The 119,816-nt window shown below is 40.3% G+C and overlaps 10 protein-coding genes and 2 long non-coding RNA genes across 21 annotated transcripts; 7 read left to right on the top strand and 5 right to left on the bottom strand.

The window, feature by feature from the left end:
* Positions 1–11,658: 11,658 nt before the first annotated feature.
* On the top strand, positions 11,659–17,063 carry LOC115678260 (uncharacterized). Its single transcript, XR_008817013.1, has 6 exons — positions 11,659–12,987; positions 13,084–13,150; positions 13,250–13,402; positions 16,171–16,249; positions 16,394–16,503; positions 16,594–17,063. It is a non-coding gene; the product is annotated as an uncharacterized LOC115678260 (long non-coding RNA).
* Positions 17,064–22,144: 5,081 nt separating this feature from the next.
* On the top strand, positions 22,145–28,186 carry LOC115678177 (phosphatidylinositol N-acetylglucosaminyltransferase subunit A). Of its 4 annotated transcripts, none has more exons than XR_008816999.1 (10): positions 22,145–22,295; positions 23,077–23,214; positions 23,529–24,104; positions 25,312–25,466; positions 26,185–26,275; positions 26,356–26,472; positions 26,555–26,658; positions 27,196–27,286; positions 27,369–27,565; positions 27,691–28,186. XR_008816999.1 is itself a non-coding variant. In XM_056313393.1 (10 exons), the coding sequence occupies exons 2-9, from the start codon at positions 23,080–23,082 to the stop codon at positions 27,462–27,464; spliced, it is 1,365 nt and encodes a 454-aa protein (XP_056169368.1). In that variant the 5' UTR covers positions 22,145–22,295; positions 23,077–23,079; the 3' UTR covers positions 27,465–27,507; positions 27,691–28,186. The 4 variants fall into 4 exon arrangements, 2 of the variants coding, with proteins under 2 accessions (XP_056169368.1, XP_056169367.1); XR_008816998.1 differs by having other exon boundaries at positions 27,369–27,607; XM_056313393.1 differs by having other exon boundaries at positions 27,369–27,507.
* Positions 28,187–28,829: 643 nt separating this feature from the next.
* Positions 28,830–35,765, bottom strand: LOC115678200 (OVARIAN TUMOR DOMAIN-containing deubiquitinating enzyme 12-like). 3 transcript variants are annotated; one of them, XM_030601551.2, is made up of 12 exons: positions 35,495–35,765; positions 34,349–34,865; positions 34,086–34,246; positions 33,355–33,428; positions 33,153–33,207; positions 31,228–31,302; positions 31,001–31,074; positions 30,872–30,920; positions 30,367–30,451; positions 30,107–30,163; positions 29,229–29,320; positions 28,830–29,132 (listed from the first exon to the last, which is right to left on the bottom strand). In XM_030601551.2, the coding sequence occupies exons 2-11, from the start codon at positions 34,674–34,676 to the stop codon at positions 29,235–29,237; spliced, it is 1,044 nt and encodes a 347-aa protein (XP_030457411.1). In that variant the 5' UTR covers positions 34,677–34,865; positions 35,495–35,765; the 3' UTR covers positions 28,830–29,132; positions 29,229–29,234. The 3 variants fall into 3 exon arrangements, with proteins under 3 accessions (XP_030457411.1, XP_056169308.1, XP_030457424.2); XM_056313333.1 differs by having other exon boundaries at positions 34,349–34,858; XM_030601564.2 differs by lacking the exon at positions 35,495–35,765 and having other exon boundaries at positions 34,086–34,241; positions 34,349–34,628.
* Positions 35,766–36,709: 944 nt separating this feature from the next.
* Positions 36,710–41,305, bottom strand: LOC115678236 (ATPase GET3B-like). 2 transcript variants are annotated; one of them, XM_030601579.2, is made up of 11 exons: positions 41,114–41,305; positions 40,480–40,691; positions 40,280–40,342; positions 40,059–40,169; positions 39,804–39,878; positions 39,638–39,706; positions 39,469–39,534; positions 39,036–39,110; positions 38,854–38,952; positions 37,799–37,933; positions 36,710–37,611 (listed from the first exon to the last, which is right to left on the bottom strand). In XM_030601579.2, exons 1-11 carry the CDS (start codon positions 41,208–41,210, stop codon positions 37,474–37,476), a joined length of 1,140 nt encoding a protein of 379 aa, XP_030457439.2. In that variant the 5' UTR covers positions 41,211–41,305; the 3' UTR covers positions 36,710–37,473. The 2 variants fall into 2 exon arrangements, with proteins under 2 accessions (XP_030457439.2, XP_030457447.2); XM_030601587.2 differs by lacking the exon at positions 40,280–40,342.
* Positions 41,306–42,665: 1,360 nt separating this feature from the next.
* LOC115678153 (uncharacterized) lies at positions 42,666–48,418 on the top strand. Of its 4 annotated transcripts, none has more exons than XM_056313036.1 (9): positions 42,666–42,991; positions 43,928–44,036; positions 44,197–44,392; positions 44,992–45,032; positions 45,707–45,794; positions 45,873–46,690; positions 47,451–47,729; positions 47,889–47,945; positions 48,044–48,418. In XM_056313036.1, the coding sequence occupies exons 2-9, from the start codon at positions 43,959–43,961 to the stop codon at positions 48,128–48,130; spliced, it is 1,644 nt and encodes a 547-aa protein (XP_056169011.1). In that variant the 5' UTR covers positions 42,666–42,991; positions 43,928–43,958; the 3' UTR covers positions 48,131–48,418. The 4 variants fall into 4 exon arrangements, with proteins under 4 accessions (XP_056169011.1, XP_056169012.1, XP_030457337.1 ...); XM_056313037.1 differs by having other exon boundaries at positions 42,667–42,991; positions 45,924–46,690; positions 47,445–47,729; XM_030601477.2 differs by having other exon boundaries at positions 42,667–42,991; positions 47,445–47,729.
* A 5,054-nt stretch (positions 48,419–53,472) lies between these two features.
* Positions 53,473–54,242, bottom strand: LOC115678254 (uncharacterized). Its single transcript, XR_004005361.2, has 2 exons — positions 54,199–54,242; positions 53,473–54,087 (listed from the first exon to the last, which is right to left on the bottom strand). It is a non-coding gene; the product is annotated as an uncharacterized LOC115678254 (long non-coding RNA).
* A 3,001-nt stretch (positions 54,243–57,243) lies between these two features.
* Positions 57,244–61,601, bottom strand: LOC115678190 (phenylalanine ammonia-lyase). The gene is given in 3 exon segments (XM_030601533.2): positions 57,244–59,215; positions 61,130–61,400; positions 61,403–61,601. Coding segments are annotated over 3 exon segments (2,202 nt in total). The 5' UTR covers positions 61,587–61,601; the 3' UTR covers positions 57,244–57,468.
* An 11,191-nt stretch (positions 61,602–72,792) lies between these two features.
* On the top strand, positions 72,793–77,787 carry LOC115678227 (exosome complex component RRP41-like). Its single transcript, XM_030601571.2, has 7 exons — positions 72,793–73,083; positions 74,914–74,992; positions 75,653–75,755; positions 75,840–75,960; positions 76,120–76,208; positions 76,656–76,805; positions 77,516–77,787. Exons 1-7 carry the CDS (start codon positions 72,936–72,938, stop codon positions 77,606–77,608), a joined length of 783 nt encoding a protein of 260 aa, XP_030457431.1. The 5' UTR covers positions 72,793–72,935; the 3' UTR covers positions 77,609–77,787.
* Positions 77,788–80,613: 2,826 nt separating this feature from the next.
* On the top strand, positions 80,614–84,845 carry LOC115673880 (protein CNGC15b-like). The gene is made up of 7 exons (XM_030596144.2): positions 80,614–80,957; positions 81,213–81,756; positions 81,840–82,052; positions 82,168–82,463; positions 82,784–82,895; positions 83,255–83,491; positions 84,027–84,845. Exons 1-7 carry the CDS (start codon positions 80,908–80,910, stop codon positions 84,690–84,692), a joined length of 2,118 nt encoding a protein of 705 aa, XP_030452004.1. The 5' UTR covers positions 80,614–80,907; the 3' UTR covers positions 84,693–84,845.
* A 6,016-nt stretch (positions 84,846–90,861) lies between these two features.
* LOC115673559 (protein CNGC15b-like) lies at positions 90,862–94,181 on the top strand. The gene is made up of 7 exons (XM_030595774.2): positions 90,862–90,896; positions 91,154–91,685; positions 91,766–91,978; positions 92,105–92,403; positions 92,542–92,653; positions 92,910–93,146; positions 93,278–94,181. The coding sequence occupies exons 1-7, from the start codon at positions 90,862–90,864 to the stop codon at positions 93,947–93,949; spliced, it is 2,100 nt and encodes a 699-aa protein (XP_030451634.2). The 3' UTR covers positions 93,950–94,181.
* Positions 94,182–96,291: 2,110 nt separating this feature from the next.
* Positions 96,292–100,255, top strand: LOC115673569 (protein CNGC15b-like). Its single transcript, XM_030595785.2, has 7 exons — positions 96,292–96,425; positions 96,655–97,201; positions 97,286–97,498; positions 97,927–98,225; positions 98,630–98,747; positions 98,955–99,191; positions 99,317–100,255. The coding sequence occupies exons 1-7, from the start codon at positions 96,391–96,393 to the stop codon at positions 99,980–99,982; spliced, it is 2,115 nt and encodes a 704-aa protein (XP_030451645.1). The 5' UTR covers positions 96,292–96,390; the 3' UTR covers positions 99,983–100,255.
* Positions 100,256–106,183: 5,928 nt separating this feature from the next.
* LOC130138610 (uncharacterized mitochondrial protein AtMg00810-like) lies at positions 106,184–106,570 on the bottom strand. Its single transcript, XM_056313108.1, has one exon. The coding sequence runs from the start codon at positions 106,568–106,570 to the stop codon at positions 106,184–106,186; it is 387 nt and encodes a 128-aa protein (XP_056169083.1).
* Between the last annotated feature and the right edge of the window lie 13,246 nt (positions 106,571–119,816).

Below are 119,816 nucleotides of genomic sequence, written 5' to 3'. Positions count from 1 at the left end.
GACGTTCTGGCTTAAACCAAACGATTCTGATATTCTGAAATTTTTAATTGCGGGTTTCGCCTCAGACCACATGCCTTGACTCCTTTCTTCTTCTTTTTTTCTTTTCAAGCGCTCTGTTTATCCTATGCGTTGTTTGCGACCGCCTGTCATATGATTACCATTGATTTAAGGAGATCGCGATCCCAAAAGCACAAGCGCATGTGAGCTCTCACTTCTTTTTGCAATTATGAAGATTGGTGCCTATATTTTTTTTTCCGAATTAATTACGGAATATTCTCAATCAAGACTTTTGTAATATCCGGACACATGGGTAAATTAGATCATCGTCATGATTGTTAATATTCTAACGGGCATATCCAAATGAAAATCCATCATTAGTCCGCTAATCTCTCTCGTCTTTCTAGTATTCAACTCCAGTTAGAATCGCAAATGGCATTAGTCCGCTAATCTCTCTCTCGTCTTTATAGTTATGACTCGGATCGAATATTCCGTAACGGCTATAAGACCCTTATGGTAACGTCTAAAGCGGGTAGGTACTAAAGAATTTGATTTTAAGGTCACATTGCAAATGATGTTAAGTCGAAAATCGATATCTTTTTCTTTTTCTATTTCTTTTTCACGACAAGTGAAAACGGTGAAGTCTGAATCAATCCAGCATCTCACGAAGATTTGGCTTGGTTTCTTCCCTTAAACGCGATCTTGGTTGTCTATGAACAATTTCGTTGCTTTAGCAAACTCAATACATATGTAGTATAATTTCTCAAGCTGCTAAACCTAATTGTGGTACCTTCAATTATGCTTTATTATCATTTAAATTAAGAACACTAATTGTAAAGTTTATACTATTTTTATAGTTTGGTCTTGCGGTTGCAATGCCTTCTTCTTTTGACTAGTATTGACATTTGATATTCCAGATCACTTAAAACTTTGTAAAAACTTGAGCAAGATACCCAAAGTTATTCTAATAGTACATGTAATGTAATTAATAAGGTGATTTCATGCTATAGTTTGATGAACAATGACAAAGGTGCGATATGTGAATCCATAGTCGATTTCAATTAGGGTTTTAACTATTTTGCGTACATTAAGGCTATGAATAAGTCAATTGAATAACGAGTTCAATAATGGACTCGAGATTCGTTGTTTTTTTTTTTTTTTTTTGTATGTCCTATTTATAATTCTTTCCACTTTCTGACTTTTACTCTGCCTCTTGCAAAATGCGAGAGTTGAATCCCGCAACTGTGATACTAGTGTCCCCACCCCCAATCCCTTTACCGGCAGGACCGCATGCCTATTGGCAGATTCGTTTTTCTTTAGATATGCTCTTTTTGTCTATTTTTAGTAGATTTTAATTAGGGTTATTTACCATTTTCGTTTCGTAAAGATTTTTGTTCTTCCACATTTTGTTTTTTTTTCTTATTTCCTTTTTTTATCGAAAGAAAGATTTAATTCATTTTTCAGAATAATACTCGAGAGGTACATAGAAGGCTCTCCAGCCTAGAAAATCTCAAATAATTACGGAACAAAGCAATTGCTAGATTGCAAATAACAAAGCACAGTATGCAGCTATAAAGCACACTCTCATCTCTCAAGAAGATCTCTGCTACCGTCAACGTTCAGCAGCGGCCGATCGCCAGATTCAGTGATGAGCACACGCCGAGATGTTCCACTCCATTTGCAACGGTTTGAGGTGCGCATCTAAATTCAACGTCCTCATCGCATCGCCGTGCAGAGACACTAACATCAATATGTTGAAAGAACACGGATTAAATACCTGTAAGGAACTCCTAGATCTATACATAAATCGAGTTCGGGAGAGTAAAATCCCCAGATATAGATTTAATTCTAAATCGAGAGAGGAGAGAGGCCTAATCTCGGAGAAATTGTGGAGCCACGTCACGAACATCCTTCTCGGTAACTGTTGACTAGACGAATTGCCGAATTGGTCTCACGTTCACCCAAAATTAACTGTAGAAATTTATCCACATGTACAAACTCTTAAAACAGATCGAGGGTGAAAAAAAAAGGCAATCAAAATAGAGAAAATAAAAAATCAAAGACTAAGTAGGCTCCCACCTTCAAAAGCTGAAGGTAAGAGCCTACGGGAGAGCTTCAAAAGAGTTAAGAATTTTTTGGGAGACGAGGGAGCTTGCTGATGGAGAGATAAAAGAACGAAACCCTAGTTTTTTTCCTTATTTCATTAGGTCACTAATCCAGTTTAATAGAATGTTCAGTGGATGGATTCGAGATTCGTTTCTTTTGAGCGTGAAACTTTTTGTTGTCTCATTTCAAAGTTGAATACTATCTTTGAATCTGTAGTTGAATTTGATTGGGGTTATTTATAGTTTTACTTTCTCATAAAGATCATATCTTTTCGCATAATTTTTTTTTCTCATTTTCATTAGTTCACTAATTCAATAAATGATAAGTTCAATTAAAGAATTCGATTCTCTAATTCTAGTGTTGAATGCAATATCTGAATCACTAGTCGATTTTAGTTAGGGTCATCAACTATTTTACATTCATAAATGATTTTCCACATCTTTTTTTTCGTATTTCATCAGTTAATAATTGAATAGGAAGCTTAATTGAAGGATTTAAGATTCATTTTCTTTAAGTGTGTACTTTTGTCTAATTCCGGTATAAATGCAACTTTCGAATTCCCAGTTGATTTTAGTTAGTGCGCACTTTTTGTGTTCGTCAAATACCGATGTCGAATGCAATCTCTAAATCTCCAGCTGAATTTAGTTAGAATTGGTAACTATTTTACATTCATAAAGAGGATCTTCTTTCTCCTTCTTTTTTCACTTCATTCTTGTTTTTCGTTTCATTATTGATGCGGTCTCTTTTTACCTAATATCTCAGACGCCTTGATTAGACCCGACACGGGACGGGACCGATGTCAAGATTCAATTATCCGCGCCCCCACCTAATCTCGTCTTATTTCTCCCTAATACTAATGTCTACAATGGCAATAATGACATCATCTCTACCTCTTTCCCATTCCATTAGGGTTATTTTGCTTGAAGTACATTGCAATTTTTTGGTCCCCCATTCCAACTGACGTAATCGAAACGCCTCGATGCTTACATCACTACAATGTAAGAAAGAACAAGAGCTCAAGAGTACATGCCAGCCGCACTCCAATGAATATCAATAAGAGAAAGCTACGTCGACAGTCGATCCACCATGTAAAAATAGCAAAAAGCTTGGACAATTGGCAGCCCAAAAACCGCATTTATTCCCTCCCAAAAAAAATCTAAATCAAATCTTTTCATGAAAGAAATCTGGACCAACTTATGACTTGGGGAGCTGCCTTTGAGATTTGATTGAATCGATTCGCATACTCGAGAAGCCAACGTGACCACGTGTCTACTGTTCTTGCGGATTCGACGCGTTCGGAATCGATCTCGTGGCTTGCCCGTGGCCGGTGTTTCGGAAATCATACGCCGTCGGCATCCGCGGCGTCGTTGTTGATCGGTCCCGATCGAATCGATCAAGACCGATCTAGAAAATATCGTACTGATTATCAAATTGGTATCGAATTTGATCGGTCAGATCGATCGATTCGTCGTGTGTTCCTGTATCTTTTCATCGCTCTTCATTTCGCATCCACTGATGCAAATGACCCGTCTTCGCGGTACCATCGAGCATTATCGAGGGGGAAGGGATGGCGACGGCGATGGCGACGGCGACGACCGCGAGCACGACGGGTGCGGACAAAAAGGACCCCGCCAGCATCACGTTCACGTGCGAGGCGGCCCGATCCGTACGCTTTTCAGGCATCTTTTCAGCAATCGCACCGCGAACTCCACGTGACACTTCATCCCCAGCCCCACCCACCCTACACTCCCCAATCTGCCCCCGAGCACAATGATTTCTATTTGAATTTCGAATTTTACATTTTGTCTCTTGCATGGCTACTTTACGAATTAAAATCGGGACCCCTCGTGAACATTGTCCGCTTTGGCCGTCTTATACCGAGCTTTCTCGCCTAAGCACGTTTAACGTTAGAGCCGATGCTTGACGTTGCTATTACATCAAAAGACGTCTCTTGTGAGTGTATTACAGTTACACACACTTTTATCGAGTACTTTCTTCCTTTGTTCGGTGCGCAATTTGATTCATTAGTACCTCATTCGCCATCCTAATAACCTATCAGGAACCGCTCCTTATCTGAACCCTCTGGGCCCGATAAACTCTTATCGCTCTCGTCAGACCGGCTCGTTATAAAAATTCTCAGCGCGATATATTGTAAAATCTTGGCCAATTGAAAGAATTTATTATCTCCTTAAATCAATCTTTGTCAATTGAATTACATAATAATAGTAGAAAAATCATATTACTTCGAAATACGTATAATCTGTCTATTAAAAATATGTCTCTAGTTTGAGGATGGAAGAGAAACTTTCCTAATTCAAGTAGATTTCCTAATTGAATGGTTTCCTAGTTGAAGAAGAATTTTTTATTGCCTATAGAGTCTAAACATTGTATGAGTTATTAAGTGTAATTGGAGTTTAGGAAACACTTAGAGTGTTTGAGTGATTGAGGTTATATATCGCTTGATCTATAATGAAATTCTTTGCTACTTTCCCTGTGGACATAGGTCACATTGCCTGAGCCACATAAATATGTTGTCCGATCTATTTCTTATTTTGTTGTTCAATCGCTTAATTTCGCAACACTATCTAATTAATAAACAATCAATACATACAAAAATATATTTAATATTTTCCTAAAACCCATCATAAGTAAGAATTATTGGTTTATTCCAAGTAGAGATGCTGTCGTACTCAATTATCATGAGTACACATGGAAACAACTAAAAAAGCCTTATAGAAGAGGTTTGTAGTCATATATTTATATAGAGTACGTGGATATTCTTTTTTTCAGTAAACACCTCAAGGCTCTTTGAAAAAGATTTCCGAGTGAGACAGGTCTTCTGCATGTTCAATTCCTTTTGCGTCATTCCACATGCAAGGATTATACAATCCGAAACCCAAGATCAATAACGCAAATCTATGACACGAAATTAGAGATGGCGAAGGAGGTCGTGTCCTTATCCCTTAATATAGACGGTAAAGGACGACCTTTTCAAACTATCTGGACTCATAAAACAATCAAACATGTATGTTTTTATCATTGCATAAATCAGGAGAATGTAGGGCATAACAAATTATGACAATTCAACAAAACGCAGAAGTATTCAAAGTTCAAACACAAAAGGGCATTTTCTTCTATAACCCACCAATCACTTGATTAAGAGGCGATGACTGCATGGTTTGCTTCTCTACATTAGCACAGTAGAGAACGCATGAAATTCTTTTTGTCATAAACACGGGCTCCCTAAATAAAAAGTGCACTACATGTACAGACATGCAATAGCAATGTCCCCTATTAGAGTCTCTTTTATTTTGGAGAAAACCCGTTTCAAATAAGTAAATTTCAAGCTCATCAAATACGCTATCATTTGACCCAAAAAAAAAAAAAATTACGCTACCGATCTCATAAACCAAATAAGACGTAGGCCAAAATCCGAGAGGGTAGCTTAAACATGTGATTATTTGCACTTGATAGATAGCGTGGAGAATCGAATGGGTGGCGAGCCCTTAATCCACACCGGAATATTCGCGGAACACTAAGTGGCCTATGCTACAGGAATAGAATTATGATGACGGTTGTGTTTGGTTAGGCTTTTGGGGAAAGTTTTTGTGAAAATGTAAAGGACTTTTGGTTAAAAGGGGTTTTCCGAAATATAAATAGTATCGGTAAAATGTTATTTAAAAGTCTATTGGGAAACAACTTAGGTTCAAATTCTGTTTGGAACCAACTACACTTAAAAAGGACTTTTGCTACTTAAAAAGAAAAAAACTCAAGCCTCCAGCGAAGTTAGCTGTGGGCAAGCTAGATCTAGCACTGGTGGCCCTTCCTTAGGCGAGGGCTGCTAGTGTTGCTTGTGGTCGCGCGACATCAGGCGAGGCTCTCCGGCAATGTCGTGCGAGGTGGTTAAAGGTGAGGACATTTTTGGAATTTAAAAAATCTAGGAAAGGGCAAAATTGAAAAGGAAAAAAAATTACAATACCATCCTAGAAATGTCAAAATCTAAAACTCCTATGGACCTACCATGGACTTATGGATTTCGAAAGACTTTGAACGTGCAATGCATTTCTCCCAAAAACTCGCCAAAAACCATTCGTCGAGCGCCTTGACTTTTGGCCAAAGACCTTCATAGGCCCTAAGGAACCGAGCAAAATTTATTGGACCAGCATATGAGTCGATGCGTATTATTCGCGGGGGGTGGGGGGGACACATTATAGTGGGCCCACTTTCTAATTGCCCCATTCAATTCGTAAGGCGAAGGTGCCTCCAAGACGATACCCGATCTCCCAACTATTTCCGTTCGACTGGAACCGTAGGATTCAAATCATTCGACATCGTGGGTTTCCGCGTAATAAAAGTCTTGATATCTTTTGTCTTCAAGTGGTTAGGACACATTCGATGTTGTAATCTCAAGACCTACGTGTCAGTTCATAGTGAATGGGATGCAAAGTTTTGACTTGACCATTGCAGGTGGGGCCAATAATATTTCCAGCTCGTCGCAGCAACCACCAAAAAAAAATTTGAAAAATGAAAATCTTGAAGTGGTTGAAACTTGAAAGTATGGAAAAATAATTCTGTGTATATATATACTTAAAATCTATGTAATTGTAGTATATTTAAAATCATAGAGTAATGTACCATATTTGTGGATGGGGACAGCTGTGAATAGGCTCATTTAGCATAGCATATCTTCCCCAAAAACATGAAATAACTAGGATTAATATTACAAAAAAACTCTAAACTGATATATTTGTGATAAATTTATCATAAACTAATTTTTTGACCATTAAAAACCCCAAATTAATACACTTGTGACAAATTTATTCTCCGTTAGTTTCCGTTAAATTTTACCGCCAAAATACTGAGTTAAATGACACATGGTAATTGACGAGTGTACCAATTTAGGGTTTTACCCCTTTATTTGTCACACGTTTACCAATTTGTGATTTTTTGTGGTATTGATCCAAATTAACGAAGGGTAAATTTGTTACAATTGTACCAGTTTAAAATTTTTGGTGGTCAGAATATTAGTTTGGGGTAAATTTATCACATGTATACCGGTTTAGAATTTTTTGTAATAAAAAAATTAGTTTAATGTAAATTTATCGTAAATGTATAAATTTAGGTTTTTTTGTAGTATTAACCCAAATAACTGTCAATGTGAGTCCTCAATATATAAGAAGTAGTATGAGGCATGATGGTCAATTATTAACTTAGTATCGAATTATCATTTGCAAATCAATCGATGTGCCGACGAATAATGATATTTGATGTGATGAGTTTTGTGAAAGTCCGCGTGTCATCCGTTCATTAAGGTTGTATCCGACAAGATGGTTTGAGTTTCGATATCAAATGCCCACATTTCATGCTCCTAAACACGATCCCTAGAGGCAACGATGATCTCGTTCCCATTCCACGGTTCCACTCTCGAAAACTAGATGGGATCTGAGGTGAAATTCATTAGGATATCACTCGCAAACAATCAAAAAGAAAAAAAAAAAAAGAAAAGAAGAACCTATATAGCTTATCCAATTAAAGGGAAAATGACTCAAATTTTCCCTAAATTTTGGCTTAATGTGCAATGTGGCCCATGAACTTTAACCAAATGAGTTACGCGGTCTCTGAATTTTTAAATTGTTCAGTGTATTATCTGAATTTTTGGCACACGTTCAATTTAGCCTTGGAGACTATATGAAAATGTTTAATATTGTCTCTGAACTTAAATTAATGAAAGAACAATATTAAATATTTTTATATAGATTAGGTACTAAATTAAGCATGTATCAAAAATTTGACGACCATATTGAACAGATTAAAAGTTCATGGATCACATCGCACATTATGATAAAGTTCAGAGATCAAATTACATGAATTAAAAGCTTAGAAATCATAAATTAAATCAAAGTTCGGAGACCATTTCTATCACTATCCCCCGATTAAATTAACCATATGGAGCTATGCCTAATTTCTAGTTGTCTCACTCCATGGCCTCACCCCAAAACAATGTGCCAACATCATATCGAGATTCGAAAAGGATTGTGAACCAGTGAAGCATCTCGACATGGAGTTGTGAATTCACATCGATCATGTTTTATCTCTTGTTTTTTGCCCCAATTTGCTATGTTATTGTCCCATGAATGCGACAAGGAACCTCATTAACCCTTACCTTTTCTTTTTCTTTCTTTTGTTTTTCTTCTTGGGTGCAAGAATAACATTTTTTTTTTATGCCCAAGGAGAAAATGGATAAAAAGGAATTAGGTGATAGATTCTTCCCCATCAAGCAATCACCTGAGGAGGAGGGGCTCAGTCCGTACAATCTGACGTGGCTAATATAGTATTTTTTTTCTTTTAACCTATGTTGTGTGTTTATTCATCATCGTTACTGAGGGTTCCAAAAAGTGCAATTGAAAATGAAGCCGAGGCGACCAAAGAATAGTCCATCCCATCAAATAATGGAGCCAGAGCAGCATATTTATTTGGTCAAAACGTAAGTCCCTCCCACCATGTTGTACCGTAACATCACTATTTAAGACGATCTTCGTAAAAAAAAGGGGAAAGAATTAATTAGAAGTTCGATTTGCAACTCGTCTTTTGATGTACGACCCAAATTCAATAACCTCGATGAGCATTACTTGGGCCTTGGAAACATAAATCCAACCTCGAAATATGTTGACGCTACTTTGAAATCATTGCGAAATGGTTATCTTCTACTTCCGTTTCCTTTGATGTTTAAGTCTGTGACGAGAGATATGGAAAATTTTTCCAAAAAGCATATACACAAAGAAGATATTGTCATCGCATTTTGATTTTCTCCGAGGGACTTTTAGAGTCAAGCGAGTAAATATTTCTTTATTTAATCAAATGACAATGAATTAATGGGCCACTTTTACATCTTTACGGACCTACAACCATCCTCTATTCCGAAACAGTGCGCGTGTCGTGCCGATTTGTGTTAGCTTAATTCATTCGAGTTAACAATCAAGAAATAAAATGTTGAGAATGCGTAGCAGAAACCAGATACCTTCGCATTGGGATATTGTCAAGAGGGAGTCCAAGTTTGAGCCCGTCAACATACCAGTTGCCTACTTTCACTCAAAAACTTAAACCAATGAGTTATATGGGTCAATTCTGATACATTAACTGCTTAACACCATATCAATTCTTTGATATGAAATTTTTTTAATACACTTCACATATGCATCCTAACAATTGCCCCATCACATGTGAATTTGTGTTAGTTCACATGTGCATCCTAACAATCTCACCCTCACGGGTGAGCTTAGTGTTAGCTTTGTTTCCTTTTAATCGAAGTATCATTTTGGATCAAGATATCTCAGCTTGAATATCCATCAACGTCTTCATCCCTACTCTCTTTATCCAAACAAAACCATCAAGTCTGCAATTATGCCTGCGTTGCTACACTACAACATCCACCTACATCCTAACATCTCCCTCTCATATATGAATTCAGTGCTATGTCTCTCTCCCTTGATCCAGATATCCTTCTGGATCAAGATATCTCAGCTTGAATATCCATCAACGCCTTCATCCCTACTCTCTTTATTCAGACAGAACCATGAATATTGATATTAGGCCCGCATTACTACGCCACAACACCAACTTGCATCCTCACAATCTCCCCTTCACGTGTAAGCTCAGTGTTTGGTTACTCCCTCTTAATCCAGCTATCCTTCTGGATTAAGATAATCTCAACTCGAATCTTATCAACGCCTTCATCCCTCCTCTCTTTATCTAGACAAAACCATGAAGTCTACCATTGGGCCCGCGTTGCTACACCATAACGCTTACTGCCAGAAACCGCATTGATCACCAGATTTCTTCCTTGAGATATTCACCAAACATCAAAATAGATTGGGAGTGGGCCACCAATCAATCATCAGCTCTAATACTATTTGTTGGGAGCGCACAACAGAAGTCCGATATCTTTTACTTTAGAAGATTGCTAAGAGGAAGCTCAAGTACAGTTCGTTTGAGGAGATCATTAAGAGGGAGCCCAAGTCCGAACTTGTCAACATATCCAATTGGACCCACCTTCACTCAAAAACTTAAGGCAATGAGTTATGGGCCAATTATGATATATTAATTATTCAATACCACACTAGTTCTCCGATGTAAGATTTCTGTAACACAACTCATACGTGCATTCTAATAGAAAATTTATGTTAAGCTTATTTTGATCATAAGTTAGAGACTCCGTGAAAGAGTGCCCACCACCATCTAGGCTGGTTTGGGCAAATTTTTTGGTCATTGAGCTGATCTTGAATGTCATAAGGATTAAGTTGGACACTTGGAGAGCTAACCAAGATTGTTGTCCTCATTATTTTTTTGCTTGTTCGATGTCAAGGACCAATTCTCGAGTAGAATCGGCGTATAACATGGTAGGTACATGTTGTAGTCACGTCTATATTTCCATGGTCACTTGATATTTACTGTAATTGTTATGTATTTTATGATATAATCTACCAAATTTCATAATAACATGGCAGGTACCTGTTGTACATATCTCGCCGCAGTTAGTTAAATATAGCAAACTATTCCTATCCCGCTTCAAGTTAGGTTTGCTGCATCCGCCACTCCAAAAAAAAAAAGGCATTATTGACAAAGGATAAAAATTGAAAACATTGAAATGAGATAAAACAACGCAAAAAACCAAAAGAAAAGGATAAACAAGCCAAAAGAGATAAACAAGTTTAGATGGACTCAAGAGAACTAAAAGATAGAGCAACCATTTTATATTAATTTGATTGTGTTTTCCTAGGAGGGATCCTCCAACCACATTTTTTGATCGGTGAGTTATAAGTTATAGACATCATCTATATTTATACTTAATCAATTTCGGTGTTTGTGATATCTATAACTTATAATTCCTCAATGCTGGAAGAAACTCTCTCTCCAATTGGAGACGGAGAACAATATAGTTATTTTCTATCCATCGCCTTAAATTTTATCATCTACTAGCGACGTCAAGTGTCCACAACTTATTGTGAGTTTTGAAAAGAAAAAGAAAAAAATTATTACGGGTCATAAAATTCATGCATTTTTGTGATTATGAACATATACAATTCAAACATACCTCGTGTGCAAACATTTTCATAAATATTCTCAGAATGTAGACATGTCCATCCCATCTATCAATCAATGCAATTTAAGCGTAACGACAATTCTTATTTTCTTTAAAATGACATCATCTCACACGGGATATATTATACTTGAATGGATATGCCCTAATGATGCCATGATGCACATAACTCTTTTGTTCACGTGCACACGATGAGATTCCATTTTGAAATTAACCGGTGTGCTCCTTAGGTCACTATTGTTTTCGGTGGGATTTTACGTCAGGCGCGCGCCCTCTCAGACCAAAAGCATGACCACTGAGAGCTAATTCGGATTAATTAAAACTGAAAAAGGTTGATTAGATTAGGCAGATTGACCCCAGGGATAAAACTAGGGTTTATCAGTGGATTTCAGATTTTTTTTCTCCCCTTAATTTGCGGTCCCATTTGTGCCAAAACATACAGCGAAGCTCCTGTCAATCACAGACCACAGCTCTAAGAAACTTAGAGAGCTCCAGCACACCATGATCCTCCAAAAAAAACCCCCAAGAAAGAAAACCAAGAAGAGTTGGTGCATCAGTTTGGTATATTCATCACATGAAAAGCGAGTCACTGTGCATATATAGTCATCCATCATCTCCACAGGAAGCAATCATATCTACTGTTGTTTTAAGTTCCTTTGATCTCTCTCTCTCTCTCTTCTCTCTCTCTCTCCAGATCTCAACCTTGCGGGATCTTGCCTTTCTGTTTCATCTCCTTCATCTGCTTCTTCTTCCTCCCCTTAGTCTCTGAAATTGATTCTCAAGAAGTTTCAAGCTTTTTTTTTAAGCTCACCGTCTTTCTCTTCTTGATTCGCTTCTTTTTCTTTCTTTTCCCTTTTGGCCCCCAATTCTAGATCAACTGCGAGCACTACTTCTGATTAACACTTGAACAATCCTGAAGTTTTTTTTCTCTTTGTGGCCAGAAACTGAGCAAAGCTAACCTTTTTAGTTTCCTTTTTCCTTACCTTTTTATCTTTTTTTGACCTGATGATCTGTGAACTCTGGGAAGCTGCCCAATCCTGATGCAGCTTGTCGATGCTGTGTGTATTCGTTCTCTAACGTTGAAATCTGCACGACCCAACTCTTTCTTTCTCGCTTAGATTCTTCTCCTCGAATTTCTAAAAGAAAGCCAAAGTGTCGATTTTTCTTTTAGCAAACGGGTCTAAGGAGAAATGGGGTTCATATTCTTTTCTCTTCTCTTCTTGTCCTACCTATTTGCAAATAACTGGTTTCGATACATTTTAATGGAGCATCCGGGGGTGCTTATGGATCGACAGTCGTTGTTTGCGGGTGTAGCATCATCAAGATTCACATATAGTTTTTGCATCTTCCTCTCGGGGTAAGATTACTAAAGGTTTTACTTGAATTCATGATTAAATCGTGGGCAAGTGCAAAAGAAAGGTTCCTTGGAAGTGTGAGAATCTTGATGATGCTGCATCGGCAATAAAACGACTCTTGCAAAGTACAACACGAAGCACTCGCTCTCTCTCACGCCTCCCCATTTCCCATTTAAAGCCTTAACGAGGAGATACTAACACTTCCCTTTTTGCATCAGTACCATCTATATATTTAAATACTCATAAAAAATCACGGTATGGATCTATTTGCACTCCGCTAATTTTTTTTCTACTGTTTGGTCTATACTTGGAGGAAGAAACCCTAAAGATTCTATAGGCCTTTTTATGGAGCAACTTGGGGCTATTCTCTGACATTTGCAAGATTTATTTTTGCTCTTCTGAGTAAAAAGAAGAGCTTTCAGTTGGAAAATGGTAACTTCTTCAACAGTTTTCTATAACTTTTTCATTATAATTGTCTTTTAGATCTTGAAAGTGTCCCTGACTAGTAGTTTCTTGAAATGAATGCAGAAAGCACAGTTTTTTCTGCAACTGAAGGGAGAAAATGCGTTGTGATGTGTGTGGCATTGTGATTCAGGTGATTTTTCCGGATTAATTTATAAAATGCATTACTTTCAAGGGCCATTCTTCTATCCTTTATTGATATTGGTTTTTGTTACAAATTACTAATTTCTAGGCAGTCCCATTGTTGAAGAGGCTGATCCAAAAGCTGGGAAGAGAGGTGATTTGAATACAGCTTTTTGATTGGGGACTTCTGGAATGAGCTGAAAATGGGGAAGTTCAACGGAAGTTTGCTTTGTGATCTCTCTACATCACGCCTTTGTGTAGGGTAAGTACCACTTTCAACACATGTGAACCTATTAGCAGTGCCTTCTATTAATAATTGGTACAAATATTCGCCCCTAATGAGCAGGGTTGATCGCGTAAAACACCTGCCTTCCAAATGGAAGTTGTCGCTTAGACGAAATTAGTGAAATGTGCATGTTGGTCAATAGACGAACTTTTATAAAAATGGAGGAATCGCAAGGTGAACCTAATTAGAAGAAAAAGAATCCTCGATGTAGTTTTTCATTTGGGCCAAAGGTTAACCTTGATGTATTTTTAGGGGTATGTATATGGAAGGTGTATAGTTCTATATATGGACCATATACAGGCGAATCAAGTGGGGAAAAGAATGTCCTGTTGCCGTTGACAACACTGTTTTTTGCTTGGCCTTAGCAATATTCATCATCCGTCACTCTCTTAAGTGGACCAACCCACAAATTGGGCATCTCAACACACATGGACCCTCATTGACATGCTCAGTTCAGACCTCAGTTCCACCTATTTTTGCCTCTCCACAATAATAGTACTCAAAGCAATTAAAGTTCTTTCCCAATGTCTTTATTTGTTCAGAGTCGTCCTATTGTGACAATGATGACACGTTTGAGTTGAAGAGATCTTGAGTATCTGTGTGGCTCCATCGTTATCCAATTCCCATTTCAAGTTGCAGAGTATAATCCGCATCACACTCTCAAGATTTGAGCTTTTAAAGAACCCAGCTTTACCATGACAAGTTTGTCTACTTTTATGAGGTCTTGAGTTTGTAATATTCTGTCACAGACGTCTTTTGGATCCACAAGCTTCAGACTCTTGTCTTCCGACTAGAAGCATACAAATGCCATTGGTGAAATCAGTCGGCAATTCAATTGTTACGCTGCTGACTTAAGGCCCTAAAAGTAAGGGAGAAACTTCAAATTTTCGGACATTTTCTCCCAAGCCTCTAATCTTCCCCATCCCCTTCTTTGAAAACAAAGCCTTAAGGCATATTAGGTAGTTTCTCTTTCAATTGGTTGGACTGCAGCCAGCGCCCGTGATCTAGTAATTAATGGACGAGTATTTACATAGTTATCATGTAATGGTGTGCATAATCTATATGGTTTCCTTGAATATACGTTCTTATCTACGGTTAGATATTGCCTGTTTGGCTTTATTAGTAGGAATACCACAAATATAGGCAAATGATTTGGTAGCTGGGTGTTACTTGCATATTCGGGTTGGTCTGCCAAATTGATGAATGAAGTACTTGATTGTAATTTAATGCATACATGGTTACACAGGTGTATATAATTTGAACCCACCTGATCAAGAAAAGATCAAAAGCAGAAATTCGTTGAATTGTTTCTTATACTACTGTTGGACGAATTCTTTTCTTTAAGAGCCAAAGACTTATATTGTGTGAAGATTCAAGAAACATGTTCACATTACATATACATAGCATACACAAAATATCAACATAACTGCATCAAATAGACGATGGGAGACAGAAAAACAAACAAAATGACGAGAATAACAATCAAAAAAGAGTATGAGACGAAGGGTGTTGGGATTCGATCTCAGGTTTTGTGGTCTGTAGCTATGTTAGACAGACAGTTTTGCCTAAAAGTTATTCAAAGCTATGAAGTAATGAGTCCACAATGTGTATATGACAGTTTTTTCACACTAGTCTATACTAGGACTGTTTCTCGATGTCCAGTGCTTCTCTTTTCTTGCCTTATCTATCTATATCTTTCATTCTGCGAACTTTGGGATCATCATCCATCACAAGTTTTTGACTTGATATGAGGTAGAATTTTCTTGATTTGAGTAAAGGTGACATTCTCATCTTAAGAGCTTGCATGAGAAGGGTCATTTTCTGTGAATATTATTTCTGATGGTAAGTGAAGAATAGAAGCCGGTGTTTGATAGAGGTCCTCATGTGATTCTACATTCCTAAAAGTTCGTATGCAGAAGTAATATGATCGAGCTGGGCATCAATCATTCCCTCACCGGCTTCTTATATAGTTGAAGCTCTCTCCAATTCTTCAGTCAACTTGGCCGGTTTTGGCAATGATTCTGCAACTCGTGGGAAAATAATAGCCACGATCGATCGTTGTGTTGTGGTCAACATACATTGTTGAAACTCCTTGTATGCATTTTACATGCTAATTTCTGTAAAGTTACTTAAGAATATCAAATAAAAATGTCCTAGAAACGAGAAATGCATATCATATCGATCTTACTTGTCAATATTGCATTCTCCTGTAAGATGACGGTCCTCACATTAGACATGTCCTTGTTAATTCGTGCCTATAAGGATGAAGAGTTTTGATAATTTCCTTAATATCTAGAGGATCTCTTGCTTTTGAGAAACATCATATGACCCTCTTAGTTATCATAACACATAATAGTAATAATTTCATCTAACATCGAACTAATTGATGCACGGGTTGTTCCTACTGGATTCGTGTACTTCCTTGTAAAGAATGAGAATGCGAACCTCTTGCTAGTTTTATATGTACTTATCAAACATGGATCCCTCTGTCCCTATGGTGCCTTCCCTTGGGGTCTCCAAAAATCTCAAGCAGTGATCTGTGAGTTGAAATTTATTGAGGTATTAAGGGAAGTGCAGCATCCGCGATAGAGGATCTTCTCCCATATTTACAAGTAGGAATCTTCTCGCGCCTCCTATATGGTTGTGATCGCATGATCCTCATGAGTATCTGATTGCAAGATAAAACCATCCCATTATGTTGGTCAAAGTGTTTATCTTGAAGGAAAAACCTATTTCTTTTTCAGGATCGATTGTGGTATGGTAAAGGCTACTCTCACATACGATGCAAGATTATTAGCAAGAGGAGGTTATCAAAGGAAAAAGGTAAAGAACTAGGTCAAGTTTAGCGTGAAATAATGATATAAGTAGCAATATTTAGTCTCTCTCTCACTCTCACACACACACCTTATTTCTTATATTTTTTTTGTTTATCTTGTGCACCAAAAATAACTATTTAACATAGTGCAGTCGACGTGGCCATATTTCTTCCTCTGGCATGGGAACCAAGCTGGTTGGCATTCATAAACTAGATGCTTCAGAGAAGGTACAATCTCAGTTGGGTGATGACTTTAACAGATGTAAGACTACTCTCTCTCTCTCTCTCTCTCTCTCTCTTGTTTCTATGTTTAGTTCATGTACTGATTTTGTAGTTGAAATTGAAATTTTAGAGAGAAAGTTTGATGGTCCCCCGAGGGTTAAATAATAATGGTGGTCCAGGTCCAGGTCCAGAAGAGGGTGTACGAAAGGAGACATTGCATGGGAAAGTTCAAAGGACCATATTATTCGTATTGGCTTTTGCATGGGCGTGGGATCTCTCTCGGGGGACACTTCACATCACTCGACAGATCACATATTCAGCGATGGCATCGAGGCATCGACCGGGCCTGAGCCTACACCAACCCCCCACCACTCCAGTTCTCTTGATGCGTCTCCTCTTTGTATCAACGAATGTGTGTGCCTATTAACGGCATATATAGCAAGATGAAAACCATCCCTTTTTACCCTTTCCCTTTTTTAGCCTGAACCAGTCACATTTCGTGCATGGGACTGATGTTCTCGCGTCAAGTTCGACCAAACTCTAAACCGTTCATTCTTAGATTAAGGGATAAGCAAGGATTGGTGAGTTTCGGCATTGAAAGATTGAATCGAGTAAGCATAAATGATCTGAAATAGTTTCACATACGTTTAGAGATATATGGTTTTAATAGTCTGTCCAGCTACGGTTTCTTGGGTCATAGCATGGTTGGAGTTAGTCTTCGGTAGGGCTTTGATGTTATGGAGTTGATGTGCGAAAAGAGAGTTTAACATGGACCATATTGAGTCGTACAATTCCATTTGTGGCTAGAACTACAGGCAACCTAAAGTGTGGTAGTCACACTTGATGGTTGAGCCGCCACCAACTTTTCCTTTGCTTTAGTACGTCCATCGACTAACCCTGCACAACTGACTCTGGGTCGGCGCAGTTGATCAAAGAATAGGGAGATTCTTAGCTCACGAATTGGGGGCCGCCTGTTCGAAATTCACAGTTTATCCAACCAAGACGCAAGTGGCCAGAATTTTCAGATCAGTTCAAATATTGGTTTACATTGTTTGGAAATGATGAAAGACGTTTTTCAGAAGAAGTCAGAAAACCATGTAGGAAACTTGTAGATTTTCAAACCCATGCTAATTTCGCAGAAGCAGAAAACTTCCTGTAATATTTCACCATATTGTGCAAGCTTCCGTCGATACTTCATAAAGAAAGAAAATCATCCAGTTCCTACACTTTGAAGTGATATTCACAAAATGGTAGGATAAATATGGTCATGAAAGCTTTTTGCCCCATTTGATTAAGCTTTTCAAGATTGAAGAAGAAGGCTCTATATTTAGACTTGTCAAATGAGTAGGTCGGGTCGAAAATGGTCCGACCCAAATTGATCCATTTAACCTGTTTTGACCTATTTCCATACAATACAAATCTAGTGACTAATACCCAACCCGACCCATATTACTAAAACACTGTTATATTTAACTCATACCCAAACTAAGGTGAAAGCACGGAGTGAGCGACGCTGAGATCGAGTGAGGGAGAGAGAGTGAAAAGAAAGTCATAAAGATGGGTTGAGTCTAAGTAAGTTGTGAACCTATTTATTATCAATATTAAACTCATTTATGATCCATATAGTTTGGTATTAACTCATATACAACCCATTTATTGAATATAACTAACTCATATAACAACATAGCCCATTAAATATGGGTCTATGACCTATTTTGATAGGTATATAAATATCAGCAAGACCACATCCACCGCCTCAGATGAAATATTTAAATGATGTTTTCAATTAAGTTTAGTTGGATGACCTTAACACAATTGGCATCTCTAAGTCAGAACTAGAGGAGAACTTATTAAAATATAAGGAACTCAATGGTGAAGACTCAAAGCCCTCTCGGTTAACAATTAATTGAGTTTTATTATTACGTAAAACACTCAGCATTAGCCAGCTCTGCTCAAGAAGCTAATCGGCACGAAGGATAACCGGCACATGATAGATGACATGTCATAATAGAAGAATAGTAACAGCACTGCTAGGATTGTCGGAAGCAAACGACATAAATAGGAAAGATTTTCGGGATAAAAGTAGATTAGTGAATAGGTGCGCTCAACAATAATATGCAAAATGTAACAAAAATTCAAACAAACGGAAGATGGTGGAGATACACCTAGCATAGAGCACTAAGAAGAGATTCAAGGCATTCTCTGCCTATAAAATCAAATGCAACCTCAAAGAGAAGACATACCCTAGAATCCTCATAATTTGCCTTACTCAGAGAAAACATGGCTCTCTTGCAAAACCCTTCTCTCTCCCTCCCTCCCTCTCTCTCTCTCTCTCTAAAATCCGTCCTCTCTATTCTTAGAAACTTCTTTAATCTTGTGAGGTATCAGCGGTTATCTTGTGGATGATGTCTCAAGTATATCTACTATAACGTTCAGTACATACGTCTAGTATGTATTAAATAAAGTTTGCAATCATTTTAATAAATCTGTAAGGTTTAGTATGCTTTAAATGAAGATTTTGATAACAATCCTGTAAAATTTGGTATCATAGCCATGTCGGATTAATCTCCTAATGAATAGATGTTTTATTTTATGAAAAATTGGGAAGTCACTAGGATAAGTTATGTTTTTGTCTCTTCCAATACTTCATCAGATTATAGTATTTCTTCTTTGAGGAGATTTAGATTGGCGTCGTCCATTTGAAACAATTGTAATGTGATCGATCAAAAAGTTTTCTTTAAGGACTAGATTGAAAGGATTGGAGAGAGTTAGCAGAATTATAAAATTTATTTTATTGTAGGTAATAAATTGATTAAAAATAACTTGAAGGACAAAAACTTGAAGGACAAAAACTAACGGTTTTGACTGAATATTCCAGAATTTATCGATGTTTGTGGCTATAAGTTAGATTTGTGCCATGGGTACCAGTTTAGGAGTTTTTAAGGTGCATTACAAAGATTAAAGTTCAAATTGTCAAAATAGGCATAGTTTATATTTTTTGTAGGAGGAGTTCTATTTGAAAATATTGCTCATGTTGATAAAAAAAAAGAGGAATTATATCTTCTTATACAATAAAATCGTCACATGTAATCCTTTCAATTATTTTTTATTTAAAAAAGGCTAGTTTTATGAGCCCTAGATGCATTAAATAAAGTCTCTTTTATTATAATACCGATCCTTTTTTTACCATGTCGTTTAATTTATTAATAAAATTAACTTGTCTTTTTTTTTTTTTATATCATCTATATGTGATAGAAGAGTAAAAGGGCGCTTTAGAAAAATGGATCATTATTAACCTTGGAAGGTTTTTCTTGTTTTCAATTTATGCGAGGGGAAATTTCAATTAAGGCTAGAAGTGCCCTTATTTTCTCAAATAAGAGCATGAAGTGAACTTTGTGTCAAAATAAGGCCTGAAGAGGCCATGGAGTCTCAAATGAGGGCCTAACCTCACCGATCGTCGGCCGGCGAAATATTCCGACCGGTCAAATGTATTTTCGTACAAAAATAATTTTAATTTTAATTTTTTTCCTTTTTCTTATTTTACTTTTGTTCTTCACCAGTGGCCGGTCCCGGAGGGTCGCCCCAGCCCGATCTGGCGAGGGACGGCCTCGCCGACCATGGGGGAGGGTTGCCTCGCTAGCTGCCTGCGAGGGGCAACCTTGCCAGATCTGGGCAAGGCCGAGCCAGCAAGTTGGCACTTGCCTCTGGTTGGCAATGGGATGGCGAGCAGCGGTCATAGGCTAGCCCTTGTTTTTTGTTTTTATTTTTTAATTTTAACTTTTTTTTTGAGTTTGTTTTTTATGGAAAAAAACACAAAAGGAAAAAAAGAAAGAAAAAATAAAAAATAAAAAAGACAAAAATGCCCTTGATTCCGACGAGGTTAGGCCCTTATTTGAGACTGAGATGGCTACTTCATATCTTTATTTGAGACAAGATTCACTTTAGGCCCTTATTTGAGAAAATGATGGCACTCCAAATTCTTATTTGACGCAAGATCAACTTTATGGCTTTATTTGAAAAAATGAGAGCACTTTAGGCCCTTATTTGGAAATTTCCCTTTATGTAATGTGAATGTTTGTCAAAGAATGTTTGTCAAAGAGGACATGTAAAAACCATGTACTAAAACCTAAAACTAAGAAATACTTCTAGATTCATATGAAAAATATTTCAGATGATACGAAATGAGTGAGCAATTAAAATTTGGCGTGTCTAGATAGGCTTTTGCTTTTTACTTAATTTAAGTATTACGACAAACGCATTTGGACTTTCTTTTATATATTTCAAAATACACGAAATTTCACGATACATTGTTGTTGACACTTAAATTTATATAGGGCTAATTCAAAAAAAAGCACCAACTTTATTTTGAGTGACAATTCTGACTTAAAATTTTTTTTGTCTCAATAAAAAGCATTAATTGTTACTATAGTCTCAAATCTGGCCCTCATGATGTGAAATTGTTTAAGCCAAATTTGAGATTTAAGTGAAAGCTAGTGATTTTTTATGAGACAAAAAAAAGTTTGGGCCATAATTGTTACTCAAAGTAAAGTTGGTGTTTTTTTTGGAAGGGATATGTTCACTAGAAGTCCTAAAACTTACAAAAAGTGTAATCAAGTCCTAAAACTTATCAAATTGGTTCAAACAAGTATTAAAAGTAACACCTTCAATTTATCTAACGGAAAATGTTGATGTGGCATTTTTAATTAATTTTTATTCAAATCTTATTTAAAATAAATTTAAAAACTAAAAATTTTTAAAAACAAAACAAAACAAAACTGAAAGGAAAAAGGGAAAAGGAGCTTTGCCGGAGGAGGGCCGGCTGAGGTCGCCGGCCCCCGTCAGCCTCGGGCAAGGCCTCGCCGGCCCCAGGCGAGGGCACCCAAATCTGGACTACGCCGGCCCTCACCTGGGGCTGGCGACCATCGCCCGTCCTGGGCGAGGCCTCGCCAGCCCTACGTGAGGGTCCCCGCTAGGCTTGGGTGAGGCATCGACGGCCCTCGTCTGGGGCTGGTGAGGCTTGCCCAGATCTGGGTTGAGGGCACCCAGATCCGGGTGACGCCCGGCCTTCGCCTAGGGTCGATGAGCCTCGCCAGCCCTAGGCGAGGCCTTGTCGGCCTCGGGGGCGAGGGCTGGCGACCATTGCTAGGCCTGGGCGAACGTAGGCGTCGCCTAGATTTGGTTGCCCCTAGCTAGGGTCGCTGGCCCTCGCTTGGGGCTAGCAAGGGCCGGTGACGTCAGTCGACCCCTTCGGCGATGGGTGGTGGCCACAACTTCCACATGCAGCCCTAGTATTTTTTTTTTCAATTTTATTTTTTAAAGTAAATTTTAGATTTTTTTTAGTTTAATTTATATAAAATTTGAATAAAATAATAATAAGAAATGCCACGTAGGAGGAGAAAAATTCATTTAAAAATGCCATATTAGCATTTTCAGTTAGAAAAATTCATTTAAAAATGCCATATTAGTATTTTCCGTTAGATAAATTGACGGTATTAATTTTAGAATTTGTTTGAACCAATTTGACAAGTTTTACGATTTAATTACACTTTTTGTAAGTTTTAGGATTTAATTGTACTTTTGCGATAAATTTTAGGATTTTTAGTGAACATATTCTTTTTGGAATTAGGCCAATTTATATATGATTTTTTTTTATATATTTTTCAAACTTGATATCTACATTTTGACGAAGTACTTTTGCTAGGCCCTTGCTTTCGCGGAGGAAAACAACCTCTCTTTCCGTCGGCCCCCTCAACCAACGAGCAACCTCCCTCCGCGCGGCACGGCGGCGCCGGCGCCGGCGCCGGCGCCGCTCGCCACCTCCATCGCAGCCAGGTACGCCGTCCATCTCTCTCGCTCTTGCTTCTCGCGCTGCCTCTCGACCATGCTCCGTCGTCGTTCGTTACTGAGGTTGATTCTTAATCATTGTTCGTTACGGGGGCTGGGCTTATTTCTTGTTCGGATTTGTCGCCGATCACCGATTTGCGTCGTGGGTTCTGGTTCATGGGTGCTCTAGTTCTTTGTATTGTCTCTTGTTGTTCCTCGAGTGTATGATGAGGTTTTTGGGGGCGAGGGGCTTGCGGATTGATTGAGTTCTTATCGGCATGATTTTGTGTCCCGAGATTGATTCTTGGAATTATGGAACCATTAGGTTGTAGCTGCTGTTCTTAACTTATTGTTGCGTGCAAAGCTTCGAGTGAAGTTTCCGGTTGTGCGCGTAAGGCGTTCGATGAAATGATGATGAGAAATCCATTTGACATTAGGTGCATTTGCACTGAGTTGGAGTTGCATTTGCCGTGTCTTCCAATACATCAGTTTTTGATAAGTTAGCGTGGGCATATTTGGAAGTAACTCGTTTTGGCAAATCTGATCCAAAACAGAAAACAAAGCCATGAATAAAAAGCAAAAAAAAAAAGAAAAAAAGAAGAAGAAGAAACCGAAAACTGATCCGAACCAAACCGAACCAAATTGGTCTTTCGGTCCGGTTCCAATTCGGTTTGAGCGAGTTTCGGTTTGGTTCGGTTTTTCAAGAAAACCGAACCAAACCGAACCGTTTAAACCCCTATCTGGCACAGTGATATCATGCTTTCTTGAGTAGAAATGGGCTCTGTTGTAGGTAATGCTGGATGGCCTCATGGGTGATCAGGAAAGGCATAGGATCTTGATGGTCTCTGATTTCTTCTATCCTAACTTTGGTGGTGTGGAGAGCCATATATACTATCTCTCTCAATGCTTGTTAAAGCTGGGACACAAGGTAAGCCAATGGCTCTGTCACTCACTTGTTGTGTTGAAATGCGGCGCGTATCCTTTAAGTTTCTACAAGGAGCAACTGAATAGAGTTCAATGACTTAATAATTCTTATGAGCTATGAGGCAAGGTAAGCAGTAGTATGTGACCCGTTGGGTATAATGGGCAGTTTCTATTGTTTATGTTTGCGATATGTTTATTACATTTTGCATTTCCCTGTATTCTTAATAAGCCGAATAGGCTCAAGTGTTATTGGCTGGTGTTGCTTCTGTAGAATTATAGCTGTTGTTGATTAGGTAGGATGTTTCGTGTGTGATTCAGGTGGTGGTTATGACGCATGCGTATGGAAATCGTTCTGGCGTGAGATACATGACTCATGGGTTGAGGGTTTATTACATTCCTTGGAGACCATTTCTCATGCAGAACACTCTGCCAACATTTTACGGGACGTTGCCGATCATGAGAACGATCCTCGTTCGGGAAAGAATTACACTGGTGCATGTACATCAAGCTTTCTCGACTCTTTGTCATGAAGCCTTGATGCACGCACGCACTATGGGTTATAGAGTTGTATTTACTGACCATTCGCTATACGGTTTTGCCGATGTTGGCAGTATTCACATGAACAAGGTATTGCAATTTACTCTAGCAGACGTGAGTCAGGCCATCTGTGTATCTCATACTAGTAAGGAAAATACAGTTCTTCGGTCAGGGCTTCCACCGGAGAAGGTCTTTGTTGTACCTAATGCTGTGGACACGGCCATGTTCACACCTGCTCCAGAAAATCCCAGAAGTAATGATGAAATCGTTATCGTTGTGATAAGTAGATTGGTTTACCGGAAAGGTGCAGATTTACTGGTTGAAGTCATTCCAGAAGTATGCAGATTGTATCCTCATGTATGTTCTTCATACCACTATTATTACTTGTGCATAATCATGCTTAGTTCTTTTGCCCTTCTTTTACTGAAATAAAGTTGATGTTGTGGACGCCTCCTTTGTGGATCAAAGCTCATGGGATATTGTTTCCATCTAAATGATAGCCATGGGGTGTTGGTGTGGAAAGTCTAGGTAGGAGTCCATGTTATGTTTCAGTCTCTTAAATTCATAATTACCTTTTCTGGAATTTCCATTCTCAGCACCTTTTTCTTCTCTGCTCATCTTGAGTTGCCAAAATACCTGTGCATTAGATTAATGTTCATTGAGTTTCTTTGGTGGAAGAGGCCTGTGATTATCAAACTATTCCCATTGCTGACTTGAGTAAAAATGCATTGAATCATTGCATTGTGCATTATTCTCTGATGCATTCTGCTTTTATCCACTCTAGCCCGCCTCTTGTTTCAGACATCTCAGTGTGCATGCATTTGCTTGCATGTATCTGTGCCATAACAACATATTTACTCCTATACTACCGATCAAATTGTTTTAAGCAGAAAAAATCAGCATTTTAGAAGATTTTCTTTTTTGCGTTATAAGCAAAGCATTTGATGGCACAAAGCCTGTAAGCATTTTCAAAAGTTGAATAAGATAATAAAATATGGAGACATTTAGATTTCTGCAATGCATAAGTTGCCATCTCCCATAAATCTATTGAGGTCTGTTAAACTAGATGAATGTGTAAGAGGTGACTCAAATATTGTTCTATATTCTTTCTTCTGGACTTTCGAGGATTTTTGAATCATCTGAAGAAAACCAAATGCCTTTCCAAGTGCGAGGTTTCACTCTCCACCAAACTTGTTGCGCCCCTTTGAAGGCAGTTGGATGAAGATTTAGTATATTGTGGGATCTTAAAGAAACTGAATCTGTAGGATCCTTACGAGCACTTTATTGTAGCTACATAATGGGAAGCTTTTCTGTTAAACTGCTAGAATCAAGTATTTAGTTTTGCTCTTTCCACATGCTTTTCACATTTCGGGCGTTTTCCTTTGTAGGTTTAACATATTATGATTGCTTTAAAGTCTTTTCCCATAGATGTGTGCCTTCATGCGAGTATCCTTAGTATATTTATCAGCTGAACTTTTATATAGATATGTGATTTATGAATGATGTACTGTTACTGTTAAGTGTGGGCTTCATGCTCTCAAATTTTGTCGTTTTACATGTCAAGGTACGGTTTGTGGTTGGGGGCGATGGACCCAAACGAGTGAGACTGGAGGAAATGAGAGAGAAGCATTTCCTTCAAGATAGAGTGGAAATGTTAGGTGCTGTACCTCATTCTCGTGTACGCTCTGTACTGATTTCTGGCCACATTTTCTTGAACAGGTATGGAGGTTAGGAAGCTATGAACACTTCTTTTTTCAATTTCGTATAACTCCCTCTGCTTCTAAGCAAGTGAGTTAAGCTCAATGTTTAATATAAGCTGAAACTTCTGCCCCTCCTTCCTGGAAAAATACCAAATTGTTAAAGATCTGATTGTGATGTGTGCATGTCCGATTGTTACATCAGTGAGGATTAGCCTTGGTAAGCTATGAAGTATTGATTCGAAATATGACAATTAAAGGACATATATATATAGTAATCAGTACTACTTTGTGGATCATGAAGTGTTTGAAAGATTGGAAAAGATTAGTCATGGAGGAGAGAAGACCTTGTTCTTTTTCTTGCCCCACACCCCCCCACCCCCCCCCCCCGTCTTTTTTTTTCTAGTTGTTGTGCTCTTTGCTCTATGGTTTAAGTTATGGGAAATAACTTACTGGGGTTGACCTTTTCCTTCGTCAGTCACCTTTCCCATTTTCATCTTCCATTAGCATAACAAATGATAGATTAAGTAATATGAACTAAAGGAAAGACCTATGACTGGTTACCTTGTTATGCTTATACATAATAAGACCTATTCTGTGTTTACAATGCAAAATCATGTTGAGAGGTTGTCAAACATTTTACATTTGTTTTTTTCGTCTTTGTAATATTGTTTTGATTGTCCTCTCTAAGGATTATATTAGTTTTTTCATGTCTGATTTCCGATTTACTTTCTCTACAGTTCTTTAACAGAAGCATTTTGCATAGCCATCTTAGAGGCTGCCAGTTGTGGACTATTGACTGTCAGTACACGTGTGGGGGGAGTGCCAGAGGCATGTTCTCTTTTATTATAGCAATTAATTGCTCGAAATATATCCTGAAACTAGCTAAGAGTTTATTCATACTCTTTTAGGTTCTACCAGATGACATGGTTGTACTTGCAGAACCTGATCCTTTTGACATGGTGCGAGCAATCAAGAAAGCAATTACTATACTTCCCACAATTGATCCACAAGATATGCATAAGCGTGTAAGTAACGTCTTCAGTGAGGCAAAAGTGGTGTTTGATCTTCTTCTTCAGTGGCCCAATTTCAATTTCTTTTTGCTGTCAGATGAAGAAGCTCTATGATTGGCATGACGTTGCTAGAAGGACAGAGATCGTCTATGACCGTGCTATGAAATGCTCCAATCAAAATCTTTTGGAACGGCTCACCCGGTATGAGATTGTCTAATACCAAATAGTGTTTTAGCTCCCGCATCCATAAAATCATGCGATTTATCTGCATATCGGTTGGATTCTGCAATATTCACAATGAATGCCGGGTTGATGTACTAAACAGCCCAATAACATGTCCCAGAGGTTGTCATTCATTGGTTTCTTTTGTTGCATAGAGTGACAAGGGCACGGCACAGCCACATGTTGTTGGCTAGGTTGTCACTGATTGTCTATAGAAAGGTTGCTGTTCTCGGAAAACTTGGCCGAAGCGAAGTCGTTTAGTGTTGGCTGTAATTGAGTAGTCACATATTTGTCGTTTAGTGTTGGCTGTAATTGAGTAGTCACATATTTCGAGACATTACAAGTGTATGATTCTAATCTTCTTTACCTTTAGGATTAGGATGCAGCAGTAGGCATGTTTATTGCATAGGTTCATGGCAGTGCTTTATTCCGTTTGGACATTCTTTTGACTACCATATGATTGCAATAGAATTTGCATTACTACTTATAAGCTGCTATCAACGAACTTTTGATCAGGTACCTCTCATGTGGATCCTGGGCTGGCAAGCTGTTTTGCTTGGTCATGATTATCGATTTTTTGTTGTTTCGTCTTTTGCAGTTAGTTCAGGTATCCGCATGTTCCTTTGGTACCTTTGACTTCTGGTCAATACCGTGCTTCAGGGACTTACTTTTCTTTTATCTTCCATCAGCCTGCAATTGATATCGAAGAAGTTCCTCATATGGCGATGTCCCTTGGAGAAGGTAGCAGTGCAGGAGACCATACTCCAGAGCAGAGCTCAAGATGATGGTCGACCCCGCGGTCAATGGCCTCATTTTTTTCATTTGTCGGTATGCAAAACTCAAAACTCACGTCTTTTAGATACTTCGTAGCAGAAGAGAGCTCAAGGTAACTCCCAACGACCGCCTTAAATTTTGTCAGATGGGTGAAGTGCGTGCCTCTCGAGATGTTCAATCTCAGATCTTGCTTTTAGTCTGTTCACGGATTTGATGTGAACGTTTACGGTAATACAGGGGGAGATATTCGTACAGCAACAGGTCACATGTTGCCATAAAAAGCAGATGACAAGAGACATGGTTATACCGCGAAAGTGTCGCGAGCTCGAGGCGGGAATCCATAAAGGCTTTTGCGTCAGGCTTGTGGTTCACTCGCGACTCATGAAGGGGAGAAAGAAAAGAATCGAAGTAGGAATGAACGAGGAAAACTAGTGCAACGAGAGAATGGTTTCTCGATTCTCCCTACTGGTCGCCATGTAATTTAATCGATGATTGTGTCGATTTAGATGGTTATTGTATCGATAATTGACTAACTAGCTATATCACCTGCGGTTGAGGTGACTAGTGAGAAGTACGGTTGCATGTAACTTCGTGCATTTTACACAGGACGTACTTCGTTGCATCTCTCAAGAGATTTTTTACAGATTTCCTGATCTAAGATTTTGTACTTATCTGGAATTTTTCTGTGACACGAACTAAGATAATTTGGAGTAAATACGATAGGGTTGTATTAGTTTGAGATTTTTATGATATTAGCCCTTAAAGAATCCCGAAAACACTAATTATAGAAAAATTGCTGGAGCATGGAAAATGCGGAAACGAAAAATTCCGATTGCGGGCTCAGCCCGGACCGAGCCGATCAGCCATGATTTATTTCGGTTAGATAAAAAGTATATTGATTGGGCCCGAGCCACAGGTTTGGGCTCAAGACTGTAGGCCCAATAAGTTTGGACCGAGCTTCGTATTGATTTTTTTTTGGTCTAATTCCTGTCTTTTATGTACATGTGCAATGTAGTGATCGCGGGGATTGAATCCCGGGCCTAGTATATTCTCGCCACAACCGTCCCCCTCAATCCCTATACCGACAGGCCACATGCCTGTTGGCCTCAAAGAGTTCAGTGGCTGTGAATGGAGAGCATTTGCCATCAACTCGAGGACGAGTCTCCCACAAAAGCCGATCAAATCCTGCACGGATCGAAAAAGGACTGTCCCGCCATATGCGGGAACCCATCTTCTAGAGGAAATAGTTTTTGCTCATTCAGGAAATAAAGAAGCATTATATTCTTGAAACAGAGTTCTCCCTGAATAAGATTGCGTTAGACACATGGGATGTCCTCAAAGGAGGCCCGGATAATCGTAATATTATCACGTGATGCGGGGATACCTTCATATCATACTATATATTTGATTCAATGACTACACGAGACATGCGATTGCAATCACATACCCCAGTTGGAAACTCCATAAAAAGAGTGCAAATTTTCTGAAGAGATGAAGATAAAATGTCGTGCCTAGCTGTACTGTGAAAGAATTCCACAAGATTAAATCACTTATTCAAAGAATAAAGCCGAAAAGAAAGGTCTTGGACGAGGTTAGGACATGTACAGTGGAGCCGAGGCTGGAGGAACGAGACGGATTGAAGTTTTCTCCCTTTGTCATGCGAACTATGAGAGCATGTCCTGGAAGTACACAAAAGAAAGATTAAAGGAATGCCTCCCGCAGCGACATATGAGTCGGCTCTGTTACTTTCAGAGGAAAAAAGGAGTGTGTCATACCCTCTGTCAGTGATATTCCTCTGAGGACTCCAAGTGCTTGTTTCGAAACATTCGCCATCCTTTCTTCTTCTTCATTTGAGATGGAGACACATCTGAAATCATGGCATGACTCGAGTGAAAAGATAACGATATTAACAGAAAACTATGAGGACAGCCTACATCTAGGATTCCATGGCCTCCGACTGGGATTAACAATAACATAACATTAATTGCACCTAGTAGCTGAGAAGCCAAACAATGATCCTGTCCTTACAGTCGACACTTCGTTTAATGCAATACTTTGCCTTGTCAGGCCAAAATCGCTGTAATTGTTGTTCGGAGCCTGTTTCGAATGGCTCTTTGCCTTTCCAAGTTTTGCCTTTTGCAGTTTTTATAGCTATATTCTCTTTAATAGAAGATGGGAAACAAAAGTACATCAGTTCACCACCCACTAAAAGGGGATTTTGGCATTCCATACCTATATTCTAACTCAGAAGCCAGAAGCTCCACCCAAAAGCTGGGGGAGCATCTTCTGCTTATGGCTTCTACTAGAGTTGTGACTTTTGCTGTTGGCTTTTTGAGTAGCTTTCAATGCCAACGGCTAATTTTGATGAAAAGCAACAAACTGAAATTAGAAATACCGCCCTTCTCTCCAATAATGATCTCCATTCCTTTTTTGGTCTAAATATGAGAAGTCGGTTACCCACATTGTAATATTTCCCCATGGAAACAAAAGTGACTCTTCTACTAAAAATATTTCAGATATAGTTACGACTTATTGCAACGATGCAGAGAGCATAAAAAACTGAGTGGTTCCAACTCATTCTCAAGATGAATCAAATTGCTCCTGAAGCATATGTAGTTACTAATTTCCAGAAAGCAAACATGAGGCCTCATACCTTCCTCCAGGATTATTGAGTTATAATGCACCTCTGCCCAAAAACTCAAGAATATAACTGCATATGGAGAACATTAGCAACAAAAAAAGATGTCAATATAATTTATTTTAAGGCAAAAATATAGTTATCTTGGGCATTTGACACCAGCATGAGGAGCCTGGAGGATTAAGCTAAATCTAACTGGTAATTCGAATGTATAAATGTATTTTGCTAGGATGGACTTGTTTCTGTCCCAATAAAAAAGTTCAAGATGGACGTACCTCGTTTAGACTTTTGATCATTTGGAAGAATCTCAATGTAGCATGTGTCCTTGAAAGAAGTTATGACAAATATTCTAACGCCATGCTGCAAAAAAAACCATCGACATGCATCAAGACATTTCATTTCATCTCAATCAATGCACTGGCTGAAAACCTCTTCAATTACGTAACAGTCAAATATCTATGCGCTTACCTTTAGTAATAAGAAAAAAGTTTAAAATGATGCAAGATTGCAAGTACAAAGTTCTACATCTGATTCTTTACCAAGGAGTCATGAAAGCATCAAGCCCCAAAGGAAAAGAATAGGAATCCAAACTCAGCACGACTTAATCCCATCACCACCTGACACCAAGTTTCAAGTTCCTAGGCACTATGAGACTATGGGCTAGGGTGAATTTAAAAAAACAAATCTAGAATGGAAATCATTATTTGTTGATGAGCTCTAACCACCCAAGTAAAGCTGATAAGTAGTATGGGAATCACACATAATAAAAGAAATATGTACCAAGTCTGCAGCAGCCTGCAACGTGACATGATCGCCCCATTCACCAGTCCTATTGTCATACAAAAGTAGAAAAAATCAGTGGTTTCCGGAAGAGAGAAGACTGGTTGAGAGTAGAGAGTGGAGAAATACTTAGACATCTTCTCCAAATAGTCATCATAAGCCATAGGCACATATCCCTCATATATATCTGGGCAAGACTTCAGCTGATATGTCAAAACAACGGGACAGAAGGAGCATTACCATCCAAGTATGCAGAGAGTTATGCAGCAACAAACTTGGATGAACTAATCATGCAAAAAACAGAAAAAAACAAACTTGGATGAACTAATTTGGTCAAACGAAAATGGATGAGCAACCTGTTCAACGATTTCCCGTCTCATAAAGTCATGGTGCTCGGTGGTGTGGTAGATCTGATCAGACAGGGCTCGGAACTGGAAGCATTGAGAAACTAATTAGATATAGTGTGCATGTTACTTTAAAAACCACAGCTTTCCGACCAAATAACAAAGAACCACAGCTTTTATTACCACCAAACAGGCAAACAGAATACATAGAGAATCACAAAATGGTGATATATTGAGGAATATTCAAGCATTGTGTACTAGTACTTTATAAAGTCAACCTGCTATATAATTGAGCTCATTGTTGCTCGACGACGCAGACTGAGCGAGGAAAGCAATCTAACACTTTAAAATCGGCAACTTATGTTCTAAGTTCAACCATTAGCTACACCAAAGTTTAGAGATTCTTAGATGAGCAAATTATTCAAAAGGCAAAATCTACACGCATCAAACCACCAACATTAACTCAATAAAATCGCAGATTTAGAAACTTTGAGTGTCTAGGGTTAGCAGATGGACCTAAGCTAGACTTAAAGTTCAGTTATAGGTGTAACTTTCTTCTCCTCGATGCAACGGCTCATTATTGAGAGTACATTGGAATTTTTCCGTATAATGGACCTAGCGAATATGCGATTTCTTTTGATTGGGCAGTTAGACAAGTACACCATCTCCTTCAAGAATCAATTAGAATCTAAGGTCCATTTTATGGCACAAGCCCCCCCAAAAAAAGCAAAATAGAAAGGAACAGAAAAGGAATCATTGTAAAGGTCCATTTGTTTCGTGAAAAGGAGACAATTTAGAAAACATTTTCCTAAAACCGATACATCACTCGCAAAATGGAATAGAAAATAATATTTTTATCATCAAATAAAATGTTAAGGGATAGGCTATTCTTGATAATGAATATAATGTCCATTGACTAACTTTTTAAATGACAAAAGCGATCATCTTTTAAAAAATATTTTCTGGCCATTGATTTTCCATAAAACAAACGCACCTTAATTAAAACAAAAGATGGAAGTTCCTTGTCTCTCTGCTCACTTTCTCTTTTCTCTTTCTCACGACCCCCTCTTTTCTTCCCATCCTGCATGCCTCCCCCCCATGCCGCTCGCAACAATCTAGCTCGTGATCAAACTATTCTCCCACTTGGTCAATTCACAGAATTACTGCAATTGTTGTCAACATGATTTTTTCTTAAACAGCAACAGAATGGTTAAAGCTTTAGGTGAGTTTCCTACTCCTAGCACTCTAACTCAGTGGACCTTCTTCCATTAGCAGATTAGGATGAAATCCAACTAAAAAATCCTAGCATTTCCCAGTCTGTAATTCACTTGCCATTTATTTGTTCCTAAATCCAATTAGTTTCCTAAAATCGAAAATTGAAGCTTAGAGATTAATTTTTGCTTAAAATGATAGCAAAGACTTACAAAGATGATGATAACTATGAAGCAACACTTTTCCGTTTCACATGTAACTAACAAATTACCCAATGCCAGTTAGCAGAGATGTCACCCTTTAACTTCTATTGCAGAGCTGAGAAGAGCCCATGATCCATGATAATACAGAACTGACCTACAGGTCGATCTTTACCTCTACATATCCTGATCTCCCACTTCTAATCTACCCAATTCCTACATGACCCGATGACCATTACTTAATGCTCTCACCATTTGATAAATTTATTAACTGGGGGCATGCATACCGAATTGCAATTTTTATCTGGACTGCTGAACCACGATAGATAAAGAAGCAAAAAATGAGAAAACTTAGCATGCGTCTAATAGGAAAGGATCACACGGTGCTTGGTGAAGATGTGTAAGCTTGAGATGAGAGCTTACATTGTGCAGAGTTGCACGTATAAAATCTCAATCACAAAGAAAAATCCACCTTCAATGAACTAAGACAGGTTTTTGTAAAATCTCAGAACTCAAGACGCAAACCTGACAGTTACCATCTCCTTGAACTTTGCGCTCCACCAGACCATAAAGCTCCAATCTGTAGAAGGAAAAGTCAGGCTTCATATGCTATTCATGTCATGGGTAATGGATTATTCAAACATCAAAAGTGGTGCTTGAAGATAAAGTTATAGAATAAAAGAAGAAGAAAAGAAGAATGAGTGTACCAAATAAAAGGACAGAATACCTCTCAAGTAGCCGTTGATGATCTAAAGTCGCTTCATCCACCGATGGAATCTCACCATTGGTTTTTGGCACATGCTGCAAAAAATCAGCAAGAAACTAATAACTCGAGCAACCAAAGAAAAAAAATAGTCCAGCAGACCAAAAGATCAAAATCAAAATATTAAAGGAAAGAAAATGAGAAAAAGGAAAACCACTTTGCGCTTTGTCAGTTGAATGCAGTTAAAAAAGAATCCGACTCTCTCATCCTTCCAACAAGAATAGAGAACAGCACAACTAAAGAAAAGCGCGTAGATCCCCAATAGAAAGAACAGAAACAGGGAGTAGTTCTCGTCAATTCTGCAAAGGACATGGGGCATGTAACGCAGAAGGAATTTTCCAGGATACTATCTCACTGGAAAGTAAATTCCTTCAATTATATAATATACATGAATATAATCAAAGTTCAAGGTCAAATTAACATACAATCTGAATATTAGACTCTTATAATTGGTATTTAACAACTCTTGTACTTGGAAACAGCATGCATACCAAATTCCACTCCACAAAACAAGAGGTCAATCCCATTAGTTTTTAAAAGATTAAACATCTCCCCAAATGATAGGGTGATAACTAGCTAACACCGTGAAAGCAAAAAGGAATTATAACAATTGCAACTAATCAAAGGCGAGAAAAGGCTTGCTATTGCGGCTACTTAAGATAGTTAAACATCTCTTTGGTGAATGCGAAACTCACCGGAACACAAATCATTTGATTTAACCTCCTTCCCAGTTCGCCGTCGTAGGCATACTCATCTGGTAGCTCTAAGGAATATGGCCAGTCTTCCCTGCAGCAAGCCTCTTCATCAGGGCTGGGACATGAGCTGGAATGTAAGATAGCTTCTGCTTCGTCCTGTCCTGCACAATGGACTACTAATTAACAGACAACTCAAAACATAAAGTGTATATCTTAATATATGGTATCGCAAAAGTTCTACTGTTTTCATGCTTAGAAAAAACCTGAAGCATAGTTTTGAATAGATTGGTCAGGCCAATTGTGCAAGAAGAAAGATGGTTGCAACTGTTCTGATTCTTCATGTGCAGATTGATCTGTTTCTGTAACAGCGAGCTGAGATAGTTCCTCTTGAAGAGCATGTGCTATAAGTTCATCACTATCCACATTCCCACAATCCATGCTAAAATCATCTTCCTCGAAGTAGGGTCCCGGATAGTAGTCTAAATTATCCTGAGTCAAGGTACTACAGTATCCGCAATTGGAATACGGATTGCTGTCAAAGAGCTGGAGACCCCACTGAACAAAATCATGATCTTGATCGTGCGAAATCATTTTCCCTCATTCACAACACAAGGCTAGGCGACGTTCTTCATTCAGTTGAAAAGGCGGCATCCTAACCCAGTAGAATAATAATATGGAGGAGACCCCGCCGACTCGCAGCCATGCCCTGGATAGCCTTCCCCTAAACCAACAGACAGATCCCCGCCCATTCTTCGAAGTACTCCAGCATAGAACTTCATCCTAAACGAAATGTCAACATAATCAGCAAAAACGCGAAATCTGAAGGCAATAGTCTTATGTCAGGTGCATCAGGACTCAGGAGAATAGATTACAGAGCTCAAATACTTGCAATAAATGAACGAATTTTCGGTAATCTATGACGAAACCAAACGAACACATTTCACTAGGACACGCCATCCATCAAACGAAACTGCTCTTAGAGCGGCGATGTATGACTCCCACATTGGAAATGTGGTCTTCAGGAGCCTACTATTGGGGCCGTCATCCGTCAGCTAAAGAATGCAGCAGCCAAATCTATGGAAATCCACGATCCACATTCCCCGGGGAGAAAAGCGTTCGAGGTAATCAAACCAATCCAGTAAATTCCAACAAGAACATCCCACGCAAACGTGAAAAGAAGGAAAAGAAAAAAACCAAAAGGGTAGCAGAAAGACCGAAGTTCTCATCAACCATCATCATCGTCCTCGTCGCCGTCGCCGTCGCCGTCGCCGTCGCCGTCGTTCATCTATGTCCCAGCTTAAGGCAGTCGGACACCGTGGTCGGAAAAAGAAGAAGAAAGAAAGAGAAAAAAAAAATACAGGAAGAAGCGAAGGCCGAGCGGCGGAGTGGCAGCGACAAGCAACACGCACCTGAGGCTGAACCGAAGCTACCCAAGGAGGTGGTGTTCTTCGTCCATGGAGAGAGGAGAGAGAGAGAGAGAGAGAGAGCGGGAGACGCCAGGAAGAGTCGGGAACTCGCCGGAGCCACGAGATGGCGGCAATGTGCGGCCAAATGCGCGTCGGAAGCGCACTGACGAGAGTAGCAGCAGCGGACGAACGAAGCAGCAGCAGCAGAAGCGGAAGAAGAGGAAGGAGGCGGAGGAGGAGGAGGAAGAAGAAGAAGGAGGCGGGCGCGGTCAACCTTTCCGGTCAACACAGGAGTGGAGCCTAACGGCGACGGAGCCGTTAGTTGACGGCGCGAGCATCTTTTTTCTCGTGGCGTCTGTCGTCTTCTCCTCTCACCTCCTCGTTCGGCAAACGGGTCCTGCGGTCCCATCCGTAGAGCCCAATGACACGGCGACACGCGTGCGCATGAGAGGACAGGTAGGACCCACCGCCGCACATGCATTCGCTGTACGTGCTTTTGATGCTGTTTCCTGTTTCGGGTCATCTGACCCCCTCGTCGGGTTGTCGGTCCTTGCTCAATCGTACGTCTCCAGATTTTTCGCCTTTGGCGAAAATTTGCTTAAATTTTCGTTCACATTCTTTTTTTTTCGTTCAAATTTGCTTAAATTTTCGTTCACATTCGAAAAGGGTAAAAGCCACGGACAATGTCAAATCATGATCGCTGATAAAAAATCTCAAATTTATATACGTGCGACATATTTATCCGGTCAAGATTAAAAAGACAAATAGTATTGACATGACAATCACGTGACTTGACATGAAAACCATCTGACGGAAGATAAACACGTCACATAAAAATAAGTTTGGGATTTATTTATGTCAAAAGAAAAAATTTAAAGTAAATGTATCACGACGAACATAATTTGAAGTTTTTAATATCACAAGAAAAAACTTATCGTAAATGCACCACAAAAGGCATAATTCTAAGGTTTTTTTTGGCAACTTTTTACCTTTCCGAAAAATTGGTTCTCAATAGGAAAAGGCCCGGATAGGAAAACTTGTATTAATGCACATGAGCATACAGATTCGATCACAAAATTTGCAGTGCGCAGTTTAATCACAAGTTCCAAACCATGTGGAGTAGAAGTCATCATTGAGCGGGCCGGTGCCGGATCGGGTCCGGGAGTCGGGCCTAATAGATTGTGCAAGTCCGCCCATAGTATGAAATTACCCATAAGATTTTTGGAACGGGTCGAAATGTCTCGGGCCCAGCGGCTGGGGATCACTTCTAATGGGAAGCCATAGCACTGTCAATGCTTCTAGCCCGTTCACATTTTTTCCGATCCGAGACTCCATTTCATTGATTGCGTCCACCGTCTTGACCTTTCCACATGAATTGGGGACTTGGGAGCAGTGGAAGATCGGTCAACTTAGCAGTTTCAGAAGACTCCAAAACAAAACGACACCACAAGAATGTCGAAATTCGAACATTATGCATTTCTACATCACAACTTCCACCACTTCTATTCCGAAACAAATTGACACGATAGGTCAATTCTAGAGACAAACGCATTCGATGCAGTAAGTCTGAATCTAGTAGATAAACCAGGGTATAGTTGCTTTATACCAGAGTAAGAAGTAGTTGATAAGCCGCAGCATTGTTCCAACCGCTCCATTTTCTCCTTCATAAGTTGGTTCCGCAAAGAGAAAAAAAACCCTCCAGTTAACTTTAAGTACGAAACTAATCCGTGCTTTTGAGCCTCCTGACAAACATCAGCTGGATTTGTGCCGACAAGCATCATGTATCTTTAAGTTAGTTGTGGTCCTGATAATCAAAAACTAAAAGTTGTGTGAAAAAGAGATTCGCAAGTTATGCGGCTCAAGACGCGACCGTGGGTTGTTTGTGAAGGGGAGAAAACTTTGCCGTCTCCTGAAACAAGATGACGTGCTGCCGAATGTGATCGCCCTTGGAGACAATCAAGAAATGTGCAGGGATCGGAGTTTCATTTCCAAATCATATTCCCCATGAATTTAAGAGCCGGAACGCCCCTTATTTCTGCATCAAATAAGGGTGCCTCCACCACACTTAATCTTGCAAGCTCGGGATCTGTTTTGATCATATCAAGGGCGCGCAACTGATCCTGCAAAAAATTTTGGGATGCCACTTTAGCAGCAAAGATTTTGGAGAAACTAGTGAGCATATGTTTATCTAAGTAAAAGTCGAGAGGACATTCCACAAGTTGGAAGTCCGTTATTCTAGTCTGGACAAGATAAATATCCGAGTCCACTCCCAAACGAATTATGGTCTTGGAGAAGTTTAAATTGTACCTTCCTCCTCACAGAGCAAAACCTGCACTCCGATACCGATTGAGGAAGAACCTGATTAACAATGAGCCTCTGAACAGGAACACTTTCCTTCCTCAGGGACGCACACAATCTCGATGATTCACTTATCGCCATAACCTAGAAAGGTTTCCAAAAATTGACAAGGGCACCGCAAAAAGGTCCATATATACACGGCTTTTATGAGAGAAACACGGAAAGCAAACAAGCTTAAAAGGTCGAGTGGACAAGTATATTTTTCTTAAAAATCCAGAGATTCAACTGAAGCCGTGTTTCCTGTGCAATTTCAGTCCATAATACACATAGACATGAATCCACACTATGGATTTAAAATGAAATGGATTGATGTTGAAAGTGACATGAAACATAAATAATTTGTGTCGTATGCACATTAAATGGCCCCAGTGCCATAAAGTGTTAGATGCCATCGTTTCAATTTACACCTTATGTATATTGTTCAAGGTTTATACACAAAAACATGCTCAGGAAGCAAAAGTTTCAGGTCAACAAAAGAATATGGAGTTAGCAAACTAGCTAAAAGAATACACAATGACATGCACTGTTCCCTGTGCAAAATCATATGGATGAAGTTGTGTGCTTTAAGATGGAGTAAAGAACAGTTTGCTTGAATTGTGGAATAGTTTGTTAACAATATAGCATCTTCAGAGAATAAGGAAAATTATGGAGATGCACCATTAATTATCATAATATCACACATTTATTCTCTAATATTCTAAAACCTAAAATATCACCTATCCCGATCTTATTTACTTGGGCAAAGCCAAACATGGTTTGATCGTTAGCTCTTACATGGTTCTCTGTCTTACTTTTAAAAGGGGTTTAATATAGACAGAAAGCATGAGAATTATCACAGTAGTCTCGCTGTGATCCATCTTGATTATTGAGGCAAAAAGCAAACATGCCATTTGACATGAGGAAACATTGGAACTAAAAACACATTGTAATTCAAATTTGAAAAAGTTCTCCCCATCTTTCCACACATCAAAGGCTGTGATAAACAACATAATAAAAAGAATTACCGCAGGAATTGTCACTATGATGAACTCCATCATGTCTGAGTCACGAAAAAGGTCTCGGACTGTTCTCATCCTCTCCCTCAGTTGGTCAAGTTTGTCAGACTACATTTGATTATCATATGATAATGAGAACTTCAATGCCATGGATATAAATCGAAAATACCATCTCACAATTCTGTACTTACAACATCCTTCTGCTCTTCTTGTTTTCCAAAAACAGATTTGATCGCTGCAGTTGCAGAAGCTAACTTCTTCTTTAGCTGATATGTGTATATTTATTCAAAGTAAAAATGGTTACAAAAATACCAAATCAGATTAAGATTGAAATCTAAAACCTCAATAATTAATTCTATTCACCACCATAAACATTTGCACTGAAGTGATTAATTATTGACAAAAGCATTTGTCCTTTTACTTTTACTATCACTTGTTAATATTCCGGCAAGCATATAACAAAGGACAACTAAAATAAAACATTTAAGCATAACTTGATACGAGACACCACCTAAACTTATGATGTGAAGTGTACACATATAAGGGCGAATGCAACATACTTCTCTTGATACAGTTGCACCACATGCATATTTTTAGGACAGTTACAAACTAGAATATCCATACCTTCATCATTTTGCCAAGGGATGCATCCAGGAAATCAGGCAGGGACAGCAAACGGAGAGTATGGCCCTAGCGACAAATTTATGTAGTAACAAGACAAGTATTACACAAAACTTAAGCTGATGGTAGAATATCAGCAAAAGAAGTTTCTACAACATGAACTTTCACTCACTGTGGGCGCTGTGTCAAAGACAACACGGGTGAAATTACTGTACTCTGGGGATTCAACAAACTGCATAACCTGAACACAGCTAGAAAGTCAGGAAGAATGGAAAGAAGTCTAGAACAAGGATGACATTCTCCAATGTGTGTTCTAAACTACAGGAGATGGGACGTGCCTTAGAGATTGAGATAGCTTCGTCCAACCCAGGTGGAGGAGTGTCCAACAACTCATCTAGTTTTAGGTCCCCTAACTGAAGCGTAAAGTGTAACAAGATAAGCAGAAAAACCAAAACCAGAAATAGGTAAAACGAAACGACAAAACAGAGTAGAACAAAAGAAGAATTAACGGGATGAATATGTTAAGCTGTATAGCGCGATCTCAAGCATTGTATTTTCTCTGAATCATCAAATCGGAGTTACTGAAGTTTAACCTGATCAACCATTGCACCGAGACCCATGCTCTCCATTAGATCTTTGATGCCACCGCCACTATTTTTCTGACTTGCTGTGCGGAACTCTTCCCTGGACTTCTCAGGGTTTATCTACGACGACATGATAACTGATGATATGTATCAATAATGGGCAAGTGAAGCGAACAAAAACTCATCGTGAGCAACTTCTCGAACTATCAGTCCTTAAGCTAAACAGAGACCTCCAAGGCATATAATGGAGAATCGACGCCTTCCACAGGAATAAGCACCCCTCCAGTCAAATCCTAAATTGATTGTCCACCAGGAAGCAAGTTAGAGACTTATCACGAAAGTGTTACAAACTAACTAGACGAAATCCCGACATACAAATGCATAAACAGTTTGATCTGCATTTTAAACAAATGCCAGCAATATCTGGTACCTGCGCAAACGAATCGCTTAATGAATGAGCAGGGTCGGTCGAGACCACTATGGTAGGGTGGCCGTGGTTAGCAAACTTCACGGCAAGGGAAGCGGCGCAACTTGTTTTCCCAACACCTCCTTTCCCACCCACCATGTAATACTTCCGATCATTCGCCGCGACCATCTCATCAAACCCACCGGTTGCTCCAGAGGAACTAACAACCGATCTTACTGCAAAGTTCTTTCGTTAGAATATACGAGTAAATGAAAATGCTCTTCCCCCGAGCACATCAGGAGCTAGGATGCTCCAACATCTTATCGTGAAAAATCAAATGCAACGATTAGCTTATTCGAGAAAAAGCCCAATTTCTGTGTCGACGCCATTGGCGATTTCGTTCTATCCACCGCTCGATCGATGGACCGAATCTACGGAATTTCCGGCCGAAACACGGAACTCGCGAAACGACGGATCCGACCAAAGCGGTGCCATCAGATGCGGGCATCCCCATCCCCCCCCCTCCCCCCTCCCCATTCCATCCGACACGACGGATCGACCATCGCCGCGCGGCAATCGGAAGCGAACGAATCGATCGCGAACGACGAACGTGCGGCGATGTTCCCGGAGTGCCGGCGCGAGTGAACTCGTGAGTTACCTTGGGGAGAGAAGCCAGCCGCGAAGCTTCTTCGGAGCGTGACGACGAGAGAGCCGCGGCTCTGCGACTGGGAAGCGCGACGGAGAAGAGCCGCCATGGCCGCCGGCGCTCTCGAGCCGTTGACGTCGAGGAGCAGAGCGGGTGGATGCGCAAGCGGCGCGCGAAGAAGGTGTCGGGGGGGTTGAAATGGGAGGGAAAGAGGGCGTTAAGTTAGCATGCTACTGGCGAGATCACACGTGTGTGGACTTAAGATTAAAATATTTGCGAAAGTAGAAAGACTTGATTAACGTAAATTAAAAAAACAGGGACCTGATTAGTAAAAAAAAAAATTAAAATTGTAGGTGTTAAAAGTTGAATTTAAAAAATTTAATGTAGTTGTCTGGTCATTACATAGTTTACGTTATTCAGGAATTAATAATATTAAACGAAAAGTAAATGATTTGGAAAAATCAGATGCTGCGGTACATTTATTCAATGACTCGAGTTTGGAAGACTAGTTGATAAGTCTTTTTTGTTATATGGATAATGATATTATTTATTTTCTCGCTTATAGTCTTGGAGCTACGGATAAATGTCGGAGACTTGAAAGCTCGACTCAGACTTCATAAACAATCCCCGAACTAGTATCTTGTAACACTTCGGCTTCGAACTTATTTCCTTCACGAAAAAGGTCTCAAACCGATATTTCTTTTCCTCGAAATAAACGGAGTGTAGGCAATTATTCATTTTTCTTTTGTTTTGACCTACAAACTAAAGAAAAAAAAAAATTTCCCACCGCCCGCAGCGGCTGCGTTGGCTTGCGCTCTCATCCCCCACGAAGGGATCAGAGTTCGAACCCCAGCGTAGTCGTTAGAGATTTTTAAGTGTGGCGCAAAACCCCAAAATTATACTAACTGTAACCCAAATATCCTGATTTTTTTTTGTTTTCACTAAAAAACCCTGAATTTGTCGATGAGAATATAAATACCTCAATTATTTTGTCACGAGTCCCGAAATTATACCGGTATGGCAAATATATCTTAGATGAAACTGATGCTTCGCACATGTATAAGTTTGAGTTTCTTCGCGACACTAAAAAAAAATAAGCTTGGAGATTCTTGTCACAGCGAAATAAAATTGAGGGGATATTTGGATCGCAGCGGACATAAATTGAAATTTTATTCGGCATTTGTCCCAAGAAGAAAAAAAAGAAAAAAGAGGAGCTTGCTTCACATCACGTGAGGTCCCGGTACGGCGCCGTTTGGGGGCCGCGCGGAACCGAAGCAGCAGGGGGGGACTTGTCCGGTTCACGTGACTCTCCCGCGTCCCCTTAAACGCCGTCAAAAAGCGAATTCCTACTACCAATTTGACCCGTGCAGTGACTGATGGCAGCAGAAGAGCCGGTTGCCGGTTGGTTGGTTGGTCAGGACCCCCAACCCCACCACCCCCACTCCCCCACGCGCCCGGACCCCACGCGCCACTCTATGTCGCGTCCCCTCCCCTCCCCACCCCCGCACCGCCTTTTCACGTCCGTCCCTTTCGCTCATCTGCTTTCCTTTCCCTCTCTTTTCACCTCTTCACTTCGCCCCCACTCGGTCACTCGCTCGCTCAGTCGCTCGCTCGCTCCCTCGCTTTTCCTCCTCCGCCGCCGATCGGAGCGCATTAGGGCGAAGTTCGGCCCGCGATCTCGCCCACGCCACCTCGCGCGGCGGCGATTCGCGCGTCGTTTTCCTTCCCGCCCCCCCTCTCCCTTCTCCTTTTCCGGCCGCTGTTCCGCGAGGTGATTGTTTGGAGCGGTTGGTAGGCCCGCTTGGTCGGAGCGCTTTTCGCTGTCTCTTCGCCCCCATCATTGCGAGGCCTCCTCCTCCCCCTCCTTTTTCTTCTTCGGCGTACGGCGAGGTGAGTCTCTAATTCCGCTTGTCGCGGCCGTCGCCGTCGCCGTTACCGGTGCTCGGAGTGATTTCGCGCCTCGTCTTTGGTTCGATCGATTCGTTCTGGCGTTTGGGGGGTTCCCCTTCGTCCTTTTGGGTAAGGAGTCGTCCGCTCCTGGGGGGGGGGGGGGGGAGGGTCGTGTCGCGCTCTCCCGCGGGTGCTTCCGTTTGCTCGTATTTCTTCGGGCACGTGGTGAGATTAGCTGGTGGGGAGGGGCGTGGGTGATGATTTTGGGACCGGGCTGCGGACGTACATGCAATGGCGTTTCGCGGGTTTAGTTGCTCGTGCTGTGCGGCGTGCGAAATTGCACGTCTTTTTTCCTTGCTTCTTCAGCGGGTGTCTGGTGGGTGTTATTTGGTGTTTTGATGGTACTTAGCCGACTAGAAGAAAAGAAGTTGAACAGCCTGGTGATAATATTCGTAGTGAATCAATGGAATTGCTCGGAAATGGTATGCCGGAGTTAGTGGCTAGCGATTATAGGAATATTCTTTTACAGGAATATTTATAGGAATATCGGTCGGGCGGTCGTGCAAAATCCGGTGTGAGTTTATCTAAGCAATTGCTACTTGCTTATATTTAGGGCTTTTATGCAGAAATTGCTGGTAAGTATCTGAGTGGTTTCCCTTGCCGGATTTTTCATCTGTTGTTCTTTCTACGAGAAGTGTGAAATGAAATAACGCGTGTGAGCTTCGACCATTGTAATCTATTATAGATTGGCAATGGAAGACTTGGTCTTTGTGATTTTGTCTGTTGAGTGCATAGTCCAAGTGAAGTTGTCTGTATGTACAGTTCCCTTAACCCGGGAAGTTCTTCGAAGGGATAACTTTACCACTTCCTTTAGTTATTTTGCGAGTCTGAACATTCTGAGCTTGTCATGGGATGTTAAATTTTCTTTGATGGCAGATGATGCGCTGGACATTGTAATATCGGGATCATGTTGCATGCAGCAGCGAAGCAAACCTCTTTTGCTATGGACGAGCATGAGAACATTTTCGCTTCTGGCTTTGCCGGGGTAATGATTTCCAGACCATTTAGTCAAAGATTTTCTGTTCTGTTTTCCCTCACGGACCTTAATTCCCGGATTAGATAATCGCATCTCTACTTCAACTCAGTGTTTGGACAACTGTAGTTGACTTAATATTCCCATGACTGTCCCTCTTGTTTGCCTGAAGGTTGATAAGCATGTATCCTTCCTCACTGCCTTTGAAGATGAAGATATGGGAGCAGAGCATTCCTTTTTGGGTCCTGAATGTGGCAGGGACATAACCAGTACCCATCTTGGTTTGGGCACATTCGACTTACCAAAGTGCTTCAGTATTGATAATATTTCATGTGCTTTTGATGATGATGAGATGACAGTTGACAATGGTATGGATCTTACAGGCTATTTTTTCTTATAAAGGAAATGCAAGTGTGAATTTAGTATCTTTAGTCTCTTTAGCAGGTGAATAATTTTGGTAGAGGCTGTAAACAATAATGTCAAGTCAAGGTTTTTGTTTTCCACTTTTGGCCTTTTTAATATTTTGACTTTAAAATGACAGAATTGAAGTGCTGAATGTTGTTCTTTTAATGGATTTTCGTTATAAAGGAATGATAAAAATATGCACTCCTTCTAGTGGAAATGATTCCTCTTTTTAATGCTCCTACTTGCTTGTAAGTAACTTAGTCAGCATAATGAGCATTGATCTTCTTCTTCTTCTGTCATCACTCAACTAATATAAGTGCATAAGGACTTGATGCTCTAATGTCATTCTTTGTATTGGTAGGTAATACATAAGCTGAAGCTGAATTACCTTACTATTTAAAAACAATTTGTTTATTGGATTGACCTAATTTCTGCAGTTGGAATTTGCAACGTATTAGCTGATTTTCATAAGAAAAATTGATGATCATTGCTTGCTTTAACATTTAAAATGCAAAACATCATCTACGAATGCATGCTCAAATGATTTCGTTTTCACATGCAGTGGCTGCTACAGTTGTTGCTGGTGAGCAGACAAAGACCGGGGTACGTCCTCTTGTGAACTATTTAATTGGTTCAGCAGAATGGCAATTAAGAATTAATAGGTCTTAATATTTTCTTTCTGTCGTGACAATCTCTTGAGAAAGTGTAATCTTCTGTGCTGTCCTTTTGTTGCTAAAATTGCTATTTTCTTTGTTCATTCTTCTGACACTATATCTAGAATTTTTGTATTCTCTTACTTTTAGTGCTTTTGGAGGTTTTACTTCCACTCATGTTCAGCTTCTTGGCAGTTTCCCACATTGTTTGTCTACAGGGTCTTTTTTGGGCCATGTATAGATGTAGCGTCCCTCCATCTAGTAGTTTTGTCTTTTATGTCAGACTTTCTAACAAATTCTATTACGCTTCTTTCTATTTTTCCCTCTCATTCTGATGATCGGCATTGTTTTAAGTATATAAGTAGCTAACATTTGCTCTTATTTTGATTGAATCCGCACCTGGTAAATTTTGTCTGAGCAGCAGCTTGTATTAGATATCTTTTAAAACTTCTTGCGCTTAGTGCTTTTTGAAGTGGATTTCTGTCCCCGACCAAAAAAAAAAAGAGTGGATTTCTGTCAGGAACCCACATAAGAAGCTTTTTTTGTTTGTTGTTACTGAAATGGAAATTCCTTTCGCGTTTAACTTCACTATATGCAGTTTTCTGACATGATTCTGTGTGTTAGCTTTTTGGTGAAATGCTTGAACCCAAAGGCGAGAAGATACTCCACGAGGACAAATGTTGCCAACCTGCCGGCGGACAGCATTTTATGGGTAAATATATTGTGGGTCCTTTAACTCATTTCTGGGAATATATGGATGGAAATTACTACTCACCTACTTTGTCCTTAGATACTGAATACATGGATGACGTGTCAAACATCATTTGTTTTCCATCCGAAGACTCTCATCTGCAAGGAACTCTGGCTTTACAAAGTGAGCTGACAGTTCTCAATGGACGAGCCTGTTCTACCGCTGCAGCAGCAACTGAGTCCACATCATGTCAGAACTCTGTGTCATTAGACCATATGACTGTTCGAGAGCTACAGGATGCCTTCCACAGTATATTTGGACGAGAAACTGTAGTCATTGACAAACAGTGGCTGAAGCATCGTATTTTATTTGGTTTGCACAACAACATTGAGTTGGATAGACCTTTGAATTTTACGTGTTGTGGTAGCATTTCTCATGAAAAGGAAGACAAAAGCACAGTTGCTTCTGGTACTGAGTCCTCTGAAAATGCTCCTAGTTCTCCTAAATGGATGTTGGATGGTGGTTTTAAGATGGAAGAGAAAATCAAAGGGAGTAGTTCCGATTCTCAAACAAATTACTCTTCTGGGGCTAGTGAATCTGATGTTACTTTTCATGGTAAAGAAGAAAATGAAGTGGGTGTACTTGTAACGGGAAAGAGAGTCCACAAGCCGCCACGAAGGTATATTGAAGAATCTTCAGAGTTTAAGTCTAGAAATCACCCTAGAAGGTCCAGCGTATCTGTTAAAAGTCCAAAGAGTAAAGTTGTGGATGCTAAAATTCACAAGCAACGTGAGGAGGAGGTGAATGAAACAGCCAGATCTGGTCAACAGATAGGATCCTTTGATGGAGCCTGTATTCAGGTTCCGTTTGGCCTTCCAGTTGAAGAAGGGCAAGCAAAGGGAAATACATTGTGTTTGGTAAGAAACAGTCTTTTTTTTTTCTCACGCATGTCATACTTAAGCCACATTTTCACGAGCTTGAGAAAACCAGTCTTCTCTTTTCTGGTCTGCGTTGGCTGTTTGGTGCCATTAAGTTGTTGTGTTATTAATTGTTTGATTGAACGTTGCTAAAAAAATGTATTTGGATGTTAGTTGGTGTTCATAATAAGCAAGAAAGAGCCAAGTAGTTGATTGAGTCTTTGTTGAAGGAAGTTAGTTTCTTTCAAAATCGTCTTATTAACTTTTTTTTAATACCAGTCGGAATTCGTTTTTGCAGGCAAATTTTTGCAAAAGCAAACATCATATCTGTCTTAGTTGTATTTCTGCTCCACGTTATGAGCAAATGAAAGATTACTTGTGCTGTCATGTTTTCCTCCAGAATTGTAGCGCTTTCCTTTTTCGATTAGGTAATAGCTGCTCGTTTGCTGGCCTTTCTCGTGAACTCCCCCAATATTTCTCAGCTACCCGTTTCTTTTTGCAAAAAGTTGTTGGTTTCAGCATGTTTCTGATAACTTCCAAAAATGAGATGACCTTAATTATTTTTCTTGTTATGGTTGATTAAATTACTTGTCTGTTCATATCTTAGTATGATTAGGTATGACGCTGATTTCTGGTTTCAGTGAATTACAGGCTTTCTGCAGTTTTTGACTTGTCTTCTCCTGGTTTTGGCTTATGGATTCGTTTTGTATCCTTATTGAGTTCTGAAGAGAAATGACTCCCCTGTTTCTTTTAGCGCCAGGACTCTGACATATGCCCAAAAACTGAAGATGCCAGTCCGAGTGAGAGATCTGATCTGCTGTGTCCATCAGGTAAGTCGCAAACTGTTATGAAAGAGGATCGTGTCATTAGGAGCAATATGCAAAAGGGCAGGAGACGGAGAAAGCATCATATGCCATGGACTCTTTCCGAGGTGATGAAATTGATAGAAGGAGTTTCTCATTTGGGAGTTGGAAGGTGGTCTAAGATAAAGCGGCTGCTATTCTCAGCATCTAAGCATCGCACATCGGTAGACCTAAAGGTGCATGTTACTGTTATGGTCAGAACTTAAGCACCCTTATATTGAGCAGAATGAAACTCATTAGAATTAGATATGATTGACAGAATTTACTTGGGGTAGACTATTGGTTCTTTTAATTCACATCTGATGCTAAGATTGAGAGTGGGTATGGGCTTTCAGGATAAATGGCGAAATCTGGTGAAGGCTAGCTGCACTCAGTTGCGGAAAAAGAGGAAGGTCTGGATTTGACGTCTTGTTTAGTTTTTGAGAACCAAATTTCACCCTCTCTTACTGGCATTAATCGCATAGTACTTACCAAGTTCTGTTTGGTGCAGGGCTTGCAAGTAAGAAAGCAACTATCGCATCAAGCACCAGAATCTGTTTTATGCCGTGTTAAAGAACTGGCCAGTTCCTGCATATGACCATGAGAACACATGTCCAGGGTCCCAAGAACTTCGTCTTCCATTAAACTCACAGGAAGCTGCACTACCCTTATGGTCTCGGAGGGTATTAAACAGTAACATCAGTAAAAATGCAATCCGTATGCGAGGTTTGATAGTGGGTGAGAATCTAGGAACAGGTCTCTCGTGTCTATGCTCTTGTACAACGTATTTAACACTCCTGCTGTGCTGCTGACTCGTCAAGCTGCATATTATACTGATTATCATTGAGAATGATATTGTTAGAGATGGGTCTCCATTACATGATCATCCTTGTGCTTCTAATTTTCTAGTTTCATTTTCTGGTATGCGTTGGGAAAACATTACTGGAAAATGATGGGGTGACTCCCGGTGCTGCGCGACGCGAGTGCCCTCACATGTGGGCGAAACACAAGCGCTTCACCTGACCGGGAATTTGAACCTCGTTGGCTACTGAGATTGTGATTATGACTAACAATCTCACCACTCTGATTGGAACTACCTGCAAATTCATGTTTTGTAAGATTGCAGGTTGAAAGGGCATTCAGCTTGCTAGGTTGAAGAAATGGAGGGGGAAGAACACAGCGAAGCGCACTCAGTCACTTTGGAGTTTAAACTATTCACAACTTATTATAGTGCCGAAGGAAAACTCACGATTAGAAGCTTTCTATATCTCTACTTTAATAGATGTGCTAACTATAGGATAGATTAATCTGTTTGGATAGGAGCAGACGGTCGGGCGGGGATTTCTAGTTCAGGAATTGAAGATCACTTGTTTAAATCTAAACAACGGTGTGTAAACTGTTCAGGTTAGGGTTATTTGTAAAGGCCGAAGTTTTGGATTCAATCAATTCATGGGGTTTGTAGAGCATTCAATTTTGTGCCAATGTCCCTGAATTATAAAAAGCAAAGGGTAGATTACCTTACTCACAAGAGAACACAATTTTATGAAGTGTTTCTAACCTAAAATATTCAATTTAGTAGAAATATTAGTCGAAATTCAATATAGTAAGTAATATTATTGAAAGGATTTTTTAACCGAGTGTGTAAGAATACTTGTTAAACATCCAAATAAAGATAATTTAATTGTTTTCCTGTGTTATGTAACATCAATGATTGCAAATGTTACATTTTCTTTATTAGGTAGGGTTAATAAATATTCGGGAAACTCGTTGACAAGATGTTTATTGAAGCGAAGAAAGGAGACGTGATTTGCTAAGTTTCAGTTAGCATTTCTATTTTGTTGGCCCATTTCAAAAATAATAATAATAATAGTGATGATGACGGTTTCATTTTGGTAACTTTGCTTCACAGAGACGGTGAACGATCGATGTTTGACCAAAATTTTCTTTTCGTTTTTGCCTTCTTCCGATTGTTTGCTTCTCCAAAACAAATCAATATATTTAAGTAGGGAAAATTATCAAAAAAAGTCTTAAACCTATTGCACTTTTTTCAATTCGGTCCTAAACCTTTTCACTTCTTGCCAATTGAGTCTATTTGGCCGGCCGGCGCTGATGTGGCCGCCGGCTGTCCGATCAACGCTAACGTGGCAATTTTTAATATTTTTTTCCTTTTTTTTCTGCCTTTCCCTTCTGGCCAGTTCGGCGACCAGAGGCCGAACAGAGGCGTGGGCCGGCGAGGTCGACCTCACCGGCCTTTGGCGAAGCTCGCCCCCGCTGGCCACTGGCGAGGGCGAGCCTCACCCGTTGCTGCGAGGCCGGCCTCACCATGGCTGGGCGAGTGAAACTCAGCGACGGCGAGGTCGGCCTCGCCATGGCTGGTCAAGGCCGACCTCGCCATCGCGAAACCCAGCGACGGCGAGGCCGGCCTCGCCAAGCCTCGTCCAGCCATGGCGAGGCTCGCCCTTGCTAGTGGCCGGCGAGGGCGAGCTTAACCAGAGGCTGGTGAGGTCGACCTCGCCGGCCCGCGCCTCTGGCCGGTCGTCGGACCGGCCAAAGGGAAAAGGCAGAAAAAAAAAGAAAAAAAAATTAAAAAATTCGAAAAAATATTTAAAAATTGCCACGTCAGTGTTGGCCGGTGGCCACGTCAGCGCCGGTCGGCCAAATGGACTCAATTGGCAAGAAGTGAAAAGGTTTAGGATTGAATTGACAAACTTAAAAGGTTTAGGACTGAATTGACAAAAGTGCAATAGGTTTATGATTTTTTTGTCAATTTTTCCTATTTAAGTAGGTAAGGCTCATGTGAATTTAGGTTAAGTGTCACAGGTCGATACTTGATATCGCGACCATGCGGCATTTAGGCTTTTTTTTTTTTTCACTCGTTCACTCTTAGAGTCGCCTAAGCTCAATCGTTCCCTCATCAATCATTTACTCGCTCACCGTGAGTCGTAAAGAGAAACTCATAAGAAATGAGTGTTATGGGATAGAATACCCTATTGCTCTTCTTGTTATGTTGGATAAGTGTTGTTACAAAAGAGAGAGAGGGCGACTTCTACATACATGAATCTGGGAAAAATTGTCTCAAAAGTCATAAACCCAATTCGATTATAAATATTTCATTTATGCCAATTTAGTCCCAATCATTTTGACGATTTCTCTATATATCATTTCGGCCAATCATCTAAATAATAGGTTTATGATTAAATTGGCAAAACTTTAAAATGTTTATGACGAAATTGACACAACTGAAAGTTTTAGGACTGAATTGGCACAATTGAAATATTTATGATTGAATTGGTCGCCGTACAATAGATTTAGAACTTTTTGGACAAATAATCCTCATGAAACCTCCAAATTACAATTGTAAATCTCTTCTCAAATTAATGGTGGAGATCTTACAATCCTAGATTTCTCCTTGATCTAACGATGGACATCCTATCTCCTTATCTATCACCAACCATAGGGAATTGTGGGGACAATTACAAAAAAAGTCGTAACCTATTACACTTGTGGCAATTCAGTTATAAACATTTTAATTGTACTAATTTAGTCATAAATCTTTCAAATTTTGCCAATTGAGTCCATTCGGCCAAATTTAGCTCGAAATTGTTGACATGGATGCCAGCCGTCCTACGTGGCACGGCCGGCGCCGACGTAGCCATTGTTTTTAATAATATTTAATAATTTTTTTGGTATTTTTTTCTTTTCTTTTCTTTTCTTTACTTTTATTTTTGGACTAGGGGCCGGCAAGAGTTGTTGGTTGACCTTCGCTAGCACTAGGCAAGGGCATTGCGCCCCTCGCTGGCCTTGGGCGAGGGCCGCCATGCCCTTGTTGTCCACTCGGCGAGGGCCGCGACGCCCTCACTAGATCTAGGCCAGGCAAGGTCATAACGCCCATATTTGGTGAGGGTGTTGCAGACCTCGCCTATGGCCAGTGAGGGTTGGCCAGTGATCCTTGCTGACCCTCGATCCAAAAAAAGAAAGTAAAGAAAAGAAAAAACTATAAATAAATTTAAAATGTTATTTAAAAATGTCCAAACTAGCATTGTCCGTGCCATGTAGAACGATCAAAGTCTATATCGGCGATTTTCGGTCAAAATTGGCTGGATAGACTCAATTGACAAAACATGAAAATGTTATGACTGAATTGACACAATTAAAAAGTTTATGATTGAATTAGGCAATAAATTTATGACTTCCTTGGTAATTTCCCCGAGAATTGTGTTACACGTTTGTGCGTATATAAGTATATAATGACTTTTATGTTTAAAAGCTTACATCCGGTAAAAGAAAATCATATATTTGGTCTCATATTCAACACTTTACATTGGATAAGAACCAAGTTGAATAACTTATGGATACCCATTTGACAAAACATTTTGCTCTATTTAACAGATAAATGATATTAAATTACCGAAAAAATATTACATAATATGATATCCCGTATTTTACAAACAAATTATTTAAGATGATTTAAATGAAATGATAACATATACTTTACGTACAAATGGAATAAATTGCCCATTAACGCAAACAGTTTATTGAAGAAAAAATCGAAAATGGCTCTATAACATGATAGAATATATTTCATGATTATATGACGGTAGAGGATAATTAAAAAAGTTATATGATATCTTCTAATTGTGAAACAGTTGAATAAGATAAAGATAAACAATATAACGATTTTTTGTTTTACAAATGAACAGTGCTAGACGATCATAGAAAAATTCTAAATAACATGATAGAACATATTTGAAGAATAAATGATATCGGATGATTATTAAAAACTACATGTCAATTTAACAGATCAAGACAAAAAATTACGTGTCAAGTTTACGTATCCATTAACGAATAAATGATATTAAATGGCAATATGTTCGGACCCTTTGAAGGAATAGTAAGGCAATTTCCGATCAACATTCAGTGTCTTTAATAGAATTCATCGACACACTATAATTCCTTTCAACAGCGTCATGCTGATTTTGATTATATTTTCAATTTCTTTTGTTTAACTATAGAAGCATCAACTTCAAAGTATAATTTGCATCAAACTTTACGACATATCTTATAGAAATTCTATTGTAACTTCTAACCAACATATTTCATGCTCCTATTAATTTAATATCAATTTAATTCTCATAGAGACATTAGCATATTGGGCCGTCAATTTTTCACTACTGTAAAATGAATGTCTATATAACATATTAAATATAGTAAAATAAAAAAAATATTAACCAATATTCATGATACAACCAAATTAAAGGTAACAAAGTTAATATAATTAACTTGAAGTATCAATAAATGCAAAATATACTAACAAATAACTGTTGGCAATGAAATTTTCACAAGAAAATGAAGTAATATATGAATCTTCTTATTCTGGCATTAAATCACGGGAATTCTAGATATGCATTCTTGGGGAAAAATATTACGAACTCCTATGGAAATATAAATTGAATATTGCGTATTTTCATAAGATATCTAACCTGTCATCGTTCCTTTTTGTGATACACTATCATGGATGATGATATGCCATTAACTCTTGCCAAAATAAAAGATAGACATTAAATGGTTACAAAAATGAAGAATTCCGTAACAAGGAAATTGAAATATATGGAATTGGAAGATGATGTTGAAGAAATCACCTTTAACTATCTTCAAAATAGAGAGGAGCAAAGAAAAGAAACTATTTTACTCTCGAGAAAATTTTATGCAAATAACTTGCTCGCCTTTTCTTCTAAAAAAAGTCGATAGCATAAAGGTGAAGATTTCCACAAAATGGAGGAAAGGTATCGAGAGAGAAGATTGTTGCTATAATTTTTTCATATTATTATATTTCTCTTGCGAAAATTTACACAGCCACTAACATATAGTACAATGTAAACAAATATAGTCATAGATCCGTGCAAAGCATGGGAATCTTGCTAGTGAAAAGATATGGCAAGGTTGTGAAAGGAAAATAAATATTAACGGCGACAAATATTATCAGTAAATACATTGTGCATGTATAGTTCACATAAATAAACAATGTGTTGCTTATAGTTGCAAACCACAGTCTCTGTTGCTCTTATTTCATGCATCAAAACCAAGGATGCTTACAACTGCACCAGAATTTAGTAACTGCGAACTCTCTTCTATTTCACATAACTTGTAAAAGCTGACACCCTTTTTACCAACATAACAAATGATGCAGCATACACTCCCAAGCGTACATAGCTCATACAATGCGCACACACTCTACTGGCACTACAGCTTTATCATACCAGCGGGGTCTTAGACCAGAACTTAGGGTAGATTTTGGCCTCCACGAGGATTTCCTGTACTATCGCCACTTCCCGTGGGTGGGGTGTACTTATTTCTAGGAATGACATGGTGCGGGATGTCTTCTGAGGTTGTGTCCTCGAACCCGTCATCGTTCTTTTCCATTTCCAGATACCGTATCCGCTTCTCGTGGTTGGTAACCATGAAATGAGCCCTTTTGTTCATGGCCAAGCAAGTGCTCAGCATCATGGACAGGACCAACACAAGCATCACTCCCCTCATTCTTCAAGCCTTTTTTCACTGGACATAAAAGAGACATATCAAAAGCCGACAAAAAGTATCAATGACCCAGAAAAGAACAGGTTCTGTTCTTTACTACCAATTTGTCTTAAAAGGGAATGCATTACTCACCAGAACACAACACCTGAAGAGCTTGACTTGATGGCGGAATGAAGTGAGAAGTTTGGTTAATCAATTTATAGAGGGAAGTTTGTTGGCCTCTTATGTTATTGATACAGTAATTTTTTTGCTGTTCTTTTCCATGATGGGTAATCCACCAATGAGGCAAGATCAAGTGGATGGCCACATTATGTGCTTGAAGAATTATCTAGAGTGGGTAAAATGATGGGGCTCAGAGAAATTTCTTTGGCCTCCCTTGCACTACAAATAGGGAAACTCCACTTTTGCAGTGGATTTTCATAGCCACAGCAGAGGTTGGGGTAAGTCACACGTATTGGAGGTGCCTATTTTGTTGCCAAATGATGTCAAGGCACCAAAGTTGTCTCTGAGAATGGAATCAAGCATCTTTGTGCGTTTTGGCTTCAGTCTAATCCATCCACTGGCCAAAATCATAATTCACACCTGGAAACAGTAGCCCTTGACTCATGAATGCCCATCTCAGGGTCGTCGACCAATTCCGTTAGCAATTGAGTTGTGATGCCTATCTAAATGACAAGCACAATAGAACGAGGAGGAAGAATAAGAAAAGACAGATCTATGAGCTGGAAAAATTTGTATAGGTGAACATGTCGTGGTTGATTTTGGCGTCAAGATCTAACCAGCAAGTTGCTCGGATCATATCTTTATACGAGACTGCTGATTATGAAGGTATTCTGTCCGTGACGGGGCTTATCCCTATAAGCATCATAATATCTAAAAATGAACTAAGAGCAGCACTGTGTTTGCCTCCATTTCTATGCTTGCTTGTTATCAGTTTCTTTGACAAAGTCTAGGCATGATAGATAATCTGAAGGACCGAAAAAATGTCAGCCAAACCGCAAAACGATTTCATTAAGGATGACTATGGTAGAGACATTTATTCCAGTTACAAATTTGAGAGTTAGAATAATAGATCTACGATTATGTTCTATGAGTTGGATGTATATATGAGAGACTTCATTCATAGAAACCAGACAGAACGACCTTCAATTGGATACAGTGCATCTACCATGAGAATCAGAGAAAATACTACAATATAGCATATATTTTACACCAGATCACAATGAGTCAGCACATTATAATTTCAGAATATCACAACAGACATTTATGGCCGAAGATATAGTACTACATGGAAGGTCAGTCATACGAGGTTGATCTAGGCCGGTCATTTCGGTATGCATGCGAATGTTCAGCAACACAGACCCAGGAGGAGAAACTACCACAACAAAAGACTGTAAAGCGCAGACATCTACAGGAAGTCTCATAAAATTAAGTGGTCCAAGTGTCATGTTCGCCGAATATGTCCTGACTGAAGTCTCAAATGCTTGATTTATTTGTCAACCATTCTATATGGAAAAGAACAAAATTTAGAATACAGTCGGTTAAACTTTAGGATAAGTAAGGAAGGAGATAAAAAATATGGCCAAAGCCGAGGGCGGAGACGAAAGATAGAATGATAATTCTTGAAACATCATGGTGACATGACCCGTTGCTGTCCCACAGTGTAATTTGTTTGTTTTTGTATTTGGTTATATACATTTGACAAGAAGATGGACCTGGTAGTAGGCCTCTCAAATGAGTGGATTGGGTCGAAATTGGTCCGACTCCAAATGACCCGTTTTGACCAATTTTAATGCAATACAAATTGAGCGACCCGATCTGACCCATACCCAACCCTTACCGACTCGACCCGACCCGGACTCTACTCCTTAGTTTTTCTCCCTTAAATATGGATAAATAGCATGCTAAAAAAAATTGATTAAAAAAAAATTAAACATGAATAAAAATTAACGATTAAGAAATTAATTAAAAAAAAGTTGACTTTTAAGTTACTCAAACACACGTCCTGGTGTTAGAAATTTGATCTAATTTGTCTTTAAAAATGTTTTTCTTTTACTTATTTTATAAAATTAAAAAAAAATCCTTTACTGCACATATAATTCTGACAAAAAAAAACTAAAAAGGAATGTTTTCGTTTAACATTTAAGAAAGCACACCTAAACTTTATAAAACATAACAAATTAAAATACAAAAAAAAGTCAAAAAAAGGAATCGTCCTCTTGTTATAGATTTGTTATTGAAAACCTGTAACATCTCTTGTAGCCACCGACAAGCCGTCGTCGCCGGCATATTGTCTCCTAGGCTGAGCCAAGCCATCATTGTGTCCGACTCGTCGCCAAACCACCACCTACGTTTCTCGAATTGGTCTGTATGCGTCCGAGTGTGCCCACACGAGTTTGGTGCGTGTGTATCGTGCAACAAGTTCACGAGCTCAAGCTCTCGATATCGCGTTTAAGCACTAACTTACGGTGAGGTCGCCAACTCGAACTAAGAACGAAATCTCAACCACACCTCTCGGTAATTCTTTTATTAAAAAAAACCCATATCAAATGCTCCGAGAAAAGCCAGAAAGAGCTCCTATAATATTGATTCATTTTATACATTAGTAACTTTATAATAAGCAGCATAATACTTTTTTAAAGCCCGGGGCATATAAACCGGCAACAAGTGGGTCTAACCCATTTATGACCTAGCCCATTGGATTCGAGTTAAAAGTTGGGTATTCGCTCCATTTTGCTACCTCTACTTGGCGGTAACAGGTTTATAGTACAAACTAGAGACGAATAAGCGCGTCGGAACATTTGCATGAACACAAACAAGATCCAAGGATGCATTTTAGGAGGGGACTAGGATCAGAGGTCACCCCTAAATTATGCATTTTCTAATATCTCTACTTGTATAAGCAGTTGTTCCTAGTCTGTCCTGTCCTAGTCTTGCTGAGGATATGAACTCTGGTTTCCATAATGTTTGTGTCTAATTCTCTGAGAAATTGTGCAGTAGGGTAAGTTACCCTTCGGAGGTAGATCGGAGAAGCAAGTGCTTAATGCTTCTCAATTACCTTCTCAAGTTCAATGAGAAGCGGCATATCCTTTGATTTACTTGGTCTAGGCATAGATAAAATCTGGTTTTCAAAGCAAACACCACTCACAGAATAATTTAGGAGATGTTCTTGTATAGTAAATCATAAAAGCTTACTGCATATGTCTGATGCTTATCTAAGGAAGTTGAAAAGTGCATATGGAATGAATGAAGGGAAAAGAACAACACTCGACAGGCTTACAGGCTTTTATTATACAGAAAAAGGCGAAATCCCCAATTTTTTTTTTCCCGGCGGCATTTCGTTTGACTTACAAAGTACTACACAAGGAACAGATTGCAATCCTCTTCCTAGACAGCACTCTTCTAGCAAATAGGAAGGGGGGTACCATCCCATTCTTTGAGGCATTCGAGCAAAGGATCGATCAACTTACCCTCGCACATTGCTGTGAACACCTCATCGATATCCTCTCCAGGTGACCGGACCTTCTCTCCGGTTAGGAGCTCAGTTCCCAAATCTGATCGCACAAACTTGTACAACGGGTATGACCTGCATTCGCTGATCCTGTTCGGGATGGCTGCATTTCCACTCTCGTAGGCACTCCGGCAATTCTCTACCTCTTTAGGCAAATGGGCCTTCAGCTCCTCCTCGAAGGTACTTATCTTAAGGAAGATGGAAGAGTTCGCTTTCACCTCATCACCATTGGCTAGCGCGTGATCGACAAGCACTTGCCTAAGATTCTGCATCAATGGGTAAGTGGCACTGCAAGGATCATCAATGTATGCGTATACATGCTCGCGGTCGACCACTTTGAGCAGATCTTTCTCGCAGAATCTTGATGGATGGAGCTCCCCATTGGGTCCCATGGTCAACACCCTCTTGGCGACCTGGCTTACTGTGTTCTTCACTGCGCTCTTCAAGTTCTCTTCCAAATGCCTCAGGTCTATTGCTTGGCACAGCGCGACTAGAAAGGCAGACGACATGAGCTGCAGAATTTCGACTGCTTCCGCTGTTTTTCTAGCAGAGATTAATCCCAATGAGTTCACATCCTGGTTGTGTTGCTCAGCACTTTGTACGTGATTGGTCACTGGATTGGCCAGGAATTGAAGCTCAGAGCAATAAGCTGCCATTGTTATCTCTGCGCCTTTGAAACCATAATCCAAGCTAGGGTTTCGACCGCCGGAGAGATTAGAAGGCAACCCATTGTTATAGAAGTCATTGACAAGCTCGGAGAATTGTGCAAACATGAGCTTTCCAATAGAAGCTATAGCCAACCGGGTATTGTCCATTGAGACACCAATAGGGGTGCCCTGGAAATTACCGCCATGTAAGGCCTTGTTCCTCGACACATCGATCAAAGGGTTGTCATTAACTGAATTGATCTCTCGCTCAATTGACTTGGTGGATGCACGGATCACTTCCACCTGAGGTCCTAACCACTGAGGCGAAGTCCTCAGCGCATACCGATCTTGCTTCGGCTTCTGAAGTGGGTCCATCTCGTGCAACTTCTTGGCCGCCTTGACATAAGAACTACCATCCAAAATGTGCTCCATTATAGCTGCAGCTTCTATTTGGCCAGGATGATGCTTCAGTTTGTGCGTCAAATGGTCAGTGAACTCTGGCTTTCCTTGCATGACTTCAGCAAATATTGCAGACACAACTTCTGAGAGGACAGTGAGTATATTAGCTTCAAAGAGCACTATGGAAGCTAAGGCAGAACCGACTCCTGTGCCATTCACAAGGGCAAGGCCTTCCTTCGGCTGCAAGTCGAAGAATCCACCACTGATCCCAGCGAGGTCAAAGGCTTGTTTGGCGGTGAGGGTCTCCCCAGCGGGTCCGATCGCTTTGGAATTGGGCCGTCCGGTCAAAAGACCCGCAATGTAGGAAAAGGGTACCAAGTCACCAGAGGCGGAGATCGAGCCGCGGAGCGGCAAGCACGGCGTGATACCATGGTTGACGAGCTTGACGATGGCTTCCAGGATTTCAAACCTGATCCCAGAATAGCCTTGGAGGAGAGTGTTGACTCTCACCAGCATCGCGGCTCTCGTGGCCGACGGTGGCAACGTGTGGCAAGATTCGGTACCATTGCCGAACACACCGGCGTTCAAGAATCTGTGAAAGCAACATCAAACTTCAATCACTTGTTGCCATTACAGTACAATAATTCCTAAAATAAGAACACCAAGTGGACTTGGATAATCGACTTCAATCGCTCATTTTCATCCCTTTATCGTTAGAACGACGGCTGAGCTGATGTGAAGTCAAAAGTCCCAATGCAGAAGCAGAGTGATCACCCCCTGTTTCTCGTGTACGAATACTCAGAACAATAAAAATAATGTTGACTTTAATAAACAGTTTTTTTTCTCTACCAGCACACAATAAGAAAAATGTTGGACTTAATGGCAAGCAAATTTTGCTCTTTTTTCTTCTGATATTTGGTTCAAGCATTGTTAAGACCACTGCTTAAGAAAAATCCCAAAATATTCAAAGTCGACGCGGGGGAAGTGATCTCAAGATTGCTCGGATAGGTAAAACTTCTCGACACCACCCGATCACTAAACCAAAGGAAACCACTTCATCTATAAATACGAAAAAAACGTTCTCTTTTACGTGAAAACTTCCTTTCACAGGTTATGGTTATAAAAAAGTTATTCGAAATCAAATAAAATAAGCCATCGCTCTTGCAAAAATTAAAATTATTGCTTAAACTCCAATCAAAAGTAATGGCGTTTTCTCAATGCAAAAAACTCTTTTTTTTTTCTTAGATATTCTATCAAAAAAGAAATTTCTTAGTCGGGTGAATGGATCTCTTTTCTATTTAGAGTTTTTCTTTCCATCAATAGTAATGGCATTGTCTGCTATTTAAAAAGTAAAATTTTTCCTTTACAAGTACATATACTGATGCAACAAAAAGAACATAATTTTTGCACTTCCACACGCACACCTGACGTTTGTTAGTCATGCTGATGTCTTGAAAAGCATGTGTAATTTGGTGCAACCAAATTGCTAATTTTGCTTAAAAACATTTTAATAGATACAGAAAAAAATTAAGTTTATCTGATTTAGATGATTCTAAAAATACGAGAAAAAAGACTAATTACATGTTTAGGGTATCTTAATAGCTATTTTGCACTTCCACACACGCACACCTGACGTTTGTTAGTCATGCTGATGTCTTGAAAAGCATGTGTAATTTGGTGCAACCAAATTGCTAATTTTGCTTAAAAACATTTTAATAGATACAGAAAAAAATTAAGTTTATCTGATTTAGATGATTATAAAAATACGAGAAAAAAGACTAATAATTACATGTTTAGGGTATCTTAATAGCTATTTTGCATTCCTACAAAAGCTCTCTCAACGCTACGTAGATTGGATAGACTCTAGCGGGTCTCTACACCGCGGAAGCGCTGGTCAGGTCAGCTTCCCGATAAGGTGCTTTACTTCACGATTAAGCTACATGCAAGTGACTGTATCTAATCAACCAATGAAAAGCGAGATGGGTAGATAAGAGGGTATCGAGCATAATGGACGAACATGATTACCATGTGACGTATTCGTGACGTATAGTATATTCTTCAGAATTTTATGGCCGTTGTAACGACACGCATTTCAAAGTGGTGATCGATCCGGATGGACGTTTCTAAGGGCTCTTGGGACAATAGATCCTTCACGGTCGATGGGAAAACTGAGACCCCGTTGGGTCAGTTCCAATCGCACGCGACGAAATTCATATAATTTCTTCTCACTAAAGATAGAACGACCAAAGAGTCACTTTGGTTTTAGCCTACATCTGAAAATGATTTCATAAAACTGAGCATTAAAGTCTAAACAGTTATTACACTAAAGTTATTTGTTAAGCAATTTAATGCAAGTCCGTGCGCGATGATTCGGTTTAAAGACCAGCCACGTGAGCATGTCCACGTCCATTAAAAGTTCAAATTGGCCCTTGGAAAAAAAGAGAAAGAGAAAAAAAGCGAAATGAACAAAAAATGAAAGGCGAAAATAAATCGAGGACCGACGTACCTGATGAGCTCCTTCTGCAGGGCACCGCCCTGCTTGGTCCGCCGGTGCGACGTCGCCCCGAAGCCGGTGGTCACGCCGTAGCTGTCCGTCCCCTTGCACATGCTCTCCATGATCCAGTCGGCGCTCGCCTCCACCCCGGCCCTCGCCGACTCGCACAGCTCCACCGCCACACCCCCGCCGCCGGCCCCTCCGGCCCCCCGCGCGGCTGCCGCCACCTGCGCCACGGTCAGCGTCTCCCCGCCGAGCCGCAGCACCGGCCTCCGGTACTCCCCACCATCCGCTTCACCTCCTCCAGGTGGCTCCCGCCCAGCGACTCCGCCGCCGCCCCCCACCCCAGCGGATCGCCCGCCGGCTTCGCCGCCGCCGCCGGGGAGCCGCCGCCGTTGCAGGCCACGGCGTGGCCGTTCCCGTTCAGGAGCGGTGGTACCGCCGCCGCCGCCGCCGCCGCCGCTTCCATCTCTGTCTGTCCGCTGCCGAACGGCGCTCGGTTTTTCCCGAGAAAGGGAGAGGAAATGTTGGGGGAAGGGGGGAGAGATCGATCGATCGACTGGTGTCGCCAGCTCTTGTGGGGATGGAGTTCGGTTTAAATAGGTGAAGAGAGGAGAGTGGGTAAGTAACGCATATCGGAGAGCGTTGGGTGATGCGCGCAGGCGGGGGCGCGCGCGCGCGCGCGTTAGTTGAGGGGGAACGGGGGCCGTCGGATCTTCATGGGATCGGAGGGGCGGAGATCGCGACACGTGGGATGCTAGAGAGAGAGAGGGAGAGAGAGAGAGAGAGGGAGGGAGTGGGGCGGTGCGCGTGTGGGGGCCGCGAGGGACAGGCGGACATGAGGGACGCGTGAGGAGGGAGGGTGCGATGGCGTGCGTTTCTGTTTACCCGTCAAAACATGGAGGGAAGGGAAGGGGAGGGGAGGTTGGTAGCGTGTATGGTGTGGATACGAGCGACGACGCCTCCCTCCCTCTCTCCTCTCTCTCTCTCTCTCTCTCTCTCTCTCTCTCTCTCTCTCTCTCTCTCGACTAGTTGTTGTTGGTGTTGGACCTTGTGGCGGCGGCGGCGGTTGTGGTGGTGGTGGTGGTGGTGGTCGTCGTCGTTATCGTTTTGCCCGCTGCCCGCTCTCGCGCCGCCGAGCCCCCCATGCACGAACACACTTAAAAATTGAAAAGACTCGTGAAAAAGAAAAGACCCCAAAAAAAAAAAAAAAATTGAAAGGCATCTGTGGAAACCTACTTATGAAAGCCATTTTATGAAAAGAAAAATTAAGAAAAGATAAAAAGTTGAAAGGGCAAATGTGGCAATTCATTAGAGGTATCATTACCAAAAATGATAGGAAGGTGGAATTTTAGTTGGTTTTTAGCAAAATTCTAACATTCGGCCTTTTCATGCGCCGGTTAATCATCTCTTTTGCCCAATTGCATGTTGCCGCGGGAGATGATTCGCGAGAATAATGAAAAATAAAGTAAACGATGAGGAACCGGACCGAAAACTCATTTAAAAATCACGTCTCGCGAAAGGAAAATGCTAGATTTACTAAGAAAATTTTACTAAAATTTGTTCACGAAGCGATGTGTCAAGTTTCGATTGGGTATTCTGACAAGTGTGACCCACGTCTTGAATCACTATCTTTTTTAGAAAGTATTGTAGAAAAGGGTGTGTTTGTTTTATGAAAAATCAATGATTCTAAAAATATTTTCGTAAAAATGATTATTTATATCTCTTAGAAAATTAGCTAATGAAAGTTATCGGCAACAATCTATCCTTAAATATATAATTTTTTTGAGAATACGAATAACTATCGTTAGTTCGTTTTTGTTAATAACAAAAATGTTTTTTGAATCGCTAATTTTCCACGCAATGAACGCATCATCATGAAGATTTTTATAAAATTCTTTAGTAGATGTAGCATTTGCCTTGTGAAAACAAGTAGGTTTGTAACAAAAGGAAAAAAAGAAGAAGAGAACGAGTAGGTTAAAAGTAAAGGCAAGCAAATGCAAAAACAGAATAATTTCTACAAAAAACTATGGGAAAACAAGTAACTTGGGACTTTGACAGAGTTAGTTAAAATTCCTTTTTATTTTTTATAATTACTTATCCACACAACCTTTGACATTTTAAGATTATAGTTTAATATAAATTAACAAAGAGCCTGAGTGATTCCGCAAGTCACAATATATTTATAAAGGTTTCAGGTTTTCGATATCGAATAAAAGTCGAGTTGCAAATTTCACGAGATCTAAGAAGAGTAGAAGAGAGTATAAGAAGTCATACTAAATGCATACATTATCAGATTATATTTACCCAATTTATCCGATCATCGGAACAAATGCAAATAAAAGTAAAAATTATTTAAAAAAACTTATCTTTAAAAAATGAGTTATTTTGTAGTAAGGGAAAAAAAAATTTGTGCGCAAAGGCAAAAACATATGTGGAAATGTAGAAATCTTACCTTATTGAATATGTAAGTTTCATGAAGTTTCGACATTTGTATTTTCATGTCCAATATACCCGATCTCATTTAGGCACACAACGCGATATATAGAGCGAATTACAAGGAAACCACAAAAATAAAACCGGAAGGCAAGAGTAGAGATTACCAAGTTGTGAAAAACTACCAAGATGGTACAAACCGAAGGCTAAAAAGAGAAATTAATGGGGTGTGGGGTGCAAAACATGTAATTAACAAGACCTTGGGGGCTTTAAAGAGAGTCTGATTGTTTCCTTAAATTCAAGAATTCGTGTATTCATCAAGGTCCCATATTTTTTTCGATTTTGCTTATTAGCCCCCCCACGCACGCCTTTTCGATCATCTAGCGGTCGATGATCATTTTTCAGCGTTCCTTGGTTTCGAAACCGAGTCATAAGCTCTAGAGATCCTAGGACCGCACGACGTATTTGATGAGAGATTTTTGGGATGTTTTTTTTTACATAAGAGAAGTCGAGATCATGATGATGCGATTAGTGTGCACTGTTTATGCTAAGAGAGTCGTTATGTCGCAGCCGGGCAATAGCGGCCGGGTTGCACTCATTTACACATTCACAAAAGAATTAAGATCTAACTTGAACAAAACAAAGGGAAAACCCCCGATCCCATCCCTTCCACCCCACCCTCGGCCACTTGCCGCCAGCCTCTCGTGGCCGCCGCAACCGCTTCAGCTGTCGATGATTCCCAAAATCAAATCGGAGTCCCGAAGGTTTGTCAGGGAATAAAACTCCATCTAAATTAGTTAAAACCTTGAAGCATGCTGAGGCTCTTTTTCTATATATATATTTCCAATGTTGAATCATAACCAACGGGATTTGCCTTAATGACTACCTTTCTTACTTGGGAAGGGGAAGGGGAAGGTGGAGGGTTCGATTCTCTACTTTCTCAGGGAAGGCTAGAGGTGGGGATATTTAGTTTCAGATGTGGTTTTCGACTCTCACACTCTCAAGATAAAAATCTGAGAGTGAATTGAGAATTGGAGTAGGCCAGAACAAAAAGAACAAAAATGTCGAATCATCATCTATCAATGAAAGCTTCAAGAGAATTGATTATCACTGAAATAGAAACCTAAAACTCAAATCCCCGTAAAAGTGGATCTATATAATTCATTACTCAAATCCCCATAAAAGTGGATCTATATAATTCATTACAATACCTCCCATTTGGGCTTCAATTAGGAACTAATCTAATGCTAAAAGCTCACAAGTATGCAAAAGGATCATCAAACTAATAATAATCATTAATAAATATCTCATCACGTGCTGGTGGCTTAGTATATTCCTGACCCATCACATGACATGCACATCTAGATGCACAATTTAGTTCTAATTAATTGATTAATTGATTAATTGATCTATTAAGATCGTCAGAAGTAGCTTTTTTTTTTGTGTAGAATATACAAATGAGAATATGTGTGTTTATTGGGGTCGATAGGGTTGGTGCGGAATTCACTCCCACCTACCCGCTCCAAACCCGGAACGTGCACACCTTCTCTAGCATGCATGCAACCAACCACGCAAATTTGGACGTGAGTAAGCATGCGAAGGTGGCTCTAGGCATGTATCCCTTAATTCGATGAATTGATTATAGTCAACATCGATCGACAATCCAAAGTGAAAGTCCGCACTATATTTATTCATATGTTCCCATCCCCTAGCAAGAAAAAAATATAGAGAAACAAAAGGAAAAACTATGGGATAATTGTATAAACAGTTCTAAATTTATTGTACGTTGATCAATTCAGTCTTAAACTTCTCAATTGTGCCAATTTGATATTAAAAATTTTGATGATTTATTAAGTTAGTTATTTTGGCTAATTTTGGATGGAAATCGCTGACGTGGACAATTTTTGCATTTTCTTAAAAAAATTCAAAATTTTTTGCTCTCTTTTTTTTTTTCTTCCCTTTTCTTTCCTTTTGTTTGTTGTCGGTACTCAGCCAATGGTTGGTGATTGGCCATAGGCAAGGGTCCCCCTTACTGAATCTGGTGAGGGCCGCCCTTGCCTAGGTCGTGAGGGTCGAGCCCTCACTGGCCCTCACCTGTAGGCAAAAGGAAAAGACAAATACAAAAAAAAAAATAATGGAAAAAATTAAGAAAAAATGCAAAAATTGTCTACGTCAATGCCGGTCACGCCTCATGGGACAGCTAGCGGCTGTCCGACATCCACGTTAGAAGGACTGAATTAGTAAACTGTCAAAATGTTTAGATCTAAGCTGGCACAATGAAAGGTTTATAATTGAATTGGTTGTCGTACAATATGTTTAGAACATTTTGGACAACTTTCCAAAAAAACTATATTGTTGCCATCTTCCTTTTAGTCTTTTCATAAGTGTATGAAATTAATAATCATATAAATGTACATAGATTTTGATCGTTAGTTACGTGGGTATCCTCAGTAGAACGTTCAAGCCTTTTTTCGAAATATGGTCAGATACAATAACCATAAATTTCAACATCAAACGATAAAAGTGATGTTTTTCGAGCTTCATCTTGAAATGTGCTAGAAACTCGTCCCATATTTCGATAGACTATCATTATTGCACTAAACGTTAGATAATCATCTATGGGTTTTATGAAGCCACGGCACTTAATTAAAATGTGTTTTTGCAAACTAAAACCGTACGAAATGAGAAACAGGGGGCTACGAAATAAGCGTATCGGGTGCATCGGATGGATGTCGAGCGGTCGGTATTATCCCACAGGGCCTGAGAACTTCTCGTTTCCTTAGGGCGAACCCGTCGAGCTCGACGAGCCATCTTAGAATTTCATCACGGTTCAGGAGGATACTTTTCTAAACCTAAGGTTAAGCACATAAACTTTTTCTGGGTCCTAGAAACTTTAAAACTACCGACGGACGGTAGTAATCACATCACAAGCGAAGCGATTGATGATGAGTGATTTGCTCTTTCCAGCGCATCTGAAGTGGTAACAGGAGGACTTTTCGTCGCCTCACTTGGACGCTGCCGCCCCGCTTCTGGGTGAGGTTAGGTCGAGAAAACGTGGTATCGGGAGACACCAAACATGGTGAAAATATGGTGGGTAGATGCGAAGGTGCGGCCCTTTGAATCGTTGCCATGCATGTTGGTACGAGTCATTATCATCGTTTAGCATTCCCAACCGGAAGCACGTGATGAAGATGACGTTCTCTCTCTCCCTCTGTCTCTCTCTCTCTCTCTTGGCGAGAAAAAAACATCGACGGAGCATCCCGTACGATAATCGCGCGACAATATCCCCCGTGTCGTGTTGACGTGGTGCCGCCAGTTCACTGAGCCGGATCCACGCTTCTTTGGATTTCGAAATGAGGATTGATGAGTGGGTTATTTCGCGAGGGGGGAATGAAGACGCGTATGATTGGTTTCGTGATATCGCGTTTCGGTAGTACATGAGCCGAAACAACAGCTTTAATTACCTTAAGGAAAATGATGGAAGCTCCGAATAGGGTGAAGCAACACTGTGTTTCGCCCGAGCTTGCATCATAGTAATTACATCTTTTCCCATTAGTTTTTTAGGGGAAAATTGTCTGAATAGCCGTAAACTTATTGTATTGCGGCTAATTCAGTTATAAACTTTTCAATTTAGCCGATTAGTCAATGAAGTCCTTCCGAACAGTTTGGCAAGAAATCCCCAACGTGACCATGGACCGTCCTACGCAGCACGGCGCGACCAGTGCTGACGTGGATTATTTTTGTAATTATTTTTGTTCTTTTCTTTTCTTTTTATATCTAACAATTCATCTTCCTAGAGGGCTAGCGAGGATTGCGGCCCTCGCCCGTGGTATGAGAAGGGTGCCTGTCATCCATGGAGCTATGGGCGTCGTGACCGGAGCATTTGACAACGAAATGGGGTCGATCGAGACGGAGAAACCTGGGCTTTTTGCGGGGAGTTTCACCACAAATTCTCGAGAAGAACTTGTCGCATTTGGGGAGGAAGACGCGAGAAAGCGCGACTTGTTTAAGGATGGGGAAGGAGATCTGGGCTTGAAACCGCCATAGTTGCGGCCGTTGACCGTCGCCGGCCATCACGAGGCCCAGCAACCCTCGTTGGTCCTCCGGGAAGATAACAGTGGGGGAAAAAAAGAAAAGAAAAGAAAGTAAATAAAGTATAAAAAAATTGTTATAAAAATTCAGATAATTTAGAAAAATTGCAAAAAAGTCCACGTCAGCATTGGCTATGCTACATAGGGCAGTTGGCAAACATGTCGGAGATTTCTAGCCAAAATTGTTGGTTGGACGACTACATTGAAAAACTATTATAAAGTTTAGGACTAAATTGGCTAAATTGAAAAGTTTAGATTAAATTGGCTAAATAAAAAGCTTAGGACTGAATTAGCAGTCATATAATAAATTTAAGATTTTTTGGACTATTATCCGGTTTTTTAAGCTCTTTTGCATTTGAATCACCACCATGTCTCAACAATTGCTTTATCCTTCTTTCTAGCCAGACAAACTCGTTGATCTTAATAAAGAAAAGGCCCTCTATCTCTCCCTCTATAAGTGGCCACAACAAAAACTTTGCTGAAAGTGTCGAGCCACACTAAAATTGACGTACAAAGAGATTATTATACTAACTGATATCGGAAGCTATGATCAATGATCGGATATGGGTCGTTGTTTAGATGTCTACTTACAATCCATCATATCACTTAATATATCGAAACAGACCAAATTAAACTTTGGGGAAATTATCAAATAAGGACCCAAAGTGGGTGCCTTTTTTCAAAAGAGGACCTCAAGTGGACAAGGTATCAATTAAGGATCCAAATTGCCAAACTAGTATCAAATAAGGACCTGAGCTCGCCGGCCGGCGACCGGCCGACATTTCCGGCACTGGAATAGGCGAAATTTTGTCCAATTCTTTTTTTTTTCTTTTCTTCTTCCCCGGTCGCCGGTCCGGCAACCGGCGACAGGGCCAGAGCTGAGGCCGGCGAGAGCTCGAGCTCGCCGGCCATCTGGGCGAGCTCGGCCGGCGAGCTCTGCCCAGATCTGGGAGAGCTCGAGCTCGCCGGCCATGGCGAGCTGCCGGCGAGCTCCGCCCACATCTGGGCGAGCTCGAGCTCGCCGACCATGGCGAGCTCCGCCGAGATCTGGGCGAGCTCGAGGAGGCCGGCCTCGCCCGGATCGCGTAGTCGAGGGCCTTGGCGGGGCCATTGCCGGAGGTGATGGTGTTGCGTGCGAGCTTGAGGAGGAAGGGCCCGAGATCCGAGTTGTCGAGGGTCGTATCGGGCGGGGCGGGGCTGGCGGCGGAGCCCAGGGACTCCGGCGGGGGCTTCCGTGGGGAGAACTTGGAGCAGGAAGGGGAGGGGGAGGGTGCCATGGCCGACGAGCTCGAGCTTGCTGAGACCGGCGGGAGCTCGAGCTCGCCGGCCATCTGGGCGAGCTCGGCCGGCGGGCTCTGCCCAGATCTGGGCGAGCTTCGCCCTCGCCGGCCTGCACAGCCATGGCGAGGGTCGGCATGAGCTCGAGCTCGCCCAGATCTGGGCGGAGCTCGCCACGGCCGGCGAGCTCGAGCTCGCCCAGATCTGGGCTAAGCTCGCCGGCGCCCAGATGGCCGGCGAACTCGAGCTCGCCCAGATCTGGGCAGAGCTCGCCCAGATGGCCGGCGAGCTCGAGCCCTTGCCCTCTGCCGGCGATGGTCGCCCTCGCCCGCCCAGCCCAGTCGAGGGCGACCTTCGCCAACATCGGGCGAGGGCAGCCTCCGCCTGAGGCCGGCGACCTCCACCGGCCCCGTCTATGGCCGGCGAAGGGAAGAGAAAAAGAAAAAGAAAAAGAAAAAGAAAAAAACAGAGATGAAATGTACTGTTCCGGTTGCCGGAACAGTAACTGTGCTCGCCTGCCGGTGAGATTTGACCGGCCGGCAAACCCAGGCCCTTACCTGAGACAAATTGAGTACTTCAGGCTCCTATTTGAGACTGATTGGGCACTTCAGGTCCTTATTTGACACCATATTCACTTTGGGTCCTCTTTTGAGAAAAGGACCCCACTTGGGGTCCTTAATTGGAATTTTCCCTTAAACGTTGATACGACTTGAATTTGCTTCTGCCACTTTGCTCACCAAATTTGAACGTTCCGCGTTCATACTCTGTCAAATGATGTATAGTGGAACCGTGCTTGGTTCGGAATATTCGTCGCTATCGACCGAATTTCGAACTTAGGGTTTTCTCCCTAGATATATGTTGTTGACTTTTGTTTTCCACTTTTCTAGAGTTATAAACTCTAGGGTTTTGGACTCCATGGAGAGCTTTGATTCTTTAATGAATTCTCATCTATTGAGAAAAGAAAGTAATGTGTTTGAATATGATCAATTTGTTTAATTATCGGTTTAAAATTTAGAATTGCTACTCCAAACTAATTTTTGTGTCGCGAAAATTCTCAAATCGATATCCACGACACATTTACCGTTAATTAATTTTTGTGTTACCAAAATTCTCCACATCGGTACCCTTGAGACACATTTATCGTAGGCTAATGTTTCATCTCACGGAAAAGATCTAAACCGGTTCCCCACGACACATATCCCCAAAACTAATTTTCGTCTGATGAAAAATTCTTAAACCGGTGCTCCTTATCCAAATATATCCTTTGTTAGTGTTGTGACTAATATACCGTTAATATACATACGTTTTGCAGTCGTTCGTTACTTGTGTTGATCCATATGATCTGACAAGATTTTGGAGGAATGCTAATGGAGGGCAAAATTTGGTTCAAGGGTACTGGTTTGTGATTTTTTGTGTGACGAAAATTACTTTGAGGCGATTATGTCACCGGGTACCAGTTTGAGGTTTTTTTTTTTTTTTTTGTGAAGACAAAAACTAGTTTGGCGACTATGCGTCATTTTGGAATTTTTCGTGAGATGAAAATTAATTTCGAGGTAAAGGTGTTACACGAGTAATAGTTTGGGATCATTAATACTATTAATCCTAAAGTTTGTCACATCGTACTATAAGACGGAGCAGAGGACGCGCCAAAAGAAGGTCGATTCTTTTGGTACCATCTTCTTTACTCGGATCTGAATCTCCATATATAATTGACATGCCTCTCATGAATATATGCACCAGTTTGGTACCAGCTTCTTTACTCGAAATATATTATCGACACACCAAACTAGTTTGGGATCGTTAATACTTCTGCTTCGACTTTTAGGATTAAATTGATCACCATGCAAAATGTTTATGACTTTCTGGACAATCATCACTATCTAATTTAGACTTCTCTCTTTAAATGAAAGAGATCTCGTGGACTATATCATACTTGTAGCAATCAAAGTGTGTGCATATATATATATATATCCAAATATTAAAACACACTCTCATCTAAAAACTCGAAACTTCTACGACGATCAATGGTGATATTGCAAAAATTTCGCATGGTATTCAGGCGCGAGGTCCCGAGCCCCGTTCCTAATTATATTAACGTTCCGATCTCAGGTTACAGTTCGATCGACGAGGATATAAGGAGGGATGCTAGAGTATCTCGAACAGTTGGCAGTGTTCTTATACCGAGCGAAGAATAACAGCTGCTCGCGAATACCCCCCTTCTTCTTTGTCATTGGTCTGGGTGCGCAATCACTCCTGCAGCACAGCGACGTGTCTCGCGACCTCTATCGAAGAAGTTCTTGTTCACCTCAAATCACTCGCGTTCGGACAGGAAGGAGAAGAGACAAGAGATGACGAGTTTGTAAGTTCAGTATGGACCGCGAGAGAGAGAGAGCAACAGAGAGACAGAGATTTGGTAGAGCTCACGAGCTCAACCTACCGAGCACGTGTCATCAAACCGTCAACTTCCTCTCAAGTCTCAAGGCCTCGCGCGTGGTATTTGACTCGTATCTTTCGTTCAGACGTTTGTGACCAGCACAGACGTTACAATGACGGCCAAAAACCGAAAAGGGCGAGGGGGGCCCGCTGGCCCGAAAGCCCGGACGGGCCCGATATAGTCCGATCCGGCCCGAATCGAATCGGTCTTTCGGGCCGAGGCATGCTCTTGTCTTCGGGCTCCGGCCTAACAGGCCAGGAGGGCCCGGACCGACCCGAGAATAATTGAGAATTTTAAAAAATCTCCAAAAAAAAAGTGAGGCAGAAAAGTGAAAATGATTTTATTTACCCCGTGAAGACCTTTAGAGTCATAGCCAGCTGTAAACAAGCCGAAATTCGCGAATTATAATTCGGAAACGGCAACAGATGTACAGAGCGTGATGCCTCGAAAGTTTGAATTTGGAAGAGCGGTTCGCGACATATTGGATAGTGGGGGTAATCGGGTTTTAGAACCAGTAGAACTGGTAACCGATCTTGTGACCCTCGGTTCTAAAATACGATCTACTTAGGAAACTGCCCATTTTATGTTTTTGGTAAAAAAATTAAATTCTTATAATAAAATATAAAAGTCGCACAACTTTATTACTAAAATATTTGTTGGTCAGACGGTTATATTGTTGTTTCTCCATGTTGATTCTTGATGAGTGCAAATTTTTTTTTCTTTTTAAAATAGACTTCAAAACTGGTTTGGAACCGGTTTACCTCCAATTTCAAGGTAGAAAACAAGCAAAATGTGAGGAAAAAGCCTTTCAACAAATACTTACAGATCTCTTAGTCCATTTAGATAAAAGTAATTACTGCATGCTAATGGAATAAAGTGTGATTTTTCTTTCTTTTGAATTAAATTTAAAGGATTTTAAAAGTACGATATTGTGTTGGTTACGTTATATCTAGAAAGCTAATTTTTCCAGAATTGGGTTAGGCTCGAACCGGCCCGGACCGAACCGAACTACTTTGTGTCATTCCTCAGGTACAAATGTGTGGGAAGTACCCAATGGGCAAGAAGAGGCACGCCGTGAATCCATTTGAATCTCGACCAGGGGATAATCGAGCAATCCCACCGACGGGCCATCGGTCCAATGAGGGCGGGATAAGTGATATTTGATTATTGACGGGACCGATCACGTGGGGGCGCCAGCCGTGCCACATAGAGCTCCCGGAGCACTTCAACCTCGGGCAGCCGGGGTGGCGAGCCGAGACCGGGCTACACCAAAGCGCACGCGCGCGCGCACACTCTCTCTCCTTGCCCGGGTTTCCGCACCATATATGTATTGGGTTCGATGGGCCTTCTCTGTAGCCAAGCCTCGTGCCTCTCCTCTCTGGTTCTTCTTCCCACTCCGCTGCAAGCACGGCCCAAAGGCCGCCTTTCAAAAAACTTCCCACGAAAAATCCGTCGTCGACCCACAATTTTGCAGGCACAAATTGTCGCCGTCGCCGCCACTTTCGATGCCCTCGTGCTCGGAGTCGGTGACCATACGCGTTTGAGCTCTGAAGGGAAGCGCGCAGTCGCTCCGGAGAGAATGGCCGGCAGAGCAAGTAGTGCGACGACGACGCCCCCGACGTACTCGCCGTCGCCGAACCAGAAGAAGAGGCCGCCGCTCTTCAAGGACGGCGACCTCGACTGGGTTCGCCCCGACGGCCGCGGATTTCACCAGTGCAGGCCTGCTTGTAAGCCAACGTGACCCCCTCCGCGCCGTTCTGGTTTTGAATTTCTGGCTTCGCCGGAACGCGGCGGTACTTTTTCTTTTTCTGTTCTTGTATGCGGTTGCTGTTTGCTGTTGTCACATGGGTCTGCTTTGTTCTGTTGATTTTTGATGGGGGGCCGCTGGTTTTGATTAGTGAAATATGTGGAAACTGGTTTGAAGTTCAGTGTTGTTGTAATGACCCGCTGCGAAGGGGCGATGAGGTAGAGGAAGAGGTAGAGGTAGAGTATAGAGAGGGAGAAACAGATTGAGAGTGAAGACGAGAAGAGAGAAACTAGAGAGGAGAAACAGAAAGGAGAGATGGACTTTTACATATTTACCTTGAACAATGATTTGAAAACGTGGATCATAATGACATGCTCTTACATGGAACTCATAAAATGGAGATGAGGAACTAAGCAGACTTGGTTCCTCAAGTGCCTTATTGCCCTGCTGTGCGCACTTCCCGGTTGGCAATTTTATGAGGTAGGCTTCGTGGTGAGTTGTCTTGGGCTTTGTTCATAGTTTTGAGCTTCATCTCAGCTGACACGCCGGACTCAATCACAGAATCCCCAAATGAATTGGACAAAGATCCTGTCTCAATCGTCGAAATGTCGGAAATACTGTTTTTGGTATATCCCAGTTGAAGCTCAATCATAGAATTGCCAAATGAATTGGACATGGATGAAATACTAGATCTCAAGTCCAGCTTAAAGAACACTTGAGCCTCCCGTCACATTGATCATAATAGGAATAGGAAATTTGTCTTTAAAAATCAATGCATCTAATCCTCGAAAATCTGCATACTACACCTAATCTGTTTTTACAAGTCAAAGCGTTTAATTGTCGATAAACAAGCACGTATAGGTATTAACGACCTTTTGAAAATTGAGAGAGGATTCAATTCTAATTTATTTGAGAATTCTATGACCGAGCTCAATGTTTTTGCTGAGGCGAAGCCCAGCTATTAAGAAGGGCCTAGACAACACACACGGACCCTAGGTAGTGAATGGCTCAGCTAAGAAGTATATAACACGGCAATTAGGCCCATGAGAAACGAAGTTCGCCTATTACTATACCACCTTTTCCCGAGATGGTTGTGAGAGAATATAGCTCATGGCAATGGATGTACCTGGATAATTGACAAAAGAGTCTATTTAGAGTCTTCTCTCCTTTTAGTTTCCATCACTAATTTCTGTTTTCCCCTCTTTATAGCCTTCATTTGCCTTGCCCTTTAGGTTCTAACTCACACGGTCATGCCTATATCTCCACCTCTGCTGAGATAGTGTTGAATTGCTTGAATTTCATTTCTGACTGGGGAAGCATGGCACCTGCAACAAATGCTAGATCCCTTTTTGGTTCAATATTGGTCGTTTACTGGCTAGTTTGGCTATTTGGTATTTTTTTTTTTGTTGAACAGATGATTGACAATGAATTTGGACTGGCGGGAACTATATCTAGGTTTAAATGCAGGGTACTGAAGATAGGGATTTTGTATAAGTGGTTTATTTTTCTTAATCATGGCTTTTAGCCTTATTCTCACGATTTGGCTTATGCAAATGCTTGGAAAGGTCATTTGTTGTAGATGTTCCACAGTTATTTCAGTTCATCTTTGAGTCTGCTTCATAAGCAGACTCAAAGTTATATCTCACGTCACCCATGATTCAGTTCTAACATGAGGAAGTTGAACTTTTCTTTATGGTTTCTACTCCCCTAGTCTTTTGCAACTTATAGAACTCATTTAGCTTTGGGCTGATTTTCAGAACTTGCAGTTTAACTTCTGGAAATATATCTCATGAGATTTTTTAACTTGCAGTTTTCAGAACTGGAGCAGTTAATGCTGCTGCTGGATCTGCTTACGCTGAATTTGGCAATACCAAAGTCATAGTGTCAGTGTGAGTTATATTTTAACTTAAAGCAATGTATATTTGGAATCTTCAAGATGTTGATAAGATTAGATGCTGATGGCTGAATTTACTAAAAGGACCTGCGTTTGACCTTATTATTTCTTCCCTATATGCCTGTTGCTGCTTGTAGCTTTTTGTCAGTTGCATGTTTTTTACGCTTTTTTATCCAGTCATTCATACAATGATGGTGCATCTTTTGATCAGGTGCACTGTAGTGATATATGGTGGGAGTATAATACGCCTGATAACTATGATGTCACACCTGATAACAATGATGTCGTTCAGGTTATGACAGTGGCAGAAAAAAGAATGGCTATATTGTCTTTGTTAGGATTGAGGCACACTCTCTGCTGCTGGGACATTGATGAAAAGTAGCATGCCAAATAAGATAAGATAACTCCTGGAGTTGCCTTGAATATTGCCACATGATTCAAGGGAATGCTGCAATTCCACATGCCAAAAGATAATAATCCTGCTTGTTGATTGAATTATATACTCCTTTGTCATGTGGCTTATGCCATGCTTTTATCCTCCATCTCTGATGACTTCATTTGTTTTCTTTTTCTTTCATTGGTTTTTTTAGAATCTTGTCAATCCTTAGACTCTTGATGGAATGAAAACTTAACATCTGTGTTGGTCTTGTTTCAGATTTGGCCCCAGAGAAAGTAAAAAGGCAATGATGTACAGTGACATGGGCCGATTGAACTGTAGTGTCAGTTATACAACTTATGCCACTGCAGTTAGGGGGCAGGTTGATATTATCACGTGCACAAATTTTGTGTAATTCCCACACAGCCTCAATTTCTCGTATCTAATTATTGAGAAGTTTTATTAGGTTTCAGATCAGAAAGAGTCCTCGTCGATGCTTCATAAAGCTTTGGAGGGTGCAATTAGGTTGGAAACTTTTCCGAAGACAACTGTTGATGTCTTTGCACTGGTTTTGGAATCTGGCGGGAGTGAGTTATCCTTTCCTGTCAATTGAATGCTAATAAAAGAACTTGAACAAATGGAGCAATGAGTATCGGAAACTTCTTTTGCATTCTTGTGCATATTGTGTGGCTTATACCATGTCACTGCTTGCAGCTTTATCCTGACCATCTTATGTTTGTTTCTAGGTGATTTCCCTGTGGTACTATCTTGTGCTAGTCTTGCCTTGGCAGATGCTGGAATTATGCTGTATGATCTTGTAGCTGCTGTTTCTGTGGTATGCATCTTATTAGCTGATAAATGCATTGCTTTACTGAAGCTTTTCACTTCACACGTAATGCATAATACTTGTGGGTTGGAAACCAATGCTTATAAACAAGAGTGGGAGAGACTGCATGGAGGAGCTTCAACTAATAAATGCTTTCTGATTGTAAAATATTGCTAGAGCGGTATCTCACCATGACCGAACTTTGAGGATCAGCATCTAGGCACATGAAAACCTTAGGTTCTTTAGGTTATGTGGATACTCTTCCCATTTGATCTTATTAATTGTTATGTCTTCGGGTTCTTGGATTTTTTTTCAATTAGCGTGAAGTATCCTAGGATGTAGTCATTATTGACTAAATGGCATGATCTCTTTTTGTTCATCAGCAGATTTTTCACAACATTAGCTTATCTAAGTCTCCCCTTGTTCCTTTCTCTGCTATGTTTGTTTCATGGCCAGTCTTGTTTGGGTCCAAATCTTGTCATCGACCCTATATCAGAAGAAGAAAGCTACCAAGATGGCAGTCTGATGATCACTTGCATGCCTTCTCGTTACGAAGTCACCCAGCTAACCGTCACAGGAGAATGGTCAAGTGCAAGGATAAATGAGGTAAGAGAGTCTGTATTGGACAAATTGGTCAATCTTGAAGTTTGACCAACCCCAAAGGGTATAAAATCTTTAGGAACTGCCTCTACAATTAATCTACCCTAGAAGTGAAAAAATTGACATTAGGATAAATGAGGTAGCTTGTTTTTTGAATTGAATGGACATATGCATGAAAAAATTAGAATTTCCGAGTTCTTTTTTGAGCCATTTCCTATGAATGAAACCAGTCGAAACCAAATTGGAAGCACATAAACCCACGAAAGCTTATAAGAACTTCTACGTAAGGTAGAATTTATTATCGCATTACTCGGCTGCTTTCCTTAGCTACTTTCGGCCATTTGGCTTTCAGAGGTATTTCGGTTTATTGGACAGCTTGTCCATATTGGCAGCTGCTTTCGTTTGTTATTATTAACGTGTAGCAACAGTTGCAAAGAGTTTGTAAGCAAGCATATGTTTACGTAAAATCTCTATCATTCAGGTCTCCGGTTTCTTGCATCGGCAAACATGATAAGGATTTCAAACCTGAACTTTTATTTTCGGTTCCCTAAAATATTCTTTTGATCTAGCGTCTTGCTTGTACTTATGCAGTTAGTGCTTTAGCAATTCTCTTTACCCCGACTTTAGCCTTTATGATTTTTGTATAGATTCCATTTTGTTTCGGAGATTGTGGAAATGGAAAGTCATTAAGCACTGTACGTTGCATTTTACAACAGGCTATGCAGCTCTGCCTTGATGCCTGCTCGAAGCTCGGGAAGGTCATGAGATCATGCTTGAAAGAAGCTGCTTCCGCATCCGAGGAGACTTGAGACCTCCTTCGTCTTTTCGCTTCACTGTTTTACTTCATTTTTGTGCGTTTGTTTTTTGTATGATTCCGTAGAGATAGCAAGCCGAGCCGTAATATATTCTTTTTCAAGACGAAAAGATGTCGAGATGCTAATATCTTTCGATAGAAAATTTGGGTCGGGTCGCCGGAGCATGCATGTAATTTACCTGTTTCCCTGGCTTCCCAGTTCTTGAGCTATATATCTGAACTCCATGACTTGTGTTAGTACAACGAGAGCTCATCTTCATCTTCAGATAGCAGCTTCTACAGGACGTGTTTGTATAAACTTTTACTTTTTGATTTTTACCTCGATTACGCATTATGATTATTTCTTTTTAAATCATAAACATCTGAAACTTTCACAATATGCAAATGGCGACATTTAGGTTCACATTTAAGGTTTTTTTTTCCGTAATTCTTTTAAATTTAATTCATATTTTTTTGTTGATTTTGACGGAAAATAAAAAGTAATTACCATTTAAACTTAAGGGTTAATATCACGAAAAACCTTAAATTGGTACACCTGTGATAATTTCATCCCTAATTAATTTTTTGACCACCAAAAATCTCAAACTGGTACATCTGTGATAAATTTGCTCCGAATTATTTTTTTGATCATAAAAAATCCCATACTGGTATACTTATGACAATTTTATCCTGAACTAATTTTTTGACCACCAAAAATCTCAAATTGGTACACCTATAATAATTTTACCCCAAATTAATTTTTTGACAACTAAAAATCCCAAACCGGTATATTTGTGGCAAATTTACCCTCCGTTAGTATTCGTTAAATTGGATTAATATCACGAAAAATCACAAATTGGTAAACTTGTGACAAATAGAAGGGTAAAACCTTAAACTGGTATATCTGTCAACTACCATGTGTCATTAAACTTGGCAATTTAATAGTAAAATTTAATGGAGGATAAATTTGTCACAGGTGTATTAGTTTGGAGTTTTCGGTGGTCAAAAAAGGGGTAAAATTGTCACAGATGTATCAGTTTGGGATTTTCAGTGGTCAAAAAATTAGTTCGGGGTAAAATTGTCACAAATGTACCAGTTTGAGATTTTTGGTGATCAAAAAATTAGTTCAGGGTAAAATTGTCATAAGTGTACCAGTATGGGATTTTTTGTAGTAAAAAAAATAATTTGGGGTAAATTTCTTACAGATGTACCGGTTTGGGGTTTTACGTGGTATTAACCCTAAACTTAATTCTAAACAAGCAAGATATGAGGCACAGCTGGCTTAGAAAGCATTTTGAAATAAGTACTCATTTGGAATTTTTTTTTGGGTCAAAAAATAGAATAAAATAAAATTAATTTGGAGTTGACTTACGCAACTTATAACATATTAATTTTTGAAATTCGACGCTATATAATAATTTTGCATATGCGCATGTCGGGAGAGATAGACATACTCCCTTAGTAGCAAACAAAAAATAAAATTTAAATAATGTACCCCCCGGAATAAAAATAAAATAAAATATGGGTATTGATGCATCAGTCATCCTCGTCTTGATTTATGTTAATTTTTCTCTTTTCGCTTGACTGAAAATTTAATTTAGGAATTTAAATAATACTTTATGACATCTATATTTATAAAACAGAAGATGCTATGACATCAGGTCCAACGGACCAATCGAAGAGGAGTGTCCACCAAACGTACTAAAAATGTTTTTAAGATATAGTTTTGGAAAGACGCATACATGAGGGATCAAAATCTTTATTTTCTTTATTATATATACTTCGAATAATTTTTTCTTCAAGAATATAATAACATCATGGCGATAAAAGGTGCGGTGCAGCCGCTCTTGCGAGGATCATCAAATGCCACCAAACAAAAGGGATCGAATTCCTCCTACGAAAGCTATGGAGACCCTTTATTTTATCAAGAGTGACCCCAAGAAAGCGTATCGGCAGGAAAAAAACTAAAAGGAAACTTTCGAAAATGGTTGTCGTTTTGCCCCGCTCGGCGAAAGGACGGGAAGGCGGGGTCTGGCGATCCTCCCTCGAGCTTCCACCGTCACGGGATTCTACATCTATTTCGAAATGTCCTGTTTTCGGTCGTGACTAACAATCCGAAAAGATGAGCTTGTCACCGAGGCCCTCCCGACTGCTGAGGTGCAAGCGCGTATAAAAAGCCGAAGGCTCGTCCGGGCCCCAATGGTCCTTAATACGTGAAAATAACTAAAGTTCTTCTCTCCCTCGCTCGAGCTCGCGAGTTTTATGCTAACCCTAGTGAGGGCCGACCATTGGTCTCGTCGGATCACAGCCGATATCAGTGGCCACCCCCCTCTCTCTCTCTCTCTCTCTCTACATGTTTTCTGTTTCCTTTTTGGTTTTACACTTTGATGTTTATGAATATTGAGAATATCAGTTTGGGAGAGACGATGGAAGCAGGCTTCTTCTGAATTTTCATTTTCGAGTCTCCAAATTTGCAGTTGACGTGGCGCAATGTCAGCATTACATGGCCACCACATCAGCCTTAACTTGCCACATCAGCTGGTTGATAGAACCTTTCATAAGTTTGATTCGATGTTTGAGATTATTATATTTCTTTCTTCTTCTTTTTGTCAAAATTTTTTTTGCTTGTTCAGGTTCGCACAATTCGTTTAGGTCCCACATGCATAAAATATTTCGAAATTCCGCACAGATAAATCAAATAAAAAAGAAAAAGAAAAAGAAAAAGAAATACTGTCGGATAGAAAGAGAATTTTAACCTAAAATATTTTATTCACGGTATCAAATTCCTCAAAGCCCTAATATTTAAAAACTGGATTTTTGTATGTGTAAATTAAATGCATGATATAGGTCTAAATTCTCCAAACCACCCCGTACCAATATCTTAAGATCGGATGAATTTAGGCTTACTTGCGGGGTGTTTCATGAGCCGAGTTCTATCATGCTAAGGAAAAAAAAAAACAAGAGGAGTTTTTCAAGAGTCAAAGGTGAAATAAACAAATACCACAGAGGGGTGCATGCGGGACAGATACAATCGATTTGCGAACGCCTGCACACGTTTGACTTTACTTTCTCGGCTATGAAAGCCTGGACAAGTTCATCAAGCTGACGAGAACTTGCACAAAGGTTTTCTTTTCCAACGCTTTCGCTATCGTTCCTGGCGAAGCAAGCAAGCCATGATCATGAGACGACGTTCATATATTTTGTTGTTATTATAGCCATCATCAACACTCGTGCAGTTTCAACTGCAGCTGGAGTCATTTTGTGTTGGTTCAATGCCTGGAGCTGTTGCTTGAGCCCAGCACTCCACAAACAATCATGTCATCAATGGGTTGTTGCAGTACAAGCGTAAGGTCGAGGTCCGGACGGTAATCTCTCTCGAATTTCTGGGCAACTTCGCACTTGCCTGTGTGCAAACATCTGATCATAGTTGGATAGTCCATGCTTCATGTTTTTGCACAAAACTTGTTGGCATATCGTCGTGCAATTCTGAGGTTTTTCTTCTGTCATATGCCTCCAACCATTGATGTACATTACCTGTTAGGCTGTTTGTTTGTGGGGGTGCGTGTGAAACGTGAATTTCATGTTTGGAAACAATTGCTCACACTGAAGTTAAAATACAGAGTAGCAGATGAATCCCTCGGGGTAGAACTCCAAAGAACAAAGAGGAATGGATTGACCGGCCGGACACCGACGGAGGATGTCCCAATCCTTAGCTCAGCCTTGAAGAATACCAACCCCAAGTTCAGAAAATCCTTGAAATCCAAAGTCCTGCACAGAGTATTCTCGGAGGACTATGAGAGGGCGAAGAATTACATCTTCGATCCAAGGGGCCAAACCATTCATAGATGGAACAGGATCTTCTTAACGGCTTGCGTGGTCTCTCTGTTTGTTGACCCGCTTTTCCTTTTCATGCCGTCGCTCGACAGCAACAATTACTGCATAGAAGATGCGTTTACTGCCAAGGTCATCCTAACGACTATAAGATCGGTGCTCGATGCCTTCTATGCAGCTCAGATTATCCTTCGGTTTAGGACGGCTTATGTCGCACCCTCTTCTCGGGTGTTTGGGAGGGGAGAACTGGTCATAGACTCAAAAAAGATCGCGTCAAGATACTTGTCTAGAGGCTTCTGCATTGACCTGTTTGCGGCTTTTCCTCTTCCTCAGGTACTATCAATATATTAAAGCACAGCGGTTAATTACCATGAAGTAATAGCTGGTATTGAATTGTTGTAGAATTTTGATTCTAGGTGTTAGTTTGGGCTATAATTCCTAATCTCGGGGGTTCGATCACAATACAAACAAAAAACGTGCTCCTCTTCATCATCTTCTTTCAGCATGTGCCGAGGATTCTTCTTCTACTTCCACTGCGGTCGGAAATTATTAATGCCAGTGGTGCGCTAACGGAGAGAGCATGGGCCGGGGCTGCATACAACTTGTTGATCTACATGTTGTACGCGCATGTAAATTTCAGTAAAACCCTTTTTTTCAATTGACTTCGTGAGAAAAACAGCACTTGCTCTTTTTCTACTTGTAATCTTCATCCTGATTAAGCTGTATGAAAGAGTGATCTGACAGGTCGCAGGAGCTTGCTGGTACCTTAATTTTGTTCAGAGACAAGAGTTTTGCTGGGAAGTCATCTGTGATCAAGAACCTTTGTGCCGGTATGATTTCTTCGACTGTCGACATGTTAACGACCCCGGTAGGTCCAGCTGGTATGGTTCAACCAACTCGACAGCTCTGTGTGAGTCAAGTAATGCCAATACCCCTGTTCTATGGGGTGTATACCAAACAATTCTGGGCACTTCTCTTGCAAGCACCGAGTTCTTCAGCAAGTACTTCTTCTGTTACTGGTGGGGTCTGAACAACTTGAGGTATTGACATGGTGTCCATACTGATATGAGTACTCATCATGAACCAGTTGATTGGTGTATGACAATTTGCACATGAACTTAGCTTCAAGAAACTGATTGTGTCCTATATTTAGTGCATATTTGAGATGCTCCATGCCTCTGATTCCTGTGAAAATGTGGGGATTAAAGGTTAACACCATTCAACTTCATGTTTTCATTGACAAAAAGTAGAATGCATGCATTTGCTGAAGTGTAAATCCCACGTTCACTAACAACAAAATAAGATTGAATAGTTGTGTCTTTCATCACTGACAAGGCCCTGTTCTGATCCATGTGAACAGTGATATAGGGCAGAACCTTCTTCCGAGTAATTATGTTGGTGAACTACTCTTTGTAATCATCTTTGCCAGTCACGGACTGCTTTTGTTTGCACTGCTCATTGGCAATATGCAGGTAAACTCTATCAACACTGTCTTTATGTCTTTCCATTTTTTTTATTTTATTTTAATAAGCAACATCATATATAGATTCTGGCAGCTTCCATTTATCTAATTGTATTTTACCTCTGAAAATCAATCAAAGCATCTTGAGTTCAATGTTTTCTATTACCGGAAAGCAATTTATTAAGAGGGTTCATTCCATGCCTTTTTTCAATGATACTGCCTTCATCACTAGCAATGATGGATCAACAACGGTATCATTTTCACATGGTTTGTGAAGTTCCTCATTTCTAAGAATCAAGAATACTCGGTAATCTTATCATACCATAATCTATGATCTTGATAGAATATGCCTTTACCTTTAATTGGCAGCGATACCTCCACTCCACGACCATTCGATTAGACCAATGGGTGATCAAGAGGACAGATACAGAGCAATGGATGCATCATAGACATCTACCACCAGATCTGAGACAAGCTGTTCGGACGTATGACCAGTATGAGTGGGCAACAACGCGAGGTGTCGATGAAGAAGCCCTTCTCAGAGACCTTCCAGTGGACCTATGTAGAGAGATCAAGCGGCATCTTTGCTTTGATCTAGTCCGACGTGTAAGCATGCTAATCATATCTGCCGTTTTTCTGCCCTGTTGCGAACAGCTTTCTGTAGTTTGATCCTTAAAAGGCTCGTTGAAGATATACTAAGAGGACATTTACATCTACCAGGGCCCCAACAAATAGCTTGAAAAGTTTGCTAGAAGACTTGGGTTTCATAAGTAAGTATAGGTGAATAGAAGGCTTAAATAGGGGTGTGACTACACGTAGGATCAACGACAAGCGTGTGACTATAAGATCGAGATTATCATCAGATGCCCTCTCGAAGGAATTTCTGATTGTTTGTTTTACTGTAGCTAATTGAAAACAATGAAGGCATAGTAGTAGTTAATTGGGTTTTTGCATTGTAGTATCTGATATGAGTAATCAGCTAATTTCTTTGTTTCTTCTCCAAGGCATGAAGTCTGGTATATTCCAGGAAATCCTACATAGTTGCAAGTGAAAATTAATTTGTTCAGAAGATTTGGAAGAGTCTAGGGATTTTTTTCTCAATGTGAATTGACTCTTCTTTATCTATAACTGAATTAAACAGGTGCCGCTATTCAATCAAATGGATGAGAGGACGCTGGATGCAATATGCGAGAGGCTGAAACCTCTTTTGTGCACGCAAGACATGTACTTAGTACGTGAAGGCGATCCAACCGAAGATATGTTCTTCATAATCCGGGGCCACCTCGAATCCTGGACAACCAACGACAGCCGCACAGGATTCCTCAACTCGTGTCGTCTGGGCCCCGGGGACTTCTGTGGTGAAGAACTGCTAACATGGGCCCTGGACCCGTGTCAAGGCATGATCTTACCCACGTCCACGCGCACAGTCAAGGCATTGAAAGAAGTGGAAGCATTCTCTCTCGCGGCCAGTGACTTAAAGTTCGTGGCATTGCAATTTAGAAGGCTACATAGCAAAGAACTGAGGCACAAGTTCAGGTTCTACTCGCACCAGTGGCGCACATGGGCTGCGTGCTTCATTCAATCTGAGTGGCGCCGTCATAAGAAGTTGAAGGAGGAGGCTAAGCAAAGAGACGACAAGGATGGCGCGACAGGAAAATCGAATTCTCCAAGGTTGTTCTGGGACACGTACGCGAGGGAGCTGATAGAGAGCAGCCGAAGGGATGAGAATAATCCAGTGGAGTCGGCTTCTGATTCTGTGAACATGGTACAAAAGCCAGTGGACCTGGATTTTTCTGTAGACTATTAAGACGCGCATTGAAGCCTTGCACTTTTCTATGTATATCTTGATCAGAGAACTAAGGTGTGCTTCAATATTTGTATATTGGTGTATGATTATAGGGATGGATTGTTATTGATCTGGAACAACATTATGGAGTATATTAGATCAGCAAGAGTCCAAGCTAGAACTGTTCCCAACATGGAACAACAATCCGCGGTAGACCAGCATTATCGTTCCTGATTGAAAATGCAAACGTTCTAGTTTTGCATCTGATCTCCATGGTGTTGTACTATAATCTCCTAGCTGTAATTACTCCAATACACGCTTGGCCAGAATGGAAACCAATCTTTATGTTCGTCATGAAAGACGAAAATAATCCATTACGTGTTACAGACTTATTTGCTTAAAGGACAACGATCTGGTAGCCCAACTCCTTAGTCCTCGTCAAAAAGAAAAAAGAAATTAGTATTAGAAGATGTCTCGAGTTTGAGCCCATAAGCGGAAGCTTGAATTAACTCAGGAGATTTCCGATTTGGTATGTCTGGCATTTATCCAATGATCCGAATTTGGAAATTAAAAAGAAAATACAAATTGGACCAAGTTGTGGAACAAAACAAGGATATCAATTTTCCTATCTCGAGTTGTATTCCTAGTATGAGTAGGCTATAGATTTTGGTTGGTTTTTGCCCTTTACCGAGCAAAGGAGCTTTTAACATTAACAATCAATTGTGCGATGTGCTTATTAACTACATCCTGAAGAAAGTGCGAGTACTTTGAAACCAACAACTCTTGTGTTAAGACTTGCGAATTATTTTGTGAATTGGGAGATTGTTTCACGAGGAATTGTGAGGGCCTGCGTGAGTTAATACTTGTAATTGGGGGTTGAAAGATACTGAGAGTGTTTGAATAACTCGAGTGGGATGGGAAAAGTGCCAAAAAAGTCCTAAACCTTTTGCATTAGTGCCAATTTAGTCCTAAACCTTTTTTTGGTGTCAATTTAGTCCTAAACCTTTGTTTGGTGCCAATTTAGTCCTAAACCTTTTAAATCGGTGCCAATTCAGTCCTAAACTTTATGTTTTTGTGCCAATTTAGTCTTTCCGGCCAATTTTGACCTAAATTTGTCGACGTGGATGCCTGCCGGCCGGTGGCCGGTCACCGGCGCTGACGTGGACAACTTTAATAATATTTTAATATTTTTTTTGAATTTTTATTTTTTTCCTTTTTTTTCACTTTTTTTTTTGGTCTCTCCCTCCTTCCTCTGGCCGGTCGCCGGTCCGGCGACTGGCCAAAGGCCAGAGGCCGACGAGCTCGACCTCGCCAGATCCGGCGAGCTCGGGCCTTGCCCGACCATGGTGAGGCTCGAGCCCTCGTCGGAGGCCGCGGCGAGGGCGAGCCTTGCCATGGTCGGGCGAGGCCCGACCTCACCGGATCTGGCGAGGTCGCTGGGCGAGGCTCGAGCCCTCGCCGGAGGCCGCAGCGAGGGCGAGCCTCGCCATGGTCGGGCGAGGCCCGACCTCGCCGGATCCGGCGAGGTCGAGCCTCGCTCGGAGATCTCGCCGGATCCGGCGAGGTCGCCTCGCCCGACCATGGCGAGGCTCGAGCCCTCGGCCGGAGGCCGCAGCGAGGGCGAGCCTCGCCATGGTCGGGCGAGGCCGCCCTCGCTAGTGGCCGGCGAGGCCGAGCTCGCCAGCCTCTGGCCTCTGGCCGGTCGCCGGACCGGTGACCGGCCAGAGGAAGGAGGGAGAGACAAAAAAAAAAGTGGAAAAAAAAAGAAAAAAAAGGAAAAAAATAAAAATTCAAAAAAATATTAAAATATTATTAAAATTGTCCACGTCGGCGCCGGTGACCGGCCGCCGGCCAGCAGGCGTCCACGTCGGCAAATTCCGGTCAAAATTGACCGGAAGGACTAAATTGGCACAAAAACAAAAGGTTTAGGACTGAATTGGCATCAAAAAAAGGTTTAGGACTAAATTGGCACCAATGCAAAAGGTTTAGGACTGAATTAGCACTAAAAAAAGATTTAGGACTAAATTGGCACTAATGCAAAAGGTTTAGGACTTTTTTGGCACTTTTCCCCTAGTGGGATTATAATATCTGCTTATTGCTTGATCTATAGTGGAATATGTGCTGCTCTCCTGTGAAGCAGGTCACACCGGCTGAATCACGTAAATTCGGTATCTAATTTATTTCCTTATTTAGTTTATTTTATTGTTGGATCCCTTATTTTTCGCAACAATTGTTATCGGATTTAGGATTGGCTGAGTTAAAGTGAATTGATGGTGACAAAAGTAGGAAAAGTGAGAAATCAATATAATTGATGGGAACGATTTTGATTTTTGAAAGATGCAGACCAAAGATTATTTGTACGGGAGAAACCAGCACATACCCCTATCTAGAGAGAAACTAGAGTCCATGAAGCAACCTGATTGAGATTTGCTAGATAGACAGGTGTGGGTGTTTCGGTTGAAGTTAGCTCGTAGTGTTGCATATAACATCGTGAAAGAGAAGAATATCGAGGGACTAATGAATGCCCTGTCAAACATATATGAAAAGCAGCGATCAACAAGGTCCACTTGACGCAATAAAGGTGTATCGGATGCCAAGTATATCAATCGATTCAAGATACTAATTAATCAATAGAGTTCAGTTGAGATTGGTTTAATAAATAAAGGTAAAGGAAGAACTAGTACTTGTGTTAACAAGAGAATAGATGTAATCAGTCTAGGACTGGTGGTGATGTCTATTGAGGGGACATCTCGGAAGGATTTGCCTTAAACTGCAGAATAATAAAAGTAAGAGAATTAGAGTTGAGTCTACCAATAATATTGCTACATTAGTCAATAGTGCCTTGGTAATGATGAATATGTTTCATCAATCGCTAAGGATTCGTCGTTTGAGGAATGGGTTATGAATTTGATTGTTCCTTTCATGCTATACCAAAACACAAGAACTGGTTTATCACTTATTAGTACACAGATAGTGGTAAAGTGCAATTTAGGAACAACGTTGAGTGCGATGTAGTGGGTTTGGTAAATTTTAGAATCAGAATACATGATGATATAGTGAGGACATCAACCGGAGTGAGACATGTTCTGGAATTGAAGAGGAACATGATTTCCTTGAATGAATTGGGTTACGTTGGATATCGAGATACTTCAAGAGGTGGAGTCCTCAGAATCTATCAAGGTGCCGTGGTGATAATAAGAGGAGTCAAGTACATTAGCTTGTATGAGCTTCAAAGGAGACAATAACGGACCTTAGATGCGTCTATTTAAAAGTTTGAATTGTGGCATATGCATTTTGGGGTGCATTAACGAAAGAAGCATGACGGTTTTAAGTGAAATTAAATCTCCCGTGTGGTCATATGACTAACAAATTGAGCTTAAATATGCAAGTGTTGTGACTTAAGCAAATGGCAAAAAGTACATTTCATTATTAGTGTTAGAGAAACGGTAGAGATTGCAAAATTGATTCACTTGGATATTCGAAGGTTGTCGCAATTTCCTTCAAGGAAGAATGCTTGATTTACTCTAACAGTTATGAACGACTACTCAAGGAGTACCTAGGTATTTGTGTTGAAGTACAAGTTTGATACTATTGTTAGGAATTGTCAGGATCAGACAGTTGAGAGCTATGGTAGAACGATCAAGCATGAGCGGACTCACAGTAGTTTGTAATTTTGTTTATATATGAAGGAAAGCATAGTAAGACATCGCACTAGTGCCATTAAAACACAGTTTGTTGGAGAGTTGATGAGCATAACATTATCAAAGATGATCTATAAAATGCTCTCTAGTGCTGATATGGCTAGGAAAATCCTAGTGAATGCGCTTAGTGCGACGAGCTAACAAATGAATAAATCCCCATCGATTACTCTCGAATGTTTGACTCACGAGAAACTGCGGTCAAGTAATGTTGTTAATTAATGTTCTTAGAATATTTGATTGCCCATGTTATGTTCGAATGAATGGTGGTAAGCTCGATAGGAGGGCAAGAAAATGCATATTCCTAGGTTATAGGTGAGCAGGTCTATTGGTTGTGGTGTCTAAAATTAAATTCATCGATTCTCAGTAGAGGAGTTACATTGGATGAGACTCCAATACTTCTGGATATGAGTAATTGTGGCGGTGTTTATATGGATCTTGGTAGTGTCCGACACGAGGTGAAGTTGCAACAATAAATTTTTTAAGGTAGCGGGTGCTCACACGGTAATAAGCACAAACATTGCATATAGAGAGGTGGAGGCTATAAAGCCAATGGTTGCCATAATTGCTGAGTTTGACAGGGTGCATTTTTGTTATCCTGGCATATATGGATGTAATGGTGATTTTGCTTTATTTGTGATTAATGAGATTTTTGTAGAGTGGTTAAAGTTGCAGGTAAAGTTGATGTTCTGATGAGGTCCACAGTTATGGAGAAGTGTGGGGCTATGGGAGACTAGCAGGGAAGTTTGGTTCCAACGAAATGATTGTGACTCAACTCAAACATCGAGCCAGGTGGAGATTGTTAAAATATATCTCGAGTTTGAGTCCGTTAGCGAAAATTGAATTCACATAAGAGATTTCCTATTTGGGATGTTAGGCCTTTATCCAATGAACATACGAATTTGGAACTTTATACTAAGAGGTGGATTTTGGTTGGTTTTTGTTCATTTGTGGGCTAAGGAGCTTTTGGCCGTAAAAATCGTTTTAAATCCATTAAGTTTTGTGGTAAAAGATAATTGAATTCCTTTGTGAGATTGAGAAATTATTTCGCGAGAAATTATGATGGTTAAATATTATGTGAGTTATTGGGTGTAATTGGGGGATTAGAAAATATTGATATTACTTGAGTGACTCAAGTGTAATTGTAATCTCCGATGCATAACCTGATTTATAGTGGAATCATATGCTTTTTTCCCGTAAAATATGTCACATTGGCCGAATCATATAAATTCGGTATTGGATTTATTTCCTTGTTCATTTTATTTTATTGTTCAATCGCTTGTTTTTCATAATAATTAGTCGCTTGTTTTTCCCAATAATTAGTGATTAGGCAGTATCAACTGGATACCGACTCAGCGCTACATCGGCAATTAGGCCGACCTTCTCCACATTACTTAAAAGACAATAACAGTAGGACAGCAAAGAACAAACCTGAGGTCAACCCAACCTTCATTTGCTGAGATGTGACCTTCCCGAGGAAAGGGAAAAACACCTCCCTCAGATGCCCAGGGACGCTGGTCAAGGTTTGCAGAGTCATGGAAATGTATCTTGGGCAGTCAAGTCAACTCCTAGGATCTCTCATCTTTTTTAATGGGGAAAGACTTACGGTATGCCTCTTGGGGTTCGTCTCTTTTATCCCCACACTTTCACAGCTCGCTGTAGTTTTTCGGCAAATTCTTATAGTCGAAGCCCTCGTCTGTTGAAGTTCATCTTAATCATGTGCTAAGCGAGTGGCGTGTATCGTCTGCCCGTCGTCCTATCCTATGTCACGTGCTTCAGGAACGATATAATTTCCATCAAAAGAAAGCATTAGAGAGAGGACTGGGATAGATTTGTTGAAGTGTAGCGGGTGAAGTGGAGAACTCTTCTGCTAATACATTAGTGATTTATCACTAGGGTGCACAACCTATTGTGCCTCCATCTCAGTAGTCCTTGAGTATTTTTAGTGCAAGAAGAGAAATTATAGGCAGCAGTCAGATAAATATCTTTCAGCCTGGCATGATTCATATATGCTTTTCGTACCCACATGGCAGCTGTCATTCTTCAGGATTCCTCATACACGGAAGATCGAAAAAATATAGAAAACTGTTAGAAAGTATTATCAGTTCAAATTATTTCTTGGTAGAATGAAAATTTTCAATTAGAAGAAGCAAAAAACAATTCTAAAGAGACGTATATTGATTATGAACATGTTTGACTTTAACTTTTATACTGTGAAAGGTTGGAGAGTTCATAAAGCTTCCTCCTTTTTTTTTCCCATTAAAGCAAGTGTTTGAGGTCTCTTTATGTTGTCATGCCTTATGCAAGCAAGCAGGCAATAAGATATTATTTTATTTTGGCCAAGCATAAGATGTTACTGTATTTTATTATTATTAATCTTGCGGTTTCGAATACAGATGCTGTAATCATCTGTTGGTTCCACGCTTGTTTCTGCAGACACAGAAATCTTGGCTTTCTTGTATCACAGATTCGAGTCACAGAAATAATTCATGATGGGCTATCGCAGTACAAGGGCAAGATTTGGAAGGTAAACTCTATTTTCTTGAATTTCTGGGAAAGTTTTGATTAGCATCTGCTCAAACATCTGCTGACAACTGAGTTCCATAAATTACATTATGCTTCCGAAGAGAATTTAACGATATGAACATGCAAAGGGAAAGTTTTTCGTGGAGCCTCCAGCCTCCAACATCTAACATCATCACCTATTTGTGTGGGTGTGCGAGGTGTGTGTGTGTGAAACATATGGATTAATTGCTTCTTAACAGTCTTCCATTGAAATTACAGAGTAGGAGATGAATCACTTTTGGAAGAAATCCCAAGAATTCAGAAAGGCAAGGTATCAAATGAGGACGCTGCGTGCCATGACTCGGGCTCGAAAACTACCAACCAGAAGACTGGAAAATCCTTGAAAGCGAAAGTTTTGCGCAGAGTATTCTCTGAGGACTACGAGAGGGTGAAGAGCAATATCTTCGATCCGAGAGGCCAAACCATTCAAAGATGGAACAGAATCTTTTTTATGGCTTGCTTGGTGTCCCTAACTGTGGACCCTCTTTTCTTCTTGGTGCCGTCTGTTGACGGCAACAATATGTGCTTAGAAGATGCATCGACCCTCAAGATTTTCGTAACGATCATAAGATCAGTGGTTGATGCCTTCTACGCAGTTCAGATTTTCGTGCGCTTCAAAACAGCTTACGTTGCACCCTCTTCCCGGGTTTTCGGTAGAGGAGAACTGGTTATAGACTCGAAAAAGATCGCGTTAAGATACTTGTCCAGAGGCTTTTGGATCGACATCTTTGCGGCAATTCCACTTCCTCAGGTACTGTCTATAAGTTAAGCATAGCTGTTAATACTATTAAGCAATGGCTGGCACTGATTGTTGTTGAATTTTCATTCTAGCTGTTAATTTGGGCAATAATTCCAAACCTCGAGGATTCAACGATGGCTCAAAGGAAGAACCACATCCTGTTCTTTATCTTCTTCCAGTACCTGCCAAGATTCTATCTTACACTTCCACTCCGGTCGGAGATCATTAACGCTAGTGGTGGACTAACAGAGACAGCTTGGGGAGGGGCCGCATACAACTTCATGCTCTTCATGTTGGCAAGCCATGTAAGTCTCCCTTGCTTACTGTATTCGGTTAATGAAAAAGGTAGCTACCGGAGAAAGATTTCCTCATTTTCTTGAACTCTGGAAATCGACTTACCACGTTTTAAAAAGGTGATTTCAAATGGATAGGTTGCTGGAGCTTGCTGGTATCTGCTAGCGATCGAGCGACAAGAGTTTTGCTGGAGAAGTGTCTGTGATCAGGAAAAACCACTGTGCAGGTACGATTTCCTCGATTGTCGCCATGTTCAAGACCCAGGAAGGGACACCTGGTATAAGATGGCCAATTTAACAACTCTGTGTACATACAACAATCCTAATACCCCGGTTCAATGGGGTGTATACTATAATTTCGTGCCCGAATCAATCGCCAGCTGCAAATTCTTCAGCAAGTACTTATTCTGTTTCTGGTGGGGTCTAAACAACTTGAGGTATGTACATGGATTCCGGTTTACCATTAAATTTAAACAACACCGTGATTTTAGAAAGTGCAGGAAAATCGTAGTTCTACATCCGCTAACTAATTTGCTTGTCATGGCTGATAACGCCCTATTCTATTATGTGAACAGCGATGTTTGTCAGAACCTTGTGCCAGCCACTTATATTGGAGAAGAACTTTTCCTTATCGTGGTCGCGACTACTGGGCTAGTTTTGTTAACACTGCTCATTGGAAATATGCTAGTAAGCTCCATTAACATTTGCTAAAGTATTTCTCACTGCTCTCTTTCAACCAATTATGTTCTGATTCTTGAAACAATCAAAGCATCTTGAGCCTACTCAATGTTTTGAAAAATATTGCCTTCATCTCTAACAATGACAGTTCACTATTGATAAACTTTTGTGCGGTTTCTGTAGCAATTATTTTATCAAACAGTCAAGGATTCCCACTAGTCTTCTAATCATTTTCACGAAATATGCCTTCACTTGTTCTTGTTAGCGATACATCCAATCTACGACCATCCGGTTAGAGCAATGGAGGATCCACAGAATAGGCACAGAACAGTGGATGCATCATAGACATCTACCTCCAGAGCTGAGACAATCAATTCGGACGTATGACCAATATAAGTGGGTGACAACTCAAGGCGTTGATGAACAAGCCCTTCTCCGAGGCCTCCCAAAGGACCTGCGCAGAGCGATCAATCGCCATATCTGCTTTGATCTAGTTCGACGTGTAAGTACACTAATAACAAGCACTTCCAATTTTGAAAGTGAAAACCAATATTCTTAGGAGATTCGGAAGTGACAATGGATTTTTTTCCCCTCGTGAGATGGACTGATTTTCATCTATAATGAATCAATCAGGTGCCACTGTTCAATCAAATGGATGAGAGGACGCTCGATGCCATATGCGAGAGGCTGAAACCTGTCTTGTGCACACAAGACATGTTCTTAGTATGCCAAGGTGATCCGATACGAGACATGTTCTTCATAATCCGGGGCCATCTTGATTCCTGGACGACCAACGGGGGCCACACGGGTTTTAACTCATGCCGTCTGGGGCCCAGTGACTTCTGCGGTGAGGAACTCCTAACGTGGGCCCTGGACCCGCGGCTGAATATTGTCCTGCCCTCGTCCACATGCAATGTCAAGGCAGTGAAAGAAGTGGAAGCTTTCTCTCTCGCAGCTGAGGACTTAAAGTTCGTGGCAACGCAATTCAGAAGCCTACATAGCAGAGAACTGAGGCACAAGTTCAGGTTCTATTCGCACCAGTGGCGCACATGGGCTGCATGTTTCATTCAATCCGCGTGGCGCCGTCATAAGAAGTTGAAGGAGGAGACCAAGTCAAGAGAGCCCAAGGCTGGTCTGGCGGGTTCGAACGGCAAATTGACACCTTTGAGGTCATTCTGGGATGTGTACGCAATGGAGCTGATAGAAAGCACCAGAAGGGATGAGAATAATCAAGCTGGGTCGGCTTCCAATGTGGTGAATACAGTGCAAAAGCCGGTGGATCTGGATTTTTCGGTAGAATATTAGGAAATGTTGACTGCAATACTACCATAATCAAACTAGGATTCACCTTGAAACCCTGCACCTTTTGTGCATATTATAGAGCTTGGCTGTAGATCTCAGTGATATGTACTCTCCTTCAGTTTTACCAAACATTGGTGTACAATTTTACATATAGACTGTTGTTGCTCTCACAAGAACATTATGAAATCTATCAGAATCAACATAGACACGTCACATGGTGGATTCAGATTGAAAACTGATAATTTTGGTTCAGTTAGCCACAACCTTGTGGTCATCCAGTGAGCAGAGTATGCATCATAGCTTCTTGTGAATGGGAATCAAATTTCTTTTTCCTTCCTTTGTCCTCAGTTTGTAAATAATATGTATGTTCGCCTAAAAGAAAAACATAAGCAACACATATTAGAGAAATATTGGCAGAACAGAAAATGATCATACTGGCTGACCAACTCTTTAGTTATTTATAGGAAAAAAGAAAAATCGGATGACGTTATGCAAATTGAATATCAGATGAGCACCACATGTCCATCAAACTTAAGAACATCACTTAGAGTTAGCTAGGCCAGTTAACATTTGACAGGAGAGATATGACTGGAAGATGTCATTGACTGAATGATATTATAAAGGTTAGTGCATTGGTGATGAGTAATTAGAGTTCAGTGAAGTCACGCGAAACTCTAAATTTTAAGAAAAGAGATTTGGATTTTGTCTTGTGATAAACAAAGCATGCTGATACAAGATGACCTTTCAGCCACCTTAGTAGGGAAAAATGAAAAGACAATAAGGCTTGGGGATGTATTTCTCAGTTTATTTGCTGAGAGATCGACTTTTGACCGTGCTGGATCATTGTTGCAAATTAATCATCGAGATTGCTTACCGTGATATTGCATCCTCTTTCAGGAAAAAAAAATGATTTTTTCCATCTCTCATGTCATGCCTGCCGATAGCTACCTGGTTGGATCGAATATAAGTCATACTATACCTCGGCATGTGGATCCAATATAGTTGACTGTGTTTTATTATAATAATTTCTTCAAACTTGGTATCGATTCAAGCTCGGGTCTTCAATTCGATTTAGATAACGAAGGAGAATCATTCCCAACCTTATCAGTCAGAAAGGACTTAAAAAAGAAGAACGTATATCTAGTTCAAATCACATTCAGTCAGTGATAAGCCTGGCTTACAAGCAACCGTGACATGTGAATGTGAACTGGGTGATCTTCATTATTGCCTAAGTCAACTCTTTTCTTTTTCTTGACTCAAATTTAACTGAGGAAAGAAGCAACATCTTATTATGATGCACTACGAATTAAATGACATCAGGAAATACAGTTGGACTTTTATTTTTGGGTCATATGCGATAGTTGGACTTATAAATACGCATAATCTGGCCTGTTCCTATTGGCCAATCCCAGAAAAGTCCACAGAATGCATCCGAACTGTCTGATGTAATGTTTTGGCAGACGCCCAATGGAACCAAACCTTTGTTTTGACTTTCTTGCACTATTTTAACGGCCTACGGAATTTCGACCACAAAAAAAAAAAAACAGCTTACGGAACGAAAGCATACTCTTAATGTAATGAAATGCAGTGAATTGCCACCAAGCGATCAACACGACTCAAGGCCTACTTCGTTTGAGCTAATTACAGATGCTAATAAGTACACATAATTATCGGACAAACAGCTTTTAGGAACAATTAAGAGGTCCAATACTTGATTGAGTTCTGTGTAGCAACGTATGACATTCGGGTGTAATATTCTTCTGAAGTGAAAAAAAGGAAAACATCAGCATCGTCTCGTGCTAGATCCAGAGGAGCACATGTCAAGATTATGATAATAGTAATGCAGATGTATCTGACTTGGTTAATTCCTAGCATCTTTAGACTTTGATGCAAGAGCAGTCATCCTTTTTTTCAGTTTTCTAAAGACCTTTGTCAACTCCTTTCAGGTTCAGTACAAGAAACGGAAAAGAAATAGCAGTTTTGCTGGTCCAGGTGGAACCATTCCTGTTGCTTTCGGCTCGTAAATGGATCATTATATGTAAAACCCTCATGGCATTTGGAATTCTTCCAGGACCTTGTAGCAAAGAAAAAAGAAAAAAGAAAAAAACGAATAGAATTTCCCGATATTTTTCTTCCTGAATGAAATCTTTCATGACCCAAGAAGAGTTAAAATATGATGTGTGCAATGACAGATGCATTCGATCTGCTAACATCTGCCCGTGTTTGACAATGTTTTCTTTTTAATTCTTTCGCTATCTTGTCGGGCGAAGCAAGCAAGCAAAGAAATATTATCATCATTATTGTTGTTGTTGAGAATATATATGCAGATCGAAGCAGTTACTTTTTTTGTTAGTTCAACGCTTGTCTCTGCAGTTGCTCGAGGCCTCATTGAACCAACAAGAATGAATACTAATTCGTAGGAACAATTGGCAGAGAGTGCAAAAATGGCCGGTGGCAATAGAAGGTCCAGATTTGTAAGGTAAAAAGCTCTCTTTTCTTGAATTTCTGGGAAACTTCTAGTGCTTTAACTTTTCAAAAGATCTTATGACCAATGATAGTTCAACAGTCCATGTTTCTTAACAAGAAACTAGTGGATGACATACCAAAATGCTTCCAATTTAATGTTCATTACCTATCTGTGACTGCGCGCGCGCGTAACATCTTAATTGCATGTTTGGAGGCATAACTCTGATAGGCATAAAATACAGAGTAGGAGATGAATCCACTTGCATGGGACTGCCGACGGTGAAGCGGCACGGCTTGAGCGACCGATATCCGAAGGAGGACTCCCCGAGCCAAAACTGGGCCTTGATCAAGAGTACCAGCCAGAAGGCTGGTGAATACTTGAAATCCAAAGTTCTGTGCAGAGTGTTCTCTGAGGACTATGAGAAAGTGAAGAATAAGACTTTTGATCCGAGAGGGAAAACCGTTCGAGGATGGAACAAAATCTTCTTGATGGCTTGCCTGTTCTGTCTATTTGTGGACCCTCTTTTCTTTTTCGTGCCGTCGGTCAACAACAACTATCTGTGCTTGCATGATGGAATTGACCTCAAGATCCTCCTGACAGTCGTAAGATCGATAGCAGATGCCTTTTACATTATTCAAATCATTGTTCAGTTTAACACAGCTTTTGTTGCGCCCTCTTCTCGTGTATTTGGAAGAGGAGAGCTTGTAATAGATCATAGAAAGATTGCCTTGAGATACTTGCGCAGCCGCTTCTGGATCGATCTCTATGTGGCACTCCCTCTTCCTCAGGTTCCATCCTTTTGTTCAAGTATGACTACAGCTGTTAATTACCATGAAGCAATCGCTGGAACTAATCATAATTTGTCCTTTCAGGTATTAATCTGGGCAATAATTCCTAGCCTTGCGGGTTCGACCACGACAAAAATGAAGAACTTGCTCCTGTTCATCATCTTCCTTCAGTACATACCAAGACTTTATCTTATACTTCCACTCCGGTTGCAAATTAGTAATGCCGGTGGTGGATTAGCAAAGAAAGCATGGGAAGGGGCTGCATTCAACCTGATGCTCTACCTGTTGGGCAGCCAAGTAAGAGTAGCAAGGCCTTCTTTTTAAATTCGCGTTCCCAAGCGAGGAATGAGACTTTTCCAATGTGTCCAAAACAAATTTTGGCGATGTTTGAAGTTCATTGACAATGATAAAATCTCATCTTTAGTCCAAGAGCACATGCATTTAAACAGGCAAATTTCTCAGTACTTTCAGCTTGCTCGTGGAAGCAATTCAGATTTAACAAAGCCATACAGAGTCTTTTGATCCACATAGTCGTTCCATTTTTCTATTTGTGCTTGAGTGTCCATTAATAGGTCTGTGACATGCTTCTTTGATTCATTGTCTCGATCTATTCAGGAGATAAATTTATGGTCTTGTTTGGCTCCTCTTGTTTGATAAAAGGTTATGCAATTACGGTCCTCATTAGGCGGCTGAAAGACCAGTTTGTTTCCATGTTACATTGATAGGTTTCAGGAGCTAGCTGGTATCTTCTATCAATTGGGCGACAACAGTCTTGCTGGAGGTTGGCCTGTGATCAAGAAAATCCTTCGTGTCAGTACAATTTCTTTGAGTGTCGCTACGCACAAGACCCTGGTAGGGTCACCTGGTATGGGTCAACCAATGTCACAACTCTGTGTAACGGAACTAACGCTAGTGGCCCCATTCAATTTGGCATATATGCCACTGCTATGACTCTTTCTTTAGCAAGCTGCAAATTCTCCAGCAAGTACTTTTACTGTTTGTGGTGGGGTGTGAACAACTTGAGGTATGATCAGTACTGCCTATCTACTGTGACTGACGGACGATTTGCTATTTTAGAATGGTTACAGGTCATTGCTTTAAGTTTGAACAATGAAAATTAACAATGCGCCGGTTGATTAAAGCATACAGGAAGTCAATACCATCGAGAAAATCATCTTATACATCTCGTATGAACGAAGCATGAATTGTTTGTTTTCCATCTCCTAACTTCTGCATTTGAGAGATCCCTGCATCTCTCTACTTCCTATTAAAACTGAATCTCTAATATAATGTAATCTTTTTGTTTTTCAATGACAGAAAGAATTATGAATGCATGATTTTGCGGAAGTGTGAATTCACTGACTAGTATTGATGCTGAGTGATTTTTGTCCATCACTGACAAGGCTCTCTTCTAATCCATGTTGACAGCTGCGTAGGCCAGAACCTTGAATATACAGCAACCACTTATGTCGCAGAATTACTTTTTACAATTGCCGTTGCAACTCTTGGATTTGTTTTATTTGCCCTCCTCCTTGGAAATATGCAAGTAAGCAACCGAATCATCTTGAGTTTACTCGGATGGTGGTCTAGTTAGGGGATTTCAATCCATGCCTTTCTTAATTCGATATCGTTACCTTCATTACCATGTAACTGTAGTTTGATAGTGGAAGGTTTTTTTGCGTGGTTTCTCAGTTACTTTTTAAGCACACAGCCCGTTATCATGGTGAAATATTGTTTCATTTTTTATTGGTAGCAATACCTTCAAACTACGAACAGCCAATTAGAGACATGGAGGCTCAAAAGGACAGATACGGAGCAATGGATGCACCATAGACATCTACCTCCAGAACTGAGACAGTCTATTCGGATGTACGACCAATACAGGTGGGTGTCAACTCGAGGTGTCGACGAACCATCCCTTCTCCAGGACTTCCCATTGGACATGCACAGAAATATCAAGCGCCATCTTTGCTTTGATCTAGTTCGACGCGTAAGCTGTCTAATCACATGTGCTTCTTTGCATCAGTTGTCGCAGTATAATTTTCATTGTGGAAGCAGCTAGTGAAATTCTTTCCCAAAGAAAACCAACTCTTCGTCTACATCTTGAATAAACAGGTGCTACTTTTCAATCAAATGGATGAGAGGATGCTAGACGCGATATGTGAGAGGCTGAAGCCTGTTTTGTGCACAGGGAACATGTACATAGTACGCGAAGGGGATCCAGTCCAAGAAATGTTCTTCCTGTTCCGGGGGCACCTTGATTCCTGGACAACCAATGGTGGACGTGTAGGATTCTTCAACTCAAGTCGTCTAATTCCCGGTGACTTCTGCGGCGAAGAACTGCTAACATGGGCCCTTGACCCACGCCCAAGCATTGTCCTCCCCTCTTCCACCCGCACGGTCAAAGCTGTGAAAGAAGTGGAAGCATTTTCTCTTGCTGCTGCGGACCTAAAGTTCGTCGCATCGCAATTCAGAAGACTACACAGCAAAGAACTGAGGCACAAGTTTAGGTTCTACTCACACCAGTGGCGTACATGGGCTGCGTGTTTCATTCAATCTGCGTGGCGCCGTCATAAAAAGTTGAAGGAGGAAGCTGAGCTAAGAGAGAGTGAAGATGGTGCGAATGGCAAGTTGAGACCTTCAAAATTGTTTTGGGACGTGTACGCAAAGAAGCTGATAGAGAGCAACAGAAGGGATGAGAATCAACAAGCAGGGTCAACTTCTGATGCTGTGAACACAATACAGAAACCTGTGGACCTGGATTTTGCTGCAGATTATTAGGACTTGATGATGGCAATGTCACAAAGCATCGAGGCCTTGCGCTTTTGTGTATAGTATACAGCTTTACCATAGATGTTGCTAAGGTAATCTACTTCAGTTGTATGTAACAGGTACGGTTATCGATGTACAATATTATGAACAGATAGCTGCTACAAAGAGTACTATTGGACAAGTGATTTGGCAGCTATAACAGTTTCAATATGAAAAAAGCAATGACATACAGAGAGGATCAGGATTGAAGACGAAAACTTTCGTCTCAATTTGCACAACCCAGTTTCGTTCGGTACACAGTTGTTAGCATTTTTTGATATTAAGAACAATGGGTTATGGAATTGAATGCTTGTTACCTCATCCAGTTTCTTTCTATATCATAACTGAGTTTCAGAAAATGCTCTAGTCTTTTGCATTCTCTTCTGTTGAACTTCCGAGGTCAAGTCATGAGAGGAGACAGGCACTTTAACGCCCACATGACGATGATCTCACCCACATTCGCATTGCTCACTGATCACGGGGAAGACAAACCCTTCAGCATCAATCAGATTCTGCACACATCACACAAATACTCTTCCTTTCACCTCCACACCAGATCTTCCCTGAATAGAGCAATCTCGTGGTGACCGCCTCATCCTCTTGATTACGACGCTGTCTTATCTTGGACGCGATCATGCATCGCCACTTTCCCCCGAATCATCATCCTTGCTGCCTTTGTCTTGCTTGCACTGCAAGGGACGTGCGTTATCATTATCCAAATAGGACCCGATCTAAGCGGATTGCCGCAGCTCATCTTCCCATTGCAAACCTGACACTGCTGGCCAGGACGTTCATCCAGTTACTGCAAAATCGCCATTAGTTGTCGTGGAGCCTCATTGCATGTTATCTCTTCTCGTTGAAGGTATGATCGGTTTCGGATTTCCTTTAGTTCCGAGCATTAGTGTTAAGTAAAATCCATTCGAATGCCTTGCTAGATTCCATCATCACTAGATTTAGTCGCGAATGAGTGAGGCATTTAGGACTCGGATGTTATTAACTTTGGCCTTCTCATGTTTCCAAACTGCTGGATTTGATATATTAAAATATGCATGCTTAGTTCTTACGCATCAAAACATGCATGTTTTAGCATATCGAAGACCTTCATGTCATTAAATTACGCATATTGTTAGATTATGGTACTTTGGATATTTGAGTATACTTGAATTTTGGATGAGCGTGTTAATAAAGACTACTCTCATGAAGTAAAGGTCATATATTTTGCATCGCGTTGACTTTTTTTTAACAAAAAATTTAAATTAAATAATATTGATCATGTGTTCGTGTTATAAATTCTGCGTCATGTTGTAGATTCGAATCAAATTTCATGTTATATTTGCATTTAGTTTTGTGAGTTTTTAAAGATGAAAAAAACAGAGGATTGAAGTGCTGAAGAAGAAAAGAAGTATACGGATATGCAACCAACAAGGAAAACTGCAACTATTTGATTTCTCAATCTTAAATTTAAAGTTGAAACAAACTGAAAGTGAGAGAATCGTGGATGAAAATCCCAACAACATATCTAACTACTTCCTAAAGACTAGGATAACATGATTTTATTAACTGAAACAAACTAAAGAAAAAAAAAAACGTATTCAAAGAACACGTGCAGTACTGAAGCAATATTATAACACTCCTCCTTGCTTTAGGTGCTGCAAATCCCGAGCTTCTTCCTTAGATCTTCAAATTTGCTTACAGGCAATGGCTTCGTGAAAATATTTGCCAACTGATTTTTTGACTTGCAGTAAACAAGTGCAATTTCGCCTTCTTTCTGCACTTCCCTTAGAAAGAAAACTTGATTTTCAAATGCTTAGGTAGCGAATGATAACCATTCTGTTCCGGAATGAGTTCCTGAACCAGAAATAGATTTTTCTATTTCTGGTTCCTGGATGAGTTTCTGAGAAAAAAAACCCGTTTGATAACGATAAAAAATTTCTATTTCTAGAACAGAAACCCGTTTGATAACAGCACAAAATTTCTATTTCCTGAAACAAAAACCCGTTTGATAAACAACATAAAATTCTATTTCCAGGAACAGAAATCCATTTTTTTAGAAATGGTATTAAAATTCATAAAAATCTCCAAAAAATTCAGAAAATCCCAAAAAATTGAAAAATTCCAGAAAAAATCATCAAAATGTCGAGAAAATAAAAAAAATTCAGATTTCTGGATAATATGAATTTTGTTGACTTTTTTAAAAAAAAATCAAGAAATCAAAAATTTCAAAACTTCACAGAATTCTTAGAATATCTGTAGCCACCCACTTTGAGTAAAATTTAAATTTTTTTAGGTGCCCAAAAAAATAAAAAAAAAATAAAAAATAAAAAAATTTCAAAATTTCATTAAATGACTTAGAATACCTGTGGCCACCCACTTTTTGAGTAAATTTTAATTTTTTTGAGATGCCCAAAAAAATTTAAAAAAATTAAAAATTTCAAAACTTCACAGAATGACTTAGAATACCTGTGGCCAATCATTTCAAGAGAAATTTAATTTTTTTGAGATTTCAAAAAAAATTAAAAAAAATTAGAAATTTCAAAACTTCATAGAATGGCTTATAGAATACCTGTGGCCACCCACTTTGAGCAAAATTTAAATTTTTTTAGGTGCAAAAAAAAAATAAAAAATCAACAATTTCAAAACTTCACATACTGGCTTAGAATACTTGTAGCCACTCACTTTGAGTGAAATATAAAATTTTTGAGGTGCCCAAATGGTATTTTTGATTTTTTGCTTTTCTAATTTTTATTTCGTCACCTAAAAAAATATTAAATTTCACTTAAAGTGGGTGGCCACAGGTATTTCAAGCCATTCTGTGAAGTTTTGAAATTTTTTATTGTTTAATTTTTTGATTTTTTTTTGCACCTAAAAAAATTAAAATTTCGCTTAAAGCGGGTGGCCACATGTATTCTAAGACATTCTGTGAAGTTTTGAAATTTCTGATTTTTTTTAATTTTTTTGTGAAATCTCAAAAAAATTGAATTTCTCTCGAAATGGGTGGCCACAAATATTCTAAGCCATTCTGTGAAGTTTTGAAATTTTTAATTTTTTTATTTTTTTCGACACCTAAAAAATTTAAATTTCCTCAAAGTAGGTGACCACATATATTCTAAACCATTCTATGAAGTTTTGAAATTAAATTTTACATTGGATTCGTAACGTTACGTACGCCCGCACACAAATTCCAGTCAAATTAATGCAAATGGCCAAGCACTGGAACGGGTCTTTAGCATTCAACCACCATCGCTCTCGATATTTGCTCTCAATATTTGTGAGTATGCAACGTTCCTCATAATATCCCAAATGCTTATGGAGAAAAGTAAACCAAGCACATCACATTACAAGAGCCAATATAGTAGGAGATCCCAAAATACCACGTCACATTACAAGAGCTAACATAAAAAATCCTCAAATACAAAATAATGGAAATACATTAGAAAAGTCGGAAACACATTTTCATGGAATCTCCGCCATATTATTATCAATTGCCAATTGATGGCCCTCCCGAGTTCTCCTTTACTTACAGGTGCAGCAGCTTATACCTGAAAAATTCAAGTGTAACAAGCAAAAAAAAAAAGTCAATGTGCGTTAGTCGCAAGATTTGAATTAAGCAAAAAGCAAAACGTAAAAGCTTATCCAAACACACCCTTAAACTTCATGCTTAAGTCACCTTAATTCTCGGCCATACATGACAAACTTGAACAATGACATACCCAACGAGCCAACACCCAATGTACTTTAGCTATCAATCAACACCAATACAGACACTATTGCAAAAACTACATTAGAATATTTCCCTTCCTCCAGCGCCAAAAATAGAATAACAAAGGCATGTATCCTCCAAAGATGCCAATACAGAAGGAAACACTACCACTCCCAAAAAGTAAAACATTATGCTAGGACAGCACAAAAACAAATGCAAATCCAAAGATATTCGGAAAATGAAACTGCAGCCAAAGAACTGAGGCTGTTATATGTTATTTCCAATGACCCACAAATCTACCAATCAGTCCCTCAAAAGGCATGAAAATGCATATCAATGATATTAAAGAATTTAAACACACAATCTCATAGCCCCATTAATCAAGTTCCAAAAAGTGATCTCTCACAACATAGCAACTAAAAGTGCACTTCACTAGATGAAGTTTCTGATATGAAGTTGATATACGGAGTATATGTGCCAGGAGATGTCTATATTTCTTCTATCATTCACATTTTTAAACAAATGAATATATATTGGCTCTCCCAACTGATTAACGGAAAAAAAAAAGGAAATAAAGAAAGAAAGCAATAGTATAATATTAATTTCTAATCCATTCACAAAATCCTAAATTGGACATTGGAGTAAATGCACCACTCTAGAATATGCCTTTAGACCATAAATGACACCATAAACTGTATAATCCATGCAAAGTGTAGATGGGTATCCTGAGCCTTTGAAATAAGTCAAATTCTAAGAATAACCAAAATAAAAGTGGTGACTAGATAATTCGGGGAAACAAACTCATCAACTCCATCCCAAGTGGTCAACCTAACCACCCTCCGCGTGCTTTAAGCAAAACTTATTCCTACCATATTGCGAAGAGACTGACAAAAAACAACATTTAATCGTCAATCAGCAAAGCCCCGATCAAGTCTGCCACTGCACACTACCAAAACAGCAACACACGAAAGGCCCTCCTCAATTCACCACTTGCTGAATTTGTCCTGGAAGACTCCATTAAAGCAACGTGAATTGGCGCATTACCCCCATCGCACGATACACAATGACACCCAGACGAGGGAATACTACCAAAAAAAGTTCAATTGCGAGCATAAAAAGTAAAGATTAAGCAATTCCCCCAATCCCAACAAAGAGAAGCCGTGGGGACTCGAACTTCACGAACAAATCAATCAAAACAACACAACAACAACAACAAAACACATACACAAACACACGACCGACGGATATCGAGCTCCCCCGCTCATCAATGCGAGCGAGTTAAATTCGGAAACAAAACCGAAGCTCCCGCGGGTACCTCTCTCCGCCCCCACAAAGAAATCCCGATTCGTCGGGGCGCCGGAAGCCGAAACCCTAGGAATTCGGCGGCGGACCCAGGCGGCGACGCTGAGACCAACCCCCGCCCCGGCCCGACCCGACCCGCGTACCCCGGACGCCGAAGCCTGTGCCGCGACAAAGCCCTCGTCCTTCGCAGGTGAATCGGCTGCCGGAAACGCGAAAGGGGGCTCGCGAGCTGCGCTGCGAATCGACTCGCCCACGAAAGAACGAAAGAATCGAAACACGAATGGGAGACAAACGCCGAGAGAGAGAGAGAGAGAGAGAGAGAGAGAGACAGAGAGAGAGGGGAGGGGGAGGCCGAGCGGCCTCGCCCAGGTTTGGCGGCCAACCTCGCCGTCACCCAGATCTGGGCGACGGCGAGGTCGACCGCTGGCCATGGCGAGGCCGAAGCTGACCCCCCCGACGACGGCGACTTCCATATCCAGAAAAGAGAGAGATGAGAGGAGATCCAGCGCACGATCGGAGCTTACGTGGAGCAGGAGCGAGCGAGCGAGCGGCCCTGGCTTCCTCTCGGTCGGAGCGAGCGAACGAGCGGCTGGCTTCCTCTCGACGGCGACAGAGAGAGTACAGAGAGAGACGGGCAGATCAGAGAGATCAGAGGAGACGAGAGACAGACGTTGAGAATGAGTTCCTCATAAATGGTTCTGAGTTTTGTTCAAGAAATAAAAAACCAACTTTTTTTAGGTTCTGATTTCTGGTTTCAGAACCGGTTCTGGGATAAAACTTGTCCCAAAAATAGAAAAATAAAATTACGTTATCAAACGGATTTCTGGTCCAAAACTGATTCCGGAAATAAAAAACCAGTTCTGGACAGAACCAGAATGGTTATCATGCGGTACCTTAGTCTTCCCATGAAAAACTGGATTGTGAGAAATTGCAATTGCTGCCTGATTATCAACAAGAATTTCCGTGTTGTTCCACTGCTTCAGGTTCAAATCACATAAAATTTTTCTTAGCCAAATTGCCTGATTAACTGCTGCTGTGGCTGCTATGAACTCAGCTTCTGCTATGGATTGTGCTACAACTTCCTGCTTCTTAGAGCACCATGAGAAAATTCCCGAGCCAAGACTAAAACAATAACCAGAGGTACTTTTCATATCATCCACCGAACCTCCTCAATCACCGTCAGAAAATCCTAACAGCTTGAAATCTTGGCTTTTCTTAAACTTCACACCAAATTCAATTGTTCCTTTAATGTATCTCACTACTCTTTTTGCTGCTCTTAAGTGCATTTTAGTAGCACAATGCATAAAACGAGATAAGAGACTTACAGAAAATAAAATGTTTGGTCTTGATGCCGTGAGATACATTAGACAACCAATCAGACTTCGAAAGTAACCCTCTTCAACTCTGTCAGTCCCGTCCTCTTTGCTCAAGCTCTCCTTTTGATTCATTGGAGTGGCCATTGCCTTGCAATCCTCCATACGAAACTTCTTGAGAATTTCCTTGGCATACTTCTTTTGATAGATGAAAACTTCATCTTCCAACTGCTTAATCTCCATTCCCAGAAAGTATGTCATTAGTCCAAGGTCTATCATTTCAAAGATCTGCATCATTTCTATTTTGAACTTTCAACAAGCTCGGCATTACCACATGTGATTAAGAGATCATCAACATAAAGAGAAACTATAAGCAGATCATCTCCCTTATGTTTCACATAAAGAGTAGCCTCTGACATGTTTTTTTCGAATCCGAGGCTTGACAGATGCTCATCTATCTTGCTATGCCATGCTCTAGGTGCTTGTTTCAAGCCGTATAGAGCCTTCTTGAGCAAGTAGACCTTCTCCTCTTCACCTTGTTCCACAAATCCCTCGGGCTGTTCAACATAGATCTCCTCTTGCAAAATACCATTCAAGAATGCATATTTTACATCTAGTTGAAACACCTTCCAACCCTTTTGAGCTACAATTGCTAGCAAGAGTCTTATGGTATCCAATCTAGCCACGGGTGCAAAGGTGTCTGAATAATCAACACCAAAAATCTATGCATAACCCTTAACTACAAGTCTAGCCTTGTACTTGTTGATGGAACCATCTGCATTTAACTTGGTTCTGAACACCCACTTTACTCCAATAACCTTTCTATCCTTCGGTTTGTCGACAAGCTCCCAAGTCTTATTTTTTTTTTATCATCGACAACTCCTATTCCATTGCCTTCTTCCAGTTCTGGTCTTTAATAGCTTCTTCATACCCTGCAGGTTCACAAATGGCCACATTGCATCTCTGATAGATATCATAGAGCAGTCTTGTTCCATGGATTGGTGGATCATCTTCCAACTCTTCTTGCCACTGTTCCGTTGCTCGCTCTTCTATTGTTTGGAAGGGAAGACTTGATTTCTGCTTGCTCGTGGATGTCTCTTGTGTCTATTTCCAGTTCCACTTCTCATCTTCATTAAAGAACACATCTCTACTGACAATTATCTTCCCTGTTTGAGGTTGATACACCTTGTAGGCCTTGGAGGAAGAACTGTAACCCACGAAGATGCCCGGTTCTGACTTCTTGTCAAGTTTATCACGCTTGACTTGTGGAACGTGAGAGAAACACTTACAACCGAACACTCTAAGGAAATTGAGTGAAGGTTTATAGCCATACCATGCCTCGAATGGAGTTTTGTCCTCTAATGCCTTGGTAGGCAATCTATTCTGCAAGAAAACCGTAGTGCTTGCTACCTCAGCCCAGAAATTCTTTGGCAACTCCTCGTCATGAAGCATGCATCGAGTCATTTCCATTATGTATCTATTTCTCTGCTCACTGACTCCATTCTGCTGTGGAGTGTAGGGAGCGGTGAGTTGGTGCTCGATGCCAGATTCTTCGCAGAACTTGTTAAACTGCTCTGAAGTATACTCTCTTCCATTGTCAGACCTAATGCATTGAATGTTGCTGCCACTTTGCTTCTCCACCATTTTCTTGAACTTCCAGAACGTGCCAACCACTTCTGATTTATGCTTCATGAAAAATATCCAACACATTCTACTGAAATCATCTATGAAAATAACGTAGTACCGACTACCTGCGAGTGATTGAGTTCTTTGAGGACCAGCAACATTTGTGTGGATTAGTTGCAACTTGTGAGAGGCTCTCCAAGTCGACTTAGGAAATGGATTTCTATTTTGTTTACTGAATTGACAGGCATGACAATTCGATAAATGGTCTGCAAAGACTGGTAAACCATTTGACAACTCCTTTTTCTTCATCAGCAACATTCTTGAAAAGTGACAATGGCCTAGTCTCTTGTGCCAGGTCTCAGTCACATTCTCCTCCGTGGAATAAGCAGCTTGCTCCTCTGTGGTTGGTTCAAATGAGAAGCTCTTGCATCTCATTTTTGCTTTGACGATTTCCTTTCCATTTGCATCTTGTATGAGGCAAAGTTTATCTTCAAAAAACAACTTGAATCCTGTTTCAGTGAGCTGACCAACACTCAACAAATTTTGGTCAATATCAGGTACAAAGAGAACATCTGAAATTGACTTTGTACCTGAATTTGTTGAGATGACAATGGTTCCCTTTCCCTTCATCGGAATATGGTTACCATTTCCTATTCTGACCTTTGTGATTGCCGTGGGCTTCAACTCTTTGAAAAGACTTCGATTGTGAGTCATGTTGATGTGGACATCGAACCCTATCGAGAAGGAGGTGCTAGGGACCCGTTGTTCTATCCACTAGGCCCGATCACTCGAGCGAGAGCGAAGGAATTCAAACAAGCTGTCGGCATCATGGTTCAAGATATTTGGAATGGAGATAATCTGGATTCGAGACTTGAAGATTCTGAAGCTCCTTGGCGCAACATGATTACTCTTGGTCCAGCGAATTCCGAAATAGCTTAGAATTGACGAACTCCGAATTGGCTCAAATTTGGATGGACGCTTGGAAACGGGCCGCTGATCAATACTCACTACTTTAGTAGTGATTGATGACGTTTTTTAGCTATTTAGAGTCGTTTAGATGAACTTTTAGGCCTTTTTCCATTTTTGGACGAATTGTTAGTAATTAAGGTTATTTTTGTAATTTTAATCCTAGTAGGGTTAGGATTAGGGTTAGCACCCTATATAAGGTTGCTTATAGATTTCTAAGAGGAGGCAGAATTTTATATAGAGAAGTTTCCTTTTGAGTTCTCTTGAGGACTAGATCTTATCAAGGCTCCCTTGTGGCGATCGAATTCAACTTATCGAGCAAGATCGCGAATTCTCTTGTTCGTGGCGTTATAGCGTGGATTGGTTGACACAGGTTCATCAATAGGTCGCGTTCATACCGAGATTACCAATCATAGATTCGATTGGGGGTCGAGGTCAGCAATTCGTAACTCACAGATCTTCGTAGAACAATCATCTTCCGCATAGATTCATATCACATGTGGTTTGTACAACCACTATCTATCAGCCAACTCACATTTGATTCTCTGCTTGAGTGGCTATAAACAATTGATCCTCCTCTTCTTGGTCTGCAACTTGAGCATCTGCTTCCTGCACCTGATTTTTATTCCTGCATATTACTGCCTCGTGTCCGAGCTGATTGCATTTCGAACATTTGGCGTCAGGTCTCCTCCAACATTTGAATGGAGGGTGACCTTTCTTCCCACAGTGATGGCAAGGAGGGTATTTACCATTGAAATTTCCATTTCTGCTTTTGTTGCTACTCGAAGCAGGTAAGACCGAATTTCCCTCTTGGCTTTTCTTCTTTTTCTTCTTGTTTTTGTCAGCTTCATGATGTTTTGTAGGTAAGGCTCCTTCAATTTCGCCTTCCTGCCTCATAGCTCTTCTTTGCTCCTGCGCTTGTAAAGCATTTAACAGATCTGCTAGAGTGATTTTTGACATATCCTTAGTGTTTTCTAAGGATGTAATCGTGGCCTCAAATTTTTTAGGCATCATTACAAGGATTTTTTCAACAATCCTTGATTCTGGCATAGAAGAGCTGAGTAGTCTGACTTGGCTTGCAATGTTAAGCAACCTGTCAGAATACTCTTTGATGGATTTAGTCTGCTTCATCTTTTGCAACTCAAAGTCACGTACTAGATTCAGCACTTGCATCACTCAGATCCTTTCGTCTCTTTCATATTCGGTCTTGAGATAATCACATATCTCATTTGCTGACTTCAGAGACATGATACGAGTGAAGATGGTGGATGAGACTGCAGCAAACAAGCAGGCCTTTGCCTTTGATTTGTTCGTCTTCTTCTCCTTCTGCGCTTTGATCTGTGCCATGGTGAGATTGTTTGGAAGAGCAGGAATTTCATAGTCTTCTTCCACTGCTTCCCAAAGGTCCAAGGCATCCAAGTATGTCTCCATGTGTACTGCCCAAATCCGGTAATTGTCTCCGTCGAACACCGGCGGAGCAATTGATGAGAAACTGGCTTCGGCTTCCATGACGCGTCAAACTCACACACAGACCCTCAAGAAGAGTGCTCTGATACCGATTTGTGAGTTTTTAAAGATGAAAAAAAACAGAGGATTGAAGTGCTGAAGAAGAAAAGAAGTATACGGATATGCAGCCAATAAGGAAAACTGCAACTATTTGATTTCTCGATCTTAAATTTAAAGTTGAAACAAACTGAAAGTGAGAGAATCGTGGATAAAAATCCCAACAACATATCTAACTACTTCCTAAAGACTAGGATAACATGATTTTATTAACTGAAACAAACTAAAGAAAAAAAAACGTATTCAAAGAACACGTGCAGTACTGAAGCAATTTTATAACAAGTTTGTTTAGTCTTATAGGGTTTCGTATTGCATTAGCATCATACTAATTGCATGGTTAGGGAAATTAGAATTCTTGTAAATAGATGTTGTAATACATTTGTAGAACATTTAGATTGTATCATCTTAAAAAAAAAAAAAAACCAAAACTTTCATAATTAACCGAGTCAAAGCCAAATCATGATTGGTATGGTTTGAAAGAACCGGAGGCAAGTACCATTGTCGTCTTGTAAGAGGCACCATTCGCGCTCATTTGACGATCCGTCAAACCCCCTCGATAAATTTGCCTCCTGAGGGTCGCAACACCTACAAAAGGATGACGTGTCAGCTCTCGTAGATTCATCAGTCGAAATTTCACTTTGATTCCACTAACCAAAAAAAGTCCCTAGATAACAACCCTAACAAAAATCCTGAATCTACTTCCCACCTACCAGCCAAAAACCGCCGGTTCAAGCAGCGCCTCTCCGCCTCTAGTAGAAAATCACCAGGGAAGAATCAGAGTCGTGCACGTATAACTTACTGGGTGAGCTCCTAATTGTGCGAGAGCTGTCAGCTAGGAATGATCCTTTTCTCTTTGGTTTGCAGTTTGGACTCTGGAATTATTACGTCATTCCATACTCCGTTGACCCACATGGCATTTGTGATTCTCCCATAACCTCGTACACTGGAAAAAAGGACAAAAAGCAAGGAATTTCTTAACACTTTCTTCTCAATATCTTTATGTTATCATGTCTGGAAAGCAAGCAAATTGTCAAGATTATTATCACTCTTGCACATTGGGTCGTCCTTTTCTGTTGGTTGTTTCAATCCACACGGCTTGACAAAACATCACATTAAGGCGTTGTCCAACCATAGAGGTCGAGTGTCAACAATCAAGAAAAGCCATCGTGCCCGACTTCTTCGAGTATCGTCATGTCCTGCACCCTGCTACGGTTTCCTGCTACTGATCGACCAAGATAATAAATTTGTGCGAACGGAAGCAGAACCAATAGTCCCATCCAATATTGGCATGTATACTGTGCTGTGACTAATTCTCTTACAAGCTGCATATTCTTTAGCAAGTTCTTACGCTGCTTATGGTGTGATATAAACAACCAGAGGTATGAACTGGGTACTCGACTCCACTGTTATTGGGTCTCTGCCACATTTTTTCATATTATAATTACAGTTCGATACTCTACGTTCGAGGAATGAGCAGTAAACATTCCCCAGTCGATTGAAGCATACAGGAATAACAATGCCGATGTGAAAATCATCTTTCCGCTGGAACTTTGCTGGGCAATTCGACTTTTGTCATATAGCGAGTGCATGTTTGAGACTTAACGGATCCATGATTGATTTTGCGATGTTTAACTGACGAACGAGTATTAACATTGAGCGATTTTGTTTTTCTTCACCGACAAGGCTCTCTTCTGATCCACATGAACAGTTCCATAGGGCAAAAACTTGAATTTACCACAGCCACTAACATCGCGAAATTACTTTTTGCATTGCGGTTGCAAATCTTGGGCCGCTTTTGATCGCACAGCTCATTGGAAATATGAGTGTAAGCTCTATTATGTTCATTGTGCTCTAATTTGGGTGTTCATTTCTTAGCTTGCTTTAATAAATAATAATGTCTTCATCATCACGAGCTACAGAGAACAGTGACTATAGTTAGGAATTATCAGTCGCTTTTTTATCCCACAACCTGTTGTCATAGTAAAACACAGTTTCATCACTTTCTATTGGTAGGAGTACCTTCAAGCGGCAAACAACCAAATCGAGCAATGGAGGCTCAAGAAGACAGATACTGAACAATGGCAGCGCAGACATCTGCCTCCGGAGCCGAGGTAATCTGCTCGGACGTATTGCCTGTATTAGTGGCGTTGACTGAGTTAAAAATAAATAAACTTTGACTGGTCAACAAAGAAGAAAAGTGCACGTTTCATTATAAAGGGAAAAGGAGAGCACGCACAAAAGAGAGAAAGGATAGGAAAGGGAAAGAAAAAGAAGAAGAAGAAGAAAAGGAAAAAGGAAAAGAGGGAAACTTACGCGCGCACGCCTCGGAGACCTCATCAAACCGAATTAACTTCGTTTCTTAACGCCCAATAACGATTTAAACTCTTTGTTCATTTAAACCGAATTAACTTCATTTCGCAAGCTGCGCATAGCGACAGTAGTGAACGTTCGCTATGGCGAGCCTTTTGATTTTGTGTAGGAGTTGATTGGTCAACAAATGAGTGTAGTTTAGTCGAGTCATTAGTTAAAGTAATGTTTTACCTGATTTTGACATCGATTCTCGCTTAATTAATAGGATAATGAGATCGTCGGCTCGAATAGCTAGTTGCTTAGTTTTGGGCATTTTCATGTGAGTGGTGCTATCTCTTCTTCGAATTTATAAACTCATATTTCAAATACAATATGGATAATATATATTATGGGTTATGAAGTGACATTTTTATTACATAAAAGTCTGGATCGAACATTTACTACAAAGTATTTGTAAATGGTTTGAAAATGGTTTTAGGAAAGGTATTATGAAAGGATATACACACCCACACACACTATTTTGCGAATTTGATTAATGAAATGAATTCTGAAATGATAAGAGAAATGTTTTACGAAACGTACTCCTGGCGGATGAGCTGAGTTGCGGAAGGTTATCTTGTTTGGTTTATAAAATGTATATTGGTTTATTAGATGGATATGAATTTGATTTCTAATATTAGAGGATGATGGTTTGATTCTCATTATCACCTTGAATCCAATTAGGTGATTTAGGGTATGCATACTGGTTTCAGGATATCCTTCTGGATCGAGCCACCGGCTGATAATAAGTGGAGACATTATCAAGGGGGAATCTTGGTCGCCTTGTCACCAGACGTTGAGTAGTGACCATGGTTGAATATTGAGCATGAGATAGATCAATGAAATTGATCGTTGACATGTGACTTGATGAGATTAATCAATGGCTTTGACCATCAATGTTTGATTTATGAAGGTGGATTAAATGAGTTTTTCTATTATGTATAAAACTTTGTTGAAAGGATAAAACTCATTGTTTTTATCTTGTAAGTGTACTATATTCTAGATTTGGGTTATATGGGTTTGGGTATATTTTTTAAATGTGCATAGTAGGGCTTAATTATTTAGAAGAGATATGTACTACTCACTAGGTTGTGGTTCCTCATACCATTCGTCTCAAATATTTTTCACATTCTTCAACTAGCAGCAAGTAGGACAAGAGCGCTAGTTAGGCATCTTTTGGTAGTTAGACTTTTGGGTATGAGATGAGATAGATGTATATGTCTGTTGATAGTTGCTAGGTTCACTTAAGTACAGGTATGTATATCCTCTAATAAAATTCTTGTTTATCATATATATAGATGGAGTTATATATTCGATGACATGTTAATGTTTGTTATATTCGAGGCTACGTCTTTCAGGTAGTAGTTGGGGTGTATCATTACCCCTATTCTCGTAGTAGTTGGGGTGTGACATTATCGATCTAAGTCGGCGGTGACTCAAGATGTTGACAAAGAAGCTCTTCTCAGGAACTCCCGGTGGACTTGCATAGAAATGTCAAGCACCACCTTTGCTTTGATCTAGTCGATGCTTGAACTGTGGAATCCTATATGTTCTTTTTCAATTTGGTTGTTTCAATTTGATTTCTTAAAGATGTGAAGTGACTAGTTGGATTTTCATATGTGATATATTGATGCTTCTTCATTTGTGTCCAAATTAAACAACGGTTTTCAATCAAAAGGATGAGTGGATACTAGACGGGAGAGGCCAAAACCTGTTATGTGCACTAATAACATGTATTTCGATGTGCTAAGTTTGTTTATGGCCTTATATCCCATATCTATCCTTAAACGTGCTATTTTCTTTACAATATTTATCCATCCTATTACTTTGGGAAAATGATACTGGAATACCCTAACTTTCGTACAACGTTCACTTTAATGCCAAAACTTTCCGAGCGGTCATTGAAGTCCCACTTTTGTCAAAAAAAAAAAACGTCCAGTTTAATGTCATTGTCGATTTGAGTGGCCAGAAAATTTGTCATGGCATTTTTAAAAATAAATGGTCCAACGTGGCTCGCCGGCAAAGAGCCACGTTGGAATTAATCTTTTTAAGTTTGCAGAGGATTACAATCAAAGAAGAAGTGGAGGTTGATGATGATGAGGTGCTGATGAAGATGAGGAAGGCAACGAAGACTTCGACACAGAGGTTGATGACGAATAAGAAGAAGATGAAGATGAATTTTAAGAGCTAAACGATGATGTCTCACATTTGTTTGCCCTAAATTAATGAATTGGGGATAAATTCATTAAACTTGTTTTATTCTTCAAACCCTAATCCTTCTTTCTCTCTCCTCCATCTTTAGCCATAGCCTACCTCTATCCCAGTTTCCGTAGCGCTGCCATCATTGTCAACTCGTGTCCTCGTGCTATCGCTCCCAGGTGTTCTTTTTTCTCTCCTCAAGGCTCATAACCGCCGGAGATAGTGTCGTTGGTCATGGACAATACCAAATCTACGGTTGCCCATGGTCGGCAAAGCCAGATCTGGGCTTGGCGACGTCAGACCGACATCCCGAACCTAGATTTGAAGCGCGATGCACAAGGACAGAGGGGAAAGCTCGATGACATGGGGATCATCAAGGCCGCGCTTGGTGGCTCAATGCTCAGCTCATAACAATGGAGGAGTGGCAACGAGGCAGGCTAGCTGTTGCAGCAATAGCCTAAGGTGGTGGAGCCGATGATGATCACGGAGATGAGAGATCGAGCGATTGTGAGCCTAATATGTCGATGCAAAGCGGTTGATACAAAGATGTTGTTGTCCGTGTGTTGTTCAACTTTGTAGTGTTAAAGGGTGAATAGGTTGATAATCAAAACTTGATGTATTTTGCAAAATTATCAAAATGAAGTTTGATATATGCAGGAACAATTTAAAATGTATAAGAGTAAGTTGATAATATTAAGTGTTGTATACTTCTATCAAATAAATATGGAAATAAATAGAGAGAGATAGAAGATATTGCACGTAGATCTTATGGTGGTTCGGCTTAAATGAAGCCTACGTCCACTCTCCCAAACTAAGAGCCACCAACATATTCAAATCCACTAGTAATCTTTTGAGTCGTTACAACATAGCCTTTGGTGTTTCTACCCAAACTAGTATATCACACTACCAAATCCTAAGAACTACTACAACACCCGCACACTTTTCAAGAAAAATTTCAATCAGTAACAAGCACTCTCAGTAAATGAACTTCTCACTCAATTACTCAACAAGAGTATAAGTGTATTCAAAGTATAAAACTTTTTTAGTTTGTAGTCGTTCTTGCAATTCGTGTCTTCTCCAGTGCGTGTTGATTTTCTTATCTAGTCTTCAAGATCCATGTTAACCAGTAAATAATCTTCAAGAGGATCAATTTAGAACTAGGGACATGCAGAAGCACTAGGGACAAAAAAGTTATTACTCTACCATTGTAATTATTCCCCTTAGTCATTCCCTCTTCTCTTGTTCGTCCTTCCACCGGTGCAAGTTAACTTTCTTTTCGACTTCGTGATTTTAATTAATACTCTAGCATTACTTCTTTTCATGAGCCTCATGCATATAGAGAAGTTAGTGTTTTTTTTTTTGGTAAGGTAGAGAAGTTAGTGTTAATCCTCTTTGGGAGCAAGAAATTGCAGATTAGTTGTACGCTTTAGACAAAAGGGATTTGCTTGATTTGCCTCTTCAAAAAAGTGTTGTAGATTGTAAATGGGTGTATAATATCAAAACAAAAAGCAAATGGTACTGTGGAATGCTACAAAACTTGAATAGTAGCGAAAGGCTTTACTGAAGAGTATGGAATTGACTATGATGAGACTTTTGCTCCGTCACACGTTTTAAATCTATTGAAAGTCTTCTTGTCGTCACCTTTATTATCTGATGATCTCTATTTCAAATGGATGTTAAAAATGCATTCCTGAACGGTGATCTTATTGAGGAAGTCTCTGCGGAGCCTCCCTCTCAATACACTCATCCTTCTAAAAAAGTGTATCGATTACGTCGAGTATTATATGGATAGAAACACGTTCTTCGTGCATAGTATTCCAAGTTTAGCTTGACCATAGAACACTTTGGTTTTACATCGAGTCTCTATGGCCATGTTTTCTTTGTTCAACGAACATCTCATGGGCATATTTTATTGATTTTATATGTGGATGATATGATAATTACTGGCAATGATCATACTGGCATTACAAAGTTTTAGCAACATTTCAGTCATCACAAAGTTCTAGCGATATCTCAGTCAACAATTTGAAATGAAGGATTTTAAGCAACTCAACTATATTATAGGCTTGGAGGTTGTTTCAGATTCCTCTTGTTATTATCTTTCTTGAGAAACATATGGTCACTTATCTTCTTTCTCAAGCAGGACTTAATGATAACAAGATCGCTAAAACTCCTATTGAAACTAGTGACACATTTGATGACTACGATGAGACTATCCTTCCGAATCCTACAATTTATCGACAATGGGTTAGTGATCTTGTATATCTCACTATTACTCGTCCTGACATCGTCTCTACTATTCATATTGTCAGTCGGTTCATGATCGTGCCACATATGATTAACCTTGCTGCAGTTACTTGGATTCTTCTCTACGTTAAGGATACCTTATTTCATTGCCTTCACTCTGCCGTAGAGTTAAGAGCTTATTTGATGCATATTGGGCATGTGATCCTTTATCGTTGCTCCACTATAGCCTGTTGTTTCTTTTTGGGTTAATACCACTAAAAATCTTAAATTATGCCCACTATGATACAAATACCCGGAACTTTTTTTGTGTCAATAAAAACCCTAAACTTGCCCATTGTGACATAAATACCCAAACTTTATTTTGTGTCGTAAAACCCTAAACTTATACCGGTGTGACAAATATACCTTAGATGGAACTTAAATAGATGGTATATATGCCACACATGTATAAGTTTGGATTTTTTCGTGACACAAAAAAAAATTAGGGGTATTTGTGTAACAGTGAGCAAGTAGGGTTTTTGGTGACACAAATAAAAATTTGAGATATTTTTGTCACAGAGGACATAATTTGAGGTTTTTTCTGGTATTTGTCCTTTCTTTTTAGGTATCTCAATAATTTCATGATGTAGCAAAAAATAGGCCATCGACGCTTGACGTTGCATGGAAGCATACTATCGCGCTCTTACTGATACGATTATCGGAAATTCTATGTTGCGATGGTTACTAGACGAGACGAGAGTTCGTCAGAATGGTGACAATCATTTATTGCATCAAGTATATTGAAATAGACTATCATTTTATACAATATCACATGCTTCATGCTATTGTTCGTCTCGTCTTAAACTTCATCGGTTGATCAGACTGCTATTGATGTCTTCACTTATCCACTTGGGCTTTTTCCTTTTTGATTTTTTTTTGCCAAACTCTAGTTGACTTCTTCTACCTTAGCTTAAGTTTGAGGAGATGTTAGAGATAATGAGTACTTCATATCTCCCTTGATTCTCCGTGTCTCTCATAAAAGTGCGTGTATCTCTCTCAGAGTGCATATCCTTGATTGATGGTATTTGATCAAAATTGATATTGTTATATTTTGCAACCTTAAATAGCCATCTCGTAAACTCATGAAGGACCTTATGTACTTTTTATTATGTTTTATACATACGTTGTATGAATCTCTTCCACATATTCTTATATGAGATAATGAAGGAGGATCACACCCAACCTCATTCGTCAGAGAGGACATTATATATAGTTCAAATCACATTCAGTCAGAAATAGACCTGTTAAACGGGTGGGTCGGGTCGGGTTTGGGTCGGATCATAAATGGTCCGACCCAAATTGACCCATTAACCCGTTTATGACCCATTTATTTATAGTGTAAATATCTCGATCCATACCCGACCCGACCCATACCCAACCCATACCCGACCCGACCCATATTGCTAAAACACTTTTATATTTAACCTAATCTAGGAATACTTGTTTCTTATGATTTTTTTTTTAAAAATTATACTGCTAAAACATTTTATGCAATACAAAGCTAGTGAAAATTTTTTATAATTTTTTTTAAAATTGAGGTTCTGTTTGTTTTACGAAAAATGCGACATTTCTAGAAAATATTTTTCATAAAGTCATTATCCAAGAAAATAAAAAAAAAATATTTTTTATTTTTTAAATCGAATTTTTAATTATTTTTTCTTTTTTCTTTTTATTTTTTTCTTTTTCCTTTATTTTTGGCCGATCGCCGGCCGTTGTGGCCGGCGACCGACCACAGGCGAGGACGATCTCGCCGGAGGCCGGCGAAGCTCGTTCTCGCCGATTTGGCGAGGCCTCGGCCTCGCCAGCCTCAGGCGAGACTCGAGCTCGCCGGCCTCGGGCGAGCTCTACCTCACCGGATCTGACGAGGTGGAGCCTCGGCCGAGGCCGGCGAGGGTCGAGCTCGTCGGCCTCGGTCGAGGCGGATCCGGCGAGGTAGAGCCTCGGCCAAGGCCGGCGAGGGTCGAGCTCGCCGGCCTCAGCCGAGGCTCCACCTCACCAGATCCGGCGAGGTAGAGCTCGCCCGAGGCCGGCGAGCTCGAGTCTCGCCAGATCGGCGGTGCTGGAGCCTCGCCACAGGTTGGCGAGGCTGGAGCCTCGCCAGGATCGGGCGAGCCTCGAGGTCGCCGGAATCGGGCGAGCTCGAGGCTCGCCAGGATCGGGCGAGCCTCGAGGTCGCCGGAATCGGGCGAGCTCGAGGCTCGCCAGATCGGCGAGGCTCGAGCCTCGCCGGAGGCCGGCAAGCTCGAGCTTCGCCAGCCTCCGGCAAGGTCGTCCCGCCCCGGTGGCCGGTCGCCGTGGCCGACCACCGGTCGGAATAAAAAAAAAAGAAAACGAAAGAAGAGAAAAGAAAAAATAAAAAATAAAAGAAAAGGAGAAAAATAAAAATAATTAAATTTCGATTTTTTTTAAACATCTTTATAAAGAGGAAGAGAGTGTGTGGATGGGTCTAGTGGGTAGGTTGGACATGGGTTCCAAACTTAACCCATTTAGACCCATTTAT

The sequence above is a fragment of the Syzygium oleosum genome, unplaced genomic scaffold (assembly GCF_021117445.2).
Source record: "Syzygium oleosum isolate NSW1041296 unplaced genomic scaffold, Sole_v2.1 Sole_v2.07, whole genome shotgun sequence".
Lineage (NCBI taxonomy): Eukaryota > Viridiplantae > Streptophyta > Magnoliopsida > Myrtales > Myrtaceae > Syzygium > Syzygium oleosum.
Note: the sequence above shows the minus strand (reverse complement) of the source record. Positions and strands in the feature narration are given on the sequence as shown.

Excerpts from the sequence above, each read along its gene's own strand:
- LOC115678236 (XM_030601579.2), bottom strand. The coding sequence starts at position 41,210 with ATGGCGGCTCTTCTCCGTCGCGCTTCCCAGTCGCAGAGCCGCGGCTCT. Across the intron at positions 40,692-41,113 it reads GGCTGGCTTCTCTCCCCAAG|TAAGATCGGTTGTTAGTTCC; the intron begins GTAACTCACGAG and ends AGAACTTTGCAG. Across the intron at positions 37,934-38,853 it reads TCATAGTGACAATTCCTGCG|GTTATGGCGATAAGTGAATC; the intron begins GTAATTCTTTTT and ends AAACCTTTCTAG.
- LOC115673559 (XM_030595774.2), top strand. The coding sequence starts at position 90,862 with ATGGGCTATCGCAGTACAAGGGCAAGATTTGGAAG. Across the intron at positions 90,897-91,153 it reads ACAAGGGCAAGATTTGGAAG|AGTAGGAGATGAATCACTTT; the intron begins GTAAACTCTATT and ends TTGAAATTACAG. Across the intron at positions 91,979-92,104 it reads TCTTCATGTTGGCAAGCCAT|GTTGCTGGAGCTTGCTGGTA; the intron begins GTAAGTCTCCCT and ends TCAAATGGATAG.
- LOC115678153 (XM_030601477.2), top strand. The coding sequence starts at position 43,959 with ATGTTGCATGCAGCAGCGAAGCAAACCTCTTTTGCTATGGACGAGCAT. Across the intron at positions 44,393-44,991 it reads TGAGATGACAGTTGACAATG|TGGCTGCTACAGTTGTTGCT; the intron begins GTATGGATCTTA and ends TTTCACATGCAG. Across the intron at positions 45,795-45,872 it reads CGGCGGACAGCATTTTATGG|ATACTGAATACATGGATGAC; the intron begins GTAAATATATTG and ends CTTTGTCCTTAG.
- LOC115678227 (XM_030601571.2), top strand. The coding sequence starts at position 72,936 with ATGGCCGGCAGAGCAAGTAGTGCGACGACGACGCCCCCGACGTACTCG. Across the intron at positions 73,084-74,913 it reads TCACCAGTGCAGGCCTGCTT|TTTTCAGAACTGGAGCAGTT; the intron begins GTAAGCCAACGT and ends TTTAACTTGCAG. Across the intron at positions 76,806-77,515 it reads CAAGTGCAAGGATAAATGAG|GCTATGCAGCTCTGCCTTGA; the intron begins GTAAGAGAGTCT and ends ATTTTACAACAG.
- LOC115678177 (XM_056313393.1), top strand. The coding sequence starts at position 23,080 with ATGCTGGATGGCCTCATGGGTGATCAGGAAAGGCATAGGATCTTGATG. Across the intron at positions 24,105-25,311 it reads TATGCAGATTGTATCCTCAT|GTACGGTTTGTGGTTGGGGG; the intron begins GTATGTTCTTCA and ends TTACATGTCAAG. Across the intron at positions 26,276-26,355 it reads GTGTGGGGGGAGTGCCAGAG|GTTCTACCAGATGACATGGT; the intron begins GCATGTTCTCTT and ends ATACTCTTTTAG.
- LOC115673569 (XM_030595785.2), top strand. The coding sequence starts at position 96,391 with ATGGCCGGTGGCAATAGAAGGTCCAGATTTGTAAG. Across the intron at positions 97,499-97,926 it reads TCTACCTGTTGGGCAGCCAA|GTTTCAGGAGCTAGCTGGTA; the intron begins GTAAGAGTAGCA and ends TTACATTGATAG. Across the intron at positions 98,226-98,629 it reads TGGGGTGTGAACAACTTGAG|CTGCGTAGGCCAGAACCTTG; the intron begins GTATGATCAGTA and ends CCATGTTGACAG.
- LOC115673880 (XM_030596144.2), top strand. The coding sequence starts at position 80,908 with ATGTCATCAATGGGTTGTTGCAGTACAAGCGTAAGGTCGAGGTCCGGA. Across the intron at positions 82,053-82,167 it reads TCTACATGTTGTACGCGCAT|GTCGCAGGAGCTTGCTGGTA; the intron begins GTAAATTTCAGT and ends GTGATCTGACAG. Across the intron at positions 82,464-82,783 it reads TGGGGTCTGAACAACTTGAG|TGATATAGGGCAGAACCTTC; the intron begins GTATTGACATGG and ends CCATGTGAACAG.
- LOC115678200 (XM_030601551.2), bottom strand. The coding sequence starts at position 34,676 with ATGATTTCGCACGATCAAGATCATGATTTTGTTCAGTGGGGTCTCCAG. Across the intron at positions 33,429-34,085 it reads ATCAAATGATTTGTGTTCCG|CATGTGCCAAAAACCAATGG; the intron begins GTGAGTTTCGCA and ends GATTTTTTGCAG. Across the intron at positions 33,208-33,354 it reads CATCAACGGCTACTTGAGAG|ATTGGAGCTTTATGGTCTGG; the intron begins GTATTCTGTCCT and ends TTCCTTCTACAG.
- LOC130138610 (XM_056313108.1), bottom strand. The coding sequence starts at position 106,570 with ATGGAGATTAAGCAGTTGGAAGATGAAGTTTTCATCTATCAAAAGAAG.